This window comes from Anomaloglossus baeobatrachus, unplaced genomic scaffold (genome assembly GCF_048569485.1).
Source record: "Anomaloglossus baeobatrachus isolate aAnoBae1 unplaced genomic scaffold, aAnoBae1.hap1 Scaffold_627, whole genome shotgun sequence".
Taxonomy (NCBI): Eukaryota; Metazoa; Chordata; class Amphibia; order Anura; family Aromobatidae; genus Anomaloglossus; species Anomaloglossus baeobatrachus.
The window spans coordinates 16,232-160,410 of NW_027444994.1; the positions used below are offsets into that span (position 1 = coordinate 16,232).

Below are 144,179 nucleotides of genomic sequence, written 5' to 3' on the forward strand. Positions count from 1 at the left end.
TTATTACTCCATTATTAAAAAACCCTTCCCTTGATCCGTCCTGCACAAGCAACTACAGACCAGTCTCCAATCTCCCCTTCATCTTCAAACTCTTGGAGCGCCTGGTCTACTCTCGCCTCACCCGCTACCTGTCCTCTCACTCTCCTCTAGATCCTTTACAGTCTGGCTTCCGCCCTTTACACTCAACAGAAACTGCCCTTGTCAAAGTGACCAATGACCTATTGACTGCAAAACATAATGGTGACCACTCTCTGCTTATCCTTCTTGACCTCTCTGCCGCCTTCGACACTGTTGACCACCATCTCCTTCTCTCTATGCTCCATTCTATCGGCCTAAAGGACACTGTGCTCTCGTGGTTCTCTAACTATCTTTCTCGCCGTTCATTCAATGTATCATTTGCTGGCTCCACATCTTCTCCTCTTCCTCTCACTGTTGGGGTCCCTCAAGGTTCAGTCCTCGGCCCTCTTCTTTTCTCCCTCTACACTGCCCCAATTGGAATGACCATTAGCAGATTTGGTTTTCAGTACCATCTTTATGCTGATGACACACAGCTATACACCTCATCCCCTGAGCTCACCCCCGCTGTACTACAGAACAGAAGTGACTGCCTGACTGCAGTTTGCAATGTCATGTCTGCTCTCTATCTCAAACTTAACCTTTCCAAAACTGCCCGCTCCTGCCGCTTGCACCTCAAGAACATCTCTAGAATCCGCCCCTTTCTCACAATGGAAATGACAAAAACACTCACCGTGGCCCTGATCCACTCTCGCCTTGACTACTGTAACTCTCTATTAATTGGTCTCCCCCTAACTAGACTCTCTCCTCTACAGTCCATCCTTAATGCAGCAGCTAGGGTCATCTATCTGGCTAATCGCTACTCGGATGCCTCTGCTCTGTGCCAGTCATTGCACTGGCTGCCCATATATCACAGGATCCAATTCAAACTGCTTGTTCTCACCCACAAAGCTCTCCACAGTACAGCACCCCCTACATCTCCACCCTCCTCTCTGTCTATCACCACAAAGCTCTCCACAGTGCGGCACCCCCCTACATCTCCACCCTCCTCTCTGTCTGTCTCTGTCTCACCCCACCCGGTCTCTACGCTCTGAAAACGACTTTCGACTAACATCAACACTAATCCGAACCTCCCACTCCCGGATCCAAGACTTCTTCCGAGCTGCACCAATCCTCTGGAACGCTCTACTGTTAGGGCCAGGTGGACGGGCAGACCCAGGAGGCGGATCCACTGGGCCGAACTCCTTGATGAAGGCAAGGGGTCCGGTAGCCGGAGCACTACGGGTAGCAGGACAGTCCGTATACAAGAGTAGAATGGAGAAGTCCCTGGGACCACGGAGTCACTGATGGTAGTCCGGGTGACGGAGCTCAGGTTCGGAGGCCGAGATGTTGTCAGGCGGAGTCCGGAACCGATGGAGCGAGAGGACGGGTCACCTCAGGGATCAGAGATGGTACGGACTGACAGGATGGCAGATAGTCAGCGTTCTGGGTTCGGGAATCGGCAGGACCGGATGGCGAGGCAGGAGCGGCTCTAGAAGAGAGATAGGTAAGTATGGCACAGAGACACAAGGAGACCTGACTCCTAGCTTGGGAAACACGAAGAACAGGCCCCGCCCACTTGGACACTAAACCCCTTTATACCCTGTACCTGTGTGCTCAATTTCCTGTCAGTGGACGCTGGCCCTTTAAGAAAGGGTCAATGACCGCGCGCGCGCCCTAATGCGCATGCGCGAGGCCCGGGTGCCAGAAGCCAGGGCAGGGAGCGGTGAGCAGGAAGCAGGAGAGCCGGGCTGGGGCTGAGCAGCCGACGGGCGCCGGGAGCGGGGACCGGACCGCCTGGAGACCGCAGGCAATGGAGGCTGGGGACCGGGGAGAGAAGAAGGGAAGCCGGGGAGCGTGGCAGGTGAGCCGGGGAGCAGAGCAGGGGAGCCGGAGAGCGTGACATCTACCCCAAGAAGTTATAATGAATCATAACTTACTCTGCTTCAGACGCTCCCTAAAAACGCATCTTTTTAGGGCGGCCTACCACACTCCCTAATCTAATCCAATTCACACAGTGCCTCTACAACTTCTCACAACATAACCTCACGTCAAACTCCATGCCACCCAAATGCATCTCAAGATTCAGGCCCACTGGTCCAGGAAGCCATTATCTATCCCCCATTTCCTTGAAATTGCTGGATTGTCATTGTAAATAAGCACTTGTACCTTGCCCCCCCCACCCATATCTCATTGTAGATTGTAAGCTCTCACGAGCAGGGTTGTCTTTTTTTTCCCCTCTAAATATTGCATTTTCTATTACTGTTATTACTGTTACTTTTTTGTATATGATCCTCCTGAATTGTAAAGCGCTGCGGAATATGTTGGCGCTATAGAAATAAAGATTATTATTATTATTATTATTATTATTAATATTATTAATACAGCTCACATAGTACTCCATGTATTACTGTATAATGCACTCCCCATAGTCATTCATGTATTATAATGCAGCCCCCAAAGTCCTCTGTATATTATACTGAACCCCATTGTCCTACATATACTGCACCCCATAGCCATCTATGTAAAATTCACCCCATAGTACTCCATATATTATACTGCACCACATAGTTCTCCATGTATTATACTGCACCCCATAGTACTACATACAGTTAGGTCCAGAAATATTTGGACAGTGACACAATTTTCGCGAGTTGGGCTCTGCATGCCACCACATTGGATTTGAAATGAAACCTCTACAACAGAATTCAAGTGCAGATTGTAACGTTTAATTTGAAGGTTTGAACAAAAATATCTGATAGAAATTGTAGGAATTGTACACATTTCTTTACAAACACTCCACATTTTAGGAGGTCAAAAGTAATTGGACAAATAAACCAAACCCAAACAAAATATTTTTAATTTCAATATTTTGTTGCCAATCCTTTGGAGGCAATCACTGCCTTAAGTCTGGAACCCATGGACATCACCAAACGCTGGGTTTCCTCCTTCTTAATGCTTTGCCAGGCCTTTACAGCCGCAGCCTTCAGGTCTTGCTTGTTTGTGGGTCTTTCCGTCTTAAGTCTGGATTTGAGCAAGTGAAATGCATGCTCAATTGGGTTAAGATCTGGTGATTGACTTGGCCATTGCAGAATGTTCCACTTTTTTGCACTCATGAACTCCTGGGTAGCTTTGGCTGTATGTTTGGGGTCATTGTCCATCTGTACTATGAAGCGCCGTCCGATCAACTTTGCGGCATTTGGCTGAATCTGGGCTGAAAGTATATCCCGGTACACTTCAGAATTCATCCGGCTACTCTTGTCTGCTGTTATGTCATCAATAAACACAAGTGACCACGTGATCACGTTGCCTCCACCATGTTTTACAGAGGATGCGGTGTGCCTTGGATCATGTGCCGTTCCCTTTCTTCTCCAAACTTTTTTCTTCCCATCATTCTGGTACAGGTTGATCTTTGTCTCATCTGTCCATAGAATACTTTTCCAGAACTGAGCTGGCTTCATGAGGTGTTTTTCAGCAAATTTAACTCTGGCCTGTCTATTTTTGGAATTGATGAATGGTTTCCATCTAGATGTGAACCCTTTGTATTTACTTTCATGGAGTCTTCTCTTTACTGGTGACTTAGAGACAGATACACCTACTTCACTGAGAGTGTTCTGGACTTCAGTTGATGTTGTGAACGGGTTCTTTTTCACCAAAGAAAATATGCGGCGATCATCCACCACTGTTGTCATCCGTGGACGCCCAGGCCTTTTTGAGTTCCCAAGCTTACCAGTCAATTCCTTTTTTCTCAGAATGTACCCGACTTTTGATTTTGCTACTCCAAGCATGTCTGCTATCTCTCTGATGGATTTTTTCTTTTTTTTTCAGCCTCAGGATGTTCTGCTTCACCTCAATTGAGAGTTCCTTAGACCGCATGTTGTCTGGTCACAGCAACAGCTTCCAAATGCAAAACCACACACCTGTAATCAACCCCAGACCTTTTAACTACTTCATTGATTACAGGTTAACGAGGGAGACGCCTCCAGAGTTAATTGCAGCCCTTAGAGTCCCTTGTCCAATTACTTTTGGTCCCTTGAAAAAGAGGAGGCTATGCATTACAGAGCTATGATTCCTAAACCCTTTCTCCGATTTGGATGTGAAAACTCTCATATTGCAGCTGGGAGTGTGCACTTTCAGCCCATATTATATATATAATTGTATTTCTGAACATGTTTTTGTAAACAGCTAAAATAACAAAACTTGTGTCACTGTCCAAATATTTCTGGACCTAACTGTATATTATACTGCACCCCACAGTCCTGCGTATATTATACTGCACCCCATAGTTTTCCATATATTATAATGCACCCCCATAGTCCTATATGTATTATAATGCAGTCACCATAGTCCTTCATACACTGTGTGCAGAATTATTAGGCAAGTTGTATTTCAGAGGATTTTTTTCTATTATTGATCAACAACTATGTTCTCAATCACCCAAAAGACTCATAAATATCAAAGCTTAATATTTTTGGCAGTTGGAGTGGGGTTTTTTAGATTTGGCTATCTTAGGCTAGATTTGGCTATCTTAGGTCCACGCAGCGGAAAATGCACGGATTTTGCCGCGGATTTCTCGCAGAAAAGCCGCGGATTTCACGAAAATCTGCAGCACCGGCACTTCCCAGCCATTTCTATGGCATTTTGGAAATGCTGTGTCCATGCTGTGGATTTTTCCGCAGCGGATTTCGTGCGGATTTTGGTCCGGAAAAATCTGCAACATGTCAATTATTGTTGCGGATTTTCATCCGGATTTTGGCTTTAAAATTGGGGAAAAAAAATCCGCATCAAATCCGCGGCAATTACGCGGTAAATCCACGTCAAATCCGCACCTTTGAAAAGGTGCGGATTTTGCGGGAAAGCTGCGGATTTTGATGCAGAAAAATCCGCAGCTACATTCTCTCGTGGACACATAGCCTTAGGAGGATATCTGTCTGTGCGGGTAACTATTACTGTGCAGAATTATTAGGCAACTTAATAAAAACCAAATCTATTCCCATCTCACTTGTTTATTTTCACCAGGTAAACCAATATAACTGCACAAAATTTAGAAATAAACATTTCTGACATGCAAAAAAAACCACAAAAAATTAGTGACCAATATAGCCCCCTTTCTTTATGATGACACCTAACAGCCGACTATCCATAGATTCTGTCATTGCTTGATCTGTTTACACTCAACATTGCGTGCAGCAGCCGCCACAGCCTCCAGACACCACAGCCTCCAGACACCACAGCCTCCAGTCACCACAGCCTCCAGCCACCACAGCCTCCAGACACTGCTCCCAGAGGTGGACTGTTTTCTTTCCCTGTAGATCTCACTTTTATGAGGGACCACAGATTCTCTATGGGGTTCAGATCAGGTGAACAAGGGGGTCATGTCATTATTTTTTCATCTTTTAGACCTTTACTGGCCAGCCACGCTGTGGAGTAGTTGGATGCATGTGATGGAGCATTGTCCTGCATGAAAATCATGTTTTTCTTGAACGATACTGATTTCTTCCTGTACCACTGCTTGAAGAAGTTGTCTTCCAGAAACTGGCAGTAGGTCTGGGAGTTGAGCTTCACTCCATTCTCAACCCGAAAAGGTCACACAAGTTGATCTTTGATGATCCCAGCCCATACCAGTACCCACTTCCACCTTGCTGGCGTCTTGAGTCGGAGTGGAGCTCTCTGCCCTTTACTGATCCAGCCTCTGGCCCATCCATCTGCCCATCAAGAGTCACTCTCATTTCATCAGTCCATAAAACCTTTGAAAAATCAGTCCTAAGATATTTCTTGGCCCAGCCTTGACGTTTTATCTTATGTTTCTTGGTCAGAGGTGGTGGTTTTTCAGCCTTCCTTACCTTGGCCATGTCCCTGAGTATGGCACACCTTGTGCTTTTTGATACTCCAGTAACGTTGCAGCTGTGAAATATGGCCAAACTGGTGGCAAATGGCATCTTGGCAGCTTCACGCTTGATTTTCCTCAATTCATGGGCAGTTATTTTGTGCCTTTTTGTCCCGGAACGCTTCTTGCGACCCTGTTGGCTATTTGACATGAAACGCTTGATTGTTAGGTGATCACGCTTCAAAGGTTTGGCAATTTCAAGACTGCTGTATCCCTCTGCAAGACATCTCACAATTTTAGACTTTTCAGAGCCCGTCAAATCTCTCTTCTGACCCATTTTGTCAAAGGAAAGGAAGCTGCCTAATAATTAAGCACATGTTATATAGGGTGTTGATGTCATTACACCGCACCCCTCCTCATTACAGAGATGCACATCACCTGATTTACTTAATTGGCAGTTGGCTTTCACTATACAGTTTGGAGTAGGACAACATGTAGAAAAAGTATCATGTGATCAAAATACTAATTTGCCTAATAATTCTGCACACAGTGTATTGTATTATTCACCCCATAGTCCTTAATGTATTCTAATGCAGCCCTATTGTCCATGTATAAGGTAACGCCATTAGTCCTCATATAATGCAGCCCCCATAATCCTATATGTATTATAACGCATCCCCATAGTCCTTCATATTGTATTATGCAGCCCCATAGTTCTCCATGTATAATGCACCCTCGCATTCCATGTATAAGGTGTCCTTCATATTGTATTATGCAGCCCTATAATCCTCCATATACAGTGCCTACAAGTAGTATTCAACCCCCTGCAGATTTAGCAGGTTTACACATTCGGAATTAACTTGGCATTGTGACATTTGGACTGTAGATCACCCTGGAAGTGTGAAATGCAGCAAAAAAGAATGTTATTTCTTTTTTTATTTTTTTTTTTAAATTGTGAAAAGTTTATTCAGAGGGTCATTTATTATTCAACCCCTCAAACCACAAGAATTCTGTTTGGTTCCCCTAAAGTATTAAGAAGTATTTCAGGCACAAAGAACAATGAGCTTCACATGTTTGGATTAATTATTTCTTTTTCCAGCCTTTTCTGACTAATTAAGACCCTCCCCAAACTTGTGAACAGCACTCATACTTGGTCAACATGGGAAAGACAAAGGAGCATTCCAAGGCCATCAGAGACAAGATCGTGGAGGGTCACAAGGCTGGCAAGGGGTACAAAACCCTTTCCAAGGAGTTGGGCCTACCTGTCTCCACTGTTGGGAGCATCATCCGGAAGTGGAAGGCTTATGAAACTACTGTTAGCCTTCCACGGCCTGGACAGCCTTTGAAAGTTTCCACCCGTGCCGAGGCCAGGCTTGTCCGAAGAGTCAAGGCTAACCCAAGGACAACAAGGAAGGAGCTCAGGGAAGATCTCAAGGCAGTGGGGACATTGGTTTCAGTCAATACCATAAGTAACGTACTCCACCGCAATGGTCTCCATTCCAGACGAGCCCGTAAGGTACTTTTACTTCCAAAGCGTCATGTCAAGGCTCGTCTACAGTTTGCTCATGATCACTTGGAGGACTCTGAGACAGACTGGTTCAAGGTTCTCTGGTCTGATGAGACCAAGATCGAGATCTTTGGTGCCAACCACACACGTGACGTTTGGAGACTGGGTGGCACTGCATACGACCCCAAGAATACCATCTCTACAGTCAAGCATGGTGGTGGCAGCATCATGCTGTGGGGCTGTTTCTCAGCCAAGGGGCCTGGCCATCTGGTCCGCATCCATGGGAAGATGGATAGCACGGCCTACCTGGAGATTTTGGCCAAGAACATCCGCTCCTCCATCAAGGATCTTAAGATGGGTTGTCATTTCATCTTCCAACAAGACAACGACCCAAAGCACACAGCCAAGAAAACCAAGGCCTGGTTCAAGAGGGAAAAATTAAGGTGTTGCAGTGGCCTAGTCAGTCTCCTGACCTTAACCCAATTAAAAACTTGTGGAAGGAGCTCAAGATTAAAGTCCACAGGAGACACCCAAAGAACCTAGATAACTTGGAGAAGATCTGCATGGAGGAGTGGGCCAAGATAACTCCAGAGACCTGTGCCGGCCTGATCAGGTCTTATAAAAGACGATTATTAGCTGTAATTGCAAACAAGGGTTATTCCACAAAATATTAAACCTAGGGGTTGAATAATAATTGACCCACACTTTTATGTTGAAAATTTATTAAAATTTAACTGAGCAACATAACTTGTGGGTTTGTAAGATTTATGCATCTGTTAATAAATCCTGCTCTTGTTTGAAGTTTGCAGGCTCTAACTTATTTGCATCTTATCAAACCTGCTAAATCTGCAGGGGGTTGAATACTACTTGTAGGCACTGTATAATGCACCCCTAAAGTCCATGTATAAGGTAACCCAATTAGTCCTCCATATAATGTAACCCCCTAAGTCCTATATGTATTAAAATGCACCCCATAGTCCTTCATATTGGATTATGCAGCTCCATAGTCCTCCATGTATAATGCACCCCTATATTCCATGTAAAAGGGATCCTTCATATAGTATTATGCACCCCTTATATTCCTGTATATAGTATTATGCACCCCTTATATTCCTCCATATAGTATTATGCTCCCCTTATATTCCTTCATATAGTTTAGTACACGCCTTATATTCCTCCATATAGTAGTATGCACCCCTTATATTCCGCCATATACTAGTATGCAGCCCTCATATAGTGCACCACCATATTGTGTGCCCCAATATAATATTGTGCGCCAACATATAGTTATATGTGTCACGCTCCCCGGTGCCCGTGCCACGCTCCCCGGTCCCCCGCTCCTCAGCCTCCATGCTCACTCACCTGCGTCCTGCAGGCAACCCGGTCCCCGGTCCTGGCGCCCGTATGCTGTCCTGAGCCGGCCCGGCACTCCTGCCTCCTGTACACCGCATCCTGCTCTGGCTTCTGGCACCCGGGCCTCGCGCATGCGCATTAGGGCGCGCGCGCGGTCATTGACCTTTTCTTAAAGGGCCAGCGTCCTCCAACAGGATATTGAAGATGCAGGTACAGGGTATATAGGGGGTTCCTTTCCAAGTGGGCGGGGCCTGTTCTTCGTGTTTGCTAAGCTAGGAGTCAGGTCTCCCTGTGCCATTGTCTCGTACTCACCTATCTCTCTTGTAGAGCCGCTCCTGTCCCGCCAACCGGTCATGACGGTTCCAGAACCCCGAACGGACTGTCCGCAATCTTCTCAGTCCCTACCGTCTCCGATTCCTGGATCTGTGTGGTGACCGATCTCCCCGTTCCGCTGGTTCCGGACCCTGCCTGACATCATCTCGGCCTCCGAACCTGCGCTCCGTCAACCGGACTACCTTCAGAGACTCCGTGATCCCAGGAACTTCTACACCCACTCCTCTGAACGGACTGTCCTGCTACCCGTAGTGCTTCGGCTACCGGGCACCTTGCCCTCGGTGGGGTGCTCAGTCCAGTGGATCCACCTCCTGGGCCTACCCGTCATCCTGGTCCTAACAATATGCAGCCCCATATACTATTTTGCAACCCCCATATATGCTTCCCCATAGTCCTCTGGAATTCCTGATTAAATACACAAATATACTCACTTCTCCTCATTCAGCCACTGCCCCAGTCTCCTCAGTGTGTGTCCACTGTTATGCCACTCTGACATTTTAGCACATCAGTGCGCAGTAGTGACGTCACTGCTAGAGATGAGCGATGTTCGAGGTTCGCCAATTTCATGTTCGAGTGATTTTTGCTAAAAGCTCGACAGTTCGAGTTACGTTCGAGAATGGTTCGATCACCAAAAAGCCTAGCTAGTTACTAGCTGGCTTTTCACTGTAATAGTGTGAGTCACTCTGTGATTCACACTATTATCAAATTTCAGCGTATAATGTGCGGGGGGGACGGGGTGTAGATCTGTGCTGCTGCAAAGTGCTGAGAGAATGCCAATCACCATTTTTTAATTTTTTTTTTCCCCTAACCGCGCGTGCAGTGGGGCGTTCCAGGCTGTCAGCAAATCACAGACACACACACAGCTAAGTGTATTTTTGCCAGACAAGCAAGGGCATGTGTCATAGGCTGTGCATGTCACATGTCCTTAACCTATAAGATACCGCTCATGCTGTTGCTGCTGCTGCTGTGTGCGCTATAGAGATACAGTGCAATCTACACAGCGCTTTAGGGATTAGGGACTGCTGGTTATTTCAGCCCTTTTCAGGGCTGATTTACAGGCATTCATAGCCATAGCTGCTAAGCATGTCCGTGCAAATGCGGTGTAGGGCTTTAGATAACAGCGTCTGGCTACCTCAGCTCAGGCAATTCCTTGCTGCATTTTTTCATTAGCAGGGATAGAAAGTGAGGCTTCCTTTGCTGTCCTGCTCACCAGAGCACCCGTGCATTCTACCCACATGCACATTTTTGCCACGCTATTTTATTTGCCCAAAGAGGTGACACTTTTTGTGACATCCTAAAAGTGTCTGAGATAGTACCTTAGGGCGGCTTTGAACACTACGACATCACAGGTGCGATGTCGGTGGGGTCAAATTGAAAGTGACGCACATCGGGCATCGCATGCGACATCGTAGTGTGTAAAGCCTAGATGATACGATTAACGAGCACAAAATCGTCGTAATCGTATCATCAGTGCAGCGTCGGCGTAATCCATAATTACGCTGACGCGACGGTCCGATGTTGTTCCTCGTTCCTGTGGCAGCACACATCGCTGTGTGTGAAGCCGCAGGAGCGAGGAACATCTCCTACCGGCGTCACCGCGGCTTCCGTAGGATATGCGGAAGGAAGGAGGTGGGCAGGATGTTTACATCCTGCTCATCTCTGCCCCTCCGCCGCTATTGGCCACCTGCCGTGTGACGTCGCTATGACGCCGCACGACCCGCCCCCTTAGGAAGGAGGCGGGTCGCCGGCCAGAGCGACGGTCGCAGGGTGGGTGAGTGCGTGTGAAGCTGGCGTAGCGATAATTTTCACTACGCCAGCTATCACACGATATCGTACCTGCGACGGGGGCGGGGACTATCGCGTGCGACATCGCAGCATCGGCTTGCGATGTCGCAACGTGCAAAGCCCGCCTTAGTGTTCCTTTGCTGTCCTGCTACCCACAGCACCCGTGCATTATACCCACCTGCCCATTTTTGCCACGCTATTTTATTTGACCAAAGAGCTGACACTTTTTGTGCCATCCTAAAAGTGTATGGAATACTACGTTAGTGTCCCTTTGCTGTCCTGCTACCCACAGCACCCGGGCATTTTACGCAACTGCCCATTTTTCCCACACAATTCTAATTGCAAACTGTGCTGCCACTGTTAGGGGCATATTAAAATTGTCTGGGATAGTCAGTGTTGGTTCTTCAGCTGTCAATAAAGCTAGACCACCTCTGCAATCTACAGCACCTCTCCATTTTTGCTACCACATTTTAAGTGTCCAATCTTTTCGCTAACAAAATGAGTGGCAAAAGGACAGATGCTGGTGGAAAGGGGAACAGGCGTGTTGGAAAAGGAAAAAAAGTTTGTGTCCGTGGGGTAGGTGGGAAAGCTACATTAACATCTGCTGAAGAAATGCCATCTTCCAGCAAAAGTAAGATGTCTACTACTTTCCGTGGACAATCCGATGTAGAGCTCTCTCAGACATCGAGAGCACCAACTTTGGATGAAGGCAACATCATGTCTCCGCCTGCACTTTCCTCACAGACCTGCAGTTTTCCAGGGACACCCTACTCACCACCGTCTCCACACAGCAGCCAGATCTCGGTCCCTCAGATGTGGACAAATAAAAGGCCATTTCCTCCGAGCCATGACAAAGCTAAGAGGTTGACTTTCACCCTCTGTAAGCTCTTGGCTACCGAAATGCTGCCTTTCCGCCTGGTGGACACAGAGGATTTTCAAGACCTTATATCAGTCGCAGTGCCCCAGTGCCAGATGCCCAGTTGCCACTACTTCTCCAAGAAAGGTATGCCTGCGCTACACCAGCATGTCGCACACAACATCGCCGCTTCCTTGAGAAACTCTGTGTGTGGCAGGGTGCATTTCCCCACTGATACTTGGACCAGTAAGCATGGACAGGGGCGTTACATGTCGCTGACTGGGCACTGGGTAACTATGGTGAGAGATGGTGAGGGGTCTGCTGAACAAGTCTTGCCGTCCCCACGACTTGTGCGTCAATCCTCTGTATGTCGAAGTTCCTCCACTGCTTCTGCCTCCTCAACCTCATCTGGGTCCTCCACCTCCGCCCAAAGCCTGTGTGGTCAGGCCACCCGCGTTGTAGCTGTGCACAAGGAATCCCACACACCTCCTTACTATGCTGGCAGCAGAGCTCAACGGCATCAGGCGGTCTTTACGTTGAAATGTCTGGGAAATAAGAGTCACACAGCTGAGGAGTTGTGGTCAGCTCTGCACTCGGAGTTTCGTAAATGGTTGTCTCCACTCAACCTGCAGCCAGGTAAGGCCGTGTGCGACAATGCTGCAAACCTGGGTGCGGCCCCTCGCCGGGGCAAGGTGACACACGTGCCTTGTATGGCTCACGTTTTGAACCTTGTTGTCCAGCAATTTTTCACCCACTATCCCGACCTAGATGGGCTTCTGCACAGGGCACGGTCACTCTCTGCTCACTTCCGCCGTTCAACCGCCGGAGCTGACCGACTTGCATCGCTGCAGAGGTCTTTCAGCCTGCTGGTTCATCGCCTGAAATGCGATGTGACGACACGCTGGAATTCAACTCTCCACATGTTACAGCGACTGTGGCAGCACCGCCGAGCCCTGGTGCAATTTGTCATGACGTATAGCCTGGGCCAACGAGATGCAGAGGTGGGGCAGATCACCCTGATGGAGTGGTCTCAGATCAAGGACCTATGCACCCTTCTGCACAGCTTCGACATGGCGACGAATATGTTTAGCGCTGACAATGCCATTATTAGCATGACAACGGAAGGGCTAACAAGATCTACAAGGACCAGACGTTCATCATCACCAAGGCGGCAGGCATGGGACAGTAGGGGAGAGGGATTAACAAGGGCGCATGGTAGCAGCCAAACTGTTTAGGAAGGGGCAGGAGCCCATGAAGAAATGGAGGACGAACTGTCGATGGGCATAGAAGACTCAGCTGATGAGGGAGACCTTGGTCAAATTTCGGTTGTTCGAGGTTGGGAGGATATGTCAGAGGAAGGCAGCATGGTTATCACCTCGCCGCCACCAACACAGCAAGGACTTGGTCCGCAGGAATGTGCAAGACACATGAGTGCCTTCTTGCTGCACTACCTTCAACATGACCCTCGGATTGTCCGAATTAGAAGTAATGATGACTACTGGCTTGCCACACTCTTAGATCCCCGGTACAAGTCCAAGTTTTGTAAAATAATTCCAGCCATAGAAAGGGACGCACGTATGCAGGAGTATCAGCAGAAGCTGTTACTCGATCTTAGCTCGGCTTTTCCACCAAACAACCGTGCAGGTGCAGGGAGTGAATCTCCCAGTTGTAACTTGACAAACTTGGGACTGTCTCGTCATCAACAGTCAAACCGTACCAGCAGCACCGTATCTGGTGGTAACAGCAGTTTTATTGAATCGTTTCATAATTTTTTAGACCCTCCTTTGCAAGGCCATCAGAGACAAGAAGTCTGACACATAGTCAACGGCTGGAGAGGATGATACAGGAGTATCTCCAAATGAACATCGATGCCATGACTTTGCAAATGGAGCCTTGCTCATTTTGGGCTTCAAATCTTGAAAAATGGCCAGAGCTCTCCACTTACGCCTTGGAGATCTTGTCGTGTCCCGCGGCCAGCGTTGTCTCTGAATGTGTCTTCAGTGCTGCTGGGTGTGTGCTGACAGATAAGCGCACGCGTCTGTCCAGTGACAATGTGGACAGACTAACGTTCATCAAGATGAACAAGTCATGGATCAGCAAGGACTTTGCTACCCCGGTGTCATCCTGGGGAGAGTAAAGGCTTGTGGATTTGGATTGTGCTTGATGCAAGTCAACATGTGAAGTTTACAACTAGGGCACAAGTGATGCCACTGAAGTGGTGTGTGTGGGGCCCAATTTTTGGAAAAAAGGGAGACTCCGCTTGGAGTCCCCTTGCTGTGTTTTTAAAAATGATCCAAGATGAACAAGTCATAGTTCAGCAAGGACTTTGCTACCTACCCCGGTGTCATCCTGAAGACAGTTAAGGCTGGCGTATTTTTGAATGTGCTTGATGCAAATCAACAGGTCAAGTTTGCAACTGGGGCACAAGTGATGCCACTGAAGGGGTGTGTGTGGCCCAATTTTTGGAAAAAAGGGAGACTCTGCTTAGAGTCCCCTTGCTGTGTTTTACATGATTTTAGAAGGGCGTGCCATGCCTATATCTGTGTCTCCTCCTCTTTTTCCTCGTCCAGCTGTTTTGTTTTCGCATGAGTATATGTCCTTGTCACTTTCCCATGTGTTTGTGGTATGTTGTGAGTTGTTTGTCACCTTTTGGACACCTTTGAAGGTGTTTTCTATGTGTTTTTAGGTGTTTGCCTCCCATTGTTTTCAATGGGGTTCGAGAGGTTCGTCAAACGGTTCGTCGAACGGCACCTCGAACGGAGCCTTCAGAGGCTCGCTCATCTCTAGTAACCGCAGTCCTCCATGCTGAAAACATCAGTGTCTCACAGACACATAGTAGTAGAATGATTAGAAATAGAGTGTTCTGCTCCTCCTCGCATTGTTCCTTTCAATTGTATTGGCATCTGTGATGGTGATGCCGATATAAATGAAAGTACGATCGTCGGCAGGAGGTCCACGGGGCCACAGTGACTCACGGGCCCAATCTAGACAGCTCACTAGTGAATCATCTAGAATGGAGTGGCAAAAATGAGGTGCTCAAAATATCCACTCTGATCTAGACGGCTCACTGCTGAATCACCTAAAACAGAGTGGCTAAAATGAGGTCCTCAAAAAATCCACTACGACACAATGTGGATATTATGAGGACTTTCAGCTGCGCTCTGTTACGCTTTTTGCTTTGAGGCTCCTCCCACTATTCAAAAAAATCCATTCCAGTCACTTCAGTACCAAATATACATAATGTAGTGGCTAAAATGAGGTCCTCAAAAAATCCACTCTGATATAGACGGCTCACTACTGAAGCAGCTAGAACAGAGTGGCTTTTTTGAGGTCCTCAAAAAATCCACTACGACACAATGTGGATATTATGAGGACTTTCAGCTGCGCTCTGTTACACTTTTTGCTTTGAGGCTCCTCCCACTCTTCGAAAAAATCCATTGCAGTCACCTCAGTACCAAATGTACATAATGTAGTGGCTAAAATGAGGTCCTCAAAAAATCCACTCTGATATAGACGGCTCACTACTGAAGCAGCTAGAACGGAGTGGCTTTTTTGAGGTCCTCAAAAAATCCACTACGACACAATGTGGATATTATTAGGACTTTCAGCTGCGCACTGTTACGCTTTTTGCTTTGAGGCTCCTCCCACTCTTCGAAAAAATCCATTGCAGTCACCTCAGTACCAAATATACATAATGTAGTGGCTAAAATGAGGTCCTCAAAAAATCCACTCTGATATAGACGGCTCACTACTGAAGCAGCTAGAACGGAGTGGCTTTTTTGAGGTCCTCAAAAAATCCACTACGACACAATGTGGATATTATGAGGACTTTCAGCTGCGCTCTGTTACGCTTTTTGCTTTGAGGCTCCTCCCACTCTTCGAAAAAATCCATTGCAGTCACCTCAGTACCAAATGTACATAATGTAGTGGCTAAAATGAGGTCCTCAAAAAATCCACTCTGATATAGACGGCTCACTACTGAAGCAGCTAGAACAGAGTGGCTTTTTTGAGGTCCTCAAAAAATCCACTACGACACAATGTGGATATTATGAGGACTTTCAGCTGCGCTCTGTTACGCTTTTTGCTTTGAGGCTCCTCCCACTCTTCGAAAAAATCCATTGCAGTCACCTCAGTACCAAATGTACATAATGTAGTGGCTAAAATGAGGTCCTCAAAAAATCCACTCTGATATAGACGGCTCACTACTGAAGCAGCTAGAACGGAGTGGCTTTTTTGAGGTCCTCAAAAAATCCACTACGACACAATGTGGATATTATGAGGACTTTCAGCTGCGCTCTGTTACGCTTTTTGCTTTGAGGCTCCTCCCACTCTTCGAAAAAATCCAATGCAGTCACCTCAGTACCAAATGTACATAATGTAGTGGCTAAAATGAGGTCCTCAAAAAATCCACTACAACACAATGTGGATATTATGAGGACTTTCAGCTGCGCTCTTGTGGCGCCCCAGGACCTGGTCGCCACAACAGCATTGCCCTCCCAAAGGGTTAATGCTGAGCCTGGAGGTAATTGGGAGATCTATTGGCCAGTAAGTGTAACACCAACCGCAGTTCTCCCTCCGGCCAGCAGGGGGAGCTCTGAACCTGGAACTTCAGGGAGCATTCCTTAAGTCTGGCTGGAAGGAGGAAGTGGTAGTTAGTCTGGAGACAGGAGTGAAAGAGTGCAGACGCAGAGTAGTGCTGCCTTGTGAAACTGGGGCCTAGAGCTTGGATAGCTTGGCCCAGGGAAGCAAGGGGAGCAGAGAGGCACAGCAGAGACTCGGACATCGGAGTCTGTAGTTGCCAGGGCATAAAATCCATCCCTGGTAGCTGAATCCGGAGGGCAGGAGAGCTGCAAGCCCCCTGTCCCAGAAGCAATCTGAAGGTACAGCTGCATTCCAAGGGCCTGGTGTGGGCTCCAGCAGAGAAGCACCAGAGAGGGCCTGCGCAGTCTACCACACAGAAAAGGGGACGAACAACAAGTCCCAGCAGCAAGAGGGCAATTGCAAACCCAAAGTGCAGTGTCCTAAAACAGCAAAGAAAGATTAAGGAGTAGGCCTCATACTCAACTGGCCAAAGATCACCCCAGGCACTTCCAGGCCGGCCGGACCATCTTTACCATCTGTGACGGTCTCCCTGGACTAAGTTTCTGCCGAGTAAAAGAGGAGAAGGTAAAGAGACTACTGTTTGTGCCTGTTTCTTTCATTGCTTGTCGGCCCTGCACCGTGTTAGTCACACAGCACCATAGACTGTCACAAGCACCAACGGTGCCCCGGGCATTGCTCCACCTGTGGGGAGCAGGACTACCATAGCTGCTATATCATCATCCCGGAGGCCTCACACAGCAGCGGCGGCTTAATAGCCGCATACCACAGGTGGCGTCACGAACACAACCATTAACAAGCAAGCCACATATTCTACTGACACCCACCAGGGCCACGGAGCCGGGCCCAGCCACCACTGACTACCACCGGACTAGTCCGGCCCGGCACCGGGTGTCCCATAGCCCTGGGGTGGGCGAGTCAAATTTGGCGTCACGAACAGGATTTCGTGCCCGGTCACACCGGGTACTGTGCGCCTGCAGGAATTGTGCTTAAAAGACTGTGTACTGTCTGTAAACCGCCGCCGCCATTAGCCTCGCCGAGCGCAGGAAGAAGGGGGGCGTGCCTGACAAAGAGCGCGAAGGGAGCGCGCCATCAGAGCAGAGCGCTGTTAACCCCGCGCGACCCAGAAGGAAATTTGAAAAGTGAACGGAGCCTGGTAAGGTTCACTAAGGGGGAGGAAGATGTCCGACTCAGAGGGAGAGCAGGTGGCTGCCATCGCCCAAGGCGCCGCAGCACCGGCCGAAGCAGTCCCAGTCGCCGTCGCCCCGGCCCCCACTGTAGCGCCGGTAATGCCGATCACCATGCCGTACATACCGGGAGCAGAATGGCTGCCGCAGTACTCCGGGGAGTCCCATACCTTGAGTGACTTCAGAGAAAGCCTGCACAGCTTATTCCGGGTGTATCCGCTGACTGAGAGCCAGAAGGTGGGCATAGTAATGGGACAGCTAGCCGGCGCAGCCCAGCGTGAAGCGAAGTCCTGGCCTGATACAGATAAAGGGACAGCCGCCCAGATACTGGCCAAGCTAAAGAGTACTTTTGACACCCGCACCGCAGCAGAAATAAAGATGAGATTCTTTGGGTGCAAGCAGCGGGCCACAGACAGCATAAGGGACTATGCCTTAAACCTGCAAGAGGCCCTGAAAGCAGTTAAACAGGTGGACCCAGAGAGTGTACGTGAAGAAGACAAACTCCTAACTGAGCAGTTCATAGAGGGGCTCCTGTCAGATGCCCACAGGACCCAGCTGCGTATCATGGTCCTGCAGAACCCTGCTCTGGACTTTGCAAAGTTTAAGGACCAGGCCATCAGGGTACTGAGAGAATCTAGACCGAATGACCCAGTACCCCTCCGGCCTCTTGCTATCACGTACCCCGGGGTGGTGCCTGCAACACGAGCCGCTGCAGGGGCCGAGGCGCAGTCCCTGGATAAGGATCCCACTGCAGAGCTCAGACAGCAGGTCCAGGAGCTGACCAAGACTGTGGCTGCCCTTGCCAAGACCGTGCAGTCTCTACAAATGACCCCCTCGCCTGCAAAAATCGAGTTGGCCTCCAGCCCAGAGGACGTCCCATGGATGCGACAGAGGAGGATTCCGCCGACCCGAGGCAGAGACACAGACCGGTATGATTCAACAGGACAACCGATCTGCCGCCACTGCAACCAGGCGGGCCACATTGCACGACGCTGTCCTTTAAATGGGCTGAGCCTGGGGCCAGGAGCCAACCCCCAGGTGTAAGGAAGCCCGGCTCAAACCCCAGCCGCAGCAAGTATGTGGGGGGACGACCGGTCCTTCCCATTGTGCTGGATGGGATCCCTTTGAATGCCCTCCTGGATACGGGGTCCCAGGTAACAACCATCCCCCACAAACTGTACAAAAGATATTGGGCTGATTCAGACATTGACCATGGCCCAGATGATGATTTAACAATTGTGGCCAGTAATGGTCAGCCCTTACCTCAAATTGGGTACAAAGAAGTAACCATTAAAGTGGGGTGGGTGGAATTGCCATGTCAGGGGATGATAATTGTAGATATTGATCGCAAAGAATCTGACCCACTGCTAACCATTGGTACAAATGTGATAGAAAATTGTATTGCCGAGGTGATAATTTTGTTGCAACAGGCGTCTGAAACTGCCAGCTCCGGGCAGCAGCGTGCCCTACAGAGGGAGATCAGAGCCCTGATGAGGAGGCAGCAGGTAGAGCTGGCCGGCGGAGAAATTGGCAGTGTGAGGGTAAGTGACCCCCTCCCCATTGTAATACCCCCAAGAAGTGAAATGTTGATATGGTGTCGGGCAGCAATAGGCCTCAAGGGTCAGGATTACCATGCCTTGGTAGAACCGGTGCATTCAGACAGTAGGCCTGGAGTCCTGATAGCCAGAGGGATAGCGGACGTCCGCAAGGGGAGAGTGCCCGTCCGTGTCTTGAATTGTGGGGAGGAGGAGGCCAAATTGCCCCGGTACGCCACTGTAGCAAAACTGTACACTGTCAGCAACAATACCATTAAAGCAGTGGAACCCTTGATCCCGTCCGACCAGGCGGAAGACAATGGCTCCAAGGGGCAGCTGGAAGACTGGTGCCAAAAATTACATGTAGGCACCGACTCCACCCCCTCGCACCAAAAGCATGGGGTTTACCGGGTGGTACAGGAGTACGAGCGGGTCTTCAGCAAACACCCCCTAGATTTTGGGCAGGTGAAAGGGGTTAAACATCAAATCCCCACGGGTGATCATCATCCCATTAAAGAGAGATACCGCCCTGTACCCCCCGCACAGTATCAGTGTGCCAAGGAAATGTTACGGGAAATGAAGGAGGCTGGGGTTATCAGAGATAGTTGTAGCCCCTGGGCAGCTCCACTAGTGCTCGTAAAGAAAAAAGATGGTACGATGAGAATGTGTGTAGATTACAGGCAAATTAACCGCATTACACATAAAGATGCTTACCCACTGCCCAGAATAGAGGAGTCACTAACAGCCTTAAAGTCAGCTAACTATTTCTCCACCTTGGATCTCACCAGTGGGTATTGGCAGGTTCCCGTGGCAGAGGCGGACAAGGAGAAGACTGCATTCACGACACCAATGGGCCTCTGTGAGTTCAATTGTATGCCATTCGGGCTCTGCAACGCCCCAGGGACATTCCAAAGGTTAATGGAGTGCTGCTTGGGCCACCACAACTTTGAAACCGTGCTGTTGTACCTGGATGACGTCATAGTCTACTCCAAGACTTATGAAGACCACCTGAAGCACTTAGCAGAAGTGTTTGAGTCCTTGTCGAAATATGGCCTGAAGATCAAGCCGTCCAAATGTCACCTCTTGAAGCCAAAGGTACAGTACCTGGGTCATGTGGTCAGCGCAGAAGGTGTGGCACCTGATCCGGAGAAAGTCACTGTAATCAAGGACTGGCCAAGACCCACCACAGTGAAGGAGGTGCGGCAGTTCCTTGGACTGGTGGGCTACTACCGAAGGTTCATTGATGGTTTCACCAAGATAGCAGCGCCCCTTCAAGATCTCCTGGTGGGCCAGCCACAGCAGGCTAAGAAGCAAAGCCCTCCATTTGAATGGAGCAGCCAACTGGAAACATCCTTTGTCCGGCTGAAAGGGGCTCTCACGGGAGAAGAAATTCTGGCCTACCCTGACTACAGCCAACCATTTGTACTGTATACAGACGCCAGCAACGTGGGACTGGGAGCAGTTCTGTCCCAGGTACAGGGAGGCAGAGAGAGGGTGATAGCGTACGCCAGTAGGAAGCTTCGGCCCACAGAAAGGAATCCAGAAAACTACAGTTCCTTCAAGCTGGAGTTCCTCGCTATTGTTTGGGCAGTGACTGAACGCTTCAAGCACTATCTGGCATCGGCCAAGTTCACCATCTTCACGGACAACAATCCGTTGACACACCTGGCAACAGCCAAGTTAGGTGCGATGGAACAGCGATGGATGGCCCGGCTGTCTAACTTTGACTTTACCATCAAGTATCGGGCTGGCAAGAAGAATAACAATGCTGATGCGCTGTCCAGAATGCCTCACTTACCCGAGTCTGGAGAAGACCTGGATGAACTCGAAGAGATAGAGTTACCGGCTTTCCATCACCAAGGTGTTTCCCAGTGTGAGCATGCTGTGGGAGTGAAGCGCTCAAGCCAGCACGAGGTCTCGGTCAACCCCTTACTCCACCATAATTGGGAAGAAACACAGAACGGTGACCCGGCCGTGCGATTGGTCAAAGAGAAGCTAGCGCAAGCTGAGACCCATCTTGGCCCAGACGCCCCAGAGGAAGCCCAGCAGCTGTGGAAGGAGAGGGGACGGCTGTTCACCTACCAAGGCAAGCTCTGCAAGAGATATGTCAACTGGCGAACAAATGAACTTGTTTGGCAGATAGTGGTTCCGCAGAGGGATGCTCCAATGGTCCTAGCAGCGTATCATGATAACGCAGGACACTTCGGGTGGAAGAAGTTGGAGGCCCTACTCCGTGATCGGTTCTATTGGGTGCACATGAGAAAGATGATCGAGAAGTGGTGCCGAGACTGTGGCCCGTGTAACCTGAGGCGGAAGGATGATGCCAGCCAAAGGTCTCCCCTACAGCCAATTGTCACGAAGCAGCCCCTGGAGTTGGTGGCCCTGGACCACGTTAAGTTAACACCAAGCCGGTCAGGCTATGTGTACGCCCTCACCATTGTGGACCATTACTCTCGTTTCCTGGTAGTAGTGCCTGTGAAGGACCAGACAGCCAGAACAGCAGCTAGAGCGTTCCAGGCATCCTTTTGTCGACCTCACGGGTATCCGGAAAGGGTACTGACTGATCAAGGTCCTGCATTCGAGGCCGAAGTGTTCCAAGAGTTTTGTAACATGTACGGTTGTAAGAAAATCCGAACCACACCGTACCACCCCCAAACCAATGGACTGTGCGAGAAAATGAACCATGTGGTTATTGATATGCTGAAGACCCTACCGCTGGAGGAAAGGAACCAATGGCCGGAAAAGTTGCCCGATCTGGTAGACCTGTACAACCATATCCCAGTGAATTCGACCAACTGCAGCCCCGCTTACCTGATGCGAGCCAGACCTGGCAAGTTGCCTGTAGACTTTGAGATGGGGACTGTGTCGCCTGAGGCGGTTCAAGAAATAGAGGATTGGGATACAGAACGGCAGCAGCGGTACCGTAAGGTCCAGGAGTGCGTAGAGAGGAGCCTGTCTCAAGCAAGAACGAGACAAGAGCAGCATTACAACCAAACAGCCCCAGCAACTCCCTTAGCACCTGGAGAACAAGTCCTTAAGAAGAAGCGGAGGACGCATAAATTGGATGATCAGTGGGAAAACGAGCCCTACACCATTATCCCCTCCAACTTTGACAATAGTAAGGTATGCCTCATAAGCAAAGATGAAGGCAAGACCTATCAAGCAATTTCCCGAGACCGCCTGAAAGCGTGCCCTGAACGGTGCAGAATCCAAAGAGAAACGGAAGGAGTACAAGGAGGTCCCCAAAGTCAAGAGAAAGAAGGGGAGATGATTCAAACCATCCTTGGAAAGTTCCCCAAAACTTGGACCCGAATAAACAATGCCATAGTGGTACCAGTTTTGACGTTTCCGCAGTTGGTCGAGCCAGAAACAGAAAAGGTTCCTGATCCACCTAAAGAACCGTCCGCTCCAGCACGAGATGACACGCCAGCAGTGGAACAGGAGGATCAACCCCCTGTCAGTGGTGAACCTGTCATACCCTTGGCGACTCTTAGATCACAAAGGCAACCATCACGCTTACCTATTGGGGTTAGGCCCACCTGTAGTGCTGAGATAGAAGACGCACCACGTAGTCAGGAGCAAACACCAGAGCTATGTAGGTCCCAGCGCAGCACTCGGGGACAACCCCCTCTAAGGTATAGAGAGTCAACTGTATAAGGGAAAGAGTACTTATTAGAATGTAAATAGTTATGCAAAATGTCTGTCATGTTGTGTACAAAATGTTTTCTTTTTCTTTGATTGCGAAAATGGACAATTGGGCCACTGGACTATGGGTGGCCAACACCTAAATTGTTCATAGTTAGCACCAGTGTGCTCAACACCCCTGAAGAAAAACCCGTCCGGCGTGCATAGAGTGGGGTCATCAATGCTCTGACGCACGCCCAGAGCCTACGTTGGGGGTTTGAACGCGGCGGGTCCCCCATGGAGCAGTGTAATGGACACCCGGCAGGGAGCCACACTGGACTCTTATAGTAATGTTTAAGGTTGTAACGTTAAAGTAATGCGCCTCCCATAATGGGATGAAATGTTTTAACATGTCATGTTTGTTTCTACAGTCCGGGAGTACTGAATTTAACTAAGGGGGAGTGTGGCGCCCCAGGACCTGGTCGCCACAACAGCATTGCCCTCCCAAAGGGTTAATGCTGAGCCTGGAGGTAATTGGGAGATCTATTGGCCAGTAAGTGTAACACCAACCGCAGTTCTCCCTCCGGCCAGCAGGGGGAGCTCTGAACCTGGAACTTCAGGGAGCATTCCTTAAGTCTGGCTGGAAGGAGGAAGTGGTAGTTAGTCTGGAGACAGGAGTGAAAGAGTGCAGACGCAGAGTAGTGCTGCCTTGTGAAACTGGGGCCTAGAGCTTGGATAGCTTGGCCCAGGGAAGCAAGGGGAGCAGAGAGGCACAGCAGAGACTCGGACATCGGAGTCTGTAGTTGCCAGGGCATAAAATCCATCCCTGGTAGCTGAATCCGGAGGGCAGGAGAGCTGCAAGCCCCCTGTCCCAGAAGCAATCTGAAGGTACAGCTGCATTCCAAGGGCCTGGTGTGGGCTCCAGCAGAGAAGCACCAGAGAGGGCCTGCGCAGTCTACCACACAGAAAAGGGGACGAACAACAAGTCCCAGCAGCAAGAGGGCAATTGCAAACCCAAAGTGCAGTGTCCTAAAACAGCAAAGAAAGATTAAGGAGTAGGCCTCATACTCAACTGGCCAAAGATCACCCCAGGCACTTCCAGGCCGGCCGGACCATCTTTACCATCTGTGACGGTCTCCCTGGACTAAGTTTCTGCCGAGTAAAAGAGGAGAAGGTAAAGAGACTACTGTTTGTGCCTGTTTCTTTCATTGCTTGTCGGCCCTGCACCGTGTTAGTCACACAGCACCATAGACTGTCACAAGCACCAACGGTGCCCCGGGCATTGCTCCACCTGTGGGGAGCAGGACTACCATAGCTGCTATATCATCATCCCGGAGGCCTCACACAGCAGCGGCGGCTTAATAGCCGCATACCACAGGTGGCGTCACGAACACAACCATTAACAAGCAAGCCACATATTCTACTGACACCCACCAGGGCCACGGAGCCGGGCCCAGCCACCACTGACTACCACCGGACTAGTCCGGCCCGGCACCGGGTGTCCCATAGCCCTGGGGTGGGCGAGTCAAATTTGGCGTCACGAACAGGATTTCGTGCCCGGTCACACCGGGTACTGTGCGCCTGCAGGAATTGTGCTTAAAAGACTGTGTACTGTCTGTAAACCGCCGCCGCCATTAGCCTCGCCGAGCGCAGGAAGAAGGGGGGCGTGCCTGACAAAGAGCGCGAAGGGAGCGCGCCATCAGAGCAGAGCGCTGTTAACCCCGCGCGACCCAGAAGGAAATTTGAAAAGTGAACGGAGCCTGGTAAGGTTCACTAAGGGGGAGGAAGATGTCCGACTCAGAGGGAGAGCAGGTGGCTGCCATCGCCCAAGGCGCCGCAGCACCGGCCGAAGCAGTCCCAGTCGCCGTCGCCCCGGCCCCCACTGTAGCGCCGGTAATGCCGATCACCATGCCGTACATACCGGGAGCAGAATGGCTGCCGCAGTACTCCGGGGAGTCCCATACCTTGAGTGACTTCAGAGAAAGCCTGCACAGCTTATTCCGGGTGTATCCGCTGACTGAGAGCCAGAAGGTGGGCATAGTAATGGGACAGCTAGCCGGCGCAGCCCAGCGTGAAGCGAAGTCCTGGCCTGATACAGATAAAGGGACAGCCGCCCAGATACTGGCCAAGCTAAAGAGTACTTTTGACACCCGCACCGCAGCAGAAATAAAGATGAGATTCTTTGGGTGCAAGCAGCGGGCCACAGACAGCATAAGGGACTATGCCTTAAACCTGCAAGAGGCCCTGAAAGCAGTTAAACAGGTGGACCCAGAGAGTGTACGTGAAGAAGACAAACTCCTAACTGAGCAGTTCATAGAGGGGCTCCTGTCAGATGCCCACAGGACCCAGCTGCGTATCATGGTCCTGCAGAACCCTGCTCTGGACTTTGCAAAGTTTAAGGACCAGGCCATCAGGGTACTGAGAGAATCTAGACCGAATGACCCAGTACCCCTCCGGCCTCTTGCTATCACGTACCCCGGGGTGGTGCCTGCAACACGAGCCGCTGCAGGGGCCGAGGCGCAGTCCCTGGATAAGGATCCCACTGCAGAGCTCAGACAGCAGGTCCAGGAGCTGACCAAGACTGTGGCTGCCCTTGCCAAGACCGTGCAGTCTCTACAAATGACCCCCTCGCCTGCAAAAATCGAGTTGGCCTCCAGCCCAGAGGACGTCCCATGGATGCGACAGAGGAGGATTCCGCCGACCCGAGGCAGAGACACAGACCGGTATGATTCAACAGGACAACCGATCTGCCGCCACTGCAACCAGGCGGGCCACATTGCACGACGCTGTCCTTTAAATGGGCTGAGCCTGGGGCCAGGAGCCAACCCCCAGGTGTAAGGAAGCCCGGCTCAAACCCCAGCCGCAGCAAGTATGTGGGGGGACGACCGGTCCTTCCCATTGTGCTGGATGGGATCCCTTTGAATGCCCTCCTGGATACGGGGTCCCAGGTAACAACCATCCCCCACAAACTGTACAAAAGATATTGGGCTGATTCAGACATTGACCATGGCCCAGATGATGATTTAACAATTGTGGCCAGTAATGGTCAGCCCTTACCTCAAATTGGGTACAAAGAAGTAACCATTAAAGTGGGGTGGGTGGAATTGCCATGTCAGGGGATGATAATTGTAGATATTGATCGCAAAGAATCTGACCCACTGCTAACCATTGGTACAAATGTGATAGAAAATTGTATTGCCGAGGTGATAATTTTGTTGCAACAGGCGTCTGAAACTGCCAGCTCCGGGCAGCAGCGTGCCCTACAGAGGGAGATCAGAGCCCTGATGAGGAGGCAGCAGGTAGAGCTGGCCGGCGGAGAAATTGGCAGTGTGAGGGTAAGTGACCCCCTCCCCATTGTAATACCCCCAAGAAGTGAAATGTTGATATGGTGTCGGGCAGCAATAGGCCTCAAGGGTCAGGATTACCATGCCTTGGTAGAACCGGTGCATTCAGACAGTAGGCCTGGAGTCCTGATAGCCAGAGGGATAGCGGACGTCCGCAAGGGGAGAGTGCCCGTCCGTGTCTTGAATTGTGGGGAGGAGGAGGCCAAATTGCCCCGGTACGCCACTGTAGCAAAACTGTACACTGTCAGCAACAATACCATTAAAGCAGTGGAACCCTTGATCCCGTCCGACCAGGCGGAAGACAATGGCTCCAAGGGGCAGCTGGAAGACTGGTGCCAAAAATTACATGTAGGCACCGACTCCACCCCCTCGCACCAAAAGCATGGGGTTTACCGGGTGGTACAGGAGTACGAGCGGGTCTTCAGCAAACACCCCCTAGATTTTGGGCAGGTGAAAGGGGTTAAACATCAAATCCCCACGGGTGATCATCATCCCATTAAAGAGAGATACCGCCCTGTACCCCCCGCACAGTATCAGTGTGCCAAGGAAATGTTACGGGAAATGAAGGAGGCTGGGGTTATCAGAGATAGTTGTAGCCCCTGGGCAGCTCCACTAGTGCTCGTAAAGAAAAAAGATGGTACGATGAGAATGTGTGTAGATTACAGGCAAATTAACCGCATTACACATAAAGATGCTTACCCACTGCCCAGAATAGAGGAGTCACTAACAGCCTTAAAGTCAGCTAACTATTTCTCCACCTTGGATCTCACCAGTGGGTATTGGCAGGTTCCCGTGGCAGAGGCGGACAAGGAGAAGACTGCATTCACGACACCAATGGGCCTCTGTGAGTTCAATTGTATGCCATTCGGGCTCTGCAACGCCCCAGGGACATTCCAAAGGTTAATGGAGTGCTGCTTGGGCCACCACAACTTTGAAACCGTGCTGTTGTACCTGGATGACGTCATAGTCTACTCCAAGACTTATGAAGACCACCTGAAGCACTTAGCAGAAGTGTTTGAGTCCTTGTCGAAATATGGCCTGAAGATCAAGCCGTCCAAATGTCACCTCTTGAAGCCAAAGGTACAGTACCTGGGTCATGTGGTCAGCGCAGAAGGTGTGGCACCTGATCCGGAGAAAGTCACTGTAATCAAGGACTGGCCAAGACCCACCACAGTGAAGGAGGTGCGGCAGTTCCTTGGACTGGTGGGCTACTACCGAAGGTTCATTGATGGTTTCACCAAGATAGCAGCGCCCCTTCAAGATCTCCTGGTGGGCCAGCCACAGCAGGCTAAGAAGCAAAGCCCTCCATTTGAATGGAGCAGCCAACTGGAAACATCCTTTGTCCGGCTGAAAGGGGCTCTCACGGGAGAAGAAATTCTGGCCTACCCTGACTACAGCCAACCATTTGTACTGTATACAGACGCCAGCAACGTGGGACTGGGAGCAGTTCTGTCCCAGGTACAGGGAGGCAGAGAGAGGGTGATAGCGTACGCCAGTAGGAAGCTTCGGCCCACAGAAAGGAATCCAGAAAACTACAGTTCCTTCAAGCTGGAGTTCCTCGCTATTGTTTGGGCAGTGACTGAACGCTTCAAGCACTATCTGGCATCGGCCAAGTTCACCATCTTCACGGACAACAATCCGTTGACACACCTGGCAACAGCCAAGTTAGGTGCGATGGAACAGCGATGGATGGCCCGGCTGTCTAACTTTGACTTTACCATCAAGTATCGGGCTGGCAAGAAGAATAACAATGCTGATGCGCTGTCCAGAATGCCTCACTTACCCGAGTCTGGAGAAGACCTGGATGAACTCGAAGAGATAGAGTTACCGGCTTTCCATCACCAAGGTGTTTCCCAGTGTGAGCATGCTGTGGGAGTGAAGCGCTCAAGCCAGCACGAGGTCTCGGTCAACCCCTTACTCCACCATAATTGGGAAGAAACACAGAACGGTGACCCGGCCGTGCGATTGGTCAAAGAGAAGCTAGCGCAAGCTGAGACCCATCTTGGCCCAGACGCCCCAGAGGAAGCCCAGCAGCTGTGGAAGGAGAGGGGACGGCTGTTCACCTACCAAGGCAAGCTCTGCAAGAGATATGTCAACTGGCGAACAAATGAACTTGTTTGGCAGATAGTGGTTCCGCAGAGGGATGCTCCAATGGTCCTAGCAGCGTATCATGATAACGCAGGACACTTCGGGTGGAAGAAGTTGGAGGCCCTACTCCGTGATCGGTTCTATTGGGTGCACATGAGAAAGATGATCGAGAAGTGGTGCCGAGACTGTGGCCCGTGTAACCTGAGGCGGAAGGATGATGCCAGCCAAAGGTCTCCCCTACAGCCAATTGTCACGAAGCAGCCCCTGGAGTTGGTGGCCCTGGACCACGTTAAGTTAACACCAAGCCGGTCAGGCTATGTGTACGCCCTCACCATTGTGGACCATTACTCTCGTTTCCTGGTAGTAGTGCCTGTGAAGGACCAGACAGCCAGAACAGCAGCTAGAGCGTTCCAGGCATCCTTTTGTCGACCTCACGGGTATCCGGAAAGGGTACTGACTGATCAAGGTACTGCATTCGAGGCCGAAGTGTTCCAAGAGTTTTGTAACATGTACGGTTGTAAGAAAATCCGAACCACACCGTACCACCCCCAAACCAATGGACTGTGCGAGAAAATGAACCATGTGGTTATTGATATGCTGAAGACCCTACCGCTGGAGGAAAGGAACCAATGGCCGGAAAAGTTGCCCGATCTGGTAGACCTGTACAACCATATCCCAGTGAATTCGACCAACTGCAGCCCCGCTTACCTGATGCGAGCCAGACCTGGCAAGTTGCCTGTAGACTTTGAGATGGGGACTGTGTCGCCTGAGGCGGTTCAAGAAATAGAGGATTGGGATACAGAACGGCAGCAGCGGTACCGTAAGGTCCAGGAGTGCGTAGAGAGGAGCCTGTCTCAAGCAAGAACGAGACAAGAGCAGCATTACAACCAAACAGCCCCAGCAACTCCCTTAGCACCTGGAGAACAAGTCCTTAAGAAGAAGCGGAGGACGCATAAATTGGATGATCAGTGGGAAAACGAGCCCTACACCATTATCCCCTCCAACTTTGACAATAGTAAGGTATGCCTCATAAGCAAAGATGAAGGCAAGACCTATCAAGCAATTTCCCGAGACCGCCTGAAAGCGTGCCCTGAACGGTGCAGAATCCAAAGAGAAACGGAAGGAGTACAAGGAGGTCCCCAAAGTCAAGAGAAAGAAGGGGAGATGATTCAAACCATCCTTGGAAAGTTCCCCAAAACTTGGACCCGAATAAACAATGCCATAGTGGTACCAGTTTTGACGTTTCCGCAGTTGGTCGAGCCAGAAACAGAAAAGGTTCCTGATCCACCTAAAGAACCGTCCGCTCCAGCACGAGATGACACGCCAGCAGTGGAACAGGAGGATCAACCCCCTGTCAGTGGTGAACCTGTCATACCCTTGGCGACTCTTAGATCACAAAGGCAACCATCACGCTTACCTATTGGGGTTAGGCCCACCTGTAGTGCTGAGATAGAAGACGCACCACGTAGTCAGGAGCAAACACCAGAGCTATGTAGGTCCCAGCGCAGCACTCGGGGACAACCCCCTCTAAGGTATAGAGAGTCAACTGTATAAGGGAAAGAGTACTTATTAGAATGTAAATAGTTATGCAAAATGTCTGTCATGTTGTGTACAAAATGTTTTCTTTTTCTTTGATTGCGAAAATGGACAATTGGGCCACTGGACTATGGGTGGCCAACACCTAAATTGTTCATAGTTAGCACCAGTGTGCTCAACACCCCTGAAGAAAAACCCGTCCGGCGTGCATAGAGTGGGGTCATCAATGCTCTGACGCACGCCCAGAGCCTACGTTGGGGGTTTGAACGCGGCGGGTCCCCCATGGAGCAGTGTAATGGACACCCGGCAGGGAGCCACACTGGACTCTTATAGTAATGTTTAAGGTTGTAACGTTAAAGTAATGCGCCTCCCATAATGGGATGAAATGTTTTAACATGTCATGTTTGTTTCTACAGTCCGGGAGTACTGAATTTAACTAAGGGGGAGTGTGGCGCCCCAGGACCTGGTCGCCACAACAGCATTGCCCTCCCAAAGGGTTAATGCTGAGCCTGGAGGTAATTGGGAGATCTATTGGCCAGTAAGTGTAACACCAACCGCAGTTCTCCCTCCGGCCAGCAGGGGGAGCTCTGAACCTGGAACTTCAGGGAGCATTCCTTAAGTCTGGCTGGAAGGAGGAAGTGGTAGTTAGTCTGGAGACAGGAGTGAAAGAGTGCAGACGCAGAGTAGTGCTGCCTTGTGAAACTGGGGCCTAGAGCTTGGATAGCTTGGCCCAGGGAAGCAAGGGGAGCAGAGAGGCACAGCAGAGACTCGGACATCGGAGTCTGTAGTTGCCAGGGCATAAAATCCATCCCTGGTAGCTGAATCCGGAGGGCAGGAGAGCTGCAAGCCCCCTGTCCCAGAAGCAATCTGAAGGTACAGCTGCATTCCAAGGGCCTGGTGTGGGCTCCAGCAGAGAAGCACCAGAGAGGGCCTGCGCAGTCTACCACACAGAAAAGGGGACGAACAACAAGTCCCAGCAGCAAGAGGGCAATTGCAAACCCAAAGTGCAGTGTCCTAAAACAGCAAAGAAAGATTAAGGAGTAGGCCTCATACTCAACTGGCCAAAGATCACCCCAGGCACTTCCAGGCCGGCCGGACCATCTTTACCATCTGTGACGGTCTCCCTGGACTAAGTTTCTGCCGAGTAAAAGAGGAGAAGGTAAAGAGACTACTGTTTGTGCCTGTTTCTTTCATTGCTTGTCGGCCCTGCACCGTGTTAGTCACACAGCACCATAGACTGTCACAAGCACCAACGGTGCCCCGGGCATTGCTCCACCTGTGGGGAGCAGGACTACCATAGCTGCTATATCATCATCCCGGAGGCCTCACACAGCAGCGGCGGCTTAATAGCCGCATACCACAGGTGGCGTCACGAACACAACCATTAACAAGCAAGCCACATATTCTACTGACACCCACCAGGGCCACGGAGCCGGGCCCAGCCACCACTGACTACCACCGGACTAGTCCGGCCCGGCACCGGGTGTCCCATAGCCCTGGGGTGGGCGAGTCACTCTGTTACGCTTTTTGCTTTGAGGCTCCTCCCACTCTTCGAAAAAATCCATTGCAGTCACCTCAGTACCAAATGTACATAATGTAGTGGCTAAAATGAGGTCCTCAAAAAATCCACTCTGATATAGACGGCTCACTACTGAAGCAGCTAGAACGGAGTGGCTTTTTTGAGGTCCTCAAAAAATCCACTACGACACAATGTGGATATTATGAGGACTTTCTCGGCTGCGCTCTGTTACGTTTTTCGCCGTGAGGCTCCTCCCACTCTTCAAAAAACTGAATTTCAGTCACCTCAGTACCAAATGTACAGAATGAAGGCTACAGAGAGATCCTCAAAAAATCCACTCTGATCCAATATGGTAAGTTATGAAGACTGTCAGCTGCGCGGTTCCGTTTTTCCTTGTGAGGCTCCGCCCACTCTTTCAATGTCAGTCCTGCGGCCACGACTTGTGGAAATACGGTAAAATTAAAATTCCAGCAAAACTGAACAATCAGCGCTGTGTGTCATTATTTATATTGTAAAAAGCAATAATAAAATGTAAGTTATAATAATAATGAAAATAAAAATGTGCCCTTTGGAAAAAAATAATAAATATAACAGTTTATCTAATAAATAAAAACATGAAATCATTCCAATTATAAATCTGATTCCAGCCCCTGCTCTGAGGCCGGGAGACCCCTGCTCTGAGGCCTGGAGACCCCTGCTCTGAGGCCTGGAGACCCCTGCTCTGAGGCCTGGAGACCCCTGCTCTGAGGCCTGGAGACCCCTGCTCTGAGGCCTGGAGACCCCTGCTCTGAGGCCTGGAGACCCCTGCTCTGAGGCCTGGAGACCCCTGCTCTGAGGCCTGGAGACCCCTGCTCTGAGGCCTGGAGACCCCTGCTCTGAGGCCTGGAGACCCCGCTGTAGAAACTGAACTGTGTTGTATGGAGAAAAGATCACAGAGATCATCAAAAAATCAACTCTGATCTAGACACTTCAGTAGTGAGCCGGCTAGATCAGAGTGGAAAAAATGAGGCCTCAAAAAATCAACTCCGATATAGCCGGCTCACTACTGAAGCAGCTAGATCAGAGGACCACAAAAAATCAACTCTGATCTAGACGCAACACTGCTGCTTCCCCTCACAGATCTGCACAGCACGAGGAGGCCCCGCCCCTTCCGGTGACGTCATTACCTAAAAAATCAACTCCACTATAGACGCTACCATCGCCTCAGGCCTTGTGAAATCAGACCACGCCCCTAACACGTGGCAGAAGTGACGTCATACCGGAAAGGATCCCGTACATTCTAGCATCTACCATCCCAGTGGCCAGAGGGTAACGTCTAGAATGGAGTTGATTTTTTGAGGGAATGACGTCACCGGAAGGGGCGGGGCCTCCTCGTGCTGTGCAGATCTGTGAGGGGAAGCAGCAGTGCTCGGGCTCCTGTGCAGAGCGGACGGATCCTGATCCTGAGGGGGGGAAGATTCAGCTTTTCCTCATTAGTTATAGAGCTGAGGTCACACTGGATTTTGGGGGAAGAAATAAAAGTGTCTCCTGTCACTACTGGGGGCTGCAGCTCGTGTATATATCACAGGGAAGGGGCTGAAGCTGCAGCACAGGGCTGTGGAGGCTTCCATAAGGAAGGGGGATATGGGGGGGCTACACAGGGCAGGGGGTGATGCTGCATATTGGGGGGCTTACACTGGGTGATGCACGTTGGGGAGGGGGCTCGCTGGGGCGGTAGACTGCACTTTGAGGGGGGTTTCGCAGGGGGGGAGACTGCACGTTGAGGGGGGGCTTGCAGGGGGGGAGACTGCACGTTGAGGGGGGGCTTGCAGGGGGGGAGACTGCACGTTGAGGGGTGGCTCGCAGGGGGGGAGACTGCACGTTGAGGGGGGGCTCGCAGGGGGGGAGACTGCACGTTGAGGGGGGGGAGACTGCACGTTGAGGGGGGGCTCGCAGGGGGGGAGACTGCACGTTGAGGGGGGGGAGACTGCACGTTGAGGGGGGGCTCGCAGGGGGGGAGACTGCATGTTGAGGGGGGGGAGACTGCACGTTGAGGGGGGGCTCACAGGGGGGAGACTGCACGTTGAGGGGGGGGAGACTGCACGTTGAGGGGGGGCTCACAGGGGGGAGACTGCACGTTGAGGGGGGGGAGACTGCACGTTGAGGGGGGGCTCACAGGGGGGAGACTGCACGTTGAGGGGGGGAGACTGCACGTTGAGGGGGGGCTCACAGGGGGGAGACTGCACGTTGAGGGGGGGGAGACTGCACGTTGAGGGGGGGCTAGCAGGGGGGGAGTCTGCACGTTGAGGGGGGGCTAGCAGGGGGGGGGGACTGCACGTTGAGGGGGGGCTAGCAGGGGGGGGGGACTGCACGTTGAGGGGGGGCTAGCAGGGGGGGGGGGACTGCACGTTGAGGGGGGGCTAGCAGGGGGGGGAGACTGCACGTTGAGGGGGGCTAGCAGGGGGGGGGAGACTGCACGTTGAGGGGGGGCTAGCAGGGGGGGGGGAGACTGCACGTTGAGGGGGGGCTAGCAGGGGGGGGGGAGACTGCACGTTGAGGGGGGGCTAGCAGGGGGGGGAGACTGCACGTTGAGGGGGGGCTAGCAGGGGGGGGGGAGACTGCACGTTGAGGGGGGGCTAGCAGGGGGGGGGGAGACTGCACGTTGAGGGGGGGCTATCAGGGGGGGGAGACTGCACGTTGAGGGGGGGCTAGCAGGGGGGGGGAGACTGCACGTTGAGGGGGGGCTAGCAGGGGGGGGAGACTGCACGTTGAGGGGGGGCTAGCAGGGGGGGGAGACTGCACGTTGAGGGGGGGCTAGCAGGGGGGGGAGACTGCACGTTGAGGGGGGGCTAGCAGGGGGGGGGAGACTGCACGTTGAGGGGGGGCTAGCAGGGGGGGGGAGACTGCACGTTGAGGGGGGGCTAGCAGGGGGGGGGAGACTGCACGTTGAGGGGGGGAGACTGCACATTCAGGGGGGGGGAGACTGCACGTTGAGGGGGAGCTCGAAGGGGGGGAGGTTGCTTGAAGGATGGATGGGGGCACATCTGGGGTTTATAAATCCAGTGAATAAAGACCACAATGTGTGTCAATCAGTGACGTTTCGGTCCTTCCTTGGACCTTTATCAAACTCACACTATAAAGATACATAAGAAAAATATAAAGTGAATATTATGGGATATTGCAGCCGCTGGGGGCGTGGCCATGTTCCAATTGTGCCCATTTTCTGCTATAGATAAATTTTTTCTATGTTTCCACAAGTAATATGTATGATGTTTGCTCTAATATTCATGCACCTTTCAGAGAATATTCACTTTGTATTTTTCTTATGTATCTTTATAGTGTGAGTTTGATAAAGGTCCAAGGAAGAACCGAAACGTCACTGATTGACGCACATTGTGGTCTTTATTCACTGGATTTAACAAATAAAAAACGTTTTGAAAATATTTTGGATATTTTGAGTGCCGGATTTATTTCTTCACTTTATTCTGATTTGATGTTTGATAGTGAGAAAAACCTGCAGATGTGTCTGTATAGAGAGCGGAGGGAAAAAAAAACTGCAGATGTGTCTGTATAGAGAGGGGAGGGAAAAACCTGCAGATGTGTCTGTATAGAGAGCGGAGGGAAAAACCTGCAGATGTGTCTGTTTAGAGAGCGGAGGGAAAAAAACTGCAGATGTGTCTGTATAGAGAGCGGAGGGAAAAAAACTGCAGATGTGTCTGTATAGAGAGGGGAGGGAAAAACCTGCAGATGTGTCTGTATAGAGAGCGGAGGGAAAAACCTGCAGATGTGTCTGTTTAGAGAGCGGAGGGAAACTTCCCGTTTTTGTTACCGACTCCTCAGCCCTGGTGTGCAGTAAGTGACTGTGGAGGTATCATACACTGCTTGTATTATACATTATGGGGCAATGAAAGGGGAATCTTTTGGCTTCATTAGGAGGAAAGTTACTTTGTAAGGGCTGTAAAGTTGTGAGAGGTTCTTATATGACCCAGTTGAATATTATTTACATTTTTATTTTTTGGGGGAGGGGTACCAATTAGGACTTCCGCTATGGGGTCCCATGATTTCTATGTGCGCCTCTGTTTGTCCCCTTAAAGAAAAACAATTGAATAAAACTAATTTTCCTCAAAAAGACTTTCAAAAATACAACATTGTTGACTAAAACAATTCTCAAATGACGGAAAAATAAGCATTAGGGCGTCCAAATTGTGAAGACAAAACAAGGAAATCCCAATGTCATAATGTACCACACTAAGTGGACCCTGCCACGTCTGCTTCTATCCCTGCTGAACTGACTCTGGGGCAGCACGGGGGATATAGGAGGCGTAGAGGCCATGCATGGATTGGTCTCAGGGGCCACATGGCTCTGGTAGCAGAAGCGTCCATCTAGAACCTTCCACATGACTTTTCCTTCTGTCCGTGACTTTTACAATATTTATTTTACAGCTTTGAAATTCAGGGAGAAAATATGCAGAACGCTGCAGACACGATGGAAAAAGGAGAAATGGATGTGCGGGGTGATGAAGGGAGTAGAGACCTTTCCACAGGTAACCCTCCTCAGTGAAGAGTCACCATTAAATAACAAGGAGAACAGTCACATTCCCAGCTGCAAGGAGAAAATGAAGTTACATTCTCCCTGCTGCCGCTCGTATACAGTCACCGATGCACTGCGGGAAACAGTAACACTTACCGCTCACAGGCTGTCAGCCAAGGAACAAGAGGGTTGATTACTGTGCACTCACTATGTAGTGAGTGGTGACTGTTACAGCCTCTCGCACTGTGCTGTTGACTGGAAGTGAGCCGCTGCTGGGAGAATGTAAATGCATTATCTCCATGTAGTTACTGTGTCACAATCTCTCTGCTGTCTTGTACGCTGTGAGTAACAATTTTGCCTCCCTATGGAATCCGGGTCGTGCCAAGCTGTTCGTTTGTTGAGCGACAGCTCAATTCAATCTGAAACTGGGAGGTGCTTGGTTTCTTCAGGGGTTCGTTGTTCTGAGTGATCAGTTACTTAGCTGAGTAGTTAGTCCTAAACCCAGGGTATCACAGAGGCAGGGTAGCTGGAGCAGGGACCCTAAATCTGGCCCTCAGACTAGGGACCTTGTGCTGTCCCTTATCCCAGAGGTAGGCTTTATGGTATCCAGGTCTGGACCGCTAGCTTAACCCAAACTCCAGTCCAAACCCTGATCTAACAAGCTCTCTCCCCTCTCATCAGGAGTGGAGATGCAAACTCCACAAATACCACAGACACAGGAAAAAAAACAAAGCTCATACACACTGCACACAAAGGAGAGAGACAACATGTGTATGGGAGGGAATAAGGAAGGAAGTAAATGTATAATGGGGAAACTTGTACACCACTCAAACAGCAGTATACTGGTCACCAAGAATAGGATCACCACAAAGACCGGAATCACAGGAGCATAAGCTGAAGCTATCATCTGCAGCAACTAACAGACTCAAACCTTAAATAGGGAGACGACAGATGAATAGAAATTAGCCCCCTGAGTCTCAAGGATCCACACACAACTCCACAGCATTAACTCCTGCAGGACTGGAAAGCAGTGGAAAAGTGTCCCGCCGCGGGCAGGCGGCGCCGATCGGCACACATATCATATGTGTTCCTGCATGTTACGAGTGGAATTGCATTCCACCCGTAACATTAACCCCTTACATCTCGCTGTCAAAGTCTGGCAGCGAGATGTATATACGCTCGGTGAAGATTTTCATGTACCGCCGCCCCAACCGGAAGTCACGTGAGTGATCACTTGACTTCCGGTGGTTGCCATCGTAGCTCAGGGTCATGTGATGACGCCTGCAGCTATGATGTTTCACTTTCGTTTTCACCTGGCCCGGAGCAGGGTGAAACAGGAAGTGACTATCTGCTGTTTACAGCTGTATAGCTATGATCAGCAGATAGATAAGAGCGACCGGATTGCTGATCGCTATAACCCCCTAGGGGCACTAGTAAAATAAAAAAAAGTTTTAAAAAATAAAAAAAACAAAAAAAACCTAAAAGTTCAAATCATCCCCCTTTCCCCCCATTGAAAATTAAAGGGTTAAAAAAATAAATATACACATATTTGGTATCGCCGCGTTCAGAAATGCCCGATCTATCAAAATATAAAATCAATTAATCTGATTGGTAAACGGCGTAGTGGCAAAAAAATTCCAAACGCCAAAATTACGTTTTTTGGTCACCGCAAGTTTTACGCAAAACGTAGCATCTGCGCAAAAATGGTAACATTATAAACGTCAGCTCGAGACGCAAAAAATAAGCCGTCATTCAGCCATAGATCCCAAAAAATGAGAACTCTACGGGTTTCGGAAAATGGCGCAAAACGTACGCCACTTTTATTGGACAGGCTTGTGAATTTTTTTTAACCCCTTAGATACAAGTAAACCTATACATGTTTGGTGTCTACAAACTCGCACCGACCTGAGGCATCACAGCCACACATCAGTTTTACCATATAGTGAACACCGTGAATAAAACATCCCAAAAACTATTGTGCCATCACACTTTTTTTTGCAGTTTTTCCACACTTGGAATTTTTTTGCTGTTTTCCAGTACACTATATGGTGAAACTTATAGTTTCATTTAAAAGTACAACTCGTCCCGCAAAAAACAAGCCCTCATATGGCAAGATTGACGGAAAAATAAAAAAGTTACGCCTCTCGGAAGAAGGGGAGCAAAAAACGCAAAAACGGAAAGTGCCTGGGGGCTGAAGGGGTTAAATGCTGGGTACTCAATTACCACTATATCTGCAGGTAAATAGTGTTTTTGTAGCTGCCAGGTTTTCTTTAACCCCTTCTCGTTATGTAACGTATTATTACTTCTTGTGGGCTCGGAAGCAGAGTCTCCATTATTGCCAGCAGATGATGTCTATTCAGTTATTCAGTGGAGGTAAGCTTCACCCACTGCTGTTAACTTTCAATCTTTGACAGCAGCATTTGCAGCTCGCAGCCTATGGGGTACAACACTCCACATATCCAACGCCCCCAGCAACATTTATCATTGGGTGCATATGGGTCGCCATAATAGCTGGGGTCTGCTAAAGACCCCTTGCCCTATATAAGGGTACTCCTATGATCTCCACACCTAGATACATTCCTTCAGTGGTGTAGTTTCCAAAATGAGATAATTTGTGGGGGGGTTTCCAGTGTTAAAGCACATCAAGGGCTTTACAAACGTGACATGACATCCGCTATCTATTTCACCCAATTTTGTTCTCCAAAAGTCAAATGTTGCTCCTTCCCTTCCGAGCTATGCCGTGGACCCAAGCAGTAGTTTTCCACCACATATGGGGTATTGGCGTATACTCGAGAAATTGCACAACATAATTATATGGTCCATTTTCTCATCTTACCCTTGGGAAAATTAAAATTTGTGGTTAAAGCCACTTTTGTGGGAAACATTAAACTCTTTATTTTTTTCCTTCCACATTGCTTTAATTCCTCTGACGCATCTAAAGTGTACTTTGGCATTGCATTACTGCTGTAGGAATATTACAAAAAAGGGTTAAATACACTGCTAATGTGAAAAATGAGTAAAAAGAAACGCATTTTCTGCTTCAGAGATATTTGCAAAGAGAGTTTCTTAGCTTATGTATTGGCCAATCCATGTGAGCCCGATAACCTCGACAAGGTGATCTCATTATATTGGGAACCTAACCGCACACTTGAGAGAAAAAAACATGAATTGCATTCGAACATCCCAAAATCATATCTTGATCTAAAGCCACTAGGCAAAAATTACATACCTGAACATGAGGTTCTTGGTTTTACATTCTGATCTGTTCACATACTGGGAGCTTTTGGAAGGTGAGTGTACAGCTCCTTTCACAGAGTGCTGGTGTTGTGTGGCGGCCATTGTTGTGGTGGTTTTGAGTCGGTGGGGCGGTGTGGCCTGGAGTCATGGGGACTCTGCCTTGCAGCATGGGTGTTGTGAGGCACCAGGTCTCCTGCCCTGCTGGTGCATTGTTGGTGTAGCGGTGGACGGCGCTGCACTTTTGAGGCATAGAATAGGGACCCACTCAGAGGTTCGCCGTGACGTGGCAGGAGGCTTCATACTGTCTGATCACAATGTTAAAGTAAGAACCTCATGTTCCAGTGTTACATTTTTGCTTACCGGCTTTAGATCAAAGTATGACTTTAGGACGTGCGAATCATGTCTTTTTCTTCAGGTGTGCTATATTGGAAACCTAACCTTAAATGCTTCTATGTGTGATTAAAAATCTGCATGTCTGGGCAGATAGGTTCCTGGCAAAATAAGATGGTGGACACACCCTGGCTATAGGGCAGAGTGCTTGGTCAGGTGCTTGTCACGGTTATCGGGCTCACATGGATTGGCCAATACATAAGCTAAGACTCTCACTTTCCAAATATCTCTAAAGCAGTAATGCAATGCCTATGTCGTTTTACTCATTTTTCTCATTACCTGTGTATTAATCCCTTTTTTCTAATATTTCTATAGCAGTAATGCAGTGCCAAAGTATCCTTATATTATTGAGTGCCACTGGATATGCTTTTGTAGATGTTTTATGAATGTCGTTTTGAGCACTTCGAAGGGTGCAGTTTTTAAAACGTCATTTTGAGTATTTTCTGTCACATAGGCCTTTTAACCCCTTCACGACCGCGGGCAGTAAAATTACGACCTATTTTAACGTGACTTAACGACCAGGGACGTAATTTTACTGCCTAAAGTTCATTTGATTGGCGTGGCCATAGCAACGGCTTTCAAATGATGTCCCCTGCTGTTTCTTACAGCAGGGGACCTTTGCTTCACCCTAGGGGGGGTGGCATCGCCACCCCCCATCGACGATCGATGTGATTGGCTGTTCAAATCTGAACCGCCAACCACATCTTTCGCACTGATTTCGGTAAAAATAATGCCGGAAATAGTGCGATACTGTGAGATCTGGCTATGAGATGCCGTAGCAGGTACAGCAGATCATAGGTAGATCTCAAACATGCCGCCCCCAGCCCCTGCAGCACTGATTGGAGCGATTGCGCGTCATAGCACGATTGCTCCAATCAGTGTGCAGTGGGGCGGTTTGATTTTCTGGTGGCCGTCCTCCCCAGGCCTGTGCTGGTCTGGGGAGCCCTCCTCAAACATGTCTGCAGAGTGCTGCACTGGCTGGTACTAGTGGTACCACGCCACCGCTGCTGCTGCCGCTGCTGTCCCATGGAGCAGGAGCGGTGAGTATTGTGCTCACCTTGCAGCCCCTACGCGCTCCCGTAATGGCCCCTGCCCATGCCCCCCTGCGATCTGCCCCCCCCCCCCCGACATCCCAATCTGCCGGCCTCCCCCGTGATCTCTATTCTGCAGCTCCCCCGGTATCTCCCTCCTCCTCTGCTCTCCCTCTCTGCTCTCCCCCTCTGCTGTCCCCCCGACGTCCCCTTACCTGTCTTCACAGGGTCCTCCGAGGTCTTCACTGGCCCGATCACATATGCCTCCATCGCTGGGTCCTTCCTCCTGGGTCTTCTGCTGAGCTGTCCAACTTCCTGCCTGCTGCTCCTGTAAAGCTGTTCCTCCTGCTAATCCTCTGGGTACTGTGAGTATAACTTTTTTTTTTTTCTTTTTTTTCCTCTATCCCCTGTCCATTTTTACACCTCATGCGTCCGTGCGTCCCGCAGAGCGCTGATCAGGGATGCAGATAACGTATCTGCATCCGTGGTCAGTTTTCGGCGGGACTTTTTTTTTCCCGTATCCCCGACGATTTTTGTATCGCATCAGTCCGTGCGTCCCGCCGAGCGCTGATCAGGGATGCACATAACTGATCGGCATCCCTGCTCAATTTTTGGCGTGACAAAAAGCGTCGGGGATACGGAAAAAAAAGTCACGCCAAAAATTGAGCAGGGATGCCGATCCGTTATGTGCATCCCTGATCAGCGCTCGCCGATCCGTTATGTGCATCCCTGATCAGCGCTCGGCGGGACGCACGGACTGATGCGATACAAAAAGCGTCGGGGATACGGGAAAAAGGTATCTCATCTGTCCGTTCATCCCGCTGAGCGCGGATCAGCATCCCTGCTCAATTTTTGGCGTGACTTTTTTTTTTCCGTATCCCCAATGCTTTTTGTATTATATCCGACCGTGCCTCCTGCAGCGACCGATCAGTGCACTGCGTCTGTGCGTTTGAAAAGTCAAATGGCGTTCCTTGTCTTCTGAGCCCTGCCATGCGCCCAAACAATTGATTTCCACCACATATGAGGTATCTGCGTACTCGGGGAAAAATTGCACAATACGTTTTATGGTGCATTTTTTCCTGATACCGTTGTAAAAGGGAAAAAAAAAAAAGCTACCTTGTTGCTGCAAAAATTTAAAAAAAAAATAAAAATAATTTTCACGGTTCAACGTTATCAACTTTCAGTGGAGCCCCTGGGGGTACAAGGGGCTCACTAAACATCTAGATAAATTCCTTGAGGGGTCTAGTTCCAAAATGGGGTAATTTGTGGGGGAGCTCCACTGTTTAGAAACCATAGGGGGTCTCCAAACGTGTCATGGCGTCCACTAATGATTCCAACCAATTTTGCTGTCAAATGGTGCCCTTCTCTTCTGAGCCACGCCATGCGCCCAACAATTACTTTCCACCACATGTGAGGTATCTGCGTACTCAGGAGAAATTGCACAATACGTTTTATGGTGCATTTTTTTCCTGATACCCTTGTGAAAAAAAAAGCTACCTGGTTAAAGTAACAGTTCTGTGGTAAAACAAAAGAAAATTGTATTCATGGCTCAACATTATCAACTTCTGTGGAGCCCCTTGGGGCTCACTAAACATCTAGATAAACTCCTTGAGGGGTCTAGTTTCCAAAATGGGGTCACATGTGGGGGAGCTCCACTGTTTAGGCACTTCAGGGGGTCTCCAAACGTGACATGGTATCCGCTAATGATTCAAACAAATTTTGCTGTCAAATGGTGCTCCTTCTCTCCTGAGCCCCGCCATGCGCGCAAACAATTACTTTCCACCACATATGAGGTATCGTCGTACTCAGGAAAAAATGCACTATAAATTTCATGGTGTATTTTTTTCCCGATACCCTTGTGAAAAAAAAGCTACTTAGTTGAAGCAACAGTTTTGTGGTTAAAAAAAAAAAATCTTTTCACAGCTCAACTTTATAAACTTCTGTGAAGCCCCCAGGTGTTCAAAGTGCTCACCAAACATCTAGAAAAATTATTTGAGGGCTCTAGTTTCCAAAATGGGGTCACTTGTGGGGGAGCTCTATTGTTTAGGCACCTCAGGGGGTCTTCAAACCTGACATGGCGTCTGCTAATGAGTGCAGCTAATTTTGCGTTCAAAAATTTAAATGGCGCTCCTTGCCTTTCGACCTCTGCCGTGCACCCAAACAATTGATATTTACCCCATATGGGGTATCGGCGTACTCGGGAGAAAATGCACAATAAATTGTATTGTGCACTTTCTCTTTTCTCCCTTCTGAAAATGAACATTTTATGGCTAAAGTAACATTTTTGTGTTTAAAAAGTAAAATTTTCATTTTTTCCTTCCACATTGCTTTGGTTCCTGTGAAGCACCTAAAGGGTTAATAAACTTCTTGGATGTGGTTTTGAGCAGAGTGAGGGGTGCAGTTTTTAGAATGGGGTAACTTTTGGGTATTTTCTGTCACCTAGGCCTCTCAGTCACTTCAAATGTGATGTGGTCCTTAAAAAAAATTATTTTCTAAATTTTGTTGGAAAAATGAGAAATTGCTGATGAACTTTGACCCCTTCTAACTTCCTAACGAAAAAAAAATTTCTTTCGAAAATTGCGCTGATGTAAAGTAGACAAGTGGGAAATGTTATTTCGTAACTAATTTTGTGTGACATATCTCTCAGATTTATGGGCATAAATTTTCAAAGTTTGAAAATTGCGAAATTTTCAAAATTTTCGCACAATTTCCTAAATTTTCACAAATAAACGCAAAAAGTATCGGCCTAAATTTACAACTGACATGAAGTACAATATGTCACGAAAAAACAATGTCAGAATCGCCAGGATCCGTTGAAGCGTTCCAGAGATATAACCTGTCAAAGTGACACTGGTCAGAATTGCAAAAAAAGGCCCGGTCATTAGGGTGTTTTAGTGGCTGGGGGTGAAGAGGTTAATGAATAACTCCATGTGCGCACTAGAAAGTGACTTTTTTTTCTTAAGGAAAAAACAGACCCTCTTAAAGAATCCAGCACCCGCGGTAAAAAAAAACGCACCAAAACCGCAACGAAATCCGCATGCAGTATTACCGTGGTTAGGTGCGGATTTGGTGTGGATTTGATGCGGATTTGGCGCGTTTTTTCCTCGGGCTGCTCCCTGCGGATTTTTACCATTATCTATGGCAAAAACAGCAGGTACCTGCGGAAAAGAAGTGACATGCTCATTAATTCCGCGCGGAAAATCCGTGGGTATAAAAAAAAAAAAACGCAGTGTGCGCACAGCATTTTTCAAAACCCATAGATTTTGTTGGGAAATGACTGCAGCAATGTTACACATTTTCTGCAGCAAATCCGCAGCGTGCGCACAGTGCCTAACAAAGGAATTCAGCTCACCCACTCCCACTACTAGCCTCCTCTCCACAGCACGGACAATCGGCCGGGCAGCTGCAAACATGTGGAAAAAAAATCCAACGTAGAAAGGAAGGCAGTCTTCAATGAAAATTTCCATGTGGTTTATTCCATGTGCAGAACATTGTATAAGCTGGGCACAGACAGCCCCTAGACAGGGGAGAAAAATGGACTAGCGACGCGTTTCGACCATATTACACGGTCTTAAGGCACCGTTACACACAACGACGTATTTAACAATATATCGCCAGGGTCACGGATTCCGTGACGCACATCCGGAATCTTTAGCGACGTCGTTGCGTGTGACACCAACGAGCGACCGTTAACAATGGGAAAATACTCACCAAATCGTCCATCGTTGACACGTCGTTCATTTTCAAAAAATCGTTGATTGTTGAGGACGCAGGTTGTTCGTCGTTCCCGAGGCAGCGCACACCGCTATGTGTGACACCTCGGGAACGACGAACTTCAGCTTACCTGCGGCAGCAGCCGGCTATGCGGAAGGAAGGAGGTAGGCGGGATGTTACGGCCGCTCATCTCCGCACCTCCGCTTCTATTTGGCGGCCGCTTTGTGACGCTGCATGAACCGCCCCCTTAGAGAGGAGGTGGATCGCCGGCCACAGCGATGTCACAAGGCAGGTAAGTCCGTGTGACGGCTCCTAACGATATTGTGCGTCACGGGCAGCGATTTGCCCGTGACACACAAGCGACGGGGGGGGACGCTCGCTAGCGATATCGCTGCGTGTGACGGGGCCTTTAGTCATGTAACTGACTAATATAAATGCCGAGTTTAAAAAGACCATTTCATTCACATCATAATCAACACCACATGTGACATGTCCACGGGTGCAGGTCCTGTTAACTCTTTCTTGCCTTCATTAAATTCCACAATCTGGTTCATTATAGGGATGTATAAAAACTAGAGACACTGTCAGAAGAGCATCATCAGTAAACCGTATAAATACCAACTATACAAACTTATATTACGTATATGTTACACAGATTTATTTTTTCATCCTAAACAAGATAAAACTTCATAAACCTACTGTCAATATATAAATTTATAGAAACCGCAATGCCCTCATGAATATTTCCTATATACCATATGTCTTAAGTAGATGTTAGTAGGACTTTATTTTTGCTATAGGCTTGATTCAATAGAAATAAATACAGATACCAGAGACTCTATTGGGAGAACATCATCCGTAGATTATCCATATCCAAGCTCTTTGTGGTTGTACCATGTGTATATTTTAAGGATCTATTATTCCATTATGGGAAAAACTCCATATACAGTATTCACCGATCTACGAGGGGCGATCCAAAAGTAATGATAATAATAAACACAATGAATGTATTAAAAAAAAAAATATTTTTCTACATAGTCTCCTAACAAGTCTATACATTTAGTCCATCTCTTTTCTAAACTTAGAATTCCCTTCGAAAAAAATTCTTGATCTTGACCCTCAAAAAAATCCCCAACAGCGGTTATCACGTCGCTATTGTCGTCAAAGGTCTTGCCCCGGAGGTGTTCCTTGAGGCGAGGAAAGAGAAAGAAGTCACTGGGGGCTAGATCTGGCGAATAGGGGGGGGTGTTCCACCAGTTCAAAGCCCGCTTCTTGAATGATTGCCATGGCAACTGCAGCTTTGTGAGCCGGCGCGTTATCTTGGTGAAACAGCACTCCAGCCCGCAGTTTGCTGCACCTTTTCTCCTTGATAGCCTCCCGCAATCTTCTTATTTGTTCTGCGTAGTAGGAGCCTGTAATAGTGGCTCCCTTCTCCAAATAGTCCACCATAATAATTCCTTCAGCGTCCCAAAAAACGGACGCCATAACCTTCCCTGCTGAACTTGACACTTTGAATTTCTTCGGTGTCGGTTCGTTGGCTCGTTTCAATGTCATCGATTGTTTAGTTTTGGGATCAAAGTGGTGGATCCAGGTCTCGTCCATGGTCAAAAAACGTGACAAAAAATTCTCCTTGTCTGCTTGGAACTTTTCGAGATTTGTTATTGAAATGTCAAGTCGTTTCTTCTTTTGCTCGTCGGTTAACATTTTTGGCACCCAACGCGCGGAGACCTTTCTCATATGCAATTCTTTTGCAAGGATTCTTTGAATACTGCCATATGAGATCCCTGTGACCTCAGCTACATGCCTGATAGTCACTCTTCCATCTGCCAATACAACTTCTTCAACTTTTTTCACGTTTTCTTCATTTAGGGACGTGGATGGGCGTCCTTCACGATGTTCATCTTCCGTCGATGTTCTTCCCAGCTTAATTTCCTTGGCCCAGCGTGCAACTGTGGAATATGGAGGAGAAGAGTCCCCCAATGTTTGCACCAAGTCGCTGTGTATGTCTTTGGTAGTCATTTTTTTCAAGCAGAGGTATTTGATGACCGCTCTGAGCTCGTTTTTTTCCGTTTTGATGTTCACTCCTCGGCAGTTCATATTCAAATGAATGTAGCTCCCGGGAATCGTGGCCTATTTAAGTGATTTTTTTTTTTTTTTTCCTGGACTAGTGGGTACCTAAGAGAGAAGAAAACATATTTTATTTTAATTTCTGTGTGCAATAGAAATAACCGATTATCATTACTTTTGGATCGCCCCTCGTATATAGTGCATCAAAATCACAATTCTCTCATAGGATATTTCTTATATGCAACATATTATGTAGCATAATTATCACTATAAGTTTGATTCATAGTGGTTTTAGTTTTTACAAACTATTAAAGAAAAAAGAAAAACTTTGTCGGTGAGCTATATAAAAATAGACTATACATGATTATACAGTATCATATACAGTGCATTGTGAAAGTATTTGGCCTCCTTGAATTTTTTAACCTTTTCCCACATTTCAATTAATGGTGAAGAATCAACAAGTGGGACACAATTGTGAAGGTCAATGATATTGCTTATTTTAAACTTTTATAAAAAATAATAAACTGAAAATTGGGGCGTGCAATATTATTCATCCCCTGTAAGTGAATACTTTGTAGTGCCACCTTTTGCTGCGATTACAGCTGCAGTCGCTTGGGGTATGTTTCTATCAGTTTTGCACATGGAGAGACTGAAATTCTCGCCCATTCTTCCTTTGTAAACAGCTGGACCTGAGTGAGGTTGGATGGAGGCGTTTGTGAACAGCAGTTTTCAGCTCTTTCCACAGATTCTCGATTGGGTTCAGGTCTGGACTGTGACTTGGCCATTCTAACACCTGGATACGTTTATTTGTGAACCATTCCATTGTAGGTTTTGCTTTGTTTGTGATCATTGTCTTGTTGAAAGACAAATCTCCGTCCCAGTCTTAGGTCTTTTGCAAATGAGAAAGCCGCGGAGACACCATCACGTGTTTCTCAACGCTGCCAGGAAACTAGCCAGGTCTTTCACCGGGAAGGAACAACCACGGGAAGGGCAGTCTCCAGTCAAGGAGACCACCTATACCAAACATGGTATCCATCCACAGACAGCCGTTTCGGGGTATTTGCCCCTCATCAGTGTGGAGTAGGAATCTGGCTAGTGGGACATTGCCTACTAAAAGACTATGTGAGCAAGGATGGTTGACCTTAGGGAGATCAACATCCACCACTGCGGAGACACCATCACGTGTTTCTCAACGCAGTGATTCTAGAGCAATGCCCCCTGGGAAATATTCAAAGCAAGAAGGCCTGCGGAGACACCATCACATGTTTCTCAACGCTGGCAGGAAACCAGCCAGGTCTTTCACCGGGAAGGAAAAACCACGGGAAGGGCAGTCTCCAGTCAAGGAGACCACCTATGCCAAACATGGTATCCATCCACAGACAGCCGTTTCTTTGCTCTAGAATCACTGCGTTGAGAAACACGTGATGGTGTCTCCGCAGTGGATATGTTGATCTCCCTAAGGTCAACAATGCCTGCTTAAGTAGTCTTTTACTAGGCATTGCCCCCACTAGCCAGATTCCTACTCCACACTGATGAGGGGCAAATACCCTGAAACGGCTGTCTGTGGATGGATACCTTGTTTGGTATAGGTGGTCTCCTTGACTGGAGACTGCCCTTCCCGTGGTTGTTCCTTCCCGGTGAAAGACCTGGCTAGTTTCCTGGCAGCGTTGAGAAACACGTGATGGTGTCTCCGCGGCTTTCTCATTTGCATACTTCCCAGGGGGCTTTGCTCTAGAATCACTGCGTTGAGAAACACGTGATGGTGTCTCCGCAGTGGATATGTTGATCTCCCTAAGGTCAACAATGCTTGTTTAGGTCTTTTGCAGACTCCAACAGGTTTTCTTTAAGAATGGTCCTGTGTTTGGCTCCATTCATCTTCCCATAATAATAATAAGTTTTATTTCTATAGCGCCAACATATTTCGCAGCGCTTTACAATTAAGAGGGGACATGTACAGACAATACAAAATAACAAAATTAAGATACCAGGAGGAGTGAGGGCCCTGCTCGTAAGCTACAGTCTATGAGGAAATAGGGGAGGCACAAAAGGTGACTGGGGGGGAGAAAAGCTTGTCATATATGGTCCAGCCATCGATTTTAATAGGGTATTCAAAAGCAGCTGCATGAACCCGTCGGTGAGAATTTATGCAGGTACAGGGGACGAGAACTGAAAGTACATTTTTTTGAAGGTCAGAAAGGGACTAGATTAGATCAGGGCAGTGAGGTGATAGGCTAGTCTAAAGAAATGCGTTTTAGGGCCCGCTTAAAGGTGTGGATGTTGGGAATTAATCGGATTTCTCTTGGTAGTGTGTTCCAGAGCATAGGCGCAGCTCGTGAGAAGTCTTGAAGACGGGAGTGGGAGGTTCGAATTGTTGAGGATGTCAGTCTTAAGTCATTAGCAGAGCGGAGGGCACGGGTGGGGTGATAGACAGAGATCAGGGAGGAGATGTAGGGTGGTGCAGAACTGTGGAGAGCTTTGTAAGTGTGAGTGATAAGTTTATATTGGATTCTGTAGCGGATAGGCAACCAGTGCAATGACTGGCAAAGAGCAGAGGCATCAGTGAAGCGGTTGTACAGGAAAATGATCCTGGCTGTGGCATTCAGAATGGATTGGGGAGGGGAGAGTTTAGTAACAGGGAGACCAATTAGTAAAGAATTACAATAATCCAGGCAAGAATGAATGAGAGCGACAGTAAGAGTTTTTGCAGAGTCAACGGTAAGAAAAGGTCGAATTCTTGAAATGTTTTTGAGGTGGAAGTGACAAGAACGAGCAAGTGAACGAATGTGGGGAGTGAAGGAAAGATCGGAGTCAAATATAACCCCAAGACAGCGGGCGTGCTGCTGGGGTGTAATGGTAGAGCCACACAAAGCAATGGTAATATTGGGTTTCGGAAGGTTAGGAGAGGGAGGAAACAGAAGAAGTTCAGTTTTTGACAGGTTCAGTTTTAGAGGGAGGACATCATGTTGGAGACAGCGGACAGACAATCGGTAGTATTTTGTAATAGTGCAGGGGTGATGTCAGGAGAAGATGTATACAGTTGGGTGTCATCAGCATAGAGATGGTACTGGAAACCAAATCTGCTGATTATTTGTCCAATAGGGGCTGTGTATAGAGAGAACAGGAGGGGGCCTAGGACTGAACCCTGAGGAACCCCGACCGTAAGGGGAAGAGGAGAGGAAGAGGAGCCGGCAAAGGATACAGAGAATGAGCGGTCAGAGAGGTAAGAGGAGAACCAGGAAAGAACGGTGTCCTTGAGCCCGATAGAGCGGAGCATAGTGAGTAGGAGCTGGTGATCAACAGTGTAGAATGCAGCAGAGAGATCCAGGAGGATCAGCAGGGAGTAGTGACCATTAGATTTAGCGGTTAGTAAATCATTAGAGACTTTAGTAAGAGCAGTTTCAGTAGAATGTAAGGAGCGGAAACCGGATTGTAGAGGATCTAGGAGAGAATTATCTGACAGCGGATTAAACGGGAGTGGACCAGACGTTCCAGGAGTTTGGAAATGAAGGGGAGATTAGAGACAGGTCTGTAGTTAGCAGCACAATTTTGGTCCAGGGATGGTTTTTTAAGTAATGGGTGTATGCTGGCATGTTTGAAGGAGGAGGGAAAGACACCAGAGGAGAAAGAGAGATTGAATATTTTAGTTAGGTGAGTGGTGACAGCCGGGGTGACAGATTTAAGGAGATGTGAGGGAATAGGGTCACTGGTGCAGGTAGTAGGGCGAGAAGATGCGAGGAGCCTGGTGACTTCTTCTTCTGTGACTGGATCAAAGAGTGAAAGTGAGCTAGATGAAGTGTAGGAGGGCAGACAATGTGTGGTGTTATGAGGCTGGGAGGAAATTTCCTGGCGTATATGGTCAATTTTTTTTCTTTAAAATAATTGACCAGGTCATCTGCACTGAGGTTGGTGGTTGGGGCCAGAACTCTTGGTCCTAGGAGGGAATGGAGAGTATCAAAGAGTCGTTTAGGATTGTTGGATAGAGAGGTGATGAGGGTGTTAAAGTACGCTTCTTTGGAGAGGTGAAGGGCAGCATTGTATGTTTTGAGGATAAACTTATAATGGATGAAATCTTCGGCTAGATTGGATTTTCTCCACAGACGTTCAGCGCACCTGGAACACCGCTGGAGAAAGCGGGTTTGCAACGTGTGCCAGGGCTGCTGCCGTCTGCGCCGAATTGCTCTGCATGTAGCAGGTGCAGCTTCATCTAGGGCGCTCTGTAGGGTGTCATTATAAAGTTTTACAGCAGAGTCAGGACATGAGAGGGAGGATATTGGGGCCAGTGATGACTGCAACTTCTTCAGAAATTCCTGGTTGTTAATGGCGTGTATATTCCTATATGGGAGGTAAATGGGGGTGTCCTGAGTTGGTTGACAGCTCTTGACCAAGAATGAAAGAAGGTTGTGGTCAGAGAGTGGGAGAGGGGAGTTAGTTAAATTATGCACTGAGCAGAGACTGGAGAAGACCAGGTCCAGCATATTCCCACCTTCCCATCAACTTTAACCATCTTTCCTGTCCCTGCTGAAGAAAAGCAGGCCCAAACCATGATGCTTCCTCCACAATGTTTTACAGTGGGCATGGTGTGTTCAGGGTGATGAGCTGTGTTGCTTTTACGCCAAACATATAGTTTGACATTGTGCCCAAAATATTCGATTTTGGTTTCATCTGACCCAGAGCCCCTTCTTCCACATGTTTGGTGTCTCCAGGTGGCTTGTGGCAAACTTTAATTGACACTTTTTAAGGATATCTTTGAGAAATGGCTTTCTTCTTGCCACTCTTCCATAAAGGCCAGATTTGTGCAGTGTACGACTGATTGTTGTCCTATGGACAGACTCTCCCACCTCAGCTGTAGATCTCTGCAGGTCATCCAGAGTGATCATGGGCCTCTTGGCTGCATCTCTGATCAGTCTTCTACTTGTTTGAGATGAAATTTTTGGGGGACGGCCGGGTCTTGATCGCTTGCACAGTGCATCTTGGGATGTTTAAAGTTGTGGAAATCTTTTTGTAACCAAATCCGGCTTTAAACTTCTCCACCACAGTATCACGGACCTGCCTGTTGTGTTCCTTGGTCTTCATGATGCTCTCTGCGCTTTACACAGAACCCTGAGACTATCACAGAGCAGGGGCATTTATACGGAGACTTGATTACACACAGGGGATTATATTTATCATCATCAGTTATTTAGGACAACATTGGATCATTCAGAGATCCTCAATGAACTTCTGGAGTGAGTTTGCTGCACTGAAAGTAAAGGGGATGAATAATATTGCACGCCCCACTTTTCAGTTTTATTTTTTACAAAAGTTTAAAATAAGCAATACATTTCCTCCATCTTCACAATTGTGTCCCACTTGTTGTTGATTCTTCACCATAAAATGTAAATTTTTATCTTTGTTTGAAGCCTGAAATGTGGGAAAAGGTTGAATAATTCAAGGGGGCTAAATACTTTCGCAAGGCACTGTAACTGGTGTGTGAACAATGTCGATTTATTCTCCACAAGTGTCCGAAAGTGCAAGGCTATGTGCCCATGCTGCAGAAAATTTGCGGAATTTGCCGCAATTTTTTTTGCGGAAACTCTGCAGATTTTTCAAAAATCCGCAGTACAGCGAGTCCCCAGCCATTTCTATGGCATTTTGGAACTGCTGTGCCCATGCTGCGTTTTTTTCCGCAGCGGAAATAATGCGGATTTCCCTGCAGAAAAATCTGCAGCATGTCAATTATTCTTGCGGATTTTTCCGCAGGGTTCAATACTTACCTGCCTTGATAGCAGACACCGGAGTCCCAGTGTAGTGGAGCGCGGTGGAGTCAGGAGCAGGAAGCAGGAGGTTGGCGGGGCCTGCACGAGCTCCGATCATGTGACAGCCAGAGCTAGGGCAGGCCCGCCCACCTTCTCCTGCAATGTGCAGACAGACACAGCCGGAGAGTGTAGTGCTGCGTGATGGAGGTAAGTATGAACTCACCGATCACTCCAGCACTTGTTCTGCATTGAGGATGCAGTGCCCAAGCCATGGTACTGTATCCTCAATGCAGAATGACCGCAGCATATCCGCAGGACATTCCGCAGCACATCCGCAGCATGAAAACAGACAGTTGTGCTGCGGATTTCTGGGAGCTCCTGCGGATATATCCGCAGGACACTTTCTCCGTGGGCACATAGCCCAAGGCTCTTATCTGGCACTACTGGCTACCCTGTGCCCCTCTCTCCCTCTACTTTCGTAAGGCACTGTACATGCTGTAAAGGTTTATCATATTATCTGCAAAAAAGCCTTGTACACACACTATCAAACCACATGCCACATAAGAGCCGCAGTACTTTCATGAATATTTCTTATATACAACATGTCTTATCAAATGAATATTTTTGAGACTTTATAATATGATTTCCAAACACTCTCCTATCCTATCTATATTTAAAAAAAAAAAAGACCATCATTTAACTACCTTATAATATAAGTCTTAATATTTGAATAAACTAGACAATTTATAAGGGATATAACAATGGGAATAAATAAAGTCACGTATGCGAGATCGCTGTGTCAATGTGCACAAGCCCAGGAAAGAGAATGAGAGAGCGGGAAAAAAAAGGAATCGTGTACATTCACACAAAATATTCACTATACATTATCTCTGAGTTGAGGTGGCAAACAACATGTCAAAATTAATAAATTCACCTATACTGCAAAATCAAGTCCCTGCAGATATTTTAACCTCCAGCCTGTCTGGAGCCCAATGCAAACATCCAATAAGACTCTCTTCCCAAAAGCAATTTCCTATAGTTTCCTCCTCTGGTGGGTCTTCGGACTTTCTCAATAGCATTGAACTTAAAGCATTTATTTTCTCCCCTATGTACCTCCATAAAGTGACGAGAAACTTCAGAATTGCCCACTTTGGGTGCACCTGTGGCATCCGAGAGATGTCTTTTTAATTCTCTTTTTTTTTTTTACGCCCCTACAGTGCAACCCACATATTGTTTAGAACAATCCGTGCAAGTAATGAGGTAGACCACACCAGAGGAGCTGCAATTAAGAAACTGCTCAATCGGATACGTTTTCCCATCAACTCCGGAGGCAAGATTCTTGCATTTATTCACAAATGCCAAACAATTAGCCACATGGTCCTAAATAGAAGTCTCATATGGGTCACACCGGATAGGACATGAAAGAAACCTCCCAGTGTGGCCACCGAGACAGCACACTCCAAAGGATATACGATAAACAAGAGCACAAGGAGTACTGATGCAAATAGTATACATTTATTAAGTACAATTGGAACATTTCCCCCCTTTTCTCATGGGATTTTCATGAACTTTGTGAACTACACTTTAAGCCCTTTTTTGACATGCATTATATAACTGCATGTCTCAATATATATAGATGCACATGTATATATGTTTTTCATATTTTTCTGTTCTCGAACATATCCCATGATGTATACTCCCTTGTTATGGGGTAATGTTGCTCTTATCTGGTGGCACTATAAATTGTTCATTATCTATTTATTTCTATATACTCTTCCCTTTTTCTTTTTTACACCCATCCTTTTTGGACTTGGGTAAGACAGCTGGATTGATTATTATCTTTATTATCCTAAGACCCCCGCAGGTACTATTTTCCATTTGGAGCAACCATGAGGCTCGTCAGTGGTGACGCGTCCCCTCCCTGAGCCTCATGACAACTTTGCTTGATGATGTATACTACCTGTGGTAGTCCGTTTGGAATCTAAGTAAACTCTATTCTTTCTCAATCTGGTTGCCTTCCCTATTCTGCCACCAGGGGGGGCGCGATGCGTGTGATGTCCGGAACGCACTGGGTACAATGCGCCTCTTGCTTGCCTGGGCTGTCTGCGCCTCGCGTCCCTCCTGTTGCTAGGGAGCGGTGATTCCGTGCTCTCTCCGGCATTTCCCGTGCGTGCGCGCTGGGTGCGCTGCCCGGGATGTTGCTGGGTGTTCCCGGCATATCCCGCGCATGCGCGCTGGGCGCTCCGCCTGGGATTTTGCTGTGAGGCAGCGCGGATCTTCCGGTCCTCTCTGGCATCCGGTCAGGTGATCTGTATCACGTGACCGGGTGGCGTCCTTAACAGGGTGGTGCGCTTATGCACACCGCACTTACTCCTCCCGGAAGAAGCGGGTATTTCCCGCGAAACGGCCGTCGGAGGTCCCCTCTGGGCTGGCCTGGCTCCCCTGAACCACCACTATTTCTGGTAAGCGACTAGCTATACATGGCATGGGCTCTATTTACTCTGCTACTTCACCATCTTATATGTAGCCCTGTTTCCACAGATACCATATGAGCTCAAACTACACTGTCACTCTCCTCCCCTCTCATGCTCCTTGCATTTGTCCATTACTTGATTTTCCCTCATATCACATTTATATGCCCACTTGGGCACTACTTGCTATTTAGCTATATATATATATATATATATATATATATATATATATATATATATATATATATATAATGATTGAGCTTATGGATGTTGCTTTTGCGACTCGTATCGTTGGTACCTCAGCCCTTTAACTTGGTTACCCTGTACCATCATAGTGAATCAGTGTATGATGTGAGCTTAAGCTTTGTTCTTGCCTGCTACTGTGTTCCTCATTGTGGTCAGTGGGACCCAGAATTTTATTCCCTGAACCTATGCTATTATATGTCCTATTACCTTTTTACTTGTCATTTATATATAAGTACTTAATAAATTTATACTATTTGCATCAGTACTCCTTGTGCTCTTGTTTATCTTTTATTCACAAATGTGCAACACAAGCATATGTTGTGTCCACATTTGTAGAATCCATGAATACTGAGCCAGGTCTCTGATGGCACATCTGCTGAAATTTCAGACTGGGGGAAACCCATACTGCTTATTGTTGGGGCTCTTTTGGGGATGAAATCAATCTTATTATTTTCCAAAACAGTTTTAAACCACTGTGTCAGTATACAACATCGGCAAAAAAAATTTTGATCACTGCAACAATTTCATAATAGTCCTGGCTATAATTTGTTATAACATTAATTCCTCCCAAATCATTACCATTTAGTTTGTTTGATTTTTATCTAGAATTAGAGAATTTCTTTCTAGTTTTTTTCACCTCCTCTAATCCAGTTTTTCACAGTGATCCAATCCTTTCATTCAAAGACCCAATACTGCCCACTATGGGCCTAAATTTAGGGGGAACCCCCCCTTCCTTATGGATCTTTTGGTAGGGAATGAAAGATGGGGACAATTAGATTTTCTATGTACAGAAAATCAAAACTTTTTTGTGTAATCACCCCATACTTAGACCATCCCTCAATAATTGAAAGAGATTTCTTTGAAATTTCAAAGTGGGGTCCCCCTCCAAAATATTGTTGAATCATCAAGTTGTTCCAAATTGCATTTTTATTATTATTATTATTATTATTATTATTATATATTATTATAGCGCCATTAATTCCATGTCGCTTTACAAGTAAAAAGGGTATACATAAAAACTAGTACAACAATCATCAACAGTACAAAACACTGGTACAGGAGGAGAGAGGACCCTGCCCGCGAGGGCTCACAGTCTACAGGGAATGTGTGAGGGTACAATAGGTGAGGACAGAGCTGGTTGCGCAGTGGTGTACTGGACTGAGGGTTATTGTAGGTTGTAGGCTTGTCGGATGAGGTGGGTCTTCAGGTTCCTCTTTAAGCTTTCCACTGTAGGAGAGAGTCTGCTATGCTGGGGTAGAGCGTTCCTGAGTATGGGGGAGGCACAGGAGAAATCTTGTATGCGATTGTGGGAAGAGGAGATGAGAGAGGAGTAGAGAAGGAGATCTTGTGAGGATCTGAGGTTGCGTGCAGGTACCGGGAGACTAGGTCACATATGTAAGGAGGAGACAGGTTGTGGATGGCTTTGTATGTCATGGTTAATGTTCTGAACTGGAGTCTTTGGGCAATGGTAAGCCAGTGAAGGGGTTGTCAGAGTGGTGAGGCTGGGGAATAGCGAGGGGAGAGGTGGATCAAGCGGGCCGCTGAGTTTAGGATAGATTGGAGGGGTGCAAGAGTATTGGAAGGGAGGCCAGATAGCAGGAGGTTGCAGTAGTCGAGGCGGGAGATGATGAGGGCATGTATTAATATTTTTTCCGGATTCTTGATTAAGGAAGGCACGGATCCGGGAGATATTTTTGAGTTGTAGTCGACATGAGGTGAAGAGGGCTTGGATGTGTGGCTTGAAGGATAGAGTAGAGTCAAGGGTTACTCCAAGTCAACGAGCTTGTGAGACTGGGGAGAGTGAGCACCATTTGAGGTATAGTTCAGTATCCAAAATTATAATGGCTCCTCTCATGTCTGCTTTTGTTTTTCCTCAATTCATTTAAGGCATTGTATTCAACCATAGTTACATTTTTCAAGTTTATTTTTATTCCGTGATTTTAAACCCACCAGTTCCCCCTCCACCACATTCTGGAACTTATCCAGGATGTATGGTCGGGATTGTAGTGGATAAAAATCTACGTTGGATGTTTTAAAACCATCATTTAGATTGGCATTGTAGGATCTACCTTCCGACTCACATTGTCTAAAGTGGGCTTTACACGTTACGCTATATCTGAGATGTCGGCGGGGTCACGTCGTAAGTGACGCACATCAGGCATCGTTAGTGATATCGTAGCATGTGACAGCTACGTGCAACGGTGAACGAGCAGAAATGCTCACCTTCTCGTTCATCGTTGACACGTCGCTCATTTCCAAAAAAATCGAACGTCCGGTTGTTCATTGTTCCCGAGGCAGCACACATCACTCCGTGTGACACCCCGGGAACGACTAACACAGCTTACCTGCATCCTGCCGGCAATGCGGAAGGAAGGAGGTGGGCGGGATGTTACGTCCCACTCATCTCCGCCCCTCCGCCTCTATTGGCCGGCCGCTGTGTGACGTCGCTGTGACGCCGAACGTCCCTCCCCCTTCAGGAAGTGGATGTTCGCCGCCCACAGCGAGGTCATTTGGAAGGTAAGTACGTGTGACGGGGGTTTACGAGTTTGTGCGACACGGGCAACAAATTGCACGAGCCGCACAAACGATGGGGGCGGGTGCGATCGCAGGAGAAATTGTTACGTGTATGAATACCATGCAATTCTTTGAAAGTAGGAACATCACAAATGTTATCACATCCTATTGGAGTAGAAACTCACATCTTTTTCCTGATCATGTAAAAAATGGCACTTTAAAGTGATATTTCTGGTGAATTTATTAATATCCATTAGAGTTGAAAAAAGGTTAAATCTGGTGGAGGGAGAAAAACCCCATGCCTTTGGCCAATTCGTTCAAATGCGTGTCTTCCAAAATCCTTGCAGTGAGGTTCCACACAGGTTTGAGATCTAAGTCCCTTTCTTTCCCCTTACTGGATTTCTACTTGGAGCGGTGTTTCCGCCCAGCTCGCCTGCTCTGTTTTTTTATTGATTGTTTCCCAAATTATTATGGGCAGCAGACGCCCTCCATAGAATCACCAGTTTCTGTTGAGGAGATATACCCTGACATTTTTAGGGGTTCTGAAAAACTAACTTTCCTGGAATCTCCCTGACGATAGGTTTTTTTTTTTTAGTCCAAGTTATAGGGATAATTATGCTACATAATTCTATCAGAATCCATCCAATAGGATATTGTGCATATAAGAAATATCATACGAGAGCATTGTGATTTTTATGTACTATATAGATCGGTGAATACTGTATATGGAGTTTTTCCCCATAATGGAATAATAGATCCTTAAAATATACACATGGTACAACCACATAGAGCTTGGATTTGAATCATCTATGGATGATTTTCTCCCAAAAGAGTGTCTCTGGTATCTGTATTTATTTCTATTGAATCAAGCCTATAGCAAAAATAAAGTCATAAAGTCCTACTAACATATACTTAATAAGACATATGGTATATAGGAAATATTCATGAGGGCATTGCGGTTTCTATAAATTTTATATATTGACAGTAGGTTTATGAAGTTTTTATCTTTTTTATGATGAAAAAATAAATCTGTGTAACATATACGTAATATAAGTTTGTATAGTTGGTATTTGTACAGTTTACTGATAATGCTCTTCTGACACAGTGTCTCTAGATTTTATAGATTCCTATAATTAACCAGATCATGGCATTTAATGAAGGCAAGAAAGAGTTAACAACAGGACCTGCACCAGCGGACATGTCACATGTTGGTGTTGATTATGATGTGAATGAAATGGTTGAGGAGACACGGGTGTTATGATCCGGAACCATGGAAGACCACCACAAATCATTGGCAAAAGGTGACAAGAGCATTGGCAACTAATCTGGCCCCCATCCCCGAACCCAGCCGGAGAACTAGCTATCCTAAAGGTAGGAAAGATGAATAAATCTCTGCCTCAGAAAATAGACAAGAATAGTTAGCCCCCCACATTCAAAGACTGCGGTGATATAGGAAAAACACAATACACAGGTAGATGACAGGATTAGCAAAAGGTAAAGCCCCCGCTGACTAAAATAGGAAAGGACAGGAAAGGGACTGATGGTGGCCAGAGAAAAACCCTGCAAAATACCAACTTCCTGATAGTACAAAAAGGCCCTCAGATTGCACGATCTGAACTCCGTCCTATACCAGGTGCCCTTGTCATACCAATGAACAAAAAACAAGAATCATAACAGTCAACAAGCCACAAACACATGGACCCAAAGGAGCTATACTCCACACAGAACTGCAGGGAGTTCCTCAACAATCCACTGAGGGGGAAAATCCCTGCAAGCAAATAAACTGAAACCAACCACAGCAAATGACAAACCCAGATAAACAAAAGAACCAGATAATAAATAAAGAGCAAGCACTTATCTAGGGAAGATGTGGTGTAGAGTAGGATTAAGCAGGCTGGAGATACAAAGAACAACTGACATCTGGCAACAGACTGCAATCAGACCAGGATTTAAATAAGCAGAGAGTTAGCAAAGGAAACACCCACTGCACAACACACCTGGTCCAAGTCCAAACCATTCCTGGCCACCAGAGGGAGCCTCCCAGCAGCCAAAACATAACTAACATTCACAACAGTCCCCCCCCCCCCCCCCTTGACGAGGGGTCACTGAACCCTCACCCACGCCACCGGGTCGCTCGGGATGAGCATGATGGAAGGCGCGAACCAACCTGTCCGCATGAATGTCAGAAGCCACAACCCAAGAGTTATCCTCCTGCCCATAACCCTTCCATTTTACAAGGTACTGAAGCTGACGCCTACTGCGACGGGAATCCAGAATTTTTTCAACCTCATACTCCAGATCCCCTTGTACCAAAACAGGGTCAGGAGGCGCTGCTACAGGAACTGCCGGCTCCACATGTTTCTTCAACAAGGACTTATGGAAGACATTGTGAATCTTAAATGACGCAGGCAGAGTCAAAGGGAAAGATACAGGGTTAATAATCTCCGAAATCTTATAAGGTCCAATAAATCTGGGCTTAAATTTATGAGACGGAACTCTCATAGGAATATTTTTAGAGGACACCCACACCATGTCCCCTACTTTAAACCGGGGACCAACAGTCCGACGCCGGTTGGCAAACCTTTGGGCAGTTTCTTGGGACTGAAACAATTTATCCACTACTTGCCCCCAAATCTGCTGCATTCTGTTGACCATCAAATCCACCCCCGGACAGGCAGACGCCTCAAGCTGCCCTGAGAGGAACCTAGGGTGATACCCAAAATTGCAGAAAAAGGGGGACACCAACGTGGTAGAGCTAGCTCTATTGTTAAGGGCAAATTCAGCCAAAGAAAAAACGAAACCCAGTCATCCTGATCCGCAGAAACAAAACACCGTAAATAGGTCTCCAGGGTCTGGTTAGCCCTTTCAGTCTGACCGTTGGTCTGAGGATGAAATGCCGAGGAGAAAGACAGCTGAACACCCAATTTGGAGCAAAAAATCCTCCAAAACCTGGATACAAACTGCACCCCTCTGTCAGAAACAATGTTTTTGGGAATACTATGCAAATGAACAACGTGTTGGAAAAACAAAAGCACCAACTCTGATGAAGACGGCAACTTAGATAGGGGAACCAAGTGGACCATCTTGGAGAATCTGTCACAGATCACCCAAATCACAGTCATTTTCTGAGAGACGGGAAGCTCTGAAATAAAATCCATAGAGATGTGCGTCCAAGGTTTCTTAGGTACCGGCAAAGGCAATAATAGCCCACTAGAACGTGAACAACAGGGCTTGAACCTAGAACAAACTCCACACGACTGCACAAAACGACGGACATCTCGGGACAGGGAAGGCCACCAAAAAGAGCGTCTCACAAGATCCAGAGTACCAAAAATGCCAGGATGACCCGCCAAAACAGAGCAATGAACCTCAGAGACAACTCGGTCTCTCCATTGGTCTGGGATAAACAGTTTCCCTGTAGGACATCTCTCAGGTTTATCCCCCTGAAATTCCGCCAGTGCCAACCGCAGATCAGGCGAAATAGCCGAGAAAACTACACCATCATTCAGGATAGTAGACGGTTCGACAACCTCCAAAGAGTCAGCGCAGAAACTCCTGGAAAGGTCATCGGCCTTAACATTCTTGGTGCCCGGCAAAAAAGAGACCACAAAATTTAAACCGGGTAAAAAACAAAGCCCACCTGGCCTGCCGAGGATTCAACCTCTTGGCCGATTCCAGATAGATGAGATTCTTGTGGTCCGTAAGCACCACAACTTGATGCCTAGCCCCCCACATTCAAAGACTGCGGTGATATAGGAAAAACACAATACACAGGTAGATGACAGGATTAGCAAAAGGTGAGGCCCCCGCTGACTAAAATAGGAAAGGACAGGAAAGGGACTGATGGTGGCCAGAGAAAAACCCTGCAAAATACCAACTTCCTGATAGTACAAAAAGGCCCTCAGATCGCACGATCTGAACTCCGTCCTATACCAGGTGCCCTTGTCATACCAATGAACAGAAAACAAGAATCATAACAAAGTCAACAAGCCACCAACACATGGACCCAAAGGAGCTATGCTCCACACAGAACTGCAGGGAGTTCCTCAACAATGCACTGAGGGGGAAAATCCCTGCAAGCAAATAAACTGAAACCAACCACAGCAAATGACAAACCCAGATAAACAAAAGAACCAGACAATAAATAAAGAGCAAGCACTTATCTGGGGAAGATGTGGTGTAGAGCAGGATTAACCCCATTACGACCGCCTTACGGAGATAAACGGCGGCAGAATCAGGTCCTTATTCTGATCCGCCGTCTATAAACGGCGGTCAGAAAAAGGTAAATAGCGCCCCCCAGCGTCAGAAAATCTCCGGGGTTTCAGCAACCGGGGGTAGCTGAGACCCTGGAGATCATGATTCGGGCCGGTTTTTCCGGTCCCCGCTCACATGATCACCGGTATACACCGTATACCGATGATCATGTAATAGTAAATCACAGCGCCGGTAAACAATGATTTATCTCCCATCTGGCATGATCAAACATGTCAGCTGGGAGATAAATCTGCTCCCCCGGGGTCGCCGAAGTGCCGACCCCCAACCCCCCCCTACCCCCCCGAAAATCCAAAATGGCGGCGCGCACAGCAGCGCACCGCCCGCATTTCCCAATTTCCTTTGACTTCTGTTGCATGTGCCATCACACATGCGACAGAATACTGCTCGCCAGGTCACCCCCTACTCCCACCCCGGTGTTCCCCGGTGTCCCCCGTACCTGTGGGAGCGCTGATCCCCCGCGGCCCCCTCCTCCGGCTCCTTCACAGCAGTGCCGGTCACATGTGCAGAGCGCGGCTGACAGCTTCCTGTGTCTGACTCAGACACTGCTGCTGCTGCACAGAGTCTGCAGCTGTGACCCGGGGAGGGTGGGTGCAGATTCTTTGCACGCACTCTCCTCAAATGGAAGGTCTGCACTCCTAGAAAATGGGGGAGACGTTCCCTGAACGTGCCCCCCATATTCTAGAAGATCGTGGGACTTCCAAAATGGCTTACAGGAGATTTTTTTTTTTTTCTTTTCAATAAATTGGTCAAAGAGGGATGGTTGGGGAGTGTTTTTTCAAATAAAATTTTTTTTGTTGTCAATTTTTTTTTGTACTACTGTCAATTAGTTATGTCTGGTATCAAATAGACGCCGTGACATCACTAATTGCTGGGCTTGATGCCAGGTGACATTACACATCTGGTATCAACCCCATTTATTACCCCGTCTGCCACCGCACCAGGGCGCGGGATGAGCTGGGGCGAAGCGCCAGGATTGGCGCATCTAATGGATGCGCCACTTCTGGGGCGGCTGCGGCCTGCTATTTTTAGGCTGGGAAGAGTCCAATAACCATGGCTCTTCCCACCCTGAGAATACCAGACCCCAGCTGTCAGCTTCACCTTGGCTGGTGCTCTAATTTGGGGGGACCCCACGTTTGTTTGTTTTCTAATTATTATAAAAAATTTAAAACAAAAACAGCTTGGGGAGCCCTCCAAATTGATCACCAGCCAAGGTGAAGCTGTCAGCTGTGGTTTGCAGGCTACAGCTGTCTGCTTTACCCTAGCTGGCTATCAAAAATAGGGGGGACCCCACGTCATTTATTTTAATTTTTTTTTTCTTTTTGGGCTAAATACAAGGCTAGGCACCCTTTAGTGCCACATGAAAGTCACTGAAGGGCGCCAGCTTAGAATATGCAGGGGGGTGGGATGTTATAAATGTTTGTCATCTATCCATTCATCCATTGTAGCATTTTAGGCTGTGTGCCCACAATCAGGGTTTGCAGCGTTTTGGGTGCAGAGTGTTTTTCCTGCGTCCATAACGCTGCATTGTGCAGTAGAAGCACAGTGGAAGGATTTTTAGAAATCCCATGCCCAATGTGCTTCTTTTCTCCGCAGCATACATTGACCTGTGGTGCAGCTTCCCGAGCCTCAGCATGTCAATTTATGCTGCGGAGACGAGAGTGTTCTCTGCAGGTACAGTAGAACTAAAGTCCACAGCAGCCTGAACCCAAATCGTGGGCATGAGCAGCTGCGTTCTCCCATGGAAAACACTCACATCTCTGCAGGAAGCCTGGCACTGTGTACTGGACGACGTGTCGCTGGATCATGGCCACATAGCCTAACAGTGAGAAATTTGTTGCTACAGCAACATTTTTGTGAAGTACTTGTGGAATCAAAATGCTTACTATACTCCTGAATAAAATCCTTGAGGGGTCCAATTTCCAAATTGGGGTCACTTGTGGGGGGTTTCTCATGTATAGGCACCCAAGGGGCCCTGCTAATGTGACATGGTGTGCGCAATTTATTTCAACTTTTCCAAAATTCAAATGGTGCTCCTTCCATTCCAAGCTCTCCCATTTATCCAAACAGAGGTTTTTGGCCACATGTGGGGTATCCCTGTGCTCATAAGACATTGGATAACAACCTGTGGGATCCATGTTTTGTTGTTGCCTCTTGAAAAAGTGAGAAATTTGATGCTAAATCAACATTTTTGTGAAAAAAATGAAAATTTTCAATATGACAATGTAACGTTATCAAAATCTGCGAAGTACCTGTGGGTCCAAAATGCTCACTATACCCCTAGATAGGAGCCTTAAGGGGTCTAGTTTTCCAAAATGGTATCACTTGTGAGGGGTTTCTGCTGTTTAGGTACCTTAGCGGACATCTAAATGCATCATGGTACTCGCAATCTATTTCAACCAAATTTGCTTTCCAAAATTCAAATATTGCTACTTTCGTTCCAAGCCCTCCCATTTGTCCAAACAGGTTTCTGACCACATGTGGGGTATTAACGCGTTCATAAGAAAGTGGGTAACACGTTTTGGGGTCCATTTTGTTGTGTTATTTCTTCTAAAAGTGAATAAATTTGGGGTAGAGCAACATTTTAGGTAACATTTTTATTTTTTGCTTTTTTTTCATTCCACATTGCTTTAGCTCCTGTGTAGCACCTGAAGGGTTAATAAACTTCTTGGATGTGGTTTTGAGTACCTTGAGGGGTGCAGTTTTTAGAATGGTGTCACTTTAGGGTATTTTTTGTCACCTAGGCCTCTCAAAGTCACTTCAAATGTGATGTGGTCGCTAAAAAAATGGTTTTGTGAATTTTGTTGAAAAAATGTGAAATTGCTGATGAACTTTGAACCCTTCTAACTTCCTAACCACAAAAAATTTTGTTTCAGAAATTGCGCTGATGTAATGTAGACAAGTGGGAAATGTTATTTATTAACTATTTTGTGTGACATAACTCTGGTTTATGGGCATAAAAATTAAAAGTTTGAAAATTGCAAAATTTTAAAAATTTTCATCAAATTTCCGATTTTTTTTTTACAAATAAAAGCAAAATATATTGTTCTAAATTTATAACTGTCATGAAGTACAAAATGTCACGAAAAAACAATGTCAGAATCACCAGGATCCATTGAAGCGTTCCAGAGTTATAACCTCATAAAGGGACACTGGTCAGAATTGCAAAAAATGGCCTGGGCATTAAGGACAAAACTGGCTTCGTCCTTAAGGGGTTAAGCAGGCTGGAGATACAAAGAACTGACATCTGGCAACAGCCTGCAATTAGACCAGGATTTAAATAAGCAGAGAGTTAGCAAAGGAAACACCCACTGCACAACACACTTGGTCCAAGTCCAAACCATTCCTGGCCACCAGAGGGAGCCTCCCAGCAGCCAAAACATAACTAACATTCACAACACACGGGGGTCAGTGGGTGCTCTCTTGTGGAGACACGGGGGTCAGTGGGTGCTCTCGTCCGCTGGCCCGGCTGCCTTTAGGAAGACAGCATGGCCCAGGGCTTATCCCAACTGAACGCCTGACCTCCTTAACCGTGGGTGGAACACTACTCAGACAACACAGGATGAGGGAATCACAATGTTAAGACTTTATTGGATCCCCAAACAATTAACGGCATATGACACATAACCAGAAAAACCACAGAATGTAACCAGCAAGTTTCTCGCCCTTCCGCTGGCTCACCAGGGATTAGAATGTTCGTGCCTCAGTGCTTCCAGGGCTACTTACTCCAAACCAGCAGCACCCCGCTTTCGACGGGCACTACCAAATGGAATATTGCCGGATTTAGGAAGTTGGCTGAGAACCGCAAAGCCTGTAGGCAGGTGACTGGATTGTCCCAAGCTGGATTCCTTCCTTAGGTAGTCCTTGGTATCTCAGCCGCATCCTAGCATTCGATGCTGAAGTCCATGTAGTATAATAATCCAGGTTCGGTTATGGCTTGCCAATCGGATCCGAAGATCCTAGATTGGTATCATGTAGCAAGAGTCTGCCCGGGCAATGGACAGTCCTCCATCTTATACCCCTGAGCTCTCCATTCAGACCATTGGGGACTTCACGATTGGTGGATAAGACTGGGCTCTTATTGGCTAGATTTCAAGCTGTATATAAAATATCCCTAGTAGTAATGGTCTCTGGCAGAGACGAGGGAGAGACAGCTAAGTTACATTGCATCTAGCAATACACGTAATTTAATGGGAGGTTCGCAGACTTGATTTGTCTGGGTATCTGACCTTCACTGACCAATGCAATTACATGAAACAACAAGAACTTTAACACTAGACTCCTAAGAGTCTTGTAGACACAATGAGGAGCTTATCCTCCGTTTATAAACAAACTATCATCATGTCTGGCTGAATTTTAAGAAACTTAACCCATGCTAGGCACTGACAGTCCATGTCGTCACAATGGTCTTTTTAAACTTTGCATTTATATTATTCAGTTACATGACTAAGACCATGTAATAAGGTCAAAATGCGTCGCTAGTCTATTTTTCTCCCCTGTCTAGGGGCTGTCTGTACCCACCTTATACAATTTTTGTGCACATGGAAATTTTCATTGAAGAATGCCTTCCTTTTTGCGCTGGATTTTTTATCATAGGCCTTTTAAAGTACAACTTTGCTACACACTTTGGAATTTGTATGGATTTATGTGTTTCTATGTGTATGTTTGAGGTTATATTATTAAAAACTAATAACTTCAATTTTATTTATGGCAGATGACGGTACCAGGAGTTCAACACAGAATGCTAAGGGAAGTGAAAGTCACAAAGGAGAGAAGCCATATTCATGTTCAGAATGTGGGAAATGTTTTGCTCAGAAATCAAATCTCATTACACATGAGCGAATTCACAAAGGAGAGAAGCCATATTCATGTTCAGAATGTGAAAAATGTTTTGCTCAGAAATCACATCTTATTATACATGAGAGAATTCACACAGGAGGGAAGCCATATTCATGTTTAGAATGTGAGAAATGTTTTGCTAACAAATCAAATCTCATTACACATGAGAGAATACACAAAGGAGAAAAGCCATATTCATGTTCAGAATGTGGGAAATGCTTTCCTCAGAAATCAAGTCTTATTACACATGAGAGAAATCACACAGGAGTGAAGCCATATTCATGTTCAGAATGTAGGAAATGTTTTGCTCACAAATCAAATCTTATTATACATGAGAGAATTCACACAGGAATTAAGCCATATTCATGTTCAGAATGTGAGAAATGTTTTGTTCATAAATCAAATCTTATTACACATGAGAGAATTCACACAGGAGTGAAACTTTATTCATGCACAGAATGTGAGACCTGTTTTGCTGCCAAATCGGATCTCATAAAACATGAAAGAATTCACACAGGAGAGAAGCCATATTCATGTTCAGAATGTGGGAAATGTTTTGCTCAGAAATCAGATCTTGTTAAACATGGGAGAATTCACACAGGAGAGAAGCCATATTCATGTGCAGAATGTGGAAAATGTTTTGCTAAAAAATCAAGTCTTAATAGACATGAGAGAAGTCACACAGGAGAGAAGTCATATTCATGTTTAGAATGTGGGAAATGTTTTGCTCAGAAATCATATCTTATTATACATCAGAGAATTCACACAGGAGTGAAGCCATATTCATGTTCAGAATGTGGGAAATGTTTTGCTCAGAAATCCCATCTTATTACACATGAGAGAATTCACACAGGAGTGAAGCCATAGTAGGTGAATGGAATGTCCGTGTTAGTAAATATTAATAGATTTTTACTGTCTGTTAATAGAGTTCATTTTATTTCCTGGGTCATTACGGTTGTGTACTTTATGATAAATCATTTGCAAACATTCATTTTTAAGCACTTTTTTTTTTCTATTTTTGATGGGGGAGAAAGCTATAAAAAATTTTTTTTAAAAAATAGTTAAGTTGTACTCTTTATTCATCCATTTGTGTATTGGTTGAATGAGAGCAAAATCTTGTTAAATCTACACTCCATTTTGTCTTTGTGTAAGGGTACCGTCACACTTAAGCGACGCTCCTGCGATCCCACCAGCAATCTGACCTGGCAGGGATCGCTGGAGCGTCGCTACATGATCGCTGGTGAGCTGTCAATCAGGCAGATCTCCACAGCAATCGGAGATCAGCCACCAGCGACCCGTGTAACGACGCTGTGCTTGGTAACCATAGCACACATCCGGTTACTAAGCAAAGCGCTTTGCTTATAGTTACCCGATGTGTACCTTGGCTACGTGTGCAGGGAGCCGGCTTCTAGAAGCTGCGGATGCTGGTAACCAAGGTAAATATCGGGTAACCAAGCAAAGCCTTTGCTTGGTTACCCGATGTGTATCTTGGTTACCAGCGTCCACAGAAGCCGGCTCCTTGTTCCCTGCACATTCAGATCGTTGCTCTCTCGCTGTCAAACACAGCGATGTGTGCTCCACAGTAGGAGAGCAACGACCAAAAAATTAACCAGAGCTGTGTGTAACGATCAGCGATTTCACAGCAGGGGCCAGGTCGCTGCTTAGTGTCACACATAACGAGATCGCTGATGAGGTCACAGGTGGGTCACAAAATCTGTGACTCAGCAGCGATCTCGCTATGTGAGAAGTACCCCTAAGAGCCTGTACTGTCTCTCCCCTGGTGTAATGCAGCACAGACCTCTGTTTACTTTAGGCTAAGTTCACATTTCCGCTGTTTTGCATCAGTCACAATCCATAGCCTTGAGGAATTACGGTATCCTGCAAAATATTTTGCAGGAATCCTGTTTTTCCCCATAGACTTTTATTAGTGACGGATTGCGACTGATGATGCTGCGTTGCATCCGCTGCGTCGCGGTCAGTCTTTTTTTAACTGACCGCCGGGCGGGAGCAACGCAGCCTGTAACGTTTTTTGAGCAGCGCGATCTGTAGGATTTTGCTACGCATGCGCTCTCTGGCTCCCTGCCCCCGTAACCAGGATAAACATCGGGTAACCAAGCAATGCGCTTTGGTTAGTTACCCGATATTTACAGTGGTTACGGGTGCAGGGAGCCAGCGCTAAGCGGTGTATGCTGGCAACCAAGATAAATATCGGGTAACCAAGCAAAAAGTGCTTTGCTTTTAGTTACCCGATATTTACCCTGGGTACAGTGTGCAAGGAGGCCGACACTTCACCACTCGGCTCCGCCCCCTCCCGCACTCCGCTTGTGTACACACACACACTCACCTGTCCCCAGCCATGCAGACCACGGCACTGACATCCTCAGCTCCGCCCCCCGAACTCCGCCCCCAGCACACAACGGAGTCCGACAATGAAATTCTTTTCTTTGTCATCCGTTGTACAACGCATCAGTCACATGCGTCAAGCAACGCATGTGACTGATGCAAAACAACGGAAATGTGAACTTCGCATTAGATAAGGACATGTATAGTTTCAGTTTCTTTGTTAAAAGTGAAGTTTAGGAATGTGAAACTAAAACGTTTGTATAGTCTTATATAAATGAGTGATGATTATATAATACTTTTTCTTGTTGGAGGCAAAGAGAGGGCTACGTCTGATACTTTGTCTCAAAGCGACGTCTCCTTTACATGCATGATCTCTATAATTTAATTTAATTAGGAACACACACTCTTATATGTCCCATGCTGAATGGCGACAACAAAACCTGGTGCCTGAACAGCGACCCACTATTCCTGAGAATCTCTGATCCAACCACCTTGTCTTCCTCAGAAAGGCAACTCCAGCTGTATCAAAAGGTAAGAAGCTTATTCTTACAATATTCGAATTTGATCCTCTGCCGATTTTGCAAATTTTCCCACCTGCAAAGAATGGCGATGGCTGTAATTTTTATTGTAGGTAACGTCAACTGTGACAGAATAAACATAAAAACAGAAAATTACATTGCATGATTTTTAAATAATGAATTTACATTTTATTACGTGAAATAAGTATTTGATACAATGGCAATACAGAACTTTGCATTTGGTAAAGAAACCTTTGTTTGCAGTTACAGAGGTTAGACGTTTCTTACAGTTCTTGACCCAGTTTGCAGACACTGCAGCAGGGATTTTGGTTCACTCCTCCATACAGATCTTCTCCAGATATTTCAGGTTTCTGGGCTGTCACTGAGTCTCAGTTCCTTCCAAAGATTTTCTCTTTGGAAATGCTTTATATGAAGCCGCTCCTTAGTTGCCCTGTCTGTGTGTTTCGGGTCATTGTCATGCTGGAAAATCCAGCCACAACCCATCTTCAATGCTCTAATACCAAAAAGTTCTATTTTGGTCTCCTGACCACATGACCTTCTCTGGATCATCCAGATGGTTACTGGCAAGATTCAAATGAGCCTGGACGTGCTGGCATAAGCAGGGGGACCTTGCGTGCCCTGCAGAATTTTAATTCATGACAGCATAGTGTGTCACGGCAATATTTGAGAATGTGGTCCCATCTCTGTTCAGGTCATTGACAGGTCCTCCCGTGTAATTCTGGGCTGATTCTTGACCTTTCTCAGAATTATACTTATCCCCTCCTTACATGGAGCCCCAGACAAAGTAAGATTGACAGTCATCTTCTGTTTCTTCCATTTTCCAATAACTGCGACAACAGTTGCTGCCTTTTCACCAAGCTGTTTGCCTATTGTCCTATATCCTATCCCAGCCTTGTGAAGGTGTATAATTTTTTTTCCTCTGGTGTGCTTAGATAGCTCTTTGGTCTTGGACATAGAAGCGTGAATCCTCCCGGTACTGCCACCGCTGTTTCCACCTCCTGTCCTGCGACATGTCCGCTCCTGTGCGGTGCCATGTCCAGACGGGAGGTTGAAGCAGCTGCGAAATCAAAAGTGAACAGTAGAAAAAAAAATGTCATACTCACTTGTCTTCAGACTCCCGGGACATGTCCGCTCCCAGCTCCTCTTCCCGGTACCGCCACCCCTGCTCCGGCTGTGTGCAGTCTCCCGGGACACGTCCAATAGCTGCAGGACCTGTTGCTGATCATCTGATGCGGTCACCTGACGGAATCAGCTGACCGTTTAGTCCAGCGATGAGGCCGGCTTTTTACCGCCCAGCCGGCTTAAACTATCAGCTGATGCTGTAGGGAGACTTCATAAGCTGATTACCGCCGGGTCCTGCAGCGATCGGACGGGAGTCTGCACAGATGTGTGTAGTTTTTTTGGGTTTTTTCTCCTTTATCCCACTGATGCAACAGCTGATTGTATGAAAGCCGTTTATACAATCAGCTGATGTATGATGTGATTCATGTCCTTGAACCTGACACATCATTTGATCGCTTTGCCTTCCAGCAAACCGATCAGATGATATTGGATCTGGATTGGACTGCGTGAGACCCTTGACCCAGGATTACTGCAGAGGGTGGGAGGGGGGGTTCTTTATTTCAATAAAGATGGAGTCACTAATTATGTTGTGTTTTATTTCTAATTAAAATTATTTTTCTGTGTGTTGTTTTTTTTTTTTTATCTTTACTAGAAATTCATGGTGGCCATGTCGAATATTGGCGGGACACCATGAATTTTGGGCTTAGGGCCAGCTGATAACACACAGCTAGCCCTAACCCCATTATTACCCAGCGAGCCACCAGTCACCAGGGCAGGAAGAGTTGGATACAGCGCCAGAAGATGGCGCTTCTATGAAAGCGCCATTTTTTGGGGCGGCTGCGGACTGCAATTCGCAGCAGGGGTCCCAGAAAAAATGGGCACCCTGCGCTGCAGTTTCCAATCCCCAGCTGCCTACTTGTACCTGGCTGGACACACAAATTTGGCGAAGCCCGCGTCTTCTTTTTTTTTTTTTTTTTGGGCAAAAAAACTGTATACAGTCCGGGATGGAGGATGCTGAGCCTTGTAGTTCTGCAGCTGTCTGTTCTCCTGCATACACCAGTGGAGAATGAGGAATATATTGAAGAAGGAAATGACAGCCTTTTTTTTTGTTGTTTTTATTCTTCACCAATCTTTTATTGGCATTGTTCCCTGAAAAAAAAAAAAAACGCAGTGAAGAAAAACGCAGCCATAAACGCACCAAAACTTGGTAAAAACGCATGTGTTTTTTGACTTTTTTGTCGCGGGGGCTTTTTTTTGTGGCAAACAAACGCAGCGTCAAAAAAACGCAGTGTGCGAACGTACCCTAAAGCTCCAATTCTTTCCTACTGCAGGAGGATGAGGGACAACACGTAAAGGTATATCTCTATATTCTTTAACTTTTTTGAATAACTATATGCCGGAAAAGGTGCTATATGAATCCTTTACAAAAACCACCCGTGTTCTACCTTTCTTTACCAACGTTATTGAGCAAAAACAGTGTTCACAAGTCATATGCAGCTTGGGATATCTCCCTAAGCATCAGACGTCCTATATACAGTTAGGTCCAGAAATATTTGGACAGTGACACAAGTTTTATTTTAGCTGTTTACAAAAACATGTTCAGAAATACAATTATATATATATATATAATATGGGCTGAAAGTGCACACTCCCAGCTGCAATATGAGAGTTTTCACATCCAAATTGGAGAAAGGGTTTAGGAATCATAGCTCTGTAATGCATAGCCTCCTCTTTTTCAAGGGACCAAAAGTAATTGGACAAGGGACTCTAAGGGCTGCAATTAACTCTGGAGGCGTCTCCCTCGTTAACCTGTAATCAATGAAGTAGTTAAAAGGTCTGGGGTTGATTACAGGTGTGTGGTTTTGTATTTGGAAGCTGTTGCTGTGACCAGACAACATTAGGTCTAAGGAACTCTCAATTGAGGTGAAGCAGAACATCCTGAGGCTGAAAAAAAGAAAAAATCCATCAGAGAGATAGCAGACATGCTTGGAGTAGCAAAATCAACAGTCGGGTACATTCTGCGAAAAAAGGAATTGACTGGTGAGCTTGGGAACTCAAAAAGGCCTGGGCGTCCACGGATGACAACAGTGGTGGATGATCGCCGCATACTTTCTTTGGTGAAGAAGAACCCGTTCACAACATCAACTGAAGTCCAGAACACTCTAAGTGAAGTAGGTGTATCTGTCTCTAAGTCAACAGTAAAGAGAAGACTCCATGAAAGTAAATACAAAGGGTTCACATCTAGATGCAAACCATTCATCAATTCCAAAAATAGACAGGCCAGAGTTTAAATTTGCTGAAAAACACCTCATGAAGCCAGCTCAGTTATGGAAAAGTATTCTATGGACAGATGAGACAAAGATCAACCTGTACCTGAATGATGGGAAGAAAAAAGTTTGGAGAAGAAAGGGAACGGCACATGATCCAAGGCACACCACATCCTCTGTAAAACATGGTGGAGGCAACGTGATGGCATGGGCATGCATGGCTTTCAATGGTACTGGGTCACTTGTGTTTATTGATGACATAACAGCAGACAAGAGTAGCCGGATGAATTCTAAATGAATTCCTAAAATGTGGAGTGTTTGTAAAGAAATGTGTACAATTCCTACAATTTCTATCAGATATTTTCTTCATCGTTCCTTATGGGAGACCCAGACCATGGGTGTATAGCTTCTGCCTCCGGAGGACATACAAAGTACTACACTCAACTGTTACCAAGCCCAGGGCCTGTCCTGACAAACGCTTTCCAAAGCGTAGTTCTGATGACCGTTTTCCCTTTCCACCAGAAGTGGTTAAGGAGTGGGCTCACTCTCCAAAGGTAGACCCTCCGGTGTCTAGAATCTCAGCCCGGACAGTCGTATCTGTGGCCGATGACACCTCTCTTAAGGATCCCACTGACCGCCAGGTTGACCTTCTGGCCAAATCTGTATATGAAGCGGCAGGAGCCTCGTTCTCCCCGTCTTTTGCAGCAGTGTGGGCTCTTAAGGCAGTCTCTGCCTCTCTGGCGGATATACATTCCCTCGCCAGGGACTCTATACCCGAGATGGTTGCCTTAACTTCCCAGGCTTCGGCTTTTTCATCCTACGCCATGTCTGCCATTCTGGAGGCTTCTCACCGCACGGCGGTGTCTTCCGCTAATTCTCTCTTTGCTGGGTCCCGGCTGTTCGGTGAACAACTGGATGAAATTATTAAGGAAGCTACTGGTGGGAAGAGTACTTCCTTGCCACAAACTAAGACCAGGAAACCTGTCCAGGGCAGGAACCAGTCGAGGTTTCGTTCCTTTCGTTCCTCTAACTGGTCCTCCTCTAAGTCCTCAGCCTCGTCCACTAACTCAGCCAAGGATCGAAAACCCAGCTGGCGCACGAAGCCGCGTCCTCAGAAGAACGGAGGAGCCGCTGCCACTAAGGCAGCCTCCTCTTGACTATCTGGCTGCGCCAGCAACGTCCTTGGTCGGTGGCAGGCTCTCCCACTTTGGCGACGTGTGGTTTCAACACGTCTCCGATCAGTGGGTGCGGGATATCATCTCCCACGGCTACAGGATAGAATTTTCTTCCAGCCCGCCAAACAGATTTTTCCCTGCCGCCCATGACAGCACCACATGAGAGATAGGTTCCGCCCACATCAGGACAGGAAACCCACTGATAAAAAGGCGGTACCTCTCCTCCACATCAGTTTGGTTTCCTGTCCTGGTATGGACAACCCATTGATGTCCCAGGTCCGGCCCGGTGTGGAAGCCTGGTACTTACCTGAAGCCGGTGCTCGGGCCTGGATGCACCCCCCCTCGGTCTCAGACCTCTGCGGTGGTGAGGCGCGGGCCTGGAGCGGGAGCTCGGCCCGGCGTCGCTCCGGGGATGTGCGCACTCACGGCGGCCGCCGGAAGGCTTGTCCCTGCTGTGCTGCACGCCGGGGTGAAGCTGGACGCTCCGACCGGAAGTGACGCGATTCCAGGATGCCGTGCGCCCTGCGACCAGGAAGTGACTGGTGTGCGCATGCGCACTCGGATCCAAGATGGCGGCGCCCATCTAACGAGATATATCTGGCCGGCGCTTGGGACTGGTGAGTTTTTTCTCCTCCATTATGGCAGGAGATTCCCCCCGCAGCAAGGAGCAGCGCAAGGAGTCGCCCCAGCGTGGCTCGGACCGCGGCTCTGCGGATCGTTCCCGGAAGGCTGTGTCGAGCCCGGGCAGCGTTCGGTCGGTGGGTCCCAGGAGGTCCAAGGGGAATCCGCCTCCTGATCCGGTATTGCCTGGAGTCGTGGGGGTGAGTGGACTTCGTGGTCTTCATGTTTCTAAGTCCCCGTTTCCGTGTCCCCTCTCTTGTTAGGTACCGAAAAAGAGTGCCTCCAAGCAGCGTCACAAGGAATGTGCCATATGCCAATCCTCCCTGTCTTCGGATTACACCAAGGCCCTGTGTGCAGACTGTATCCAACAGACCCTGCTCAAAGAGGGGCCGGGGTTCTCATCTGAATTGCGCTCCATTATCAGGGCGGAAGTACAGGAGTCCCTTAAATCCCTTAAGGGGGGCAGGAGGCGCAAGAAGTCCCGTCATCATAAGCAGTCTACTCCCGATACCTCGGCGGGTTCGGCCCGGGGCTCTCGGTCGTCGGGATCCTCGGGATCTTCCCCCTCCGATTCTGGCTCCTCTTCCGATGAGGGTGGTCGTCCTTGTTTCCCTACAGCAGACGTGGGACCTTTGGTGAAGGCTGTACGTTCGACCATGGGCATAGTGGACTCCAGGGGGCCCGAATCTACCCAGGATGTCATGTTTGGGGGCTTGGATTCCAGGAAGCGTAAGGGGTTTCCCATTCCCCAGAAGGTTCAAGGTCTCATTACTGACCAGTGGAAAAAGATGGACAAAAGGTTGAATCTTAGCTCTTCCCTTAAACGGAAGTACCCTGTGGATGAGGAGGCGTCTACCTCTTGGGATAGAACCCCAAAAATTGATGTCGCTATTGCCAAGGCGTCTCGTTCCACTACCTTGCCGTTTGAGGACTTGGGGTCCCTTAAGGATCAGCTGGATAGGAAGGCTGATGGTTTTCTGAGAGGTACATGGGAGTCTGCGGCAGGTGGCTTGCGCCCGGCCGTGACCGGCGCCTGTGTTGCCCGGTCTTTAATGGTGTGGCTTCAGCAGTTGGAAGACCGGTTGCGTAATGACGCTCCTAGGAAAGATATTATCTCGTCCTTGCCCTTAATACAGGGTGCTGCTGCCTTTCTGGCTGATGCCTCGGTTGATTCTTTAAGACTGTTCGCCAGGTCGGCGGCGCTGTCCAATTCAGCGCGTCGGGCCCTCTGGCTGAAGACTTGGAAGGGTGATGTCCAATCCAAGGGACGGCTTTGCAGCATGCCTTGTGAGGGTGCCTATCTTTTTGGCTCTAGCCTGGACGACCTCCTCACTAAAGCATCCGATAGGAAACAGGGGTTTCCAGTTTTTCCGGTGGCGTCCTCTCGCAGCCGGCCCTTTCGGAGACGTCAGTTTTTTGCAAAGAAGTCTCAAAAACCGCATGATCAGTGGAAGGACCGTAGAAGGAACAACTCGGGCTTTCTCTTCGGCAAGCACTCCGATAATAAGCCCAAGTCCTCTCAATGACGCCTATCATCAGGTAGGGGGTCGGCTGTCCCTCTTCCTCCATGCGTGGCGGGCAATCTCCTCCAACAGGTGGCTCCTTCAGATTGTGGAGGAAGGGTTGAAATTGGACTTCCGTTCACCCCCTCGGGGGTCTCTCATAATAACGTCCTTGCGGTCCCCAGAGCGGCAGATGGCCTTGGAAGTGGAAGTGCTCACTCTTCTCTCAAGGAAAGTCGTTCAGGAGGTCCCCATAGGTCAAGAAGGGGAGGGTTTTTATTCCACTCTGTTTCTGGTTCGGAAGCCGGACTCCACCTTCCGCACCATCTTCAACCTGAGAAGCTTAAATTTGCATCTGGAACAGCGAGCCTTCAAAATGGAGACCATGAAGTCGACTGTCAGACTGTTGTATCCAGGGTGTTTCATGGCGGTCCTCGACTTGAAGGACGCCTATTATCACATCCCTATTTTTCCGGCTCACCGGCGGTTCCTCAGATTCGCACTACACGTATCCGGGAGGCTGAGACACTTCCAATTCGCAGCGCTGCCATTCGGGCTTTCCATGGCCCCACGGATCTTCACCAAAGTCCTCGCGGAGGTCATGGCTCATGTCAGGGAACAGGACATATTGATCGTTTCGTATCTGGACGACCTCCTGATAGTGGGTCAGTCGGAGTCTCTCTGTGCGACTCACGTGACCAAGGTCATCGCCATCCTGGAAGGACTGGGGTGGGTGGTGAATCGGCAGAAGTCCAGACTCCAGCCTCTCCAGTGTCAAGTCTTCCTGGGTCTCGTCTTGGACTCCACCAGCCAGTTGTGCCACCTGCCGGAGGACAAGGTCGCCAGGATCTTGTCCTTTCTCTCTTCCGTAAAGAGTTGCCCTCGCATATCCTTGCGACAGGCTATGTCGCTGGTCGGGGCTCTTACCTCTTGCATCCCAGGAGTGTGGTGGGCCCAACTGCGTTCCAGAATCCTCCAGATGGAGGTCCTTCGGTTTCAGAGACTGTTAGGAGGCTGTTTGGAGAAGCATTTGACCCTGTCTGCGGCCACTTTGCACTCCCTGGGTTGGTGGCAGGACCCCTCTCACCTCCGGATGGGGGTTCCTTGGCTTTCCCCGGTCACGGACACAATAGTCACGGATGCCAGCCATTGGGGGTGGGGTGCCCATCTGCGCCAACTGGTGCTTCAGGGTCCCTGGGACGCTCAGTTGGTCAGACAGTCCTCCAACTTCAGGGAGCTCATGGCGGTTCTCAAGGCGCTAGAGGGGTTCCTCCCCTTCTTGAGAGGTCGCCATGTTCGGATCCTTTCGGACAACAGGGTGACGGTAGCGTACATCAACCATCAGGGCGGCACCAGATCCCCTTCTCTTCTGGCTCTGACTATGCACATCTTCCAGCTGGCCGAACAACATCTCTCCTCCTTGACAGCTCTTCATATCAAGGGGACGGACAACGAGGAGGCAGACTTCCTCAGCCGGCACTGTCTCCGTCAGGGGGAGTGGTCCTTGGACCCGGAGGTCTTTCACAAGATCACACTTCTATGGGGTGTCCCTGTTCTGGACCTGTTCGCTACCAGGGCGAATCGGAAAGTGGACAGGTTCTGCTCTCTCAACCCCCGAGACGATCCTGTTGCCCTCGATGCCTTCCAGATGTCTTGGTCTCAGGGCCTCCTGTACGCATTTCCTCCCCTGATCCTGTTGCCTTCGGTTCTCCGGAAAATCCGGACCGACGGGGCGGAGGTTATTCTCATCGCCCCCTTCTGGCCAAAACGGGCGTGGTTTTACTGGCTGCGGACACTATCTCTGGGGGATCCTTGGGTTCTCCCGGACGCCCCTCATCTCCTGTCCCAGGGCCCAGTCCGTCACCCCCCCGACCCGGCTCTCCATTTGACGGCTTGGCGTTTGAGCGGCGGCTGCTAGCTCGACGTGGGTTTTCCTCTTGCTTAATCGATACTCTTCTTCGCAGTAGAAAAGCGGTCACCACAGCCATTTACGGTAGGGTCTGGAAGCGCTTTCTCCTTCAGTCGGGGGCTCGGGCGGAGGGCCCCCCTCCTATCCCGGCTATTCTAGAATTCCTCCAGAAGGGGTTGGAATTGGGGCTCTCCACCAGTACGCTCAAGGTGCAGGTATCAGCCTTAGGGGCTCTGTTTCATTGTAGTCTGGCACGCACTCCACTAGAGCTGTCTCTACATCTTGGGCGGAGAGGGCGGATGCCTCTCTTGACCAGATCTGTCGGGCGGCTACTTGGTCGTCTCCTGGGACTTTCTTTCGGCACTATAGGCTGGACTTGGCCTCCACAACTGACCTTTCCTTTGGGAGACGGGTCTTACAAGCGGTGGTCCCTCCCTAAGGTGGATGGTCTATATAAATCTCTCATGTGGTGCTGTCATGGGCGGCAGGGAAAAATCTTAATTACTCACCGGTAATGGGATTTTCAATAGCCCATGACAGCACCCTTAGTTCCCCCCCTATTCACTGGTTGTGGGCACCCTTCGGGGATTGTTAGTTCTGGGTGTTTTTCCTTGGGTGGTGGTGTGATTAATCTGTTTCTTGTGTTTTGTTGGTCCTCTCTGGCTCTGAAAACCTACTGATGTGGAGGAGAGGTACCGCCTTTTTATCAGTGGGTTTCCTGTCCTGATGTGGGCGGAACCTATCTCTCATGTGGTGCTGTCATGGGCTATTGAAAATCCCATTACCGGTGAGTAATTAAGATTTTTTCTGTCCACTCCCCCCTGCTCCAAAGCCGCCGCCTTCTCACAGGCCATGGCATCCTTGCAGGCCAACGGTGTAATTGTTCCTGTTCCCGCCCGGGAACGGTTCAGAGGTTTCTACTCAAACCTCTTCCTAGTCCCCAAGAAGGACGGTTCCTTCCGGCCCATCCTGGATCTCAAGCTTCTCAACAAGCATGTTCAGGTGCGGCGCTTTCGCATGGAATCTCTGAGATCGGTCATTGCCTCAATGACCCAAGGAGATTTTCTAGCATCCATCGACATCAGAGATGCTTATCTGCATGTGCCTATTGCGGTTTCACACCAGCGTTGGCTACGCTTTGCAATCGGAGAGGAACATTTCCAATTCGTGGCTCTCCCCTTCGGGTTAGCCACGGCCCCTCGTGTTTTCACCAAGGTCATGGCAGCAGTGGTTGCGGTCCTGCATCTCCAGGGGTTGGCAGTAATCCCCTACCTGGACGACCTTCTAGTCAAGGCCTCATCCAGTGCAGACTGTCAGCGGAGTGTCTCGCTCACTCTCGCCACGCTTGTTCAATTTGAGTGGCTTGTCAACCTGCCCAAGTCCACTCTGACCCCGACCCAGGAACTTACGTACCTAGGGATGCAATTCGAGACTCTGCCGGCACTTGTGAAGCTGCCCTTGGTCAAACAGCAGTCCCTTCATCTGGCGGTGCGCTCTCTGTTGAAGCCTCGCCGTCATTCCATCAGGCACCTCATGCAGGTGCTGGGTCAGATGGTGGCGTCAATGGAAGCGGTTCCCTTTGCCCAGTTCCATCTGCGTCCCCTGCAGCTGGACATTCTCCGCTGTTGGGACAAGCGGACCTCTTCCTTGCACAGGCTAGTGGCTCTGTCGCCACAGACCAGGAGCTCTCTTCAGTGGTGGCTTCGGCCCCTCTCTCTGTCACAGGGACGCTCCTTTCTAACTCCGTCCTGGGTGATCCTCACCACGGATGCCAGCCTCTCTGGATGGGGAGCAGTATTTCTCCACCACCGAGCACAGGGCACTTGGACTCCGTCCGAATCAGCCCTCTCGATCAATGTGCTGGAAATCAGGGCTGTTCTTCTAGCTCTCGTAGCCTTTCACCACCTGTTGGCGGGCAAGCACATTCGAGTCCAGTCGGACAACGCGACAGCGGTTGCCTACATCAATCACCAGGGCGGGACTCGCAGCCGCCTGGCGATGTTGGAGGTTCAACGAATCCTTCAGTGGACGGAGGACTCCAAGTCCACCATATCCGCAGTCCACATCCCAGGCGTAGAAAACTGGGAGGCCGATTATCTCAGCAGTCAAACCGTGGACAGCGGCGAGTGGGCCCTGCATCCGGCAGTGTTCAGGTCAATCTGCCGCAAGTGGGGCACTCCGGAAATGGATCTAATGGCATCCCGGCACAACAACAAGGTCCCGGTTTACGTGGCTCGCTCCCACGATCCTCAGGCCTTCGCAGCGGACGCGCTGGTTCAGGATTGGTCCCAGTTCCGTCTGGCCTACGTGTTTCCCCCTCTAGCTCTCTTGCCCAGGGTTCTGCGCAAGATCAGATTGGAGGGCCGTCGGGTCATAATCATTGCTCCGGACTGGCCCAGGCGAGCTTGGTACCCAGACCTGCTCCGTCTGTCCGTAGAAATGCCGTGGCATCTCCCGGACCGCCCAGACCTTCTCTCTCAAGGTCTGTTTTTCCGCCAGAATTCTGCGGCTCTCAGATTGACGGCGTGGCTCTTGAGTCCTGGATCCTGACTGCTTCAGGCATTCCTTCTGAGGTCATCTCCACTATGACTCAGGCTCGGAAGTCTTCCTCGGCCAAGATTTACCACAGGACTTGGAAGATTTTCCTGTCCTGGTGTCGCTCTTCCGGCCATGCTCCTTGGCCGTTCTCTTTGCCGACCATCCTGTCCTTTCTACAGTCCGGTCTGCAGCTAGGACTATCCCTCAATTCCCTCAAGGGACAGGTGTCGGCTCTGTCGGTATTATTCCAGCGGCGTATCGCCCGACTGGCTCAGGTGCGCACCTTCATACAGGGCGCATCTCACATCATTCCTCCTTACCGGCGGCCTTTGGATCCCTGGGATCTCAATCTGGTCCTCACGGCCTTACAGAAACCCCCCTTTGAGCCTCTTAGGGTATGTGCGCACGTTGCTTTTTACCTGCTTTTTTGCTGCTTTTTCTTCTGCGCTGTTTAATGCCAAAATGGATGTGTTCTTCTATTCAAGCAAAGTCTATGGGAATTTGGGTTTCTTGTTCACACTATGTTGTTCAAAATGCTGCCTTTTTGTGGCAGAACTTTGGTCAAAAACTCAGCTTTTCAAAGAAGCAACATGTCAATTGTTTTTGCCATTTGGGTTTTGCACTGCAAAGCTGAGTTTTTGACCCAAGTTCTGCCACAAAAAGGCAGCATTTTGAACAACATAGTGTGAACAAGAAACCCAAATTCCCATAGACTTTGCTTGAATAGAAGAACACATCCATTTTGGCATTAAACAGCGCAGAAGAAAAAGCAGCAAAAAAGCAGGTAAAAAGCAGGTAAAAAGCAACGTGCGCACATACCCTTAGGGAGGTTCCTTTGTTTAGACTTTCACAGAAAGTGGTTTTTCTAGTGGCCATAACTTCTCTCAGGAGAGTCTCTGATTTGGCTGCGCTCTCTTCGGAGTCACCTTTTTTAGTGTTTCACCAAGACAAGGTGGTTCTCCGTCCGACTCCGGACTTTCTCCCTAAGGTGGTGTCTTCTTTCCACCTTAACCAGGACATTACATTGCCTTCCCTTTGTCCGGCCCCTGTGCATCGCTTTGAGAAGGCGTTGCATACCTTGGATTTGGTGCGGGCGCTCCGAATCTATGTGTCTCGCACCGCCGCTCTTAGGCGGTGCACCTCTCTTTTTGTGCTAACCACGGGTCAGCGCAAGGGTTTCTCGGCTTCTAAACCGACCCTAGCTCGTTGGATTAGGTCGGCCATCTCCGATGCCTACCAGTGTTCTCAGGTACCCCCACCGCCGGGGATTAAGGCACACTCGACCAGAGCTGTCGGTGCCTCCTGGGCTTTCAGGCACCAGGCTACGGCTCAGCAGGTTTGTCAGGCTGCCACTTGGTCTAGTCAGCACACCTTTTCGAAGCACTACCAAGTGCATGCTCATGCTTCGGCAGATGCGAGCTTGGGCAGACGCATCCTTCAGGCGGCTGTCGCCCATTTGTGAAGTTAGGTTTTGCCTACTTCTCAGTTTTGTTTATTTCCCACCCATGGACTGCTTTGAGACGTCCCATGGTCTGGGTCTCCCATAAGGAACGATGAAGAAAAAGAGAATTTTGTTTACTTAACGTAAATTCTTTTTCTTATAGTTCCGACATGGGAGACCCAGCACCCTCCCTGTTGCCTGTTGGCAGTTTTTGTTCCGTGTGTTTCACCGGCTGTTGTTGTAGACAGAGGTTCCGGTTTTTCCGAGTTTTACTCTATCTCTACTTATGGGTGGATGTCCTCCTTCAGCTTTTGCACTGAACTGGTTAGATTGTCATCCAGGGGGTGTATATAGCCCAGAGGGAGGAGCTACACGTTTGAGTGTAGTACTTTGTGTGTCCTCCGGAGGCAGAAGCGATACACCCATGGTCTGGGTCTCCCATGTCGGAACTATAAGAAAAAGAATTTACGGTAAGTAAACAAAATTCTCTTTTTTGTTCAAACCTTCAAATTAAACGTTACAATCTGCACTTGAATTCTGTTGTAGAGGTTTCATTTCAAATCCAATGTGGTGGCATGCAGAGTCCAACTCGCCAAAATTGTCTCACTGTCCAAATATTTCTGGACCTAACTGTAGCTATTATCAATAGTACACATGGAAGACATTAAATTTTCAAGCGCCTCTGGACAAATCAACAATGCATCATTACCATTTTCTTCCGAAAACTGGGTATTTACTTGAGCTAAGGATAATCTTGAACTATCTTCCGTTGGGCAAAAATGTGAATTAATCCTTGTACCTTCTATTTGCGTATAGGCCAAAGCTCAACCTACAGTATCTGTTAATGCTGGTACTGAAAACAAAAATTCAAACTCAGTCTCAATACCTGCATACTGATTGCCAATATCAAAGAAAAGTGATATACCGCCTATACAGTCCCTACACTGACTCCAATTCCATGAGTCACTAAGGCTAGGTTCATATTTTCCGCTGTTTTGCATCAGTCACATGCGTTGCTTGATGCATGTGACTGATGCGTTGTACAACGGATGACAAGTATTGGATGAGAAAGCGGATTCCGTCCGGCGGCCGGCTATTGTGAACGATCAGCTGATTTCCCGGCGGCCGACTAATGAGAGCGATCAGCTGATCTCCCGGCAGCCGGCTTTATGAGAGCGATCAGCCGATCACCCAGCAGCCGGCTTATGAGAGCGATCAGCTGATCTCCCGGCGGCCGGCTTATGAGAGCGATCAGCCGATCACCCAGCAGCCGGCTTATGAGAGCGATCAGCTGATCTCCCGGCGGCCGGCTTATGAGAGCGATCAGCTGATCTCCCGGCGGCCGGCTTATGAGAGCGATCAGCTGATCTCCCGGCAGCCGGCTTTATGAGAGCGATCAGCCGATCACCCAGCAGCCGGCTTATGAGAGCGATCAGCTGATCTCCCGGCGGCCGGCTTATGAGAGCGATCAGCCGATCACCCAGCAGCCGGCTTATGAGAGCGATCAGCTGATCTCCCGGCGGCCGGCTTATGAGAGCGATCAGCTGATCTCCCGGCAGCCGGCTTTATGAGAGCGATCAGCTGATCTCCCGGCGGCCGGCTTATGAGAGCGATCAGCTGATCTCCCGGCGGCCGGCTTATGAGAGCGATCAGCTGATCTCCCGGCGGCTGGCTTATGAGAGCGATCAGCTGATCGCCCGGCGGCTGGCTTATGAGAGCGATCAGCTGATCACCCAGCAGACTGCTTATGAGAGCGATCAGCTGATCTCCCGGCGGCCGGCTTATGAGAGCGATCAGCTGATCTCCCGGCGGCCGGCTTATGAGAGCGATCAGCTGATCTCCCGGCGGCTGGCTTATGAGAGCGATCAGCTGATCACCCGGCTCATGAGAGCGATCAGCTGATCTCCCGGCGGCCGGCTTATAAGAGCGATCAGCTGATCTCCTGGTGGCCGGCTAATCATTAGCCAGTTGCCGGGAGATCAGCTGATTGCTCTCATAAACCAGCTGCCGACTAATGAGAGCGATCGTTCCCAATAGCCGGTGGACAGGCGATCAGCTGATCGTTTGGCCGCCGATGAGCATACACAGTGAAAACATACGGATTGCGCTGCTCAAAAAACGTTACAGGCTGCGTTCCTGCCGCCCGACGGTCAGTCGTTCCACGACTGATCAGTCGTGCGGAGGATGCAGCGCAGCATCATCAGTCACAATCCGCCACTCATACAAGCATATGGGAACAATGGAATCCGCCAAACGGATTCCGTTGTTTCCCAGAGTCGCGGATTGTGACTGATACAAATTGACGGAAATGGGAACCTAGCCTAAAGGCTACTTTTACATGCTGCGACATCGCTAGCGATCTTGTTAGCGATAAGAAATTCTAGATCGCAAGTGCGATCTTTTGAGATCGCACATAGGTCATTTTACGTATGTGCGATCTCAAAAGATCGCACTTGCGATCTAGAATTTCACATCGCTAACGAGATCGCTAGCGATGTCACAGCATGTAAAGTAGCCTTAAGTGAGTCAACTTCTGCTCCGCAGCTATGCTCGAAGCTGCAGCTCACAGCCGAGTCAGGTACACTACTCACTCCACCTTTTTCTTTGTTTTCCTGTTATATCACAATTTAACAGGGGAAGAAAAAAAATGACGTTATAAAATGACTTATGGGCTGAAGAGCAGAATTATACCAAGCAGATAGATCTTCAGTTAATGGGTTAGTATAGTTAAATAGATAAGGTAGAAAACAGAAGTAAAAAAAACTTATAGCAATTATACTTTACAGGATGATAATGTGTGCACAATTGAGACAAAACGAACAAACAATAAACATAAAACAACATAAGGCAATGTGCGCACGTTGCGTTCTGTGCAGTGCGGAAACGAACGCACCCTCTGGTAGACTGGACACTGCGTTTGTAAAAAAAGAAAAAAAAAAAAAATTGCATCCACAACGCATGTATTTTGGATGCATTTTCCAGGCATTTTGGATGCATTTTTGACAGTGCGTTCCACCGGCAATTCAGATTTGCTACATACCCACTGACAGCAGACACAGACAGAGGCGGGCGATGAGAATGAACTCGGATGAACTTCACCCGACTTCATTGTCATACCGCCGCGCGGCTCTGTGTGGCGTCCTGATTAGCGGTCACCCGTGAAGGACTCACCAGTGACCGCTAATCCCCTGAGTGACTGAAGTGAGCAGTGCGATTTAACGCTGCCGTCACTCAGGTTACCCGCAGCTAGCTGGAGTCCTCCACCCGAGACCGCAACTTACCTGTGACGTCATCTCACTTCACTCGCTTCAGTCACTCGGGCGACTTGCTGTCACAGTTGGAGGATCCAGCGGTGGCCGTGGGTTACCTGAGTGACGTCATTGCTGATCACGCGGCTTACTTCAGTTGCTGCGTGGAGCTGACAGCGATCTGGTCTGTGACCGCTCTTGTCAGCTTCATGTAGCAGAGCTGAAAGCATCGTGGGATGTTGTGTGGATTACACCGGATCTGGATCGGTATTTGGGGGTTAATAAAGTGGTGAAAGAGGGTGGGTTTTTTTTGTTTTTTTTCTTCCAAATAAAGGATGTTTTGGATGTGTATGTTTATTTTCTTTAACTTACAGGTTAATCATGGAAGGTATCTCGGGGAGACGCCTGCCATGATTAACCTAGGACTTAGTGGCAGCTATGGGCTGCTGCCATTAGCTCCTTATTACCCCGATTGCCACCGCACCAGGGCAATTCGGGATGAGTCTGGTAGAGTCCCGGGACTGTCGCATCGAATGGATGCGGCAATTCTGGGCAGCTGTTGGCTGATATTGTTAGGCTGGGGGGCTCACCATAACGTGGGGCTCCCCATCCTGAGAATACCAGCCTCCAGCCGTGTGGCTTTATCTTGTCTGGTATCAAAACTTGGGGTGGATCGCACATCGTTTTTTTTAATTATTTATTTTACTGCACGATATAGACCCCACACCCCCCCCACCGGCGACTGTGATTGATTGCAGTGAGACAGCTGTCACTCAGTGTGGGGGTGTGTCTGACTGTAACCAATCATAGGCGCTGGTGGGTGGGGAAAGCAGAGAATACGAGATGGAATAATGAGTGGCCGGCGTTTTCAAAAGAGGAAAATCCGCCGGAGCTTTGTGACAACTGTGCAGCGCAGCGCTGGTGATCGGGAATCGGTGAGTATGAGAGAGACAGACAGAGCGACCAACTGACAAAGAAAGACCCTACATCGACACAGAGACACTGAAAACACCTGCGTTTTGTTTGTCAAAAAAACATGCGGAACGCAATAAAAATGCAGTCCAAGTGCATTTTGGTTGCGTTTTGACCCACATCATTGATTTCAATGGGTTGAGAACGCAGCTACAACGCATAAAAAGTGCCATGCTGCTTTTTTTTTCCGCAGCGATTCTTGGCATCCAAAACAACGCAGCGTGTGCATTTAATTTTTGTCGCTCATAGACTTTGCTGGGGAAGCTGAACGCATGCAATTTGTCACTGAAACGCTGCAGTTCAAAACGCAGCGTTAACGTGGGAAAAAACGCAACGTGCGCACAAAGCCTAAAAGCTACCTGAGATTGCTAGTTTCCTGTTTATCTCCCCCCAGGACCGACTCGTTCCTTCTATCCCCTCTTTGAAGAGAAGACACTTTGAGATCAAAGGCTCAACTTACCCAGGTATGATGCTAGTATGTTCAATTCATAGCGAGGGAGAATGCAGGGTTCAGTCTCGGACGGAGGCAAAGAGGAAAGTCCTCGAATTCCGGTTATGGGGCTCGCTAAGGGCCTCCAAATGTTAGAGCCGTGGACTCTATTCCTCTCAGGTAGCAGTGTAGGATTGGACTGGCAGCCGTATCAATCTTCAGAAATCCCTTTCCTACCGCAGAGATTCTGTAGTTGACCACTCTTACTACAGAGACTCCATAATGTGACTGCTCTTACTACAGAGACTCCATAATGTGACTGCTCTTACTGCAGAGACTCCATAGTGTGACTGCTCTTACTGCAGAGACTCCATAATGTGACTGCTCTTACTGCAGAGACTGCATAGTGTGACCGCTCTTACTGCAGAGACTCCATACTGTAAGTGCTCCTAGTGCAGCGACTCCATAGTGTGACCGCTCTTACTACAGAGACTCCATAGTGTGACTGCTCTTACTACAGAGACTCCATAGCGTGACCGCTCTTACTGCAGAGGCTCCATAGTGTGACTGCTCTTACTGCAGAGACTCCATAATGTGACTGCTCTTACTGCAGAGACTGCATAGTGTGACCGCTCTTACTACAGAGACTCCATAGTGTGACTGCTCTTACTACAGAGACTCCATAATGTGACCGCTCTTACTGCAGAGACTCCATAGTGTGACTGCTCTTACTGCAGAGACTCCATAGCGTGACCGCTCTTACTGCAGAGGCTCCATAGTGTGACCGCTGTTACTACAGAGACTCCATAGTGTGACCACTCTTACTACAGAGACTCCATAGTGTGACTGCTCTTACTACAGAGACTCCATAGTGTGACTGCTCTTACTGCAGAGACTCCATAGTGTGCCTGCTCTTACTGCAGAGACTCCATAGTGTGACCGCTGTTAATGCAGAGACTCCACAGTGTGACCGCTCTTACTGCAGAGGCTCCATAGTGTGACCGCTGTTACTACAGAGACTCCATAGTGTGACCACTCTTACTACAGAGACTCCATAGTGTGACCGCTCTTACTGCAGAGACTCCGTAGTGTGACCGCTCTTACTGCAGAGACTCCATAGTGTGACCGCTCTTACTGCAGAGACTCCACAGTGTGACCGCTGTTACTGCAGAGACTCCATAGTGTGACCGCTGTTACTGCAGAGACTCCATAGTGTGACCGCTGTTACTGCAGAGACTCCATAGTGTGACCGCTCTTACTGCAGAGACTCCATAGTGTGACCGCTCTTACTGCAGAGACTCCATAGTGTGACCGCTCTTACTGCAGAGACGCCATAGTGTGACCGCTCTTACTGCAGAGACTCCATAGTGTGACCGCTCTTACTGCAGAGACTCCATACTGTGACCGCTGTTACTGCAGAGACTCCATAGTGTGACTGCTCTTACTGCAGAGACTCCATAGTGTGACTGCTCATACTGCAGAGACTCCATACTGTGACTGCTCTTACTGCAGAGACTCCATACTGTGACTGCTCTTACTGCAGAGACTCCATAGTGTGACCGCTCTTACTGCAGAGACTCCATAGTGTGACCGCTCTTACTGCAGAGACTCCATAGTGTGACCGCTCTTACTGCAGAGACTCCATGCTGTGACCGCTCTTACTGCAGAGACTCCATAGTGTGACCGCTCTTACTGCAGAGACTCCATAGTGTGACCGCTCTTACTGCAGAGACTCCATAGTGTGACCGCTCTTACTGCAGAGACTCCATAGTGTGACCGCTCTTACTGCAGAGACTCCATAGTGTGACCGCTCTTACTGCAGAGACTCCATAGTGTGACCGCTCTTACTGCAGAGACTCCATAGTGTGACTGCTCTTACTACAGAGACTCCATATTGTGACTGCTCTTACTGCAGAGACTCCATATTGTGACTGCTCTTACTGCAGAGACTCCATAGTGTGACTGCTCTTACTACAGAGACTCCACAGTGTGACTGCTCTTACTGCAGAGACTCATAGTGTGACCGCTCTTACTGCAGAGACTCCATAGTGTGACCGCTCTTACTGCAGAGACTCCATAGTGTGACTGCTCTTACTGCAGAGACTCCATAGTGTGACCGCTCTTACTGCAGAGACTCCATAGTGTGACCGCTCTTACTGCAGAGACTCCATAGTGTGACCGCTCTTACTGCAGAGACTCCATACTGTAAAAAAGAGAGAAAAGAGGCGATCAACGGTTCAATACTTATTTTATTAATATTCATAGAACATGTGGACAAGTGAAGGGAGGAACAAACGGTGTACATCACCGCAACCAGAATAGGTATAGATAATAATGTGACAATTATATCCCAGATTCATGATATAGGGTCGTATCCAGAAAGGGTGAGAGTCCCATAATTTGGAGAAAAGACCACATCAGGCCGACACATCAAGACAATTCCTGCTAGATAGATACAATATATGATAGAAAATTATATATCTATATATAAATATATAAGTAGGAGCAGGAAAGGATGAGACAAGACCTTTCAATGTGGAAAAGACTCCTTAGTCATTATATAGTCTATGTCATATAGATTGCATCATACTAGTACACATCCATATGCTTACACATCACATGAAGAAACACATAGGTATTCATCCACAGGAACATATGTTCCATGCTAGCTCTGCTGTAGAGGCCACAGCATGCAGACCCCATATATGACCAGTGAGAGACCAAACAATGATTTATATATATAGAATTAATTTCACACAAGGTCAATATATATGGAAGTAACAACAACAAGAGCAGCAGTATGGGGATACCTCGCAGAATAATTGTAAGCATGCATCTGTACATACACACATTTAGTCCCACATAGAGGTCAATAGATTAATCCCACATGGAAGTCAATGTGTGTATCACATAGCATGATAAAAAAGGAAATTGATAGTGTATGCATGTACACATAGACGTATTATAGACGAGGCTGCAGCAAGAGGACACACACAGGCTACACCATTATGGCATCGTGAGAGCAATAATACAAAACGCATACATATAACCTCACAACGGTGGCCAATCGTGTGTTCCCCCTGCGGCAGTAGCGGCAATCACCAAACCACAGCACGTGCAGGTGTCAGTGTAAAGTAAGACATATAGCACCACGGGGTAGTAAAACCAATAGTACCACCGGGTAACAAAGATTATAACACCGACACTCCACACACGCTACCGGCCGGCGACCGCCACCGTACTAGTGTAGTGGGTGAGCAGACCCCTACAAAGGAAACATCATCCGGAAATGTTAAAGTTGTTTTAATAAAAGTGTATTGTATAATATTGTATTGTGTTAGGGCACCCCCTAGTGGCCGGGTGGGACGGCTGTCGCCACAGTGAGAGGAGGAGCCGGCAGAAACCAGGGGGGGAGAGTGTGTGTATGTGTGAGAGAGAGTTAGTTGGATCCGGGACGTGAAAGAGCGAAGATCAAGGGGCAGAGTGTGGGGGCTGAATGAAAAGGGGACGCCGGAGAGAACGGGAGTGGACGGAGCCTCGGAGAGTGAAGCAACCGGTGTGGGTCCGGTGTGTGTGTAACCGTTAGTGGGAGCCCGGTGAAGCGGAGTAATCAGGGCACAGCCCCACGCGAGGGTTCGTCAGGGCAGGTTGTTCCCCAGCCCAGGAAGTGTTTTTTTTCTGTCTGTAACAGCCGGATTGAGACTACGTGTGTCAATAAATATGTCTTTTGGTTGCATCACATCTTGCCTGAAGACTGTTTGTACCACTACCGACGACGACACCACCACACTCTGCCCTACCAAACTAGTCCCGGACTTTGTAGTAGTGATGGAACCAGGGGAGAGCCTTGAAGCTACACAGGCCACGACTACAGAGCCGGAGGACCCCCTGGCCCATCATTACATGTGGCGTAGTCGGCAGGATGCGAATTCCCTGCCAGGGACCCAAGAACCCGGAGACCAAGTGGTGCCTAGGGCACAGGATCCGGACTATGCGAGAAGATTTCCAGTCCCATGGTGGGAAGAAGATACAGTGCCTGCAGCGTTGGACCGGGCACAAGATGGCGGCAAGGTGGCCGTCGTCTGTGAGGAAACAGAAAGCGCGCGAAAAAGTGGCGCCAAAAGAAGAGCCTGGGGCTGGCCGGTGCCGAAAAAGAAGTTCGGAGTACTCCGCCCAAAGAGGGGAGGTGCCAGTCCCAGGGCACGAACAAAGACATGTCCAGTGGGCGGTGTTGTGAGAAGAAAGAAGTGCCGCCGCGGAGGGGTTGATTTGTGGTGTGGGACCAAGGGTGGAGCATCGACAAGAGCGGGAAAAGTGAGCCCGCCTTCACTTCCTGTAGTCTCGCCACTAACCCTGACGCACGTACGGAAGCCTTGTGCTGCTAGGAAAATGGAGAACCTGGATGAAAACCGCCAAAAGCAGTTGATGTCCGCGGAGGGATTCCCCGCCTACTTGCCGGCCGTACCCGGAGGACCGGGACGAGCCACCAAGGTCACCTGGCTCACGACCTGGGATGCGGAGACCGGTGCGACCACCACGGAGGTCCGGGCGACCTACGCAGCCCAAATACCGTCAGGGAGCCGCATGCTGGGAGCCCCATATCCGGGGCCAGCCGCGGTGAAGCCTGAAGCGCCTGGTCCAGCCCGTATTCCTACGGAGGTATACGCCCAGAAGCTGGAGCGAGATGACTGGGGCTTCTATTGGGACCCGGTGCTGCCGTCTCGCCTACCGACCCGCAGAGCCCCGTCACCTGAGCCGGACCCAGTGCGAGAACGACTACTGGCTGAAACCATCGCTCGGGAGATAATGGCCGGTCATCATGGCGAAGAATTCGAACACCAGTACACCACCGGGATAGTCGTTAAGTTCAGTCAGAGGGAAGGATACGGCTTTATCCGGGACGGAGAGACCGGCGATGATTATTTTTATAATCGCGTTCACCTCGATACAGAGGGCCTTCCCCAGCGGCTGCATACCCTGTACCCTGGGGAAAAGGTCCGATTCCTCAGAGAAGTGGGCTGCCGGGGCTTGTTTGCGGTGGGGGTCCATCGTATGCCCACTGAACAGGAGGCTGCCCAATGGCAACAGGAGGTAGAGTGGGAAGAACACCAGGCCCGGCGACAAGTACAGCAAAGACCGGTGCTGGCTGAAGCCCCCCGACCCCGCTGTACCGCAGCTGTAGCTCCGGCCGTCCTGTCTGTGCCAAGTACCGACCCGGAGAAGGGAACCTCGCCGGTGTTGGCAATCAACCAAAACCTTACGGCCCATCCCATGATCGTTATGGGTAGCCCGCCTCAGTCCCGCGCGGCGACCCCCTCACCTCCATCAGAGACTGAGGAGTTCAAGCCGGAGTCCGAAGCGGCGGAGCAACTCACCCGTACTGAGCCTTTCCGGCGGCTGCGCCGATTACCCGGGCAGTCCTTGTCTGAATACATCCAGGCGCAGAGGGCCGAATGGCAACGGGCCTACCAGCCGGAATAGGCCTCTAAACCGGGAGACGACGGGCCTGTTGTGTTTGATGCCGGCATGTTTGAGCCGGAGAAAGCGTTGTGTTCCAGTTGTTGTTTCCGGAAGAGCCTGCTTGCTGGACTGAGCCAGGGGCTCCTCCGCGTTAGTAAGGAAGAAGTTGCTGTGTTCCTGCGCTGACCATCGAAGACCGGGAGCGCTGTTGAGCCTCCGGGCATACACCAAAGACCGGGAGCGCTGTTGAGCCTCCGGGCATACACCAAAGACCGGGAGCGCTGTTGAGCCTCCGGGCATACACCAAAGACCGGGAGCGCTGCTAAGCCTCCGGGCATACCCCAAAGACCGGGAGCGCTGCTAAGCCTCCGGGCATACCCCAAAGACCGGGAGCGCTGCTAAGCCTCCGGGCATACCCCAAACACCGGGAGCGCTGCTACGCCTCCGGGCGAGGAACTGGTTCGTAGTTTTAAATAAGTGTGTTATTTTATGTTTGAGCCGTGCCGGGAGGCTCGGGTTTTAAGAGGGGAGGTGTGTAGTGGGTGGGCAGACCCCTACAAAGGAAACATCATCCGGAAATGTTAAAGTTGTTTTAATAAAAGTGTATTGTATAATATTGTATTGTGTTAGGGCACCCCCTAGTGGCCGGGTGGGACGGCTGTCGCCACAGTGAGAGGAGGAGCCGGCAGAAACCAGGGGGGGAGAGTGTGTGTATGTGTGAGAGAGAGTTAGTTGGATCCGGGACGTGAAAGAGCGAAGATCAAGGGGCAGAGTGTGGGGGCTGAATGAAAAGGGGACGCCGGAGAGAACGGGAGTGGACGGAGCCTCGGAGAGTGAAGCAACCGGTGTGGGTCCGGTGTGTGTGTAACCGTTAGTGGGAGCCCGGTGAAGCGGAGTAATCAGGGCACAGCCCCACGCGAGGGTTCGTCAGGGCAGGTTGTCCCCCAGCCCAGGAAGTGTTTTTTCCTGTCTGTAACAGCCGGATTGAGACTACGTGTGTCAATAAATATGTCTTTTGGTTGCATCACATTTTGCCTGAAGACTGTTTGTACCACTACCGACGACGACACCACCACACTCTGCCCTACCAAACTAGTCCCCGACTTTGTAGTAGTGATGGAACCAGGGGAGAGCCTTGAAGCTACACAGGCCACGACTACAGAGCCGGAGGACCCCCTGGCCCATCATTACACTAGCACAGCAAGATAGAAGCATATGGGGAAAAAATCCCACAATAGGGGACAACAGAACACTTTCTGGACCAACCAAAATGTGGATAAGGCATTACCTAAAATATGCGGTTTGCGGAGGGAATGCGCCCCATACTGTGACCGCTCTTACTACAGAGACTCCATAGTGTGACCGCTCTTACTACAGAGACTCCATAGTGTGACCGCTCTTACTACAGAGACTCCATAGTGTGACCGCTCTTACTACAGAGACTCTATAGTGTGACTGCTGTTACTGCAGAGATTCCATGTTGTGACTGCTCTTACTGCAGAGACTCCATAGTGTGACTGCTCTTACTGCAGAGACTCCATATTGTGACTGCTCTTACTGCAGAGACTCCATAGTGTGACCGCTCTTACTACAGAGACTCCATAGTGTGACCGCTCTTACTGCAGAGATTCCATGTTGTGACTGCTCTTACTGCAGAGACTCCACAGTGTGACTGCTCTTACTGCAGAGACTCCATATTGTGACTGCTCTTACTGCAGAGACTCCATAGTGTGACCGCTCTTACTGCAGACTCCATAGTGTGACTGCTCTTACTGCAGAGACTCCATAGTGTGACTGCTCTTACTGCAGAGACTCCACAGTGTGACTGCTCTTACTGCAGAGACTCCATATTGTGACTGCTCTTACTGCAGAGACTCCATAGTGTGACTGCTCTTACTACAGAGACTCCATATTGTGACTGCTCTTACTGCAGAGACTCCATAGTGTGACTGCTCTTACTACAGAGACTCCATGTTGTGACGGCTCTTACTGCAGAGACTCCATAGTGTGACTGCTCTTACTACAGAGACTCCATAGTGTGACCGCTGTTACTGCAGAGACTCCATGTTGTGACTGCTCTTACTGCAGAGACTCCATAGTGTGACCGCTCTTACTGCAGAGACTCCATATTGTGACTGCTCTTACTGCAGAGACTCCATAGTGTGACCGCTCTTACTGCGGAGACTCCATATTGTGACTGCTCTTACTGCAGAGACTCCATATTGTGACTGCTCTTACTGCAGAGACTCCATAGTGTGACCGCTCTTACTGCGGAGACTCCATATTGTGACTGCTCTTACTGCAGAGACTCCATATTGTGACTGCTCTTACTGCAGAGACTCCATAGTGGGACCGCTCTTACTGCAGAGACTCCATATTGTGACTGCTCTTACTGCAGAGACTCCATAGTGTGACTGCTCTTACTGCAGAGACTCCATAGTGTGACCGCTGTTACTACAGAGACTCCACAGTGTGACCGCTCTTACTGCAGAGACTCCATAGTGTGCCTGCTCTTACTGCAGAGACTCCATAGTGGGACCGCTCTTACTGCAGAGACTCCATATTGTGACTGCTCTTACTGCAGAGACTCCATAGTGTGACTGCTCTTACTGCAGAGACTCCATAGTGTGACCGCTGTTACTACAGAGACTCCACAGTGTGACCGCTCTTACTGCAGAGACTCCATAGTGTGCCTGCTCTTACTGCAGAGACTCCACAGTGTGACCGCTCTTACTGCAGAGACTCCATAGTGTGACCCACGAAGGTGATGACATACTCCAGGTTGTAATATCCATTTTCCTTGGTCTTTTGTCAGGAACTCAGAACACAATGTTTATGTCGCTCCTTTGTCTGTTACTTCTGAGAGTCACAACAATGGCCGCTGACGTCTCAGAACGGTCAATTCAACCCCGACACAAAGGTGATGGGGGGGCTGAAATCTTGGGATACGTACACGGTGCACGCCGCAGACAATCTATGAACATCAGAGCCCCCCTCTGTATATTGAGCAGTGCCCATGGTGATGCGGTGCAGCAGGACGTGGCGTCAGCACAAGGGTCGGCAGAAGGTTATGAAAGACATAAGACGTGTAAAATGTAAAACCTGAATATTTTATGGAAGGTAAAAACACAACACGAGATATACACATGTAATAATACAAAGCCGATATCAGCACTCAGGGGTTAATAAGAAGTAATGCTGCCCCCCCCCGAACCAAACACTCCACGATCTGTGACACTGAGCTCACGTTGCCATTACCTTTTTTAACCCATTAATTTGATGAAAAAATCTCCTTTTGCTGTGTGGAAACCATCAACAAGTAGGCAGCGCCTTCTGACAGATCATTTTACTGTTGGCCTCCCAATGCTAGAATGGGGGGACCACCCCCACCCAATGCTAGAATGGGGGGACTACCCCCACCCAATGCTAGAATGGGGGGACCACCCCCACCCGATTCTAGAATGGGGGGACCCCCCCACCCGATGCTAGAATGGGGGGACCCCCCCCACCCGATGCTAGAATGGGGGGACCCCCCCCCACCCGATGCTAGAATGGGGGGACTCCCCCCACCCGATGCTAGAATGGGGGGACCCCCCCCCCCCCACACCCGATGCTAGAATGGGGGGACCCCCCCCACCCGATGCTAGAATGGGGGGACTCCCCCCACCCGATGCTAGAATGGGGGGACCCCCCCCCCACACCCGATGCTAGAATGGGGGGGGACCCCCCCCCCCCCCCCACCGGCCTTTGCTGGGAGGATTTTAATTGACATTTCAAGCAAGTCAGATAAAACATTATTTAACAAAATGAGCTGCAGGGTCCATTCATCCAAGCCACAAGCAGAGTAAAGAGAAAGCAGATATCCTGCTTGCTGATGGTTTCCACATAAGAAGATATGGGGAAAAAGGGCAAAAGTTCATTATATTTCATCAGGACGTGTGAGGTGTAAGTGCAGAGGGGTAAATATCACAATATAGTATCCAATACATTATACAGTCATATGAAAAAGTTTGGGCACCCCTAATAATGTTAACCTTTTTTTCTTTATAACAATTTGGGTTTTTGCTATTTCAGTGTCATATATCTAATAACTGATGGACTGAGGAATATTTCTGGATTGAAATGAGGTTTATTGTACTAACAGAAAATGTGCAATCTGCATTTAAACTAAATTTGACCGGTGCATAAGTATGGGCACCTCAACATAAAAGTGACATTAATATATTGTAGATCCTCCTTTTGCAGAAATCACAGCCTCTAGTCGCTTCCTGTAGCTTTTAATGAGTTCCTGGATCCTGGATGAAGGTAGATTTGACTATTCCTGTTTACAAAACAATTCCAGTTCAGTTAAGTTTGATGGTTGCCGAGCATGGACAGCCGCTTCACATCATCCCACAGATTTTCTATGATATTCAGGTCTGGGGACTGGGATGGCCATTCCAGAACATTGTAATTGTTCCTCTGCATGAATGCCTGAGTAGATTTGGAGCGGTGTTTTGGATCATTGTCTTGCTGAAATATCCATCCCCTGCGTAACTTCAGCTTCGTCACGGATTCTGGCACATTATTGTCAAGAATCTGCTGATACTGAGTTGAATCCATGCGACCCTCAACTTTAACAAGATTCCCGGTGCCGGCATTGGCCACACAGCCCCAAAGCATGATGGAACCTCCACCAAATTTTACTGTGGGTAGCAAGTGCTTTTCTTGGAAGGCCGTGTTTTTTGCCTCCATGCATAACGCCTTTTTGTATGACCAAACAACTCAATCTTTGTTTCATCAGTCCACAGGAGCTTCTTCCAAAATATAACTGGCTTGTCCAAATGTACTTTTGCATACCTCAGGCGACTCTGTTTGTGGCGTGCTTGCAGAAACGGCTTCTTTCGCATCACTCTCCCATACAGCTTCTCCTTGTGCAACGTGCGCTGTATTGTTGACCGATGCACAGTGACACCATCTGCAGCAAGATGATGCTGCAGGTCTTTGGAGGTGGTCTGTGGATAGTCCTTGACTGTTCTCACCATTCTTCTTCTCTGCCTTTCTGATATTTTTCTTGGCCTGCCACTTCTGGGCTTAACAAGAACTGTACCTGTGTTCTTCCATTTCCTTACTATGTTCCTCACAGGGGAAACTGACAGTTTAAATCTCTGAGACAACTTTTTGTACCTTCCCCTGAACAACTATGCTGAATAATCTTTGTTTTCAGATCATTTGAGAGTTGTTTTGAGGAGCCCATGATGCCACTCTTCATAGGAGATTCAAATAGGAGAACTACTTGCAAGTGGCCACCTTAAATACCTTTTCTCATGATTGGATACACCGGCCTATGAAGTTCAAAGCTCAATGAGGTTACAAAACCAATTTAGTGCTTTAGTAAGTCAGTAAAAAGTAGTTAGGAGTGTTCAAATCAAGAAATTGATAAGGGTGCCCATACTTTTGCATCGGTCAAATTTTGTTTAAATGCGGATTGCACATTTTCTGTTAGTGCAATAAACCTCATTTCAATCCAGAAATATTCCTCAGTCCATCAGTTATTAGATATATGAGACTGAAATAGCAAAAACCCAAATTGTTATAAAGAAAAAAGGTTAACATTAATAGGGGTGCCCAAACTTTTACATATGACTGTATATAACAAAACGCTCAATAAACGTCCCCAGGGGCCACTTCTGTGATTGGCACAACGAGGAAGTCTGATGGGAAGTGGGGGGTCCTGATAATGTTGTTCCCAGAATAGGGATCCCTCCCACTCCAAATACTTATTGTGTAATCCAGTGTTATACTCCAGAGCTGAATTCACAATTCTTCAGGCTTCAGAGCTGAGATCTGACAGCGCCCCCCTTGCTCAGGGTCTGTACACTGTTAGCTCTGGTGATTTGGGATATAAAAGGAGGTCTGGCATTTCTGGATGTTTTTAGTTTGCAATGAGGGGTATGTTATTAAAACAAAAGAGGGCAGCCAAGTAGTGGACAATCCCTTTAAATGAGCTCCTATAATGCAGGGACAGCTAGGATAACATGTCACATAATATAATATCACCAGAGTGAGCGCTATACAGACACTGAGCAGGCGGACACAGGGAGATGAGATATTAGGGGCGAGTCTGCTGACAGTCATGCTGACTGTTTCCTATACTAGAACTTCAATGTTACAGAAGCAGGACATGCAATCTATAAACCTTGTCAGCAATTTAGTGCCCCCTAGAGGACGTAATATGCATAACCCTGCCTTTGTCTCATAGTGGGTTATAAATGATACCAACAGCGCCACCCTTGCCCGTAGGTTATGAATGGTATTACAGTTCAACTCCATTAAAGAAAAGAAGCTGAGCCTCACTGCCACCTATAAACCGTAGACAGGTGAGGGTAGAAACAATCATGTATATTGCTCTACCCCTGTGCATATAACCTACTGGGGGGCAAACTGAAGCCCGAAATCTAAGCCTCTGGGGTCCGTGCTTTTATCCCCTTTAAATATGATACTGGTTTGTATATTATTGATCCTACAATGACGGCTGAACACTCGTGAAGACAACAGCTTTCCCTCCCGCCCTCCTCACACGTGCACGCTCAGCTTAATTCAGCATGCGTTTCTTCTTCATCCACTTATCTCCCCCATGAACAAAAGGATTAGAATTCAATTGTCTGATCCTTATCGCTCCCTCAATAGGGGGAGAGTCGGGAGGCCCCCATACATTCTAGAGGCCACTGAGTATGTGCGACCACCGCTCCTAAAGGCAGGAAACACATATGTGGTCGCACATGCTCAGTACAGCTCCATTCACACAGGGCACTTTGGGAGCCTCATCCTAAATATCCGAGCAGTCAGACCCCCCAGAAATGGTGAATTTATCATCTATCCTGTGAATATGTATTTATGGGACAACCCCTGTAAATATAATAAGTCAAACAGCAACATTTTTCTTTTTGGGTGCTCCTGTCCATCCACACCTAGTGACGTGCCATATATATATCAGAGCCGTTGTGATTACTCGCTAATCCCGCCCCCAACATTACCATACACGGCTCTGCCCCGCTCGTATTACCACATGCGACTCCGCCCCCCACACCCATTACCACACGCGGCTCCACCCCCACACCCATTACCACACGCGGCTCCACCCCCACACCCATTACCACACGCGGCTCCACCCCCACACCCATTACCACACGCGGCTCCTGCCCCCACCCATTACCACACGCGGCTCCACCCCCACACCCATTACCACACACGGCTCCACCCCCACACCCATTACCACACGTGGCTCCTGCCCCCACCCATTACCACACACGGCTCCACCCCCACACCCATTACCACACGCAGCTCCACCCCCACGCCCATTACCACACGCAGCTCCACCCCCACTCCCATTACCACACACGGCTCCACCCCCACTCCCATTACCACACGCGGCTCCACCCCCACACCCATTACCACACGCGGCTCCACCCCCACACCCATTACCACACGCAGCTCCACCCCCACACCCATTACCACACGCAGCTCCACCCCCACGCCCATTACCACACGCGGCTCCTGCCCCCACCCATTACCACACGCGGCTCCACCCCCACGCCCATTACCACACACGGCTCCACCCCCACACCCATTACCACACGCGGCTCCACCCCCACACCCATTACCACACACGGCTCCACCCCCACGCCCATTACCACACGCGGCTCCACCCCCACGCCCATTACCATGCGGCTCCGCCCCACTGCTCATTACACACACAGCTCTGCTATATCCGCACTCTAACTCTCTCCTAACCCCACACAGACTTCACCTCATCCAGCACCATGACAACCAGCACAGCAGCGTCCTGCATACACTGAGGAGCTGATCATGTAAACCCCCCCCCCCCCCCGAATCCTCCCCTCCATGTCCAGTGTAGTAACACGGTGATTAATCTGTCATAATGATTAACCCTTACACCGCCAGCCAAGAAAGCCGTCAATATTCAACTCTGCAGTGTAGTGCCACGGTGATTAAATCTTACACCCCCAGCTGTATACAGGTAGCTGTATACAGATCCGGGGTCTGTATACCCTTGGGGGGGAGAACTGTATACCCTTAGGAGGGGGGAGAGCTGTATACCCTTAGGAGGGGGAGAGCTGTATACCCTTGGGGATTGGGGAGGAGAGCTGTATACCCTTGGGGAGGAGAGCTGTATACCCTTGGGGATTGGGGAGGAGAGCTGTATATCCTTGGGAGGGGAGCAGAGCTGTATACCCTTGGGAGAGAGGGGAGCGAGCTGTATACCCTTGGGAGAGAGGGGAGCGAGCTGTATACCCCTGGGGGAGGGGAGCTGTATACCCTTGAAGGGACAGCTGTATACCTTTGGGGGGGAGGTGAGCTGTATACCCTTGGGGGGAGGAGAGCTGTATACCTTTGGAGGGGAGCTATATACCAGAGAGGTGAGCTGTATACCCTTGAGGGGGATAGCTGCATACGCAGAGCAGGGTCCTGCATACACTGAGTAGCTGATCATAATGGGCGTGACGAGCTGGCTGCAAACAGCTAGTTCTCTTCTATACATGGTGTAAATTTTCCTTTGCATTTCTCGGGATCTTATAGAAGCCCCTGAATACTCCAGTGCAATATACAATCCAAAATCTATAGGTGTCCATTCTAGATATTATGCTGCCCTATAGGGGATGAACACAATAAACTTCATCCGATCTGCACCGATTCCGCTCCTGACTCTGCACCTTCCTCCACGACGACTAAAACAAAAGGGAAATAACGAAGGTAAAACCGGGGTGACAAAACCTGATTGTGCTTATACGGCTAGAACCGCCCCCGAGGAGCGATCCAGGCTCCGCCTGTGCATAGATGTCACCATGGAAGCGTCCACACTGTGTCTGCATGCAGCTGATACTGTATCATAAATATGGCGGTGTACTGTCCACAAGGGGGTGTCACATCCCCCCGATACAATCTTTTAGTGCTGGGTGTGTCAGGGGATAGGACGATCTCTATTTTATGTTCTTTAATAACGCTGTCCGGGCATTCACCACTGCCTTAAAGGCGTCTTCACTTCCTGGAGCCACGCATTTGTCCGGGTGGAGGAGCACAGCGAGCTTCCGATAGGCTTTATTTACTTCTTCCCTACAAGAGGAACAGGTATTAATAAAGAAGATATCACGCTATAGCGCCACCTAGCAGTAATGATTAATGACGATATATACAGTATATAAATTCCTCCATTTCATAAGAAAACTAAGTACACCCCCCTTTATTTCAATTCCATGGTTTACATATTGGGATATAATTTAAAAAAATAAAAATTGGTCTTTAGATATTAAAATTAGATGAATACGACCTCAGATGAAGTAAAAGCAAGTTCCAAAAATACAGTTATTTCTATACCAAAAACTGAGCCAAAATGTGAAAGCGGTGTATGAAGATGAATGTACACGCATAGGAATTAAGATGGTAAGTGTCAGCCAGCTGTCTGATTAATTGTTCATCAATAAAAGCAGAAGTTTGGGAATTTTGCTGGTCTCATTCATCCAAGCATGAGTTATCACAGTGCCAGAGAGGAAAGACACCAGCATTGGTCTAAGAGAAGCATTTGTGGCCTCTCAATCTGGGCAAAGATATACGCAGTGTACAAAAATGAGTTTATCATTCCACAGCGAGAAAGAGGAGTGGGCACTACCATGCTCAGTAATCGTAACTAGTGATGAGCGGGCACAACCATGCTCAGTAATCGTAACTAGTGATGAGTGGGCACTACCATGCTCAGGTGCTCAGTACTGGTAACTAGTGATGAGTGGGCACTACCATGCTCGGGTGCTCAGTACTGGTAACTAGTGATGAGCGGGCACTACCATGCTCGGGTGCTCAGTACTGGTAACTAGTGATGAGCGGGCACTACCATGCTCAGGTGCTCAGTACTGGTAACTAGTGATGAGCGGGCACTACCATGCTCAGGTGCTCAGTACTGGTAACTAGTGATGAGCGGGCACTACCATGCTCGGGGTGCTCAGTACTGGTAACTAGTGATGAGCGGGCTCTACCATGCTCAGGTGCTCAGTACTGGTAACTAGTGATGAGCGGCCACTACCATGCTCAGGTGCTCAGTACTGGTAACTAGTGATGAGCGGGCACTACCATGCTCGGGTGCTCAGTACTGGTAACTAGTGATGAGCGGGCACTACCATGCTCGGGTGCTCAGTACTGGTAACTAGTGATGAGCGGGCACTACCATGCTCGGATGCTCAGTACTGGTAACTAGTGATGAGCGGGCACTACCATGCTCGGATGCTCAGTACTGGTAACTAGTGATGAGCGGGCACTACCATGCTCAGGTGCTCAGTACTCGTAACTAGTGATGAGCGGGCACTACCATGCTCGGGTGCTCAGTACTGGTAACTAGTGATGAGCGGGCACTACCATGCTCAGGTGCTCAGTACTTGCAACTAGTGATGAGTGGGCACTACCATGCTCAGGTGCTCAGTACTGGTAACTAGTGATGAGCGGGCACTACCATGCTCGGGTGCTCAGTACTGGTAACTAGTGATGAGTGGGCACTACCATGCTCGGGGTGCTCAGTACTGGTAACTAGTGATGAACGGGCACTACCATGCTCGGGTGCTCAGTACTGGTAACTAGTGATGAGCGGGCACTACCATGCTCAGGTGCTCAGTACTGGTAACTAGTGATGAGCGGGCACTACCATGCTCGGGTGCTCAGTACTGGTAACTAGTGATGAGTGGGCACTACCATGCTCGGGTGCTCAGTACTGGTATCTAGTGATGAGCGGGCACTACCATGCTCGGGTGCTCAGTACTGGTAACTAGTGATGAGCGGGCACTACCATGCTCGGGTGCTCTGTACTGGTAACTAGTGATGAGCGGGCACTACCATGCTCGGGTGCTCAGTACTGGTAACTAGTGATGAGCGGGCACTACCATGCTCGGGTGCTCGGTACTGGTAACTAGTGATGAGCGGGGCACTACCATGCTCGGGTGCTCAGTACTGGTAACTAGTGATGAGCGGGCACTACCATGCTCGGGTGCTCAGTACTGGTAACTAGTGATGAGCGGGCACTACCATGCTCGGGTGCTCAGTACTGGTAACTAGTGATGAGCGGGCACTACCATGCTCGGGTGCTCAGTACTGGTAACTAGTGATGAGCGGGCACTACCATGCTCGGGTGCTCAGTACTGGTAACTAGTGATGAGCGGGCACTACCATGCTCAGGTGCTCAGTACTGGTAACTAGTGATGAGCGGGCACTACCATGCTCGGGTGCTCAGTACTGGTAACTAGTGATGAGCGGGCACTACCATGCTCAGGTGCTCAGTACTGGTAACTAGTGATAAGCGGGCACTACCATGCTCAGGTGCTCAGTACTGGTAACTAGTGATGAGCGGGCACTACCATGCTCAGGTGCTCAGTACTGGTAACTAGTGATGAGCGGGCACTACCATGCTCAGGTGCTCAGTACTGGTAACTAGTGATAAGCGGGCACTACCATGCTCAGGTGCTCAGTACTGGTAACTAGTGATGAGCGGGCACTACCATGCTCAGGTGCTCAGTACTGGTAACTAGTGATGAGTGGGCACTACCATGCTCGGGTGCTCAGTACTGGTAACTAGTGATGAGTGGGCACTACCATGCTCGGGTGCTCAGTACTGGTAACTAGTGATGAGTGGGCACTACCATGCTCGGGTGCTCAGTACTGGTAACTAGTGATGAGTGGGCACTACCATGCTCAGGTGCTCAGTACTGGTAACTAGTGATGAGAGGGCACTACCATGCTCGGGTGCTCAGTACTGGTAACTAGTGATGAGCGGGCACTACCATGCTCGGGTGCTCAGTACTGGTAACTAGTGATGAGTGGGCACTACCATGCTCGGGTGCTCAGTACTGGTAACTAGTGATGAGCGGGCACTACCATGCTCGGGTGCTCAGTACTGGTAACTAGTGATGAGCGGGCACTATCCTCGCTCTGCACAAGGCCCGAGCACTGCCGCTTCCCCTCACAGATCTGCCAGTGCCCAACACGAGGAGGCCCCGCCCCTTCCGGTGACGTCATTACCTCAAAAATCAACTCCACTAAAGACGCTCTCCTCGCCTCGCGCCTTGTGATATCAGACCACGCCCCTAACACGTGGCAGAAGTGACGTCATACCGGAAAGGATCCCGTACATTCTAGCATCTACCATCCCAGTGGCCAGAGGGTAGCGTCTAGAATGGAGTTGATTTGCTTGAGGGAATGACGTCACCGGAAAGGGCGGGGCCTCCTCGTGCTGTGCTGTGCTGATCTGTGAGGGAGGGGAAGCTGCAGTGCTCGGGCTCCTGTGCAGAGCGGACGGATCCTGACCCTGAGGTGGGGAAGATTCAGCTTTTCCTCATTAGTTATAGAGCTGAGGTCACACTGGATTTTGGGGTAAGAAATAAAAGTGTCTCCTGTCACTACTGGGGGCTGCAGCTCGTGTATATATCACAGGGAAGGGGCTGAAGCTGCAGCACAGGGCTGTGGAGGCTTCCATAAGGAAGGGGGATATGGGGGGGGGCTACACAGGGCAGGGGGCGATGCTGCATATTGGGGGGATTACACTGGGTGATGCTGCACGTTGAGGGGGGGCTCGCAGGGGGGGAGACTGCACGTTGAGGGGGGGCTCGCAGGGGGCGAGACTGCACGTTGAGGGGGGGCTCGCAGGGGGGGGAGACTGCATGTTGAGGGGGGGCTCGCAGGGGGCGAGACTGCACGTTGAGGGGGGGCTCGCAGGGGGCGAGACTGCACGTTGAGGGGGGGCTCGCAGGGGGCGAGACTGCACGTTGAGGGGGGGCTCGCAGGGGGCGAGACTGCACGTTGAGGGGGGCTCGCAGGGGGCGAGACTGCACGTTGAGGGGGGCTCGCAGGGGGGGAGACTGCACGTTGAGGGGGGCTCGCAGGGGGGGAGACTGCACGTTGAGGGGGGGCTCGCAGGGGGGGGAGACTGCACGTTGAGGGGGGGGCTCGCAGGGGGGGAGACTGCACGTTGAGGGGGGGCTCGCAGGGGGGGAGACTGCACGTTGAGGGGGGGCTCGCAGGGGGGGAGACTGCACGTTGAGGGGGGGCTCGCGGGGGGGCGAGACTGCACGTTGAGGGGGGGCTCGCAGGGGGGGGAGACTGCACGTTGAGGGGGGGGCTCGCGGGGGGGCGAGACTGCACGTTGAGGGGGGGCTCGCGGGGGGCGAGACTGCACGTTGAGGGGGGGCTCGCGGGGGGGCGAGACTGCACGTTGAGGGGGGGCTCGCGGGGGGGCGAGACTGCACGTTGAGGGGGGGCTCGCGGGGGGGCGAGACTGCACGTTGAGGGGGGGGCTCGCGGGGGGCGAGACTGCACGTTGAGGGGGGGCTCGCGGGGGGGCGAGACTGCACGTTGAGGGGGGGGCTCGCGGGGGGCGAGACTGCACGTTGAGGGGGGGCTCGCGGGGGGCGAGACTGCACGTTGAGGGGGGGGCGAGACTGCACGTTGAGGGGGGGGGCCGAGACTACGTTGAGGGGGGGCGAGACTGCACGTTGAGGGGGGGCTCGCAGGGGGCGAGACTGCACGTTGAGGGGGGGCTCGCAGGGGGCGAGACTGCACGTTGAGGGGGGGCTCGCAGGGGGCGAGACTGCACGTTGAGGGGGGGCTCGCAGGGGGCGAGACTGCACGTTGAGGGGGGGCTCGCAGGGGGCGAGACTGCACGTTGAGGGGGGGCTCGCAGGGGGCGAGACTGCACGTTGAGGGGGGGCTCGCAGGGGGCGAGACTGCACGTTGAGGGGGGGGGCTCGCAGGGGGCGAGACTGCACGTTGAGGGGGGGGCGAGACTGCACGTTGAGGGGGGGGCTCGCAGGGGGCGAGACTGCACGTTGAGGGGGGGCTCGCAGGGGGCGAGACTGCACGTTGAGGGGGGGCTCGCAGGGGGCGAGACTGCACGTTGAGGGGGGGCTCGCAGGGGGGGAGACTGCACGTTGAGGGGGGGGCTCGCAGGGGGCGAGACTGCACGTTGAGGGGGGGGCTCGCAGGGGGCGAGACTGCACGTTGAGGGGGGGCTCGCAGGGGGCGAGACTGCACGTTGAGGGGGGGGCTCGCAGGGGGGAGACTGCACGTTGAGGGGGGGGGCTCGCAGGGGGGGGGGAGACTGCTTGAAGGATGGATGGGGGCACATCTGGGGTTTATAAATCCAGTGAATAAAGACCACAATGTGCGTCAATCAGTGACGTTTCGGTCCTTCCTTGGACCTTTATCAAACTCACACTATAAAGATCCATAAGAAAAATACAAAGTGAATATTCTCGGAAAGGTGCATGAATATTAGAGCAAACATCATACATATTACTTGTGGAAAGATCCATAGAAAAGATTTATCTATAGAACAGAAAATGGGCACAATTGGATCATGGCCACGTCCCCAGCGGCTGCAATATCCCATAATATTCACTTTGTATTTTTCTTATGTATCTTTATAGTGTGAGTTTGATAAAGGTCCAAGGAAGGAACGAAACGTCACTGATTGACACACATTGTGGTCTTTATTCACTGGATTTAAAAAATAAAAAACGTTTTTGAAAATATTTTGGATATTGAGTGCCGGATTTATTTCTTCACTTTATTCTCATTTGATGTCGGATAGTGAGAAAAACCTGCAGATGTGTCTGTATAGAGAGCAGAGGGAAAAACTTGCAGATGTGTCTGTATAGAGAGCGGAGGGAACAACCTGCAGATGTCTGTATAGAGAGGGGAGGGAAAAACCTGCAGATGTCTGTATAGAGAGCGGAGGGAAAAACCTGCAGATGTGTCTGTATAGAGATCGGAGGGAAAACCTGCAGATGTGTCTGTATAGAGAGCGGAGGGAAAAACCTGCACATTTGTCTGTATAGAGATCGGAGGGAAAAAACTGCAGATGTGTCTGTATAGAGATCGGAGGGAAAAAACTGTAGATGTGTCTGTATAGAGAGCGGAGGGAAAAACCTGCAGATGTGTCTGTATAGAGATCGGAGGGAAAAACCTGCAGATGTCTGTATAGAGAGCGGAGGGAAAAACCTGTAGATGTGTCTGTATAGAGAGCGGAGGGAAAAACCTGTAGATGTGTCTGTATAGAGAGTGGATGGAAACTTTTTGTTTTTCTTACAGACTCCTCAGCCCTGGTGTGGAGGACGTCGCTGTGGAGGTATCATACACTGCTTGTATTCTACATTATGGGGCAGTGAAAGGGGAATCTTTGGGCTCGAAGAGAAAAATTAGTTTGTAAGGGCTGTAAAGTTGTGAGATAGATTCTTATATGACCCAGTTGAATATTAATTACATTTTTATTTTTGGGGGAGAGGTACCAATTAGAACTTCCGCTATGGGGCCCCCATGATTTCTATGTACACCTCCGTTCGTCCCCTTTAGGCTATGTGTCCACGCTGCGGAAAATGCGCGGATTTTGCTGCAGATTTCTCGCGGAAAAGCCGCGGATTTCCCGAAAATCTGCAGCTCGGGCACTTCCCAGCCATTTCTATGGCATTTTGGAAATGCTGTGCCCATGCTGCGGATTTTTCTGCAGCGAATTTCGTGCGGATTTTGATCCGGAAAAATCTGCAACATGTCAATTATTGTTGCGGATTTTCATCCAGATTTTGGCTTTAAAATTGGGAGAAAAAAAAAATTCCGCACCAAATCCGCGGCAATTCCGCGGTAAATCCGCACCATTGAAAAGGTGCGGATTTTGCGGGAAAGCTGCGGATTTTGATGCAGAAAAATCTGCAGCTACATTCTCCCGTGGACACAGCCTAAAGAAAAACAATTGAATAAAACTAATTTTCCTCAAAAAGACTTTCAAAAATACAACATTGTTGACTAAAACAATTCTCAAATGACGGCAAAATAAGCATTAGGGCGTCCAAACTATGAAGACAAAACAATGAAGGAAATCCCAATGTCATAATGTACCACACTAAGTGGACCCTGCCACGTCTGCTTCTATCCCTGCTGAACTGCCTCTGGGGCCGCACGGGGGATATAGGAGGCGTAGAGGCCATGCATGGATTGGTCTCAGGGGCCACACGGCTCTGGTAGCAGAAGCGTCCTTCTAGAACCTTCCACGTGACTTTTCCTTCTGTCCCTGACTTTTACATTATTTATTTTACAGCTTTGAAATTCAGGGAAAAGATATGCAGAACGCTGCAGACACAATGGAAAAAGGAGAAATGGATGTGCGGAGTGATGAACGGAGTAGAGACCTTTCCACAGGTAAGCCTCCTCAGTGAAGCGTCACCATTAAATAACAAAGAGAACAGTCACATTCCCAGCTGCAAGGAGAAAATGAAGTTACATTCTCCCTGCTGCCGCTCGTATACAGTCACCGATGCAGTGCGGGAAACAGTAACACTTACCGCTCACAGGCTGTCAGCCAAGGAACAAGAGGGTTGATTACTGTGCACTCACTATGTAGTGAGTGGTGACTGTTTCAGCCTCTCCCACTGTGCTGGTGACTGAAAGTGAGCAGCTGCTGGGAGAATGTAACTGCATTATCTCCTTGCAGTTACTGTGTCACAATCTCTCCGCTGTCTTGTACGCAGTGAGTGACAGTTTTGCCTCCCTATGGAATCACGGCTGTGCCAAGCTATTAGTTTGTTGAGCGATAGCTCAGTTTAATCTAAAACTGGGAAGTGCTTGGTTTCTTCAGGGGTTCCCTGTTCTGAGTGATCAGTTACTTAGCTGAGTAGTCAGTCCTAAACCCAGAGTATCATGGAGGCATGGTGGCTGGAGCAGGGACACCAAAACTGGCCCTCAGACTAGGGACCTTGTGCTGTCCCTTATCCCAGAGGTAGGCTTTATGGTATCCAGGTCTGGATCGCTAGCTTAACCCAAACTCCAGTCCAAACCCTGATCTAACAAGCTCTCTCCCCCTCATCAGGAGTGGAGATGCAAACCCCACAAATAGCACAGACACAGGAAAAAAAACAAAGCTTATACTGCACACAAAGGAGAGACACGTGTAGGGGAATGGAATAAAGTATAAGGAAGGAAGTAAATGTATAATGAGGAAACTTGTACACCACTCAAACAGCAAACTACTGGTCACCAAGAATAGGATCGCCAGAAAGACCGGAATCACAGGAGCATAAGCTGAAGGTATCATCTGCAGCAACAAACAGACTCTCAAACCTTAAATAGGGAGAAGACAGATGAATAGAAATTAGCCCCCTGAGTCTCAAGGAGACACACCCCACTCCACAGCATTAACTCCTGCAGGACTGGAAAGCAGTGGAAAAGACTCAGCTGAGGTGATCAGAGTCTAACGCCGCCGCAGCACCCCGCGAATGTGGACCTGAACACCACATGACACGGGGCCTTGGTTATCAGTGTTCTGATCTATAGCTGCCAGACATTGGACCACCTCCGAGTCTGACCATCCATTTGCCTATGTCCGCTATCCTCCTGATATTCTGACCCTGGACCTGACTACGCCTTTGTCTTTCCCCTTAGTTCACGGCATGCTCTCTTTGTATCTGACCCCAGAACATTTGATAACCCTGCCTCACGGCTTGTCCATGCAGTGACTAGCGTCACACACTGTTCCAATAAACCAGATAGATATTTAAATGCTGGGTACTCAGATTACCTCTATATCTGCAGGTAAACAGTGTTTTTGTAGCTGCCAGGTTTTCTTTAACCCCTTCTCGATATGTAACATATTATTACATCCTATTACTTCTTGCGGCTCAGAAGCTGAGTCTGCATTATTGGCAGCAGATGATGTCTATTCAGTGGAGGTAAGCTTCACCCACTGCTGTTAACTTTTCAGTATTTGATAGCAGCATTCGCAGCACGCAGCCTATGGGGTACAATGTTCTACATATCCAACGCCCCCAGCAACATTTATCATTGGGTGCAGATGGGTCACCATAATAGTTGGGGGGTCTGCTAAAGACCCCTTGCCCTATGTAAGGGTACTCCTATGATCTCCACACCTAGATACATTCCTTCAGTGGTGTAGTTTCCAAAATGAGATAATTTGTGGGGGGTTTCCAGTGTTAAAGCACATCAAGGGCTTTACAAACATGACATGGCATCCTCTATTTCACCCAATTTTGTTCTCCAAAAGTCAAATGTTGCTCCTTCCCTTCAGAGTCCTGCCGTGGACTCAAGCAGTGGTTTTACACCATATATGGGCTATCGGCGTACACATGAGAAATTGCACAACAGAATTATATGGTCCATTTTCTCATCTTACCCTTGGGAAAATGAAAATTTGTGGTTAAAGCCACAATTTTGTGGGAAACATTAAAATCTTTATTTTTTCCTTCCACATTGCTTTAATTTCTGTGACGCATCTAAAGTGTACTTTGGCATTGCATTACTGCTGTAGGAATATTACAAAAAAGGGATAAATACATAGCTAGTGTGAAAAATGAGTAAAAAGAAAGGCATTACATTACTGCTGTAGAGATATTTGCAAAGAGATTTTCTTAGCTTATGCATTGGCCAATCCATGTGAGCCCGATAACCTCGACAAGGTGATCTTATTATATTGGGAACCTAATTTTAAATGCCTCTGTGTGATTAAAAATGTGCATGTCTGGGCAGATAGGTTCCTGAGAAAATAAGATGGTGGACACATCCTGGCTATAGGGCAGCGTGCTTCGTCAGGTGCTTGTCAAGATTATCGGGCTCACATGGATTAGCCAATACATAAGCTAAGAATCTCACTTTGCAAATATCTCTAAAGCAGTAATGCAATATCTCTGTCGTTTTACTAATTTTTCTCATTACCTATGTATTAATCCCTTTTTTCTAATATTTCTATAGCAGTAATGCAATGCCAAAGTATCCTTATATTATTGAGTGCCACTGGATATGCTTTTGTAGATATGTTTTATGAATGTCGTTTTGAGCACTTCGAAGGGTGCAGTTTTTAAAACGTTGTTTTGAGTATTTTCTGTCACATAGGCCTTTTAATGAATAAAGCCATGTGCGCACTAGAAAGAAGTGACATGCTCATTAATTCCGCGCGGAAAATCCGTGGGTATAAAAAAAAAAACGCAGTGTGCACACAGCATTTTTCAAAACCCATAGATTTTGTTGGGAAATGACTGCAGCAATGTTAGACACTTTTTCTGCAGCAAATCCGCAGCGTGCGCACAGTGCCTAACAAATGAATTCAGCTCACCCACTCCCACTCCTAGCCTCCTCTCCACAGCACGGACAATCGGCCGGGCAGCTGCAAACATGTGAAAAACAATCCCAACGTAGAAAGGAAGGCAGTCTAAAACGAAAATTTCCATGTGGTTTATTCATTGTGCAGAAAATTGTATAAGCTGGGCACAGACAGCCCCTAGACAGGGGAGAAAAATGGACTAGCGACGCGTTTCGACCATATTACACAGTCTTAAGGCCCTGTTACACACAACGACGTATCTAACGATATATCGCCGGGGTCATGGATTCCGTAACGCACATGCGGCATCGTTAGCGGCATCGTTGCGTGTGACACCAATGAGCGACCGTTAACGCTGGTAAAATACTCGCCAAATCGTCCATCGTTGACACGTCGTTCATTTTCAAAAAATCGTTGATTGTTGAGGACGCAGTTTGTTCGTCGTTCCCAAGGCAGCGCACACCGCTATGTGTGACACCTCGGGAACGACGAACTTCAGCTTACCTGCGGCCGCCGGCAATGAGGAAGGAAGGAGGTGGCGGGATGTTACGGCCGCTCATCTCCGCACCTCCGCTTCTATTTGGCGGCCGCTTTGTGACGCCGCATGAAACGCCCCCTTAGAGAGGAGGTGGATCGCCGGCCACAGCGATGTCACTAGGCAGGTAAGTCTGTGTGACGGCTCCTAACGATATTGTGCGCCACGGGCAGCGATTTGCCCGTGACACACAAGCGGCGGGCGGGTACACTCGCTAGCGATAGCGCTGCGTATGACGGGGCCTTTAGTCATGTAACTGACTAATATAAATGCCGAGTTTAAAAAGACCATTTCATTCACATCATAATCAACACCACATGTGACATGTCCGCTGGTGCAGGTCCTGTTAACTCTTTCTTGCCTTCATTAAATTCCACAATCTGGTTCATTATAGGGATGTATAAAATCTAGAGACACTGTCAGAAGAGCATCATCAGTAAACCGTATAAATACCAACTATACAAACTTATATTACGTATATGTTACACAGATTTATATTTTCATCATAAAAAAGATAAAACTTCATAAACCTACTGTCAATATATAAATTTATAGAAACCGCAATGCCCTCATGAATATTTCCTATATACCATACGTCTTATTAAGTAGATGTTAGTGGGACTTTATGACTTTATTTTTGCTATAGGCTTGATTCAATAGAAATAAATACAGATACCAGAGACACTATTGGGAGAACATCATCCGTAGATTATCCAAATCCAAGCTCTATGTGGTTGTACCATGTGTATATTTTAAGGATCTATTATTCCATTATGGGAAAATCTCCATATACAGTATTCACCGATCTATATACTGCATAAAAATCACAATGCTCTCATAGGATATTTCTTATATGCACAATATCCTATTGGATGGATTCTGATAGAATTATGTAGCATAATTATCACTATAAGTTTGATTAATAAGAGTTTGTAAAAATTAAAAACACTATGAAAGAAAAAAGAGAAAAAAGACTTTGTCGGTGAGCTATATAAAAATAGACTATACATGATTATATCCTATACAGTGCATTGTGAAAGGACTCGGTGCCCTTGAATTTTTCAACCTTTCCCCACATTTCAATTAATGGTGAAGAATCAACAACAAGTGGGACACAATCAGGGCTGTGGAGTCGGAGTCTGTATAAAATGCACCGACTCCTAAAATATATAATAAATTGGGGACAGTGCAATGCAGAATGTGCTGAATATTTTACTAAATAATATTTAGTATAATGCTTATATTTAAGTGAAAAATTTATTGTAGTACAATGTGAACATCAGACATTTAATTATTTTTATGATACAATAATCAAGATATTTGGATAGAACATAAAATATTTATTGGATACAACTTTAGAACACACAAAACTAATAAATTGTAAATATGTAATACAATATGTAATATATATATATATATAATACACACACACGATATATATGTAATCTACTGTATATTACATAGTGTATTATATATTTACAATTTATTAGTTTTGTGTGTTCTAAAGTTGTATCCAATAAATATATTTTATGTTCTATCCAAATATCTTGATTATTGTATCATAAAAATTATTAAATGTCTGATGTTCACATACACATGTTCAGGTACTACAATACATTTTTCACCTAACTATAAGCAATATATGTAGGAGTCGGAGTCAGTGCAAGAGAAATTGAGGAGTCGGAGTCGAAGGTTTGGCTTACCGACTCCACAGCCCTGGACACAATTGTGAAGGTGAATGATATTTATTCCTTATTTTACACTTTTATAAAAAATAATAAATTTAAAATTGTGGCGTGCAATATTATTCATGCCCTGTAAGTTAATACTTTGTAGCACCACCTTTTGCGGCGATTACAGCACAAGTCTCTTGGGGTATGTCTCTATCGGTTTTGCACATGGAGAGGCTGAAATTCTCGCCCATTCTTCGTTTGTAAACAGCTGGAGCTGAGTGAGGTTGGATGGAGGCGTTTGTGAACAGCAGTTTTCAGCTCTTTCCACAGATTCTCGATTGGGTTCAGGTCTGGACTGTGACTTGGCCATTCTAACACCTGGATACGTTTATTTGTGAACCATTCCATTGTAGATTTTGCTTTATGTTTGGGATCATTGTCTTGTTGGAAGACAAATCTCCCTCCCAGTCTCAGGTCTTTTGCAGACTCCAACAGGTTTTCTTTAGGAATGGTCCTGTATTTGGCTCCATTCATCTTCCCATCAACTTTAACCATCTTCCCTGTCCCTGCTGAAGAAAAGCAGGCCCAAACCATGATGCTTCCTCCACCATGTTTGACAGTAGGGATGGTGTGTTCAGGGTGATGAACTGTGTTGCTTTTACGCCAAACATATAGTTTGACATTGTGCCCAAAAACGTTCAATTTTGGTGTCATCTAACCAGAGCACCTTCCACATGTTTGGTGTCTCCAGGTGGCTTGTGGCACACTTTAATTGACACTTTTTAAGGATATCTTTGAGAAATGGCTTTCTCCTTGCCACTCTTCCATAAAGGCCAGATTTGTGCAGTGTACGGCTGATTGTTGTCCTATGGACAGACTCTCCCACCTCAGCTGTAGATCTCTGCAAGTCATCCAGAGGGATCATGGGCCTCTTGGCTGCATCTCTGATTAGTCTTCTCCTTCTTTGAGATGATAGTTTAGATGGACGGCCGGGTCTTGGTAGATTTGCAGTGGAATGATGCTCCTTCCATTTCAATATGATCGCTTGCACAGTGCTTCTTGGGATGTTTAAAGTTGTGGAAATCTTTTTGTAACCAAATCCGGCTTTAAACGTCTCCACAACAGTATCACGGACCTGCCTGTTGTGTTCCTTGGTCTTCATGATGCTCTCTGCGCTTTACACAGAACCCTGAGACTATCACAGAGCAGGAGCATTTATACGGAGACTTGATTACACACAGGGGCTTATATTTATCATCATCAGTCATTTAGGACAACATTGGATCATTCACAGATCCTCAATCACCTTCTGGAGTGAGTTTGCTGCACTGAAAGTAAAGGGGATGAATAATATTGCACGCCCCAATTTTCAGTTTTATTTTTTTACAAAAGTTTAAAATAAGCAATAAATTTCGTCCATCTTCACAATTGTGTCCCACTTGTTGTTGATTCTTCACCATAAAATGTAAATTTTTATCTTTGAAGCCTGAAATGTGGGAAAAGGTTGAATAATTCAAGGGGGCTAAATACTTTCGCAAGGCACTGTAACTGGCGTGTGAACAATGTCGATTTATTCTCCACAAGTGTCCGAAAGTGCAAGGCTATGTGCCCATGCTGCAGAAAATTTGCGGAATTTGCCGCAATTTTTTTTGCGGAAACTCTGCAGATTTTTCAAAAATCTGCAGTACAGCGAGTCCCCATCCATTTCTATGGCATTTTGGAACTGCTGTGCCCATGCTGCATTTTTTTCCACAGCGGAAATAATGCGGATTTCCCTGCAGAAAAATCTGCAGCGTGTCAATTATTCTTGCGGATTTTTCCGCAGGGTTCAATACTTACCTGCCTTGATAGCAGACACCGGAGTCACTTCCTCCAGTGTAGTGGAGCAGGAAGCAGGAGGTGGGCGGGGCCTGCACGAGCTCCGATCATGTGACAGCCAGAGCTAGGGCAGGCCCGCCCACCTTCTCCTGCAATGTGCAGACAGACACAGCCGGAGAGTGTAGTGCTGCGTGATGGAGGTAAGTATGAACTCACCGATCACTCCAGCACTTGTTCTGCATTGAGGATGCAGTGCCCAAGCCATGGTACTGTATCCTCAATGCAGAATGACCGCAGCATATCCGCACGACATTCCGCAGCACATCCGCAGCATGAAAACAGACAGTTGTGCTGCGGATTTCTGGGAGCTCCTGCGGATATATCCGCAGGACACTTTCTCCGTGGGCATATAGCCCAAGGCTCTTATCTGGCACTACTGGCTACCCTGTGCCCCTCTCTCCCTCTACTTTCGTAAGGCACTGTACATGCTGTAAAGGTTTATCATACTATCTGCAAAAAAGCCTTGTACACACACTATCAAACCACATGCCACATAAGAGCCGCAGTACTTTCATGAATATTTCTTATATACAACATGTCTTATCAAATGAATGTTTCTGAGACTTTATAATATGATTTCCAAACACTCTCCTATCCTATCTATATTTAAAAAAAAAAAAAAAAAGACCATCATTTAACTACCTTTTTATAATATAAGTCTTAATATTTGAATAAACTAGACAATTTATAAGGGATATAACAATGGGAATAAATAAAGTCACGTATGCGAGATCGCTGTGTCAATGTGCACAAGCCCAGGAAAGAGCGTGAGAGAGCGGGAAAAAAAAAGGAATCGTGTACATTGACCCAAAATATTCACTATACATTATCTCTGAGTTGAGGTGGCAAACAACATGTCAAAATTAATAAATTCACCTATACTGCAAAATCAAGTCCCTGCGGATATTTCAACCTCCAGCCTGTCTGGAGCCCAATGCAAACATCCAATAAGACTCTCTTCCCAAAAGCAATTTCCTATAGTTTCCTCCTCTGGTGGGTCTTCTGACTTTCTCAATAGCATTGAACTTAAAGCATTTATTTTCTCCCCTATGTACCTCCATAAAGTGACGAGAAACTGCAGAAATGCCCACTTTGGGTGCACCTGTGGCATCCGCGAGATGTCTTCTAATTCTCTTTTTTTTTTTAACGCCCCTACAGTGCAACCCACATATTGTTTAGAACAATCCGTGCAAGTAATGAGGTAGACCACACCAGAGGAGCTGCAATTAAGAAACCGCTCAATCAGATACGTTTTCCCATCAACTCCGGAGGCAAAATTCTTGCATTTATTCACAAATGTGCAACACAAGCATATGTTGTGTCCACATTTGTAGAATCCATGAATACTGAGCCAGGTCTCTGATGGCACATCTGCTGAAATTTCAGATAGACTGGGGGAAACCCATATTGCTTATTGTTGGGGCTCTTTTGGGGATGAAATCAATCTTATTATTTTCCAAAACCGTTTTAACCACTGTGTCAGTATACAACATCGGCACAAAAATTTTGATCACCGCAACAATTTCATAATAGTCCTGGCTATAATTTGTTATAAAATTAATTCCTCCCAAATCATTACCATTTAGTTTCTGTTTGATTTTTATCTAGAATTAGAGAATTTCTTTCTAGTTTTTTCACCTCCTCTAATCCAGTTTTTAACAGTGATCCAATCCATTCATTCAAAGACCCAATACTGCCCACTATGGGCCTAAATTTAGGGGAACCCCCCCCCCCCCCCCTTCCTTATGGATCTTTGGTAGGGAATGAAAGATGGGGACAATTGGATTTTCTATGTACAGAAAATCAAAACTTTTTAGTGTAATCACCCCATACTTAGACCATCCCTCAATAATTGAAAGAGATCTCTTTGAAATTTCAAAGTGGGGTCCCCCTCCAAAATGTTGTTGAATCATCAAGTAGTTCCAATTTGCATTTTTATTATTATTATTATCATATATTATTATAGCGCCATTAATTCCATGGCGCTTTACAAGTAGAAAGGGTATACATAAAAACTAGTACAACAATCATCAACAGTACAAAACACACTGGTACAGGAGGAGAGAGGACCCTGTCCGCGAGGCCTCACAGTCTACAGGGAATGGGTGAGGGTACAATAGGTGAGGACAGAGCTGGTTGCGCAGTAGTGTACTGGACTGAGGGTTATTGTAGGTTGTAGGCTTGTCGGATGAGGTGGGTCTTCAGGTTCCTCTTTAAGCTTTCCACTGTAGGAGAGAGTCTGCTATGCTGGGGTAGAGCGTTCCTGAGTATGGGGAAGGCACAGGAGAAATCTTGTATGCGATTGTGGGAAGAGGAGATGAGAGAGGAGTAGAGAAGGAGATCTTGTGAGGATCTGAGGTTGCGTGCAGGTACCGGGAGACTAGGTCACATATGTAAGGAGGAGACAGGTTGTGGATGGCTTTGTATGTCATGGTTAATGTTCTGAACTGGAGTCTTTGGGCAATGGGAAGCCAGTGAAGGGATTGGCAGAGTGGTGAGGCTGGGGAATAGCGAGGGGAGAGGTAAATCAAGCGGGCCACAGAGTTTAGGTTAGATTGGAGGGGTGCAAGAGTGTTGGAAGGGAGGCCAGAGAGCAGGAGGTTGCAGTAGTCGAGGCGGGAGATGATGAGGGCATGTATTAATGTTTTTCTGGATTCTTGATTAAGGAAGGCACGGATCCGGGAGATATTTTTGAGTTGTAGTCGACATGAGGTGAAGAGGGCTTGGATGTGTGGCTTGAAGGATAGAGTAGAGTCAAGGGTTACTCCAAGTCAACGAGCTTGTGAGACTGGGGAGAGTGAGCACCATTTGAGGTATAGTTCAGTATCCAAAATTATAATGGCTCCTCTCATGTCTGCTTTTGTTTTTCCTCAATTCATTTAAGGCATTGAATCTCCCTGACTATAGTTTTTTTTAAATTTTTTTTAGTCCAAGTTATAGGGATAATTATGCTACATAATTCTATCAGAATCCATCCAATAGGATATTGTGCATATAAGAAATATCATACGAGAGCATTGTGATTTTTATGCACTATATAGATCGGTGAATACTGTATATGGAGTTTTTCCCATAATGGAATACTAGATCCTTAAAATATACACATGGTACAACCACATAGAGCTTGGATTTGGATAATCTACGGATGATGTTCTCCCAATAGTGTCTCTGGTATCTGTATTTATTTCTATTGAATCAAGCCTATAGCAAAAATAGTCATAAAGTCCTACTAACATCTATTTAATAAGACATATGGTATATAGGAAATATTCATGAGGGCATTGCGGTTTCTATAAATTTTATATATTGACAGTAGGTTTATAAAGTTTTATCTTTATGATGAAAAAATAAATCTGTGTAACATATACGTAATATAAGTTTGTATAGTTGGTATCTATACGGTTTACTGATAATGCTCTTCTGACAGTGTCTCTAGTTTTTATAGATTCCTATAATGAACCAGATCGTGGAATTTAATGAAGGCAAGAAAGAGTTAACAACAAGACCTGCACCAGCGGACATTTCATTTCACATGTGGTGTTGAGTATAATGTGAATGAAATGGTTGTGGAGACACGGGGGTCAGTGGGTGCTCTCTTGTGGAGACACGGGGGTCAGTGGGTGCTCTCTTGTGGAGACACGGGGGTCAGTGGGTGCTCTCGTCCGCTGGCCCGGCCGCCTTTAGAAAGACAGCGTGGCCCAGGGCTCATCCCAACTGAACGCCCGACCTCCTTAGCCGTGGACGGAACACTACTCAGACAACACAGGATGAGGGAATCACAATGTTAAGACTTTATTGGATCCCCAAACAATTAACGGCATATGACACATAACCAGAAAAAACACAGAATGTAACCAGCAAGTTTCTCGCCCTTCCGCTGCTCACCAGGGATTAGAATGTCCGTGCCTCAGAGCTTCCAGGGCTACTTACTCCAAACCAGCAGCACCCCGCTTTCGACGGGCACCACCAAATGGAATATCGCCGGATTTAGGAAGTTGGCTGAGGACCGCAAAGCCTGTAAGCAGGTGACTGGATTCCTTCCTGAGGTAGTCCTTGGTATCTCAGCCGCATCCTTGCATTCGATGCTGAAGTCCATGTAGTATAATAATCCAGGTTCGGTTATGGCTTGCCAATCGGATCCGAAGATCCTAGATTGGTATCATGTAGCAAGAGTCTGCCCGGGCAATGGACAGTCCTCCATCTTATACCCCTGAGCTCTCCATTCAGACCATTGGGGACTTCACGATTGGTGGATAAGACTGGGCTCTTATTGGCTAGATTTCAAGCTGTATATAAAATATCCCTAGCAGTAATGGTCTCTGGCAGAGACGAGGGAGAGACAGCTAAGTTACATTGCATCTAGCAATACACGTAATTTAATGGGAGGTTCGCAGACTTGATTTGTCTGGGTATCTGACCTTCACTGACCGATGCAATTACATGAAACAACAAGAACTTTAACACTAGACTCCTAAGAGTTTTGTAGAAACAATGAGGAGTTTATCCTCCGTTTATAAACAAACTATCATCATGTCTGGCTGAATTTTAAGAAACTTAACCCATGCTAGGCACTGACAGTCCATGTCGTCACAATGGTCTTTTTAAACTTGGCATTTATATTATTCAGTTACATGACTAAGACCATGTAATAAGGTCAAAATGTGTCGCTAGTCTATTTTTCTCCCCTGTCTAGGGGCTGTCTGTACCCACCTTATACAATTTTTGTGCACATGGAAATTTTCATTGAAGAATGCCTTCCTTTCTGCGCTGGATTTTTTATCATAGGCCTTTTAAAGTACAACTTTGCTACACACTTTGGAATTTTGTATGGATTTATGTGTTTCTATGTGTATGTTTGAGGTTATATTATTAAAAACTAATAACTTCAATTTTATTTATGGCAGATGATGGTACCAGGAGTTCAACACAGAATGCTAAGGGAAGTGAAAGTCACAAAGGAGAGAAGCCATATTCATGTTCAGAATGTGGGAAATGTTTTGCTCAGAAATCACATCTTATTATACATGAGAGAATTCACACAGGAGTGATGCCATATTCATGTTCAGAATGTGGGAAATGTTTTGCTCACAAATCAAATCTCATTACACATGAGAGAATTCACACAGGAGTGATGCCATATTCATGTTCAGAATGTGGGAAATGCTTTCCTCAGAAATCAAGTCTTATTACACATGAGAGAATTCACACAGGAATTAAGTCATATTCATGTTCAGAATGTGAGAAATGTTTTGCTCAGAAATCACATCTTATTATACATGAGAGAATTCACACAGGAGTGATGCCATATTCATGTTCAGAATGTGGGAAATGTTTTGCTCACAAATCAAATCTCATTACACATGAGAGAATTCACACAGGAGTGATGCCATATTCATGTTCAGAATGTGGGAAATGCTTTCCTCAGAAATCAAGTCTTATTACACATGAGAGAATTCACACAGGAATTAAGCCATATTCATGTTCAGAATGTGAGAAATGTTTTGCTCATAAATCAAATCTTATTACACATGAGAGAATTCACACAGGAGTGAAACTTTATTCATGCACAGAATGTGAGACATGTTTTGCTACCAAATCGGATCTCATAAAACATGAAAGAATTCACACAGGAGAGAAGCCATATTCATGTTCAAAATGTGGGAAATGTTGTGCTCAGAAATCAGATCTTGTTAAACATGAGAGAATTCACACAGGAGAGAAGCCATATTCATGTGCAGAATGTGGAAAATGTTTTGCTAAAAAATCACATCTTATTACACATGAGAGAATTCACACAGGAGAGAAGTCATATTCATGTTTAGAATGTGGGAAATGTTTTGCTCAGAAATCATATCTTATTACACATGAGAGAATTCACACAGGAGTGAAGCCTTAGTAGATGAATGGAATGTCCGTGTTGGTAAATATAAATAGATTTTTACTATCTGTTAATAAAGAGTTCATTTTATTTGCTGGGTCATTACGGTTGTGTACTTTATGATAAATCATTTGCAAACTATTCATTTTTTTAAGCACTTTTTTTTCTATTTTTGATGGTGGAGAAAACTTTTTTTAAAAAAAAATTTTTTTTATAGCTAAGTTGTACTCTTTATTCATCCATTTGTGTATTGGTTGAATGAGAGCAAAATCTTGTTAAATCTAATTTTTAACTGACTGCCGGGTGGGAGCAACGCAGCCTGTAACGTTTTTTGAGTAGCGCGATCCGTAGGATTTTGCTGCGCATGCGCTCTCTGGCTCCCTGCCCCCGTATCCAGGATAAACATCGCGTAACCAAGCAATGCGCTTTGGTTAGTTACCCGATATTTACAGTGGTTACGGGTGCAGGGAGCCAGCGCTAAGCGGTGTATGCTGGCAACCAAGATAAATATCGGGTAACCAAGCAAAAATTGCTTTGCTTTTAGTTACCCGATATTTACCCTGGATACAGTGTGCAAGGAGGCCGACACTTCACAACTCGCCTCCGCCCCCTCCCGCACTCCGCTTGTGTACACACACACACACACACACACACTCACTTGTCCCCAGCCCTGCAGTCCCCGCGGCACTGAAGCCTTCAGCTCCACGGCCCCGCTCGGCTCTGCCCCCTCGCGCTCCACCCCCTCCCGCACTCCGCATGTACACACGCATGTAGACACACACACACTCACCTGTCCCCAGCCATGCAGACCACGGCACTGACGTCCTCACCTCCACCCCCAGCACACAACTGAGTCCGACAATGAAATTATTTTCTTTGTCATCCGTGGTACAAAGCATCAGTCACATGCGTCAAGCAACGCATGTGACTGATGCAAAAACAACGGAAATGTGAACTTAGCCTTAGATAAGGACATGTATAGTTTCAGTTTCTTTGTTAAAAGTGAAGTTTAGGAATGTGAAACTAAAAAGTTTGTATAGTCTTATATAAATGAGTGATGATTATATAATACTTTTTCTTGTTGGAGGGCTACGTCTGATACTTTGTCTCAAAGCTACGTCTCCTTAACATACATACATGATCTCTATAATTTAATTAGGAACACACACACACACTCTATGTTCCATGCTGAATGGCGACAACAAAACCTGGTGCCTGAACAGTGACACACTATTCCTGAGAATCTCTGATCCAACCACCTTGTCTTCCTCAGAAAGGCAACTCAAGCTGTATCAAAAGCTTATTCTTACAATATTCGAATTTGATCCTCTGCCGATTTTGCAAATTTTCCCACCTGCAAAGAATTGCGATGGCTGTAATTTTTATTGTAGGTAACGTCAACTGTGACAGAATAAACATAAATACAGAAAATTACTTTGCATGATTTTTAAATAATGAATTTACATTTTATTACGTGAAATAAGTATTTGATACAATGGAAATACAGAACTTAGCATTTGGCACAGAAACCTTTGTTTGTAGTTACAGAGGTCAGACGTTTCTTACAGTTCTTGACCCAGTTTGCACCCACTGCAGCAGGGATTTTGGTTCACTCCTCCATACAGATCTTCTCCAGATATTTCAGGTTTCTGGGCTGTCACTGAGTCTCAGTTCCTTCCAAAGATTTTCTATTTGGAAATGCTTTATATGAAGCCGCTCCTTAGTTGCCCTGTCTGTGTGTTTCGGGTCATTGTCATGCTGGAAAACCCAGCCACAACCCATCTTCAATGCTCTAATACCAAAAAGTTCTATTTTGCTCTCCTGACCACATGACCTTCTCTGGATCATCCAGATGGTCACTGGCAAGATTCAAATGAGCCTGGACGTGCTGGCATAAGCAGGGGGACCTTGCGTGCCCTGCAGAATTTTAATTCATGACAGCATAGTGTGTCACGGCAATATTTGAGAATGTGGTCCCATCTCTGTTCAGGTCATTGACAGGTCCTCCCGTGTAATTCTGGGCTGATTCTTGACCTTTCTCAGAATTATACTTACCCCCTCCTTACATGGAGCCCCAGACAAAGTAAGATTGACAGTCATCTTCTGTTTCTTCCATTTTCCAATAACTGCGACAACAGTTGCTGCCTTTTCACCAAGCTGTTTGCCTATTGTCCTATAGCCTATCCCAGCCTTGTGAAGGTGTATAATTTTTTTCCTCTGGTGTGCTTAGATAGCTCTTTGGTCTTGGACATAGAAGCGTGAATCCTCCCGGTACTGCCAGCGCTGCCGCTGTTTCCACCTCCTGTCCAGCGACATGTCCGCTCCTGTGCGGCGCCATGTCCAGACGGGAGGTTGAAGCAGCTGCGAAATCAAAAGTGAACAGTAGAAAAAAAATGTCATACTCACCTGTCTTCAGACTCCCGGGACATGTCCGCTCCCAGCTCCTCTTCCCGGTACCGCCACCCCTGCTCTGGCTGTGTGCAGCCTCCCGGGACACGTCTGATAGCTGCAGGACCTGTTGCTGATCATCTGATGCGGTCACCTGACGGAATCAGCTGACAGTTTAGTCCAGCGATGAGGCTGGCTTTTTACCGCCCGGCCGGCTTAAACTATCAGCTGATGCTGTAGGGAGACTTCATAAGCTGATTACCGCCGGGTCCTGCAGCGATCGGACGGGAGTCTGCACAGATGTGTGTAGTTTTTTTGGTTTTTTTTTCTCCTTTCTGCCACTGATGCAATAGCTGATTGTATAAAAGCCGTTTATACAATCAGCTGATGTATGATGTGATTCACATCCTTGAACCTGACACATCATTTGATCGCTTTGCCTTCCAGCAAACCGATCAGATGATATTGGATCTGGATTGGACTGCGTGAGACCCTTGACCCAGGATTACTGCGGAGGGTAGGAGGGGGGTTCTTTATTTCAATAAAGATGGAGTCACTAATTGTGATGTGTTTTATTTCTAATAAAAATATTTTTCTGTGTTTTTTTTTTTTTTATCTTTACTAGAAATTCATGGTGGTCATGTCGATTATTGGCGGGACACCATGAATTTCGGGCTTAGGGCCAGCTGATAATACACAGCTAGCCCTAACCCCATTATTACCCAGCGAGTCACCCGTCACCAGGGCAGGAAGAGTTGGATACAGCGCCAGAAGATGGCGCTTCTATGAAAGCGCCATTTTTTGGGGCGGCTGCGGACTGCAATTCGCAGCGGGGGTCCCAGAAAAAATGGGCACCCTGCGGTGCAGTTTCCAATCCCCAGCTGCCTACTTGTACCTAGCTGGACACACAAATTTGGCGAAGCCCACGTCTTTTTTTTTTTTTTTTTTTTTTGGGCAAAAAAACTGTATACAGTCCGGGATGGAGGATGCTGAGCCTTGTAATTCTGCAGCTGTCTGTTCTCCTGCCTACACTAGTGGAAAATGAGGAATATATTGAAGAAGGAAATGACAGCCTTTTTTTGTTTTGTTTTTATTCTTCACCAATCTTTATTGGCATTGTTCCCTGAAAAAAAAAACAACGCAGTGTGCGAACGTACCCTAAAGCTCCAATTCTTTCCTACTGCAGGAGGATGAGGGACAACACGTAAAGGTATAACTCTATATTCTTTAACTTTTTTGAATAACTATATGCCGGAAAAGGTGCTATATGAATCCTTTCCAAAAACCACCCCTGTGTTCTACCTTTCTTTACCAACGTTATTGAGCAAAAACAGTGTTCACAAGTCATATGCAGCTTGGGATATCTCCCTAAGCATCAGACGTCCTATATAGCTGTTATCAATAGTACACATGGAAGACATTAAATTTTCAAGCGCCTCTAGACAAATCAACAATGCATCATTACCATTTTCTTCCGAAAACGGTATTTACTTGAGCTAAGGATAATCTTGAACTATCTTCCGTTGGGCAAAAATGTGAATTAATCCTTGTACCTTCTATTTGCTGTGTATAGGCCAAAGCCCAACCTACAGTATCTGTTAATGCTGGTACTGAAAACAAAAATTCAAACTCAGTCTCAATACCTGCATACTGATTGCCAATATCAAAGAAAAGTGATATACCGCCTATACAGTCCCTCCACTGACTCCAATTCCATGAGTCACTAAGGCTAGGTTCATATTTTCCGTTGTTTTGCATCAGTCACATGCGTTGCTTGACGCATGTGACTGATGCGTTGTACAACGGATGACAAGTATTGGATGAGAAAGCGGATTCCGTCCGGCGGCCGGCTATTGTGAACGATCAGTTGATTTCCCGGCGGCCGACTAATGAGAGCGATCAGCTGATCTCTCGGCGGCTGGCTATTGTGAACGATTAGCTGATCTCCCGGACGCCGGCTAATGAGAGCGATCAGATCTCCCGGCGGCTGGCTAATGAGAGCGATCAGCTGATCTCCCGGCGGCGGGCTTATGAGAGCGATCAGCTGATATTCCGGCGACCGGCTTATGAGAGCGATCAGCTGATCACCCAGCAGACTGCTTATGAGAGCGATCAGCTGATCACCCGGCGGCCGGCTTATGAGAGCGATCAGCTGATCTCCCGGAGGCCGGCTAATGAGAACGATCAGCTGATCTCCCTGCGGCCGGCTAATCATTAGCCAGTTGCCGGGAGATCAGCTGATTGCTCTCATAAACCAGCTGCCGACTAATGAGAGCGATCGTTCCCAATAGCCGGTGGCCGGGCGATCAGCTGATCGTTCGGCCGCCGATGAGCATGCACAGTGAAAACATACGGATTGCGCTGCTCAAAAAACGTTACAGGCTGCGTTCCTGCCGCCCGACGGTCAGTCGTTCCACGACTGATCAGTCGGGCGGAGGATGCAGCGCAGCATCATCAGTCACAATCTGCCGCTCATATAAGCATATGGGAACAATGGAATCCGCCAAACGGATTCCGTTGTTTACAAGACCCGCGGATTGTGACTGATACAAATTGACGGAAATGGGAACCTAGCCTAAAGGGTACTTTACATGCTGCGACATCGCTAGCGATCTTGTTAGCGATGTGAAATTCTAGATCGCAAGTGCGATCTTTTGAGATCGCACATAGGTCATTTTACGTATGTGCGATCTCAAAAGATCGCACTTGCGATCTAGAATTTCACATCGCTAACGAGATCGCTAGCGATGTCGCAGCATGTAAAGTAGCCTTAAGTGAGTCAACTTCTGCTCCGCAGCTATGCTCGAAGCTGCAGCTCACAGCCGAGTCAGGTACACTACTCACTCCCCCTTTTTCTTTGTTTTCCTGTTATATCACAATTTAACAGGGGAAGAAAAAAAAATGACGTTATAAAATGACTTATGGGCTGAAGAGCAGAATTATACCAAGCAGATAGATCTTCAGTTAATGGGTTAGTATAGTTAAATAGATAAGGTAGAAAACAGAAGTAAAAAAAACTTATAGCAATTATACTTTACAGGATGATAATGTGTGCACAATTGAGACAAAACGAACAAACAATAAACATAAAACAACATCAGGCAATGTGCGCACGTTGCGTTCTGTGCAGTGCGGAAACGAACGCACCCTCTGGTAGACTGGACACTGCGTTTGTAAAAAAAAAAAAAAAAATTGCATCCACAACGCATGTATTTTGGATGCATTTTCCAGGCATTTTGGATGCATTTTTGACAGTGCGTTCCACCGGCAATTCAGATTTGCTACATACCCGCTGACAGCAGACACAGACAGAGGCGGGCGATGAAAATGAACTCTGATGAACTTCACCCGACTTCATTGTCATACCGCCGCGCGGCTCTGTGTGGCGTCCTAATTAGCGGTCACCCGTGAAGGACTCACCGGTGACCGCTAATCCCCTGAGTGACTGAAGTGAGCAGTGCGATTAACGCTGCCGTCACTCAGGTTACCCGCAGCTAGCTGGAGTCCTCCACCCAAGACCGCAACTTACCTGTGACGTCATCTCACTTCACTCGCTTCAATCACTCGGGCGACTTGCTGTCACAGTTGGAGGATCCAGCGGTGGCCGTGGGTTACCTGAGTGACGTCATTGCTGATCACGCGGCTTACTTCAGTTGCTGCGTGGAGCTGACAGCGATCTGGTCTGTGACCGCTCTTGTCAGCTTCATGTAGCAGAGCTGAGAGCATCGTGGGATGTCGTGTGGATTACACCGGATCTGGATCGGTATTTGGGGGTTAATAAAGTGGTGAAAGAGGGTGTTTTGTTTTTTTTTTTCTTCCAAATAAAGGATGTTTTGGATGTGTATGTTTATTTTCTTTAACTTACAGGTTAATCATGGAAGGTATCTCGGTGAGACGCCTGCCGTGATTAACCTAGGACTTAGTGGCAGCTATGGGCTGCTGCCATTAGCTCCTTATTACCCCGATTGCCACCGCACCAGGGCAATTCAGGATGAGTCTGGTAGAGTCCCGGGACTGTCGCATCGAATGGATGCGGCAATTCTGGGCAGCTGTTGGCTGATATTGTTAGGCTGGGGGGCTCACCATAACGTGGGGCTCCCCATCCTGAGAATACCAGCCTCCAGCCGTGTGGCTTTATCTTGTCTGGTATCAAAATTTGGGCTGGATCGCACATCGTTTTTTTTAATTATTTTACTGCACGATATAGACCCCACATTCCCCCCCACCGACAACTGTGATTGGTTGCAGTGAGACAGCTGTCACTCAGTGTGGGGGTGTGTCTGACTGCAACCAATCATAGGCCAGGGAAGGAGTCTTGCGAGGATAATTTGCATATTCCCAGTGCCTTCTGGGATAAGTGAAGAGTCACCGCGAGCTCAAGGAGAACCGGGTTTTGGCCGTTACAGCCGGAAGGAAGACTTCTGAAAGCCAGGGAAGGAGTCTTGCGAGGATAATTTGCATATTCCCAGTGCCTTCTGGGATAAGTGAAGAGTCACCGCGAGCTCAAGGAGAACCGGGTTTTGGCCGTTACAGCCGGAAGGAGTCTTGCGAGGATAATTTGCATATTCCCAGTGCCTTCTGGGATAAGTGAAGAGTCACCGCGAGCTCAAGGAGAACCGGGTTTTGGCCGTTACAGCCGGAAGGAAGACTTCTGAAAGCCAGGGAAGGAGTCTTGCGAGGATAATTTGCATATTCCCAGTGCCTTCTGGGATAAGTGAAGAGTCACCGCGAGCTCAAGGAGAACCGGGTTTTGGCCGTTACAGCCGGAAGGAAGACTTCTGAAAGCCAGGGAAGGAGTCTTGCGAGGATAATTTGCATATTCCCAGTGCCTTCTGGGATAAGTGAAGAGTCACCGCGAGCTCAAGGAGAACCGGGTTTTGGCCGTTACAGCCGGAAGGAAGACTTCTGAAAGCCAGGGAAGGAGTCTTGCGAGGATAATTTGCATATTCCCAGTGCCTTCTGGGATAAGTGAAGAGTCACCGCGAGCTCAAGGAGAACCGGATTTTGGCCGTTACAGCCGGAAGGAAGACTTCTGAAAGCCAGGGAAGGAGTCTTGCGAGGATAATTTGCATATTCCCAGTGCCTTCTGGGATAAGTGAAGAGTCACCGCGAGCTCAAGGAGAACCGGGTTTTGGCCGTTACAGCCGGAAGGAAGACTTCTGAAAGCCGCGCGCCGCTAGGAATTTTAGCCTATCTGCTTCATTGTGAGCGTGAGTGAGCAAAGTGTGAGCAAAAGTAAGTGTGAGTAGAATTGTTTGTATTTAGTTGTTTAATTACTTAACATTTGTTTAGTGCTATCCCCATTAGAAAATGTGCTCCACTATTGCTAATGCGATCCAGTGTACATCTTGTCTCATGTATGCAGTCCTTGAAAAGCCGTTCGAGGGTGCATACTGTTGTTCGAGATGTGCGCAAGTTGCACGTTTGGAAGCCCAGATACTGGATCTAAATGAGCAGCTGGAAACTCTGAGATGCATTAGCAATATGGAAAGGAGTGTGCTGCTCACTGAGCAGCAGCTTGCTGGGTCAGATGTGGGGGAGGATCGTAGTAGGGAGCGGCAGGACGGTGAGGTAGGTAGCTGGGTGACAGTTAGAAAGGGGGGTAAAGGGAAAAGTGCTAGGAAGGCTAGTCCTGAACTGACACACCCCAATAGGTTTGCAAACTTGGCAGATGAGGGGGATGTCATTACAGGGGTAGCATTGCTGCAGCAAGGCATGACCTCTGAACGCCAGAGGAGTGTCTGCTCCAGTAAGGGGGGGAATAGGAGTGCAGGGCAGGCAAGACAGGTACTGGTAGTGGGGGACTCAATTATTAGGGGGACAGATAGGGCAATCTGTCACAAAGACAGGGATCGCCGAACAGTGTGTTGTCTTCCTGGCGCTTGAGTTTGGCACATCGCTGATCGGGTTGACAGATTACTGGGAGGGGCTGGGGAGGACCCAGCGGTCATTGTACACATTGGCACAAATGACAAAGTTAGAGGTAGGTGGAAGGTCCTTAAAGATGATTTCAGGGAATTAGGTTGTAAGCTTAAAGCATGGACCTCAAAGGTGGTATTTTCGGAAATACTACCTGTGCCACGAGCCACACCAGAGAGGCAAAGAGAGATCAGGGAGGTAAACAGGTGGCTCAGGAATTGGTGTAGGAAAGAGGGTTTTGGGTTCCTGGAGAATTGGGCCGACTTTTCAGTTGGCTACAGATTCTATGCTAGGGATGGGCTGCATCTTAATGGGGAGGGTGCAGCTCTGCTGGGGCAGAAAATGGCTAGAAGGTTGGAGGAGTGTTTAAACTAGGAATGGGGGGCGAGGGTATTCACTTTATAGAAGGGGAATGTAGTGCAGATAGTGACCAGGGCACAAGTAATGAAATTGGGGGTGGTACGGGGGGAAGGGTTAGGACAGTTAATACAGTAAGCAGGAATACAGGTACAGAGTCATACGTAACGTGCATGTACACTAATGCCCGAAGCCTCACAAATAAGGTGGAGGAATTAGAATTAATATTGTTGGAAGAAAATTATGATATAGTGGGGATATCAGAGACATGGCTGGATGAGAGCTATGACTGGGCTGTTAATTTACAGGGTTATAGCCTATTCAGGAATGACCGTACAAATAAGCAAGGGGGAGGTGTGTGTCTATATGTAAAATCATCCTTAAAACCCATCCTGCGTGACAACATATGTGAGGGTACTGAGAATGTAGAGTCCCTATGGGTGGAGATAAGGGGGGGAGAATGAATAATAAAATACTGATAGGGGTGTGTTATAAGACGCCGAATATTATGGAAGAGGTAGAGAATCTCCTCATAAAGCAAATTGATAAAGCAGCGAGTCACGGAGAGGTAATTATTATGGGGGACTTTAACTATCCTGATATAAATTGGGGAACAGAAACTTGCAGTTCCAGCAAAGGAAATAGATTTTTGATAACAATGAAAGATAATTACCTTTCACAAATGGTACAGGACCCCACAAGAGGGGGAGCACTACTAGACCTTGTACTAACCAATAGGCCAGACCGCATATCAAATATACAAGTTGGGGGTTACTTGGGGAATAGTGATCACAAAATAATACGTTTTCATGTATTCTTTAGTAAGATGTCTAGTAGAGGGGCTACAAGGACACTAAACTTCAGGAAAGCAAATTTTAAACGGTTGAGAGATGATCTTAGTGCAATAAACTGGGATGATGTACTAAGGAATAAAAGTACACAAAGCAAATGGGAGACTTTTATGAGCATCCTGAATAGGGCTTGTGCAGAAAATATACCCTATGGGAACAAACATGCTAGAAATAGGAGGAAACCCCTATGGCTAAATAGAGCTGTAAGGGAAGCAATAAAAGAAAAACAGAAAGCCTTAAAAGAATTAAAGAGGGTAGGTAGTGATGAGGCATTATATAATTATAGAAAATTAAATAAAATATGTAAAAAGCAAATTAAGTTAGCTAAGTTTGAGACAGAGAGACTCATTGCGAGAGAAAGTAAAAATAATCCTACAATATTCTTTAACTACATAAACAGTAAAAAACTGAAAAGCGATAGTGTTGGCCCCCTTAAAAATAGTCTTGGTGAAATGGTGGAAGGGGATGAGGGTAAAGCCAACCTGCTGAATGACTTTTTTTCTACGGTTTTTATACAAGAAAATGCCATGGCAGATGACATGACCAGTGGTACCATAAATTCACCCTTGAATATTACCTGCTTAACCCAGCAGGAAGTACGCCGCCGCCTCGAAATCACTAAGGTTGACAAATCTCCGGGCCCGGATGGCATACACCCCAGAGTACTACAGGAATTGAGTTCTGTGATAGATAGACCATTATTTTTAATCTTCTCAGATTCCTTAATAACAGGGTCGGTACCGCAGGACTGGCGCATAGCAAATGTGGTGCCAATATTCAAAAAGGGGACAAAAACTGAGCCGGGAAATTATAGGCCGGTAAGTTTAACCTCTACGGTTGGTAAAATCCTTGAGGGTTTCTTGAGAGATGCTATACTGGAGTATCTCAAGAAAAATAACCTTATGACAGAGTATCAACATGGGTTTATGAGGGATCCATCCTGTCAAACTAATTTGATCAGCTTCTATGAAGAGGTAAGTTCAAGCCTGGACCAGGGAAATGCAGTGGATGTTGTGTATATGGACTTTTCAAAAGCTTTTGATACAGTGCCACACAAAAGGTTGGTACATAAAATGAGAATAATGGGGATAGGGGAAAATATGTGTAACTGGGTTAAAAACTGGCTCAGTGATAGGAAACAAAGGGTGGTTATTAATGGTACGTACTCGGACTGGGTCTCAGTTCATAGTGGGGTACCACAGGGGTCAGTATTGGGCCCGCTTCTTTTCAACATATTTATAAATGACCTTGTTGGGGGCATGCGGAGTAGAATTTCAATATTTGCAGATGATACTAAACTCTGCAGGGTAATCAATACAGAGGAGGATAATTTTATATTACAGGGAGATTTATGTAAATTGGAGGATTGGGCTGAGAAGTGGCAATTGAAGTTTAATGTAGATAAATGTAAGGTCATGCACTTGGGTAGAGGAAATAACATTTATGATTATGTACTTAATTGTAGAACACTGGGTAAAACAGACACAGAAAAAGACTTGGGTGTATGGGTGGATGGTAAACTTCACTTTAGTGGACAGTGTCAGGCAGCTGCTGCCAGGGCTAATAAAATAATGGGATGTATTAAAAGAGGTAGAAGTGTTCATGAAAAAAATATAGTTCTACCTCTGTACAAGTCACTAGTGCGACCGCACTTATATACTGTGTACAATTCTGGTCACCGATATATAAGAAGGACATAGCTGAACTGGAGAGGGTGCAGAGAAGAGCCACCAAGATTATTAGAGGAATGGGTGGGCTGCAATACCAAGACAGGAAAAACGAAGGCTTAGGGGGGATCTAATCACAATGTATAAATATATGAGGGGACAGTACAGAGACCTTTCCAAAGATCTTTTTACACCTAGGCCTGCGACTGGAACACGGGGGCATCCGCTACGTCTTGAGGAAAGAAGGTTTAATCATAATCACAGACGAGGGTTCTTTACTGTACGAGCAGTGAGACTATGGAACTCTCTGCCGCATGATGTTGTAATGAGTGATTCACTACTAACATTTAAGCAGAGCCTGGATGCCTTTCTTGAAAAATGTAATATTATCAGTTATGTATATTAAATTTTATGACAGGGTATTGATCCAGGGAACTAGTCTGATTGCCGGATGTGGACGAAGGAAGGAAATTTTTTCCCCATTGGAACTTGTTTGCCACATTGGGGTTTTTTTTTTTTTTTGCCTTCCTCTGGATCAACATGTTAGGCTACGGGTTGAACTAGATGGACTTAGAGTCTCCCTTCAACCTTAAAAACTATGATACTATGATACTATGATAGGCGCTGGTGGGTGGGGAAAGCAGAGAATACGAGATGGAATAATGAGTGGCCGGCGTTTTCAAAAGAGGAAAATCCGCCGGAGCTTTGTGACAACTGTGCAGCGCAGCGCTGGTGATCGGGAATCGGTGAGTATGAGAGAGACAGACAGAGCGACCAACTGACAAAGAAAGACCCTACATCGGCACAGAGAGACTGAAAACACCTGCGTTTTGTTTGTCAAAAAAACATGCGGAACGCAATAAAAATGCAGTCCAAGTGCATTTTGGTTGCGTTTTGACCCACATCATTGATTTCAATGGGTTGAGAACGCAGCTACAACGCATAAAAAGTGCCATGCTGCTTTTTTTTCCGCAACGATTCTTGGCATCCAAAACAACGCAGCGTGTGCATTTAATTTTTGTCGCTCATAGACTTTGCTGGGGAAGCTGAACGCATGCAATTTGTCACTGAAACGCTGCAGTTCAAAACGCAGCGTTAACGTGGGAAAAAACGCAACGTGCGCACATAGCCTAAAAGCTACCTGAGATTGCTAGTTTCCTGTTTATCTCCCCCCAGGACCGACTCGTTCCTTCTATCCCCTCTTTGAAGAGAAGACACTTTGAGATCAAAGGCTCAACTTACCCAGGTATGATGCTAGTACGTTCAATTCAAAGCGAGGGAGAATGCAGGGTTCAGTCTCGGACGGAGGCAAAGAGGAAAGTCCTCGAATTCCGGTTATGGGGCTCGCTAAGGGCCTCCAAATGTTAGAGCCGTGGACTCTATTCCTCTCAGGTAGCAGTGTAGGATTGGACTGGCAGCCGTATCAATCTTCAGAAATCCCTTTCCTACCGCAGAGATTCTGTAGTTGACCACTCTTACTACAGAGACTCCATAATGTGACTGCTCTTACTACAGAGACTCCATAATGTGACTGCTCTTACTACAGAGACTCCATAGTGTGACCGCTCTTACTACAGAGACTCCATAGTGTGACCGCTCTTACTACAGAGACTCCATAGTGTGACCGCTCTTACTGCAGAGACTCCATACTGTGCCCGCTCTTACTGCAGAGACTCCATAGTGTGCCCGCTCTTACTGCAGAGACTCCATAGTGTGACCGCTCTTACTGCAGAGACTCCATAGTGTGACCGCTCTTACTGCAGAGACTCCATTCTGTGACTGCTCATACTGCAGAGACTCCATAGTGTGACCGCTCTTACTACAGAGACTCCATAGCGTGACTGCTCTTACTACAGAGACTCCATAGTGTGACCGCTCTTACTACAGAGACTCCATAGTGTGACCGCTCTTACTACAGAGACTCCATAGTGTGACCGCTCTTACTGCAGAGACTCCATACTGTGCCCGCTCTTACTGCAGAGACTCCATAGTGTGCCCGCTCTTACTGCAGAGACTCCATAGTGTGACCGCTCTTACTGCAGAGACTCCATAGTGTGACCGCTCTTACTGCAGAGACTCCATTCTGTGACTGCTCATACTGCAGAGACTCCATAGTGTGACCGCTCTTACTACAGAGACTCTATAGTGTGACCGCTCTTACTGCAGAGACTCTATAGTGTGACCGCTTACTACAGAGACTCCATAGTGTGACCGCTCTTACTACAGAGACTCCATAGTGTGACCGCTGTTACTGCAGAGATTCCATGTTGTGACTGCTCTTACTGCAGAGACTCCATAGTGTGACCGCTTTTACTGCAGTGACTCCATAGTGTGACCGCTGTTACTGCAGAGATTCCATGTTGTGACTGCTCTTACTGCAGAGACTCCATAGTGTGACCGCTCTTACTGCAGTGACTCCATAGTGTGACTGCTCTTACTGCAGAGATTCCATGTTGTGACTGCTCTTACTGCAGAGACCCCACAGTGTGACCGCTCTTACTGCAGAGACTCCATAGTGTGACCGCTGTTACTGCAGAGATTCCATGTTGTGACTGCTCTTACTGCAGAGACTCCATAGTGTGACCGCTCCTACTGCAGAGACTCCATAGTGTGACCGCTCCTACTGCAGAGACTCCATAGTGTGCCCGCTCTTACTACAGAGACTCCATAGTGTGACCGCTGTTACTGCAGAGATTCCATGTTGTGACTGCTCTTACTGCAGAGACTCCATAGTGTGACTGCTCTTACTGCAGAGACTCCATAGTGTGACTGCTCTTACTGCAGAGACTCCACAGTGTGACCGCTCTTACTGCAGAGACTCCATAGTGTGACTGCTCTTACTGCAGAGACTCCATAGTGTGCCCGCTCTTACTGCAGAGACTCCATAGTGTGCCCGCTCTTACTGCAGAGACTCTACAGTGTGACTGCTCTTACTGCAGAGACTCCACAGTGTGACTGCTCTTACTGTAGAGACTCCACAGTGTGACCCACCAAGGTGATGATATACTCCAGGTTGTAATATCCATTTACCTTGTTCTTTTGGCAGGAACTCAGAACACAATGTTTATGTCGCCCCTTTGTCTGTTACTTCTGAGAGTCACAACAATGGCCGCTGACGTCTCAGAACGGTCAATTCAACCCCGACACAAAGGTGATGGGGGGGCTGAAATCTTGGGACACGTACACTGTGCACGCTGCAGACAATCTATGAACATCAGAGCCCCCCAACATCTGCATATTGAGCAGTGCCCATGGTGATGCGGTGCAGCAGGACGTGGCGGCAGCACAAGGGTCGGCAGAAGGTTATGAAAGACATAAGACGTGTAAAATGTAAAACCTGAATATTTTATGGAAGGTAAAAACACAACACGAGATATACACATGTAATAATACAAAGCCGATATCAGCACTCAGGGGTTAATAAGAAGTAATGCTGCCCCCCCGAACCAAACACTCCACGATCTGTGATACTGAGCTCACGTTGCCATTACCTTTTTTAACCCATTAATTTGATGAAAAAATCTCCTTTTGCTGTGTGGAAACCATCAACAAGTAGGTAGCTCCTGACAGATCATTTTACTGTTGGCCTCCCAATGCTAGAATGGGGGGACCACCCCCACCCAATGCTAGAATGGGGGGACCACCCCCACCCGATGCTAGAATGGGGGGACCACCCCCACCCGATGCTAGAATGGGGGGACCACCCCCACCCGATGCTAGAATGGGGGGACCCCCCCACCCGATGCTAGAATGGGGGGACCCCCCCACCCGATGCTAGAATGGGGGGACCCCCTACCCGATGCTAGAATGGGGGGACCCCCCCACCCGATGCTAGAATGGGGGGGACCCCCACACCCGATGCTAGAATGGGGGGACCCCCCCACCCAATGCTAGAATGGGGGGACCACCCCCACCCAATGCTAGAATGGGGGGACCCCCCCACACAATGCTAGAATGGGGGGGACCCCCCCACCGGCCTTTGCTGGGAGGATTTTAATTGACATTTCAAGCAAGTCAGATAAAACATTATTTAACAAAATGAGCTGCAGGGTCCATTCATCCAAGCCACAAGCAGAGTAAAGAGGAAGCATATATCCTGCTTGCTGATGGTTTCCACATAAGAAGATATGGGGAAAAAGGGCAAAAGTTCATTATATTTCATGAGGACGTGTGAGGTGTAAGTGCAGAGGGGTAAATATCACAATATAGTATCCAATACATTATACAGTCATATGAAAAAGTTTGGGCACCCCTAATAATGTTAACCTTTTTTTCTTTAACAATTTGGGTTTTTGCTATTTCAGTTTCATATATCTAATAACTGATGGACTCCGTAATATTTCTGGATTGAAATGAGGTTTATTGTAACAGAAAATGTGCAATCCGCATTTAAACTAAATTTGACAGGTGCATAAGTATGGGCACCTCAACATAAAAGTGACATTAATATATTGTAGATCCTCCTTTTGCAATAATCACAGCCTCTAGTCGCTTCCTGTAGCTGTTAATGAGATCCTGGAGGAAGGTAGATTTGACCATTCCTGTTTACAAAACAATTCCAGTTCAGTTAAGTTTGATGGTCGCCGAGCATGGACCGCACGCTTCACATCATCCCACAGATTTTCAATGATATTCAGGTCTGGGGACTGGGATGGCCATTCCAGAACATTGTAATTGTTCCTCTGCATGAATGCCTGAGTAGATTTGGAGCGGTGTTTTGGATCATTGTCTTGCTGAAATATCCATCCCCTGCGTAACTTCAACTTCGTCACTGATTCTGGCACATTATTGTCAAGAATCTGCTGATACTGAGCCGGCATTGGCCACCCAGCCCCAAAGCATGATGGAACCTCCACCAAATTTTACTGTGGGTAGCAAGTGCTTTTCTTGGAAGGCCGTGTTTTTTGCCTCCATGCATAACGCCTTTTTGTATGACCAAACAACTCAATCTTTGTTTCATCAGTCCACAGGACCTTCTTCCAAAATGTAACTGGCTTGTCCAAATGTGCTTTTGCAAACCTCAGGCGACTCTGTTTGTGGCGTGCTTGCAGAAACGGCTTCTTTCGCATCACTCCCCCATACAGCTTCTCCTTGTGCAACGTGCGCTGTATTGTTGACTGATGCACATTGACACCATCTGCAGCAAGATGATGCTGCAGGTCTTTGGAGGTGGTCTGTGGATTGTCCTTGACTGTTCTCACCATTCTTCTCTGCCTTTCTGATATTTTTCTTGGCCTGCCACTTCTGGGCTTAACAAGAACTGTACCTGTGTTCTTCCATTTCCTTACTATGTTCCTCACAGTGGAAACTGACAGTTTAAATCTCTGAGACAACTTTTTGTACCTTCCCCTGAACAACTATGTTGAATAATCTTTGTTTTCAGATCATTTGAGAGTTGTTTTGAGGAGCCCATGATGCCTCTCTTCATAGGAGGTTCAAATAGGAGAACAACTTGCAAGTGGCCACCTTAAATACCTTTTCTCATGATTGGATACACCGGCCTATGAAGTTCAAAGCTCAATGAGGTTAGAAAACCAATTTAGTGCTTTAGTAAGTCAGTAAAAAGTAGTTAGGAGTGTTCAAATCAAGAAATTGATAAGGGTGCCCATACTTTTGCACCGGTCAAATTTTGTTTAAATGCGGATTGCACATTTTCTGTTAGTACAATAAACCTCATTTCAATCCAGAAATATTACTGAGTCCATCAGTTATTAGATATAGGAAACTGAAATAGCAAAAACCCAAATTGTTATAAAGAAAAAAGGTTAACATTAATAGGGGCGCCCAAACTTTTACATATGACTGTATATAACAAAACGCTCAATAAACGTCCCCAGGGGCCACTTCTGTGATTGGCACAACGAGGAAGTCTGATGTGAAGTGGGGGGTCCTGATAATGTTGTTCCCAGAATAGGGATCCCTCCCACTCCAAATACTTATTGTGTAATCCAGTGTTATACTCCAGAGCTGAATTCACAATTCTTCAGGCTTCAGAGCTGAGATCTGACAGCGCCCCCCTTGCTCAGGGTCTGTACAGTGTTAGCTCTGGTGATTTGTGATATAAAAGGAGGTCTGGCATTTCTGGATGTTTTTATTTTGCAATGGGGGGTATGTTATTAAAACAAAAGAGGGCAGCCAAGTAGTGGACAATCCCTTTAAATGAGCTTCTATAATGTGGGGACAGCTAGGATAACATGTCACATAATATAATATCACCAGAGTGAGCGCTATACAGACACTGAGCAGGCGGACACAGGGAGATGAGATATTAGGGGCGAGTCTGCTGACAGTCATGCTGACTGTTTCCTATACTAGAACTTCAATGTTACAGAAGCAGGACATGCAATCTATAAACCTTGTCACCAATTTAGTGCCCCCTAGAGGACGTAATATGCATAACCCTGCCTTTGTCTCATAGTGGGTTATAAATGGTACCAACAGCGCCACCCTTGCCCGTAGGTTATGAATGGTATTACAGTTCAACTCCATTAAAGAATAGAAGCTGAGCCTCACTGCCACCTATAAACCGTAGACAGGTGAGGGTAGAAACAATCATGTATATTGCTCTACCCCTGTGCATGTAACCTACTGGGGGGCAAACTGAAGCCCGAAAACTAAGCCTCTGGGGTCCGTGCTTTTATCCCCTTTAAATATACTGTTTTGCGTATTATTGATCCCACAGTGACGGCTGAACACTCGTGAAGCCAACAGCTTTCCCTCCCGCGCTCCTCACACGTGCACACTCAGCTCAATTGAGCATGCGTTTCTTCTTCATCCACTTATCTCCCCCAAGAACAAAAGGATTAGGCATGTTGCAATTCAATTGCCTGATCCTTATCGCTCCCTCAATAGGGGGTGAGTCGGGAGGCCCCCATACATTATAGAGGCCACTGAGTATGTGCGACCACCGCTCCTAAAGGCAGGAAACACATATGTGGTCGCACATGCTCAGTACAGCTCCATTCACACAGGGCACTTTGGGAGCCTCATCCTAAATATCCGAGCAGTCAGACCCCCCAGAGATGGTGATTTTATCATCTATCCTGTGGATATCTATTATTTATGGGACAACCCCTTTAAATATAATAAGTCAAACAGCAACATTTTTCTTTTTGGGTGCTCCTGTCCATCCACACCTATTGACGTGCCATATATATATCAGAGCCGTTGTGATTACTCGCTAATCCCACCCCCAACATTACCACACACGGCTCTGCCCCGCTCCCAATACCACATGTGACTCCGCCCCCACACCCATTACCACACGCGGCTCCACCCCCACGCCCATTACCACACACGGCTCCACCCCCACAACCATTACCACACGCGGCTCCACCCCCACGCCCATTACCACACGCGGCTCCTGCCCCCACCCATTACCACACGCGGCTCCACCCCCACAACCATTACCACACGCGGCTCCACCCCCACAACCATTACCACACGCGGCTCCACCCCCACAACCATTACCACACACGGCTCCACCCCCACGCCCATTACCACACGCGGCTCCACCCCCACGCCCATTACCACACGCGGCTCCACCCCCACAACCATTACCACACACGGCTCCACCCCCACACCCATTACCACACGCGGCTCCACCCCCACGCCCATTACCACACGCGGCTCCTGCCCCCACCCATTACCACACACGGCTCCACCCCCACGCCCATTACCACACGCGGCTCCGCCCCCACTGCTCATTACACACACAGCTCTGCTATATCCGCACTCTAACTCTCTCCTAACCCCACACAGACTTCACCTCATCCAGCACCATGACAACCAGCACAGCAGCGTCCTGCATACACTGAGGAGCTGATCATGTGAACCCCCCCCCCCGAATCCTCCCCTCCATGTCCAGTGTAGTAACACGGTGATTAATCTGTCATAATGATTAACCCTTACACCGCCAGCCAAGAAAGCCGTCAATATTCAACTCTGCAGTGTAGTGCCACGGTGATTAAATCTTTCACCCCCAGCTGTATACAGGTAGCTGTATACAGATCCGGGGGCTGTATACCCTTGGGGGGGAGATCTGTATACCCTTAGGAGGGGGGAGAGCTGTATACCCTTAGGAGGGGGAGAGCTGTATACCCTTGGGGATTGGGGAGGAGAGCTGTATACCCTTGGGGATTGGGGAGGAGAGCTGTATACCCTTGGGGATTTGGGAGCAGAGCTGTATACCCTTGGGAGAGAGGGGAGCGAGCTGTATACCCTTGGGAGAGAGGGGAGTGAGCTGTATACTCTTGGGAGAGAGGGGAGCGAGCTGTATACCCCTGGGGGAGGGGAGCTGTATACCCTTGAAGGGACAGCTGTATACCTTTTGGGGGGGGGGGGGGGTGAGCTGTATACCCTTGGGGGGAGGTGAGCTGTATACCTTTGGAGGGGAGCTACAGTTAGGTCCAGAAATATTTGGACAGTGACACAAGTTTTGTTATTTTAGCTGTTTACAAAAACATGTTCAGAAATACAATTCTATATATAATATGGGCTGAAAGTGCACACTGCCAGCTGCAATATGAGAGTTTTCACATCCAAATCGGAGAAAGGGTTTAGGAAATCATAGCTCTGTAATGCATAGCCTCCTCTTTTTCAAGGGACCAAAAGTAATTGGACAAGGGACTCTAAGGGCTGCAATTAACTCTGAAGGCGTCTCCCTCGTTAACCTGTAATCTATGAAGTATTTAAAAGGTCTGGGGTTGATTACAGGTGTGTGGTTTTGCATTTGGAAGCTGTTGCTGTGACCAGACAACATGCGGTCTAAGGAACTCTCAATTGAGGTGAAGCAGAACATCCTGAGGCTGAAAAAAAAGAAAAAATCCATCAGAGAGATAGCAGACATGCTTGGAGTAGCAAAATCAACAGTCGGGTACATTCTGAGAAAAAAGGAATTGACTGGTGAGCTTGGGAACTCAAAAAGGCCTGGGCGTCCACGGATGACAACAGTGGTGGATGATCGCCGCATACTTTCTTTGGTGAAGAAGAACCCGTTCACAACATCAACTGAAGTCCAGAACACTCTCAGTGAAGTAGGTGTATCTGTCTCTAAGTCAACAGTAAAGAGAAGACTCCATGAAAGTAAATACAAAGGGTTCACATCTAGATGCAAACCATTCATCAATTCCAAAAATAGACAGGCCAGAGTTAAATTTGCTGAAAAACACCTCATGAAGCCAGCTCAGTTCTGGAAAAGTATTCTATGGACAGATGAGACAAAGATCAACCTGTACCAGAATGATGGGAAGAAAAAAGTTTGGAGAAGAAAGGGAACGGCACATGATCCAAGGCATACCACATCCTCTGTAAAACATGGTGGAGGCAACGTGATGGCATGGGCATGCATGGCTTTCAATGGCACTGGGTCACTTGTGTTTATTGATGACATAACAGCAGACAAGAGTAGCCGGATGAATTCTGAAGTGTACCGGGATATACTTTCAGCCCAGATTCAGCCAAATGCCGCAAAGTTGATCGGACGGCGCTTCATAGTACAGATGGACAATGACCCCAAGCATACAGCCAAAGCTACCCAGAAGTTCATGAGTGCAAAAAAGTGGAACATTCTGCAATGGCCAAGTCAATCACCAGATCTTAACCCAATTGAGCATGCATTTCACTTGCTCAAATCCAGACTTAAGACGGAAAGACCCACAAACAAGCAAGACCTGAAGGCTGCGGCTGTAAAGGCCTGGCAAAGCATTAAGAAGGAGGAAACCCAGCGTTTGGTGATGTCCATGGGTTCCAGACTTAAGGCAGTGATTGCCTCCAAAGGATTTGCAACAAAATATTGAAATTAAAAATATTTTGTTTGGGTTTGGTTTATTTGTCCAATTACTTTTGACCTCCTAAAATGTGGAGTGTTTGTAAAGAAATGTGACAATTCCTACAATTTCTATCAGATATTTTTGTTCAAACCTTCAAATTAAACGTTACAATCTGCACTTGAATTCTGTTGTAGAGGTTTCATTTCAAATCCAATGTGGTGGCATGCAGAGCCCAACTCGCCAAAATTGTGTCACTGGCCAAAGATTTCTGGACCTAACTGTATATACCAGAGAGGTGAGCTGTATACCCTTGAGGGGGATAGCTGTATACCCACAGCAGGGTCCTGCATACACTGAGTAGCTGATCATAATGGGCGTGACGAGCTGGCTGCAAACAGCTAGTTCTCTTTTACACACGGTGTAAATTTTCCTTTGCATTTCTCAGGATCTTATAGAAGCCCCTGAATACCCCAGTGCAATATACAATCCAAAATCTATAGGTGTCCATTCTAGATATTATGCTGCCCTATAGGGGATGAACACAATAAACTTCATCCGATCTGCACCGATTCCGCTCCTGACTCTGCACCTTCCTCCACGACGACTAAAACAAAAGGGAAATAACGAAGGTAAAACCGGGGCGACGAAACCTGATTGTGCTTATACGGCTAGAACCACCCCCGAGGAGCGATCCAGGCTCCGCCTGTGCATAGCTGTCACCATGGAAGCGTTCACACTGTGTCTGCATGCAGCCGATACTGTATCATAAATATGGCGGTGTACTGTCCACAAGGGGGTGTCACATCCCCCCGATACAATCTTTTAGTGCTGGGTGTGTCAGGGGATAGGACGATCTCTATTTTATGTTCTTTAATAACGCTGTCCGGGCATTCACCACTGCCTTAAAGGCATCTTCACTTCCTGGAGCCACGCATTTGTCCGGGTGGAGGAGCACAGCGAGCTTCCGATAGGCTTTATTTACTTCTTCCCTACAAGAGGAACAGTTATTAATAAAGAAGATATTACGCTATAGCGCCACCTAGCAGTGACTTTTAATGGAGATATGGAGGAATTTATATACTGTATATTTTCATAAGAAAACTAAGTACACCCTCTTTCTTTCAATTCCATGGTTTACATATTGGGATATAATTTAAAAAAATAAAAATTGGTCTTTAGATATTAAAATTAGATGAATACGACCTCAGATGAAGTAAAAGCAGGTTCCAAAAATACAGTTATTTATATACCAAAAACTGAGCCAAAATGTGAAAGCAGTGTATGAAGATTACAGTACACGCATAGGAATTAAGATGGTAAGTGTCAGCCAGCTGTCTGATTAATTGTTCATCAATAAAAGCAGAAGTTTAGGAATTTTGCTGGTCTCAATCATCCAGGCATGAGTTATCACAGTGCCAAGGAGGAAAGACACCAGCAATGGTCTAAGAGAAGCATTTGTGGCCTCCCAATCTGGGCGAAGATATACGCAGTGTACAAAAATAAGGAGTTTATCATTCCACAGCGAGAAAGAGGAGTGGGCACTACCATGCTCAGTAATCGTAACTAGTGATGAGCGGGCACTACCATGCTCAGGTGCTCAGTACTGGTAACTAGTGATGAGCGGGCACTACCATGCTCAGGTGCTCAGTACTGGTAACTAGTGATGAGCAGGCTCTACCATGCTCGGGTGCTCAGTACTGGTAACTAGTGATGAGCGGGCACTACCATGCTCGGGTGTTCAGTACTGGTAACTAGTGATGAGCGGGCACTACCATGCTCGGGTGCTCAGTACTGGTAACTAGTGATGAGCGGGCACTACCATGCTCGGGTGCTCAGTACTGGTAACTAGTGATGAGCGGGCACTACCATGCTCGGGTGCTCAGTACTGGTAACTAGTGATGAGCGGGCACTACCATGCTCGGGTGCTCTGTACTGGTAACTAGTGATGAGCGGGCACTACCATGCTCGGGTGCTCAGTACTGGTAACTAGTGAGGAGCGGGCACTACCATGCTCGGGTGCTCAGTACTGGTAACTAGTGATGAGCGGGCACTACCATGCTCGGGTGCTCAGTACTGGTAACTAGTGATGAGCGGGCACTACCATGCTCGGGTGCTCAGTACTGGTAACTAGTGATGAGCGAGCACTACCATGCTCAGGTGCTCAGTACTGGTAACTAGTGATGAGCGGGCACTACCATGCTCGGGTGCTCAGTACTGGTAACTAGTGATGAGCGGAGCACTACCATGCTCGGGTGCTCAGTACTGGTAACTAGTGATGAGCGGGCACTACCATGCTCGGGTGCTCAGTACTGGTAACTAGTGATGAGCGGGCACTACCATGCTCGGGTGCTCAGTACTGGTAACTAGTGATGAGCGGGCACTACCATGCTCGGGTGCTCAGTACTGGTAACTAGTGATGAGCGGGCACTACCATGCTCGGGTGCTCAGTAC

At 47.8% G+C, this 144,179-nt stretch overlaps 1 protein-coding gene across 1 annotated transcript; it reads left to right on the forward strand.

Annotated features, from left to right (window-relative positions):
* The first annotated feature begins 35,587 nt into the window (after window positions 1-35,587).
* LOC142285883 (uncharacterized) lies at window positions 35,588-120,871 on the forward strand. Its single transcript, XM_075333305.1, has 4 exons — window positions 35,588-35,670; window positions 66,049-67,028; window position 67,326; window positions 119,860-120,871. Exons 1-4 carry the CDS (start codon window positions 35,592-35,594, stop codon window positions 120,792-120,794), a joined length of 1,995 nt encoding a protein of 664 aa, XP_075189420.1. The 5' UTR covers window positions 35,588-35,591; the 3' UTR covers window positions 120,795-120,871.
* Window positions 120,872-144,179: the final 23,308 nt, after the last annotated feature.

Bases quoted from the DNA above. Each gene is read 5' to 3' on its own strand.
- LOC142285883 (XM_075333305.1), top strand. From the start codon at position 35,592: ATGCAGAACGCTGCAGACACGATGGAAAAAGGAGAAATGGATGTGCGG. The intron at 35,671-66,048 runs GTAACCCTCCTC...TATTTATGGCAG, and splicing joins GAGTAGAGACCTTTCCACAG to ATGACGGTACCAGGAGTTCA.